The sequence below is a fragment of the Vipera ursinii genome (assembly GCF_947247035.1).
Source record: "Vipera ursinii genome assembly, chromosome: 12".
Taxonomy (NCBI): domain Eukaryota; kingdom Metazoa; phylum Chordata; class Lepidosauria; order Squamata; family Viperidae; genus Vipera; species Vipera ursinii.
This window is the reverse complement of record NC_139525.1, coordinates 11,134,825-11,250,619: the sequence shown is the minus strand read 5'-3', so window position 1 is coordinate 11,250,619 and position 115,795 is coordinate 11,134,825. Positions and strand designations below refer to the sequence as shown.

The window sequence follows — 115,795 nt, the reverse complement described above, 5'->3', positions numbered from 1 at the left end:
CCCGAGGGTGGCGGCCTCCCTCCCACAACAGCCCGGTGAGGTAGGCCGGGGCTGGAGGAAGGACCCGCCCCCATTGGGCCTCCCCCTTAGGTGGTATAATGGGGGGGGGGGGTGAGTTCAATTTTATTTTATTTGTTTATTATAATCCCCTCACGATTTAGCCCTCCGCAGGAGGCCTTAGGCTGCCCCATCTGCAGGTACTGTGGGCCAAGAGAGTGTGAGGTATTCTGTACACCCTATGTGTAAAAACATACATGTATATGTATATGTATATGTGTCTATGTATATATATATCTATATATCTATATATGTATATGTATACGTCTATATATATATGTGTGCATATATATGTGTATTATATATATATGTGTGTGTGTATGTGTATGTATACACACACACACACACATACTGCTCAAAAAAATAAAGGGAACAGAAAATAAGACATCCTACTATTAAATACAGTACATTGTGTTGTTTAAGTGTTCCCTTTATTTTTTTGAGCAGAATATACATACATATACATATACACATACATATACATATATAGATATATGTACATATGTACATATGTATATGTGTATATATATGTGTGTATATGTATATGTATGTATATATATACAGTATATATATACTGTATATACGTATATATATGTATATATATGTGTGTGTGTGTGTATATAAATATAGACATACAGACACACAATATATGTATGTGTGTGTGTGCATATATACACACACATACATATATGTACACACACACGTATATACACACATGCATATAGATAGGGATATAGTTATGGATATCTCCCACTGGACTGCAGCACCATAGAAGTGCTAGTAAGTAAGTAAATGAATAAATGAATGAACAAACAGATAGGTATGTTGCACATACACACATACATAGAGATAGAGATATAGTTATGGATATCTCCCACTGGACTTGATGCTCTCTGAGCTTGGTTGTTTTCTTGTAGACGTTTCATTATAACCAACTGGGGAACATCATCAGAACTAGAAGGGGTTTGCTCTCTGCTTATATGTAATATCAGCAATTCTAGTTGCCCCTTGTACACACAGAGAGCAAACCCCACTCCCTTCTACTACTGATGATGTTACCTAGTTTGAGTAATGAAACATCTGTAAGAAAATAACCAAGCTCAGAGAACACGAAGGACCCTGCATATAAATGTAATAAATAAATAAAAATACACCTACTGTATTTCTCTGAGCGCATATGCACATCTTACATTTATTTACTGGGGGTTCTATGCTACTCCAGAAAAGTGGGGAGGGGGAGATTATTATTATCCTGCCTATAAAAATAAAAATATATAAATCAAGGTGGTGAACATGCCAAATACACCTGTCTTCTGTTTTTCCCACAATAACAGAAAAAGTATACGTGAAGGTGCATCTCTGTGTATTCTGTATATATTCCGTATACATCTCAAAGTTTGTGTGCTACTATACAGACACCCCAAAATATTATATGAACAAGGAACCTGCCTAGTATTTGGATACACACTCTTTAGAAAATCGCTAAGGCAGTTGCCCAGTGTGAGCAGCTGTAAAATGTCCCAGAAAAAAGCAGAAGCAAACCATTCCATTTTGCTGCCCAAATACTTTGGAGAATTATCACAGACACCCCCGCCCCCCCCAAGTAGAGATCAATAAAGTTTGTGTTTACTTTTCCTGGGGCTACACCAAATGGATGTTGCTATGTGTGAAATTATACATAATTGGGACATTGTTTTGGGTTTTTTTTGCTTTTGATAGGCACCCAAATAGAGTCTCCTGTGTTCCTGTGGCCCTTCCTGTAATAAAAGGTGGAAGACTCACCAATCTCTGTGTTAAGGTTAGTAACTTTCTGGCCATTACTTTGATTGCTTGCATCAGCCATCCTAAACCTGATAGGAATCACAACCCCATGAGCCAATTCTACTTTATTGTAAATCTGAAATACAATTCTCTCCTTCCCCGCCCCACATCTCCTTTACAGACCAAGAAACTAAGAAGGGTCCCTTTTAAGCCTCTTCCCCTGTCAGCTACTGTAAGAGATGACAGCTATGCTATCTCTTATCTGATGACAGCTATGCTATCTCTTATCTGATTATTCCCTTGGCTGTATGTCTCTGCTTTGTCTTCCAAGGCCATTCCTACGCACCATTACAAAGAGGAATTGAAATTTAGAAACTAGGTAAGTTTCTTCTGAGCCTCTTGCCCCTCCCATTATCCAGCCGTGGGCTACGCTGTCTATCGGACCATTCCCCTGCCTGTGCCTCTTGTCCTGGTGTCCCAAGGTCTTTCCCATAGCTCCAGGTTGAGAAACAGATAGCAATCACAACCAGATCAGCTAATTCTGCTTCATTGTAAACCTACATTGTAAATATAGATCTAATGGAACCGACCAAAAAGATTCTATCAACGTAGCTTTACAGTAAAGTAGAACTCAGGAGAAATCTCCTGACGGTGAGAACAATTAATTGCCTCCGGAAGTTGTGGGTGCTCCGTCGCTTGGAGGTTTTGAAAAAGAGATCGGACAGTGGTTTTGGTTCAGAAGATCTCCAAGGTCCCTTTCAACTCTGCTATTCTGTAATATGCCATCACAGTTTGCAAGCCCTTTGTCCAAGGAGAAGAAAAACCTAGCTTGCTTACAGGGCCATCTCTCCTTGCTCGCATCTACCCATCCCATCCATTCGGGCAGGATGAGTGTGCTCTGTGTTCTGTCAGCTAAGGAGTGTGACTGTCAAGACCCAGAAGGAGTCTCTTTTCTGCCATGGCTTCCACCTTCTGGAATGTTCTCCCTCTAGAGATCAGATTGTATGCTGGCCTGAGAGCCGCGGATAGGAAGATATTACAGAGGGTGGTGAGCACAGCACAAAACATCATGGGCTGTCCCCTGGACACCACTGGATGACCTCGTCAGGGCTCGCTGCCTTGGAAGATTGAGGAAAATTCTCAGGGACGACTCACACCCTGGCCGGTACCTCTTTACTCTCCTACCATCGGATAGGAGATACAGGAGTATAGCCAGCCGTACCAACAGGCTGAAGAACGATTTCTACCCATGGGCTGTCAGGCTCTTGAACGGGAAATAACTTTAGGTATGATTGACTTGTGGGGCCGGTGCGTTGTGTGTAATTAGCTGACATGGTGTAACAAGATGGTGGGTTTGTTGTCACTGTGAGTTGTGGGGGGGGGGGCACGAGGGGAGGCTCAGCTAATCTTAATGTATACATGTTGTACTTTGATAATAAAAATTCATTCAGATTGGTTCCATCCTTGTTGGGCTTCCATAAGGCCCTGAACTCGTGGCTTTCTAAGGAAGCCTGGGTCCCACATATGGGATGAAACCCAGTGCTCAGCTGTGTTGAATGTCAGAATGTAGCTTTATGATCTTTTTTCCAGCTGTTCTCTTTATTTTTTCCTACATAAATCAGAATAGAACTAGAAGAGACTTTGGAGGTCATTATTATTATGTTTTTTATTGTTTTTAATAGTGTACGTTGTCCAGAGTCAGATGTGCGAGATGGACAGTTGTGTAAGTCCTTTAAAATAAATAAGAAAGTATATTTTTGGGGAGAAATAGTAAGGGAACATTGGTCATCTGCCATGACATAACGAGGTGCAATTTCTTTTCAAAATATTCTGAGTCTTTGGCTGACGGGACTGAACTATTAGAAACATTTTGTCGATGTGTATAAGCAAAATAAACAGCAGTTCCTTTCTTTCAACTCCTGAAGTAGTTGCTGTGGATAAATTATCTTTTTATTTTAGAAAGAGAGGGGTGGGGAGGAATATTCATTGTTTGAATTTTGTGACATTTTGTATGGGGTTAGGGTTAGTGTTCTGTTCCAGCCTACTACCGGCCCTGCAGAAAAGTCAGGGACAACCCCTTTACAAAAGGCAAAAAGGCTGGAAGTAAGCCCGCCAAATTTATTTACAGAAAACGGATCCAAAACAGAGCAAACTGAGCAAAACAAAATACGAACCACTAAAACAGAAGCTGCTCAAACGGTTGCCTTCAGCAACCAGCCCTCCCACACATTCCCCTTTTAAACAGTTTCAAGGCGTGGCTTCTCTCTGCCTCCTTCCGAGGTGCCCCATTGCCTTCCTCTGTTTACTCCTGATTGACTGCCTCCTGCGTCGGGCGTCCTTGAACAGGGCCAGCTGTGGGTCATCTTCATCCACGCTGTCAGGCTCACACAGCTGGGTCTGCGTAGTAACCAGATGGGAGGGGCCTGGCTGAGAGCTCTGCGATGCCTCAGAACTGTCCTCTGCAGGCTCTCCAAACCCTTCCTCCTCCTCCTCCTCTGAATCGTCCGACCCAACTGCCGAACCCACAGGCTGACCCTGAATCACAACAGTTAGGGTTACTAACTGAAAACAAAAAACATGGGGACTTGGTAGAGTTCAGTGAAGCATCCATGTTGTTCCGTGAAAGTTCTTTCGATCAAGGTTTTCTTTCCCAAAATGTTGGTTGGGAAAGTTGAAACTATCGTTCACGCTGTTCCTTTCAGAATTTTTTTTTTTAAAAAAATACAATTGATAAAACTAAAATAGATGATACGCTTGGAAAATAGCAATTTTAAGGCAGTGTTTTTCAACCTTGGCAATGTTGAGCTGTGCCGGCTGGGGAATTCTGGGAATTAAAAGTCCACACAAATTAAAGTTGCCAGGGTTGAGAAACACTGCCTTCAAGTAAACCCTATTATATTAAATATCAAAAAGTCCCTCTTTTAGGGAGCTGGCTGGTTCAGAAACAGGAAAAATAAAATAAATAAATAAAAATGTATAGCAAGGTCATTATTCTCTCAGAAGATGGCAGCACTAAGCCAGCTTTGGCTGATCTTGAAAGTTAAACAAGGTCAGCCTCCATTAATAGTTGGATGGTACATTTTGACTAACTGGGAAATCCTAGGACTGTAGGCTAGGCAGAATTTTTTTTTTTTTGGAAGAAACAGTGAGAAATTGCTTTCGTAACACTGCCCAGAAAACTGCTTAAATGCAGTCACTTAGGAACCAAGTCTGTCAAGGTCATTATTTAAATTACAGACTTTAACGTTTATATGTTTTGGGGCAGTTTAAATGTCAGTATACATGTAAGCCATACTGAAGTGGTAAGGATAGCTTAACTGACACATGTAGAATATGGCTTTGCTTTTGAAATGACCATCATTTCCGCAAATTATGCCTTCAGTTGTGTTAAGAAACAAGCAGTGCAACTTCTCCACCCTCATAAGGAAGTATTTAAGGAGTGGCCAGGAGAAGAACTGAGTCAGCCTCTGACACACTAATTATTTTATTTTGCTGCCTTCCTAATCTTCCTCATCTACAACTGATTAGGTAGCTTAACCTTGCCTTCCTCCACGCCTTGTTAACCTAATAAAGAGTTAAATTCCCAAAGCAGCATACCATGGGCTATTTTCCAAAATGCATTAAATAAATCCTGGTTTGGCATCCCATATTAACTGTATTCCCCCAGCTAATTCTGTCTCTCTGCTGCACGTCTCTCTGATGGTACATAGTTTTCTCAAACAGCTGTTTACCTCCTGACATATATCCTTAAAAAGCAGCACAGTACTGTACATTAAAAGAAGCCTAATTTCTTGAACGTGTGTGTACCTTTAATATTTTTTTTCATTACCTAATTTAAATGAGTATTTTAAATATAACATTAAGGTAAAGGTAAAGGTTCCCCCGCACATGCGTGCTAGTCATTTCCAACTCCAGGGGTCGGTGCCCATCTCCATTTCAAAGCCGAAGAGCCAGCACTTGTCCGAGGACATCTCCGTGGTCATGTGGCCGGCATGACTAGACGCCCAAGGCGCACGGAATGCTGTTACCTTCCCACTGTAGTGGTCCCTATTTTTCTACTTGCATTTTTATGTGCTTTCAAACTGCTAGGTTGGCAGAAGCTGGGACGAGTAACAGGCGCTCACTCTGCTATGCGGCACTCGGGATTTGACCCGCCAAACTGCCAACCTTCTGATCGACAAGCTCAGCGTCCTAACCCACTGAGCCACCGCATCCCTTGCAAATATAACATTAGGGGTAGGAATAATTTTATAGAATACAGGTAGTCCTTGACTTACAACAGTTCAGTTAGTGGCTATTTGAAGTTACAATAGCCCTGAAAAAATATGATTTATGACTGTATTTCACCCTTATGACTGTTGTAGCATCTCCATGGTCACGTGACCAAAGTTTGGACGCTTGGCAACTGACTCATATTTATGACGATTGCAGTATCCCCTGGTCATGGGATCACCCTTTGTGACCTTCTGACAAAGTCAACAGGGAAGCCTGATTCACTGAACAACTGTGGCAAGAAAGGTCATCACATGGGACAAAATTCACTTAACAACCGTCTAACTGAACCACAGAAATTTTAGGCTCAATTTTGGCCATAAGTTGAGGACTATGTACTTATAAATCACTACTGGATACAAAATGTAGGTTTTTACAGGGGCTAGATTTAGTGAGCTATTGGGCCTTTTATGTGACTGGGCCTCCTAGGAGATGTGTTAAGAACTCCCCATTTAGAGTGGGTTTATGTAGTTTAACAAATCTCATAGCTATGCTAAGTGCAAAGGGCCTTGAGTTCAAATCCTTGTGGAGCTTGCACCTCTGTGCCTGATGAGTGCCAATAAACCGATAGCCAGATGTGTAGTGCCTCCTATTGGTCAATAGCAATTATTAATGTTCCCAAAGTGTGCTGCGTACAGTATTTAGGGTCAGCTATAAAACTTTGATATCTTTTGCTTTTATTTCCCCACTGTCTCTAATCCAATGCCTGTAGACAAAAATAGAGATTGGTGATTCCTCTCTTGGAGAGGCCTTTGGTGCTCTCTGAACTTGCTTGTCTTCTTGAAGACATTTCACTAACCAAACTAGGTAACGTCATCAGTGGCATTATGGTAGGGAGTGGGGTTTGCTCTCAGTTTATATTCTATAGCTTGTCCTGTCAGTATTGGTGAGGATGATCTTGGTGGTTCTTTAGTTGGGCTGTTTGCTCTGAGCTTGTTTGGCAATTCCTTGATTGAGGTATTGTGTACTTCTTGATGATTGGACTGACGTTAACCATCCATCATTATAATAATGAAGTTGGAAGGGACCACAGAGGTCATCTAGTCTAACCCCCTGCTCAGGCAGGAAACCTTACACCATTTCAGACAAACAGCTGTCCAGTCTCTTCTTAAAAACTTCCAGTGTTGGAGCATTCACCACTTCTGGAGGCAAGCTGTTCCACTGGTTAATTCTTCTAACTGTCAGGAAGTTTCTCCTTAGTTCTAGGTTGCTTTTCTCCTTGACTCATTTCCATCCGTTGCTTCTTGTCCTGCCTTCTGGTGCTTTGGAGAATAGCTTGACTCCCTCTTCTTTGGGGCAGCCCCTGAGATACTGGAAGACTGCTATCATGTCACCACTCGTCCTTCACTTCATTAAGCTAGACATGCCCAATTCCAGCAACCATTCCTTATATGTTTTAGCCTCCAGTCATAGTTTAATCTATGCTCACCTGGGTGTTTATCGATACCTCTCTTAAGAGTTTACCAGCTCCTTGCTGTAGCTGATTTTTTAAAAAAATATTTTAAAATAAAAGCATATTTCAATCCAGTGAGAAACCTTGTAAGGGAGCAGAAATTAAAAAATACCTAAGTAACGACAGTTTGGAAAGAAGATATAAACTTTCATGATATTTATGGATACAGTTTTATCAAACATTTGTTACGGCTTGACAATCAAAGGTAGAAAATAGTAGAAGACAGGATATAACACTATTTGGTTTGAACCTGGTAAATGCTACATTGCTGTCACTTCGGTTTTTCTCGCCACTCCTGATGTGATTTTTTTTTCGGCATTATTGGGTGGGTGGGTGGGGGTAGTGATTTATTTCGCACACTCCTTTATTTTGTGTATAAAACTACGATCCAGCAGATTTCTTTATAAAGTACTTGCATATGTGTCTTGAGTTGAACCATTGAACAAATTTTTTTGTTGTAAAAGCTTTGCCACCTCTTCTGTCAATTTGTTCTTTGCTGATCCCTAACCCTCTCCCAGAATTTCAAAAGCACTATCCTGCCTTGTAAATATAGGTATCCTTGCTTGTTTTGTAAAATGAGGAACTCTAGAAGTCATGGAAAAATGTTGTATGCTTGAGATTCAATATCATTGATCTCTCTGTCAATCTGCATCCCTCGAATATTTCCTCTAGATGGCGCGCTATAATTAAAATTGCAATAAAGTTGATCTTTGTCCTTCCCTGCATGATTTCAAATATCTATTGCCAATGGAGCCTATGAAATATTAATAAATTACTCTAAGTAAAAAAATTTTTATTATTATTTTAATCCCATTTATATCCCGCCCTTCTCCGAAGACTCAGGGCGGCTTACAATTCTAAAGCACAAATCAATGTGCTTAGCAGTAGCCTTCATTCTATGTATATGCCTGCTTATTAGGGCTTTTGGGGCCCCCCAAGCGGCATTATTACAAAGTCAGCTTATTGCCCCCAACAATCTGGGTCCTCATTTTACCTACCTGGGAAGGATGGAAGGCTGAGTCAACCTTGAACCCTTGAATAGTTAATTGAGTCAACCTTGAATAGTTAATTGGTGGTAAAAGAATGCATATACTGTGTCCAAAATCAAATCAAAACAAAAGATTGGGAGACTGGCACAAGTCTGGAGTCGCTCCAGTATTTTTCCCTTTATGTATAATTTGTTCCACATTTATTCATTATTTCATGTTTAATTAATCAGATCAGTAGAGATTTCTAGTAGAATATTAGTTTTTCTTTTTAAAAAATTCTATGATAAAGCAGTAAATTAGTAATATAACAAATAGCATGAGAAACAAATATAAAGGTTGTAAGATACAAATAAGATACAAATATAAATGTACTCTAATGCTTATATACTGTTAATCAAAAACATATAAAATATACTTTTTAAATATAATTATCTGAAGTCTCCCTCTTTTGAAGCTTCTTTTCGGTTTTATCTCAAGCTCTTTTTCTTGAATTGTCACCTATTGGGGATAATGATTTACTTTTTAGGTGATTTTTATGTATCTGCTTGATGATAATAGATAAACCTGATCGAGCAATGAGCTTTTGAGTGATTTGGTATACAAAAAAGTTCTCATGCTTCTTTTTCTTTATTTACAGTCTTCAAATCATCAAGAAATCCACCAATCTTCCATAGCACTTTATTATAAAACAAAGTAAGTTGAGTTACAGAAATAAGGAGACTTGCCCACACATCACCGTTCCATCTGCTGTATTCATTTTATTATTACTCTTATAAGCTCTCTCTTTTGATTCAGCTCTCTCTTTTGTCTTTACTCCACCTTCAAAACATTTTTTAGACAGTGGAACCACAGGGAATTGAAGCTCTGATAGAAGTACTTTTCTGATAGAAATGTGCTAATTGCACACGTTAAAAAGAAAATGATTCTATCACACTGGAAATCCAAAATGGAAAGTAAGTAAGACAGTTGGTAAAAAAAATGATTATTTTTATCCATTGAGTCAGTTTGGTTTTCATATCCTTCTTTCTTTAGGCATTTGGCCAGGCACTTATAGGAACAAGACTTCAGGGCTGGATAAATATTTTATCCTTATAGCAATCTATAGCCACGTTTAATGTTATACGCATTTAATCCATCAAGCGAAACTCACTCATCACTTTGACTTCAGGCTAAGTTAAATTTGGCATAAAAGGAGCTTTCAGCTCAGTCCTAAGTCATGGCTAATTTAACAGTGATTTCTTGAATATGCCAAAACTGGCTGGTTTTACTGAAAACTAAACCATAAACCTTGATTTCCAAACAATGGTAGCTGATTTCAAACAAATGGTACAGCTTCCTAATTCCCATTAGGATAGTATGATGTTGCAAACATGTTTTAGTTTGAAGGTTGCTTTCTGACTTTCAGAATAAAAAAGTAGCTTTCTTTTGCTTATTTTTAACCTTAACTATGATGGATCTTCTTTCAGTACACAAATCTGCTGCCATCAAATCTACATGGGTGGTTGAGTATCTACAAACATTCTCAGTCATCCAGGTCATAGTTGTATCAAAAGTGGTTTTTATTTTTGAAAAAGCAGCTGATTTTTTGAGGAAGAAGTTGTTTTGCTTCTTATCCTGGAAGCTCCATCAGTTGTATATTGATGAATAGGATGTTAGGAAGTGAAAAGATTTCTTCCTCAAAAAAAATCACTCTAGTTGCGTTTTCAAAAATAAAAACCGCTTTTGATACATGGGTGGCTGCTCTTATATAGGTGATTTATTAGGGCTTTTTGTGGCACAATGCTGAAATATAGCTTGGTGTAACGACTTAAATACTTGTTTCTAGAAATGTCAGATGTTAAAATCCATTTCTGCGAGTGAAACTGTACTTAAATGATTCTACCTTTGAAAAGTTAAAAAGTTCCATTAGAAAGTTCCATTGTTCTACATTGCTGGGACCAGGCTATAAACGGGCTATTATACGAAGAATATATCACTGGTCTTATCACAACTTTACTGAACACCTTGCTGTTCCTGGGCATAATTTAAAGGGCTAGTTGTGACTTAAATAATTCCTTGGAGGTTTGTATTCTCCTTCCCCAAGTCTTTTCTGGACTTAGCATATGGAAGAAGCCCCCAACCCCCCATTTTTTGACCCATCCTTATAAGAGATACTTTTGCATGGAAATTCTAGAATAGACTGTTTTGGTGACTGCTTCCCTGAAGTATGCAAACTGCAGCCTACAGAAAAGCACTTTTGGGGGTCTTGGGATCTTCTTGGATGGTGCTAAATTTCTGATTGAATTGTACATGGACTATTTCATTTTTCTTTCAGTATTGATATACAAAACCGTGCACGGACACTGCTATTATTTCAAACCTTTGATCTAGGAGTAATATCAGCACATGGTTTTGTATATCTCCATTCTACACCACAGTTTTCTTGTTCTCTGTCTGGTAGGTTAGCATGCTTCGCTTATATGAATCTTACAACATTCCATTCCATATGAAGGTCTTGATTGTACCTTACAGCACGTATGTCCCATTGTTCCTTGTGCGATTCAATCTCTTCAAAATTGCAGCTCGCCTTTCTTTTTCCTTTTTAATTTTTACAAACTCTGCGGTCTTCAGGTTTTATTACTGCACTTCCAGTTCACTTTAAAATCGTTTTCTGTTCATGTAAAATGAACGCAACCCTCTTGATTGAATGGTGACAACGGTGGATCAAGTAAACCTTTAATTTCCCACCTTTGGAATTCAGATCACCCTCAGAAATCTGTTTTGTTTCTGTGTGCACGCAGCATTTTTTCTGATTAAACTATGCCTCTTATTTTTCTGCCCTGATCAAGTAACATTTTTAGATGCCAAACTGTAGCGCTGCTTGCTGTTCCCATATGAATGCTGAAGCTCTCGATTATATGACTTATAATGACAGCGTACATCAACCTGCTGTAGCTATCTGAAATACTGGGAATAAACACTGAGAATGACCTCCTCCTCCAGACATACATAAATCATGTACATGAAAACTGAAAGCCTCAAATAAGAGAGGCAGCATATGCCAGGCCAGTTATCCTCAAATAAATAAATAAATTGTGGCTCCCTCTGCATTAGCTGTTGGGAGAAGTGCATTCATGTTCCTTACCATCAGGTTCATTGTGTACTGTTTTGGACTAATTAGGACCATGGCATGATCTAAGGTCAGAAATGGAACAAATGGTTTTTGTTTTCTTTTAGTCTGACCCATCCACTTTCTCCCCACTTTTAAAATGCCATCTGCCATTACTGTGACACTGCATTTTGCTCCCCCCCCATCAGCTTTACTCTAATAACTAGAATATATGCAAGGTAATAGAGCTATTTCCTTCCCCCAGGGGAAAAAAACAACAACACAGACCTAAAACTGCTTCCATTCTGTTTCTTCTCTTTTCCAGAAGCTCGCAATTTAAAAAGAAAATTGCGCCGAAGGAACAAAACAATGTTTTATTTTAAAATCATAATGGTACTAACTCAGCTCCCCATTTTAGCATGCAAGCAGCTGCAGACTCTTTCTCTTCCAAATGGGTGATGTAAGAGCTTTGTCAGCCAAAGCTGTAATGAATAAAAACCTGAGATCCTAAATCCCAGCAATATTTGAAGAAGACTGTAAGGATTCTGGTAGAAGAGACAGAGCTGTTGAGTTCAAGCTCGTAGGCCTGAAATGGAAACAAAGATATTAAAATTCTGTTTCTGCAACTTGCTAGATCTTTTTTTTAAGTTTTTCCTTCAGATGGGAGGAATGGATGTGTTGAAGCATCAAACCCCAAATACTGGGCCTTCAACCTTTCCATTGCACGTAGAAGAATATTTCCTATTCTGCACTTTTGCACCTGAAATAATTTCATTTCCTGTGGGTAGTTCGACATAGATCCATTTTGAATTCAGGATGTGTGTAAGTCTAAGTTCCAGTATTTTTAATGACTAGTGAGATCCAGTTTGATGTAGACTCAGGAAAATGTCCCACTTTGGGCATGAAACCAGTTCCCGTTTCTCAGCCCTAAGAATCAGACAAGGACAAACCACTAACAAAATCTTGCCAGAAAACTGCAAGAGCTAATCCAGGCAGCCACCAGGAGTCAACACAGACTGGAAGGAGATCGTGCACATGGTATACCTAGCAGATGAAGTTCAGCAGAAGAGGAGCTGAAAACAGCAGGACCAATAGAAATTTAGCTAGTATCTGTAGCTCTTTGCCTTCTTAAGTGACTTCCATCTCAATTTGTTATCCACTGTGCATCATCGGCTGCTTTTCTCTTCCTTCTCCAATATTCTTCCTTTTATGCTATCTCTTTTAAATAGGTAAGTTTGCTGGCAGTTTGCTTCTTAAACTGTTCTGGAGCTTTTTTTCCTATTAAATAGTAGGTTAAATCACACAAGAAATAAGTGACGAAAACTACTTTTCGTGATCAGCAAATTCCAAATATTTTTTCCCCCTTGTTATACCCCTGTATAACAAAAGGTGCTATTAACGTGTGCAGGTAATGTTTGAAAATTTTTCTCCTGCCTGTACAGAAAACAGAACATTAGGAAAAAGGTTTCCTGATTTTCTCAACGTCCTATTTTTCTTTATTTGGGAGATTACAGCAGGACTCTTTGATTTCTTTGGGGATATTTTGTACTTGAGAACAAGCACTGAGCCAGTATTTTTAAATCCACTGGAAAAAATATTCATAAGGAATCGATGTTTTTCATATTACTGTATAATCTGTTGCTTGAAATTGTACGTACTGTATTGTTTATGGGGTCCTAGTCTTGCTACTTCACATTTGTGAAATCTTCAGTGAATCCCATGCTCTCTGTGTATTTCATAGATGACTCAGTTTAATATATTTCTAAGTATGTTTCATGTTCAGTTAATCACATATTGGACTGATATAAATATGCCCGATTGTTTGTTTTGAAGATTAGTGATGGGAAATTAGAAGCTTATGGAAAGACTTTTTAACAGGTTTATATATTAAGATTTCCATATTCCATAGAAATCATAGAAACAGTCTTCTATCTGCGGTATCTTTAAAACATTGCTCTGTCATTCAAGAAAGATGTGGATATTTGAACGCAGGCCAGATTCAGTTTTTACTCATCTTTAACTTCCGTGTGTAGTACTTTTTCTTCCTCAAGAAGAAATTGCATATTTATAAATCAAACCAAAACCAAATATCAATCCACCCGCTGCCTTATTATTTTTTTAGCCTTTCTCTGAGTTATGGCAGCTGATAAATAAAAGAAGATTGAACTCTCGTTGTTGTATTAGAGTTTAATCTGCCTTTTCAAATGCAAAGATGCTTTTTAAATATATTGCCCATTGTTTAACCTTTAAACCAAAGCCTTTTTTCCAACTTTATAGGCAACAGTTAATCAAAAGCGAAATAAAGAAGTTACTATGGCTGTATAAATTAGCAATGCTTGCAATCTTCCCTATTCAATAATATATTGATTAAGGAGAATAGTAGTCAGTTACTGAATAGCATGGAGACAAGTATGAAATATCATTATGTCTACAAAGGGTTAGGGTTTTATTTTTATGCTTTGCCTCCTGAAACAAGGCAGTTGCCTAAAGAATAGCAGGATAAAGAATAACGAACAAATTAGTTCCTTGGGTTTATACTGTAAATTACATCTTCAACCCAAGGCATACTGTGCTATTTTCAAGCAGTGGAATATGAAAGAGCTTCTGCCTAACAGGTAGTCCTTGACTTACAACAGCTCATTTAGTGATCATTCAAAGTTACAACGGCACTGAAAAAAAGTGAATGATGTCTGTTTTTGATATGATCGTTGCAGCAGCAGTCACGTGATCAAAATTCAGACTCTTGGCAACTGACTCATACTTATGACGGTCGCTGCATCCCAGGATCACGTGATCCCCTTTTGCGACCTTCTGACAAGCAAAGTCAGTGGGGAAGGCAGATTTACTTAACAACCATGTTACTAACTTAACAACTACAGTGATTCACTTCGCGACTGTGGCAAGGAAAGTCGTGAAATGAGACAAAACTCACTTAACAAAGTGACTGATGACCATTTTTCACAGTTACAACCTTGGCAGCAACCCCAGGATCATGTGATCAAAATTCAGACACTTGGTAACTGGTTCATTACTTACGACCATCACCATGTCCCAGGGGGGGTCACGCGGTCCCCTTTTGCGACTTTCTGACAAGTAAAGATAATGGGGGAGCCAGATTCACTTAACAACCGAGTTACTAACTTATCAGCTGCAGTGATTCACTTAACAACTGTGATAGTCGTAAAAAGGTACCAAACGCGCTTAGCAAATGTCTCGCTTAACCACAGAAATTTTGGGCTCAGTTGTGGTTGTAAGTTAAGAACTACCTGTAGATGTCTTCAGGTAGACGTTCAAACAAAATGGGTGAGAACATCAAGCCCTGAGACCAAATTATGAGCTTCTGGCTCAATTTCTCCCACCCTGCCCATGTTGTTGTTAGTTGCGAAGTTGTGTCCGACCCATCGGGACCCTATGGACAACCTTTCTCCAGGCCTTCCTGTCCTCTACCATCTTCTGGAGTCCATAGCTCACGCCTACTGCTTCATTGACTCCATCCAGCCACCTCCTTCTCTGTCGTCCCCTTCTTCTCTTTCCCTCAACCTTTCCCAGCATGAGGCTCTTCTCCAGTGAGTCCTTTCTTCTCATTAGGTAGCTAAAGTATTTGAGTTTCAACTTCAGGATCTGGCCTTCTAAAGAGCAATCAGGGTCGATCTCCTCTAGGACTGACCGGTTTGATCGCCTTGCAGTCCAAGGGACTCGCAGGAGTCTGCCTGCCCTGCCCATACCACATATCTAAGAGAAGGAAGGAAGGACCAGTGAAAACCAGTACCTACCCAGTCCCATTGCCCCCCTAATGGCGTTGAATAATTTATTTCCCGGGTATTTGATCTTGAATCAAATGTCTTACCGCACAGGGCCTTCAAAATCTTCATCAACAGATAACAGCTTTGGAAAACAATTCTTCAGACTTAGAATGATATTTGTTTTTTTTATTTATTAATTTTTTAATGCCCTATAAGTGACTCTGGGGGATGGGGGGGGGCTGAGCAGAGAAGCCACTGTCACCATTTTTTAATTCACACTGCATGACGCTCCATTATAATAGATTGTTGAATAAGATAAGAGTGATGGCTGCTATGCTACGTCCAATTTATTAGAAACCAAAGAGGGAGCCTCCTTTTTTGAATAGGCATTCGTATGATTACATAATGAAGCAGCCAAAGGAAAAAGTGAAAAATTTAACAGCGATTTGCAGGCAGAGCATTGGCAGTACATAAGCACAATAATACCAAGGAGTGCCATGCAAATTGGAAACAAAAAATGGTTTTGTTACAAAGTAGACGGACCCAAAATATGCAAACATCTGCTCTTATGCAGAGTCTAAATTGTTCCAAACATTATAATTTTCCAAATTTAAAAAGTTGGCAATCGCGAGCAATCGCGTTTTATCAATATACTTGTTTTTTAAAAAAAAATCTATCCCGCTTGTCAGCAGCATTCAAAATTGCCTGTCTTATGCCCATCGAAAACGCTGGTATTTGGGGGGGGGAAGGGGGGAGGGGTAGTTTATCTATTGCTTTTTTAGAGGCAGCTGCTGCCCACTCAGAAACAGATGGCAGGAATGTTCGGAATAAATCTGATCATTTAGCGTTAAAAAAAAAGAGAGGTAAACTGGTCCTTAAGCATAGCATGCTATTTTATGCATGCCACTGATCTAATTGGTTGCTCATCCTATCTGTTCATTCGCAGGGCTGTTGATGCGAGGGCCCATCTTTGAAAGCAGCTTTCAACAACTGTCTTTTAGATGTGCCGAATTCCAGTTCTGTTACGTCCAAAATTCTTTGCCCATCTTGATCATTGTTTCTTTTAACTTGTTCCTCTTTCCACCTTTAAATTTAACATATATTTTATAAAGTTTCTTAATCGATTTTTCATCTGCTGTCAGTAGTATCTGGTCAAATTCCGTGTACTTTATATAAAATCCAGATGTTTAAACATCTTTTTCTGTATCTCGTTTGGATTTGCAGATATGGCCACCATGGTAAGTCAATACCCTGTTCTTCTAATTCTTGTCTTATTCAAACTGCCTTTATAGGTCACAGTTAACTATGAATTCCAGGTCTTATCACCTCCAGCTTTGTAGCCACTGAGATTTTTGCTAATTTGAGTTTTTCACTGTCCCACCATTCCCTCCGCTTTATAAAATGATTTGCTACACATCTTTTAAAAAATCGTTTAAAGCATTTATGAATATTCTTAAAGGCCATTAAGTTTGATCAGCTTTAGGTAGCATCAGTGAGACATATAATACAAGAAAATCAGCCATAGCTAAAATTAACCTGTTCTATTTGCCATATAAACATCCTTTTGCTTTCCTTTTTCCTAGATTCATTACAGCTGGCATTGGGCAGCCGTGAGTAAAGTTTTTACATCATTTTAGTGCGTGTCAGAATGAGCTGGAAATCCCAATATTTCAAATAATGTGCTGGAAAGCGCAATATGGTGGCCATCTGGAATTATTAGCTGGATTTTAAATATTTGCAATAGTAATGATACAATGTTTACATTTAGAACAAAATCAGTAGGTCAGTAATGTAGTATGTTTAGTGGGTCACCTTAAGAACGACACAGCCTTACTGTATCTTTTAAGATGAATTTGCTTTTTTGGCTTTGTGTGACATACTGATCCAGCCAACTGTTATTTATTATAGACACTGTCAAGCAAGCATATGCGTTTCTGGTTTAAATCTATAATCAACCAAATATTTGAAACTGTTAAGAAAACAAAGTAACTTTCTTATGAACTTTGAAATTACCGGTATGTTTGAATAGCAAGACAGGAAACAACACTGGAAGAGTAGTAATCTTGAGTGGCTGAAACGCAGTTGTATAGATCTTCTTACTCTTTTTCAGAATTCAGTGTTCAGAATGATCTATAGGCCTGCTCATAAAACTCTGCCTACATTTAAGATGTTGTTAGTTGCAAAGTTGTGTCTGACCCATCGTGACTCCTCCAGGCCTTCCTGTCCTCTACCATCTTCTGGAGTCCATTTAGGCTCACACCTACTGCTTCAGTGACTCCATCCAGCCACCTCATTCTCTGTCGTCCCCTTCTTCTTCTCTTGCCCTCAACCTTTCCCAGCATTAGGCTCTTCTCCAGTGAGTCCTTCCTTCTCATTAGGTGGCCAAAGTATTTGATCAGGATCTGGCCTTCTAAAGAGCAGTCAGGGTTGATTTCCTCTAGGACTGACCGGTTTGAACGCCTTGCAGTCCAAGGGACTCGCAAGAGACATTTAAGATAAAAGTGTTTCTCAATCTTGGTAACTTGAAGAAGTGTGGACTTCAAGTTCCAGAATTCCCAGCTGAGGGAATTGCCTGAGGAATTCTGAGAACTGAAGTCCACGCATCTTGAAGTTTACCAAGATTGAGAAGCACTAATTTAACATCTTGGGCTTTCACTGTACTTTTGCAAATATGGTGTTGTGGATTCCTTATGCTTCCTCACTTAACTTGCAGATAATCCTTTCCAAATAAAAATGGAATGGTTTCCATCTGGAGGATACAAACCTGCCTGATGGTGGCTTCCTTAGAGACCACCAGGTTCCACAGCTCACCTGTTAAAAGCTCTTTTTAACCTTCAAAACGAGGCCTGGCGCTGACTTTCCCTACAAGACTGCCTCCTCAGCAATAGTGCTTAGACTTACCCCCCCCCCCTGCCCATGCTTTACAGCCCTGAGTGGTTTACAGACTCAGCCTAACAATTTGGGCCCTCATTTTACCGACCTGGAAAGGGTGGAAGGCTGAGTCAACTTCAAGCCCTGTCCGGATTGAACTCCAGGCTGTGGGCAGTTTGCCTGCAATACTGCACTGCATCACCAGGGCCTCTGGGTGGCTAATCCTTAGCAGGAGTCTCAAAGCACCTAAGATTGCCATTTAGTACAGCCATGTTTTGTGAATGCCGAAATCATCACGGCAACTATTTTTGTGAATGAGCTATCAACCCCTCCCCATTTCTCACCATCTCAAATGAACCAGGAATGGCGAGGGCTTCTCCACATACATACTGCATCTCTTCTCTCTCTCCTGCTCCTCAGTTTGCAGGGAAATGCTATTGGTTGGCAATAGTCTGTACCGAAATTTGGATCTGTGATAGTGATGGAGCAAAGGAATAGCCAGGCTCAGAGCAGGGTAGCTGGGAAACCATGTTTTGCCAGGATATTAAGCACAACTTGGGCCTCTTTCTTCTTTTTAAAGAAAATGCAGAACCAAAGATCAAATCCCCAGTAACATGAAATGCAATCCCAGTTACCGTAAGTATATCGCCTTTCCCTGCCCAAGGGACAGGAAGAAGAGAGCCTCAAAGGCAGAAAATATGTCTATAACAGACATGTCAAACACAAGGCCCGGGGGCCGGATCCGGCCCGCGAAGCCATCCTGGAAACAGTGAGGGAATGGCCCCCACTGCCTTGGCCCTGGCCCAGAGACCCTCCTCCTGCCAGAGACCCTCAGATCTGTCCCACTCCTGCCCAGACCCCCATAGACACCCTTGATGCGAACGATGTAGAGCTGGCCACGCCCACCCAGTAGGCCATACGCACTCTAGCCACGCCCACCCAGTAGGCCACACCCACCCGGCCCCCTGAGGGCAACCGCAATGCTGATGCGGCCCTCAATGAAATTGAGTTTGACACCCCTGGTCTATAACATAACGCAGCCCAAAATCACGAATCTTTCGAGGAGACATTTTATTAAGATAAATCCAGCAAAATTCCTAACAGTGGGTATATTCAGTCAAACCTGTCCTTCTCTTTTTTAAAAGGTTTTTTTTGTATTTCATTTAAAAAGATGATTACATATTTTAATATTATTCTCCAAAATGTGACAAAATAAAACTACATTTGGGATACAACAAGTTTCCAGCTTCTTAAGATTTTTTTCATGAAAATATCTCACCTTCTTTATAAAAGCAAGTCACAGAACCACCGGAATGTCTGACACAATTGTGGTTTGTGTGTGTGTGTGTTTTTTTTTTAGACCTCCCCACGTTAAGAAACCATACAACACGTAACAAGGGTAAAATTAAAATCTGAATTCCATATGACTGACACACAAAGGGATTATATACTGATAGAAGTCAATAGCTACCACCACTGATTCTTTCTGGGTACCATACAAACTATGACAATCACAAAATTTTAAAAACAATGATTTTTTTGTTGTGGTTGGTTGGTTGGTTGGTTTTGAAGTCCAAGTAACTGAGATGAAGACGTTCCATGATTAAATTCATGCTAAAAAAACCTGCATTTATAAAATAGTTGATAAAAATATTCCTCTCTTAACAATACAGTATGGAGGTACGAATACCGAATGATGGAAATGAAGAGGGCTAAATCTGTTACTCGGACTTGGCTTCCTTGTCATCAGATACTTCAGCAGCTGGTGCCTGTTAGTGTTGGAGAGAAACAGAAATTGAATTAGGCTAGGAAGAGAATCCATTGCAGAGGACGCTGGCTGTAACCATAGCTCAGTCCCAGAAACAATGAATCCTGCACACTTTACCCACTTCCATCCTTGCACACGACAGCAGAAGCAGACTCCCAGCTTTCGCTTATCAGCTAACTCTGGCACCAAACCGTATTTTTTTCCCCCTAACTCTGAACTCCTATGGGCACAATGCCCATCAGTCTGTAAGGAAGCCACCTTGAAAGCATGGCATGGCACAGCTTCCACGTATGGCTACCCTCTCCCATTATACGCAGAAGGCAGCTGCTGAATTTAAAGAAAAAAGACATCCCTTTTAAAAACACACTTTTGCCCAATAGGAACCTGCACACGTACATAAATATTGCTGGCAGTTGGGATAAAATAAAAAAACAAATAATGTGCTACATAGAAGAACAGAGAGAGGGAGAGCGAAAGAGAGAGTGAAATATCTGCATGTTGGCTGAGGAAAAAAGAAAGCGGGCAAATAAATGAACTAAAATGGCCAGCTTTCTGGCACTGGAGACTAATTTTTCCCTGCAGTGCATGCCTTTCCTTTCTCCTGAACTGCTTTTCCTAAATAACTATTATCTGGGAGGGAGGGAGGGAGTGTGTGTGTGTGTGTGCGTGTGCGCCAGCCTCCTCCATGCTTCTTTTAGGGAGAAGCTAAGCTAAAAAACGAGATGTAAAAGTTAAAACGACAAGTTTCCTTAACGACTGCGTGGTTCACTGCAGCGATCTGCTTAACAACCTTATCAAAACAGTCGTACAATTTGAGCCTGACTCACTTAACAACTTTCCTCGTTTTAGCCATGGAAATTCTAGTCTCAATTGTGGTGTTAAGCCAAGGACTACGTGTATAAGGATCGGATACAAAGCGGAAACCGTGGAGTGGAGTTTCCCAATTCCCTATGTCAGGAGGTCCTCAAACTTGGCCACTTTAAGACTCGTGGACTCCAACTCCCAGAATTACCCAGCCAGCCATGAACTGGTGGAGCAGTGGGCTAATGCCTCCTTAAGTAACACCAGCTGCCTGCAATTAGTGCAGGTTCGAGTCCCACCAGGCTCAAGGTTGACTCAGCCTTCCATCCTTCCGAGGTAGGTAAAATGAGGACCCAGATTGTTGGGGGCAATTAAGCTGACTTTGTAATAATGCCGCTTGGGGTGTGTGTGAAAGCCCTAATAAGCAGGCATATACATAGAATGAAGGCTACTGCTAAGCTTGTAAGCCGCCCTGAGTCTTCGGAGAAGGGCGGGATATAAATGGGATTAAAATATATTAAAGAAAGTGGCCAGGTTTGAGGATCCCTGCCCTATGTATTTGGAAACGATTCTCGGGACGGCGGGATATATCGTACCTCGTTAGTTTTGGTATCTCCATTCTCAGAGTGGTTTTCTTCTTTAGCATCTTCTTGCTTAGTTTCATCTTTCCCTTTGGCTCCCTTCTTCCCTTTTGTTACCTTTTTGTCTTCTTTCTTATCATTCCCACCTTTTTCTCTCTGTTAGAGGGAATCATATGCACACATTGTCTCACCAATCCTTTTTCCGGTGGCCAGCCTCAAAACACCACGGCCTAAAACTGGCACTCAAATATAAGATTAGTATCTTTATTTGTTGAGGGTAAAGCAGTACAGTTAGTCCTTGTTTAGCGAGTGCCTCATTTATCAACCGTTCACAGTTACTACTGATGAAAAAGTAAAAAAATTTTTTTTTGGACAAATCCTTGTATTTATAACCCTTTCAGGACTGCTACTTTTCTACTGGCGCATATTATCTTTCATATTTTTTTATCTATTTTTAAAAAAGGAGGTATTGGCAATCTCATCCTGAAAAATCTACTATTTTTCACTACTGAAAAATCACCGTCTCAAATAATAAAGCGTATACTAATGATTGAAGAGATCTTTTATCCGTGCTTTCAGCACAAGATTAATCACATTTGGATGCCATGCGGGGAGAACAAAACCTTGAGATCAGTGTTCATGTTAATGCAATTAAAAAGGCTAATAAAAACAAAATGCATCCAAACTGTACAGAAGTTCCCTAGGCCAGGATTCCCAGCTACTTTCTCTGCAGCGTTGGCTTATGCAGACTGAATATATCTCTTTGATTGGATAAAGAAAGGTTTATTTATTTTTTCTTAGCTAGCCCAAAACAAAAGAAAATAGATAAAATGTTTAGCTAAAGCCTGGCCTGACTTTAACTCATTTCCATTGTACATTGTAACCTGTGTAGAATGACCATTTGGAAACATTGTCAATCTGAGTGTCCAGGATACATTGCATGCTGCAAGTAATAATGTACACATATAAACCTAAGGGACGCGGTGGCTCAGTGGGTTAGGACGCTGAGCTTGTTGATCAGAAGGTCGGCAGTTTGGCGGGTCGAATCCTGAGTGCTGCCTGAGTGCCTGTTACTCGTCCCAGCTTCTGCCAACCTAGCAGTTCAAAAGCACGTAAAAATGCAAGTAGAAAAATAGGGACCACTACAGTGGGAAGGTAACAGCGTTCCGTGCGCCTTTGGTGTCTAGTCATGCCAGCCACATGACCACGGAGACGTCCTCGGACAAGCGCTGGCTCTTCGGCTTTGAAACGGAGATGAGCACCGGCCCCTAGAGTCAGAAACGACTAGCACGCATTTACCTTTACCTATAAAACTAAAGGGGAGGGAATGCCAAATGCAAGACTAAATTTATTTTCTATGAATTAGCTAGAAACTTTTTTTATATATATTTTATTATTTTTTGTAAAGTTAGGGTTAAGGTTAGGGGTTTTTAAAATAACATTTTTAATATTTAGCAAACAGCATATTGTACGGGTTCATGTATTTAAAAAACAATAAGTAAGAGTTAATTTCTATATTATCATAATCAGTATGTTAGTTAATCGCTCAATAGTCTTCTTCTTACTAGTATACATTCAATGTTACATAGTACATATCATGTTCCTTTCTCTCTAACTCGTTTTTCTAGCCATTGGTAAAAATTGTCCCATGTTCTAAAGTACACCGAGTCTTCTTTCTCTTTTATCTTTAATGTCAATCTGTCTGTCCAGAAAGTTTGCAGCCACCTTTAAAGATAGTGAATTAAAACTGTCCTTCCCCTCCTCTACCAATGAAGTTCTGCAGTTTAACCACTAAGTATCATCCAGTTACCTCCATTTTACTTGATATATCTTCTTTCCCATGGCTTATGTGAATGACAATCTGTCATCTTCAGATATAATCTGATCAGGCCAGAGATTTTACTTGGCTCCCACAGATGAACAGTCTGGAAAACGACCGCCTTGTTGATTGTTTTAGGATGCCAAGCCTATCCCAGACTCAAACAGCCTTGGCACCGTATTTTGGATTGCTAGGGATGCGTTCCCCTTATAAAACCATCTTAGTCACGGTAGACAGCAAAGATTCTCAGGGGAAGGAATTTTCATTAAAAACTCCAGGGTTCACTTCTTGTTGTTGTTAGCTGCGAAGTCATGTCCGACCCATCGCGACCCCATGGACAACATTCCTCCAGGCCTTCCTGTCCTTTACCATCTTCTGGAGTCCTTTTAAGCTCACGCCTCCTGCTTCAGTGACTCTATCCAGCCACCTCATTCTCTGTCGTCCCCTTCTTCACTTACCCTCTTTCAACTCTGCACACCTAAGAGAGCAACACAGTTGCTCATCCTTTCCCCCCCCCCCTTTTAGATACATCTTAGCTACTCAGTTCCTTGGCCGTACAATTAAAACCGTGCTCTCAAAGTAAGCAATTGACTAAATAAGACGGGAATCTCACCTCCATATAATCAAAAGCCCCTAATGCAACCTCTCCAAATATATTTCCCCCCTAGTAAAAGTAAATATTATATTTTTTCGTTATCATCATCATCATCTATATCAGGAGTCCCGATCGGTACCGGGCCGCGGCATGCCAGAAACCGGTCCTTGCAAACAAGCAAAGCCTCATCCGCGGGATGCAGGCAGTACATGAAACCAAGACCCCTTCCTGTCCGCGGAAAAACCTCTCTCCACGGAACCGATCCCTGGTGCCCAAAAGGTTGAGGACCTCTGATCTATATCATGTCATTCATACAACCTTCTTTAAGTCTATTCTAACATTGAGGCATTCTAAATTGAGGCATTCTGGACACACAAGGATGTCATTTATTTACCTTCGGCGCTGCCTTTTTCGGTTTGGGCTCTGGTTTGGGTGGAGCAGGCTTCTGTAAGAAAAGCACATAGATATGCTGTAAAATAAACACAGAGTTCCTGTTTGTTCAATTTGCTGTAACAGTCTCAAACCTCTTCGGTCCCTTTTAAAATGTCTGAAGTTTCTGGCCCTTAGGATTACAAAGGTAGCCTTAAAATAAAGGTGACAGATGTATTTCATAAACCACCACTGACTCTGGGAACATTTATTCCAGTGCATAGGTTGTTTTTGGGCATGAGTTCTATTTTGGATCTGATTTTTTTAAAAAAAATATTGCTTTCAGGTGTTGCAAGCTACAAAAGACCATGTATTTGAGATGGGTAGCTATAATCACTGAAGTAATTTTCCCCCTATTATAATTGGCGAAGTAAAATACATATGTATGGTTACAAAAAGAACAAGTGTTTCTTAACCATGGCAACTTCAAGTTCTATGGACTTCCATTCCCAGAATTCTTAGCTGGCTTAGCCATGCTGGCTCAGAATTCTGGGAGATGTGAAGTCCATCTATTTAGAACAGGGGTCTTCAAACTTGGCCCTTTTATGACTTGTGGACTTCAAGTCCTAGAATTCTTCAGCCACCATGCCTGGCTGAGGAATTCTGGGAGTTCAAGTCCAAAAGTCATAAAAGGGCCGAGTTTGAAGACCCCTGATTTAGAAGCTGGCAAGTTTGGAAACTACTGAAGCCTTTAGCTCATGATGTGGTTTATCATGGCGAAGCAATAGTTTCATCTCTTTATTTAGAGTAAATATTCTATTTAGACTTGGAAATAATTCACAGGTGGCTACTTGAATGATATTTTGAAAGATCTATCGATTGTAACAGCTTTAATGTAATATGGATTTTCTTTTTAAAGAGGCATGTACTCACAGCAGATAATCTAGCCGATCGTCTCTTTGGCTGCCAAAGACAAGAACAAATTACTAAAACCAAACATCAGTTTTCTTAAAAATAGAATTCACAGAAATTCAAAACATACCTTAGGCAACCACACTGACTCAATTTAATGCAAAAATCCCATTACATTGATTAAGGTTTTCTTCCAAATAAATATGCATCGGATACAGTTTTGCAAAAGTGAAATGTAATATTGAAGGAATGTCAAGACTGTGGGCTGCTTTGTAACTCTTACAGCACAGCAAACCATAGCTGACTGGAACAAAAACAAGCATTATGTCTACATACTCTCTTCTCTTGACACTTTTATTAATACAGTAAACCCTAGGGTCAGTTAAACTAGGATTGTCTTAAAACCGAACTGGGATACTCTTGCTTATCTGCTGACTACTTATCAGGATGTAGAACTTAGTATGGTTAGCAGTTTCCCAAAATGTTTGCTTCGTTGTGCATAAAAAAACCCAAAAATGATACTGACGGACAACAGCATTTGTTATCTGCCCAATTAAACACATTTCGTTGGACAGAAATGTGAGAATGAGCCACTTGGGTGCATTAATGAAAACACCAAGACACCATGAGTTCTAGTCCCACTTTAGGCCAAGGCCAACAGAGTGATTGTTAGAATCTTAACAGTGAGAAGGCAAGGGCCAACCACTTCCACAATTGTTGCCAAGAAAACTGCAGGGAGTGTTCTGTGTAGTTGCCAGGAATCCAAAGTGATCTGAAGACAAGAACAGAACTAGCCATTTCCTGAGTTCAGTTGTATCTCCGTTCTCCAATACTTACGTGGAGTTTATTTTAGCTTTTGACCAACTGCAGTTCTGTGTGACACTGAAATATGGTTTGAAAAAATATTTGAACCCAAAGTCTAATGTCATCCTGGCCCTTCCTCACACTAATCACAACTTAAAACAAAGCTACATAGTTTTTTACATCAGGGAAATGACAATTTAAATTGAAAAGTAGAACTCTCTCCCTTCCAGACCCACAAATGAAAAAAAAAAAGAGAGGAACAGAAGCCATATTGGCTTGAGGTTGGCTGCAGCACATTCTCCAAGCAGAAAGACTGGTTTCTTGGTAACAATTAAACCGAGGCAGAATCCTAAGCCACGTTGTGGTTTACAATCTGTGGCTCAAAAGATTAATGTACTGAATGCAGCCAATCGTGGCTGATAGCATGACAATACTATGAAGAAAACGGGGGGGGGGGACCCAACATTCTTACTGTTTTTCTCTTTTAAGCAAGTCCAAGTGCACAGATTTTTTTATTGCATGCATTAAGAATTCTGCATGCCACTCTGCATATAAATTGTGTGTGCACTGCTCAGTTTGCAAATTCTTGGCAAAGTCAATCTTCCAACATATCCTTGCCGTGTAGATTTAAAATCCTACCACATGCTCACACTGCATGTCAGCCCTTGTGCTGCAGAGCAGCATGTTCAGCTTAGCTTTTCCCAACTCCTTTGAAGACTCACTTCATCTTGACAACTGAATGTGTGTGTGTGTGTGTGTGTAAAGAAACTTACCTCCTCCTTTATTTCACCTTCAGCTGCAGCCTAGTTTTAAAAAGAAACAAGCACAATATAAACTACTTTTGTTCCAATGTGACTAACATAAACGGTCTAGTAAATAGGAGACAGCAGACATTTTTAATATAAAACGCGAAAAAAGGCTTTATTGGGATCAATCAAAACTATCTACAGAGTTCTGATTTGTGGAGGCAAATGATAAAAGAATTAACCGAACGGGCAACTAGGTTTACACATACAGGAGTGCAAGAAAACTTCAGTAGGAATTAATTTCCCTCTGGACTTTGTCAATTCTACATCAAGCCTTCTAACTTTCCCTCTACGTTTCCGGAAAAAAAAATCCCAATAAAATATAGCATAGGACACATTTTTTTAAAAAAATGAACTGATCAGATTCTTCTGCCAACAGCTGCAAATTTTAATAGTCCGGAGGCTTTTTTTTTTTACATGGTTTGAACTCTCTTCCAAACTCCCGGACTACACATCCCAGAATGCCTTGGGCAAGGTCCGTTTTGCTTAACGTCATCGCGTCCCAAATTTTTAAAAAAAAACGGAGGAAAAAAAAATTCCCGCCAAATAACCTGCAAGAACAAGGTCGTTTGCAAACGACCTGCAAAGGGCGTGGAGCATTTTAAAAGCGTCTGGCTTAGCTTCTTCCCTCCTTCCCGGGGAGGTGGGTACATACATCGGCAGGCTCGTTTGCTAAACTACAACTGCACAATCCGAGACACCAACCCCCCCCGCCCCATTTTTATTGCATGCTTTCTTTCCCCCCCCTCCTCCCACGCTCCTTATGTAGCTGCACTTCCAAAAAGGGAACCCCGAGGGGTAAAATCTCAAGTAGCGGATTTGCAGAAGAATAAATGAAAAAAAGAAAAATAAAAAGAGGAGCAAAAGAAAGCGCGCGCGGGGGGGGGGAAAGCTAAGCTTGTAAGCCGCCCTGAGTCTTCGGAGAAGGGCGGGATATAAATGGAATTAAAATAAAAAAATAAAATAAATACTGCTAAGCTTGTAAGCCGCCCTGAGTCTTCGGAGAAGGGCGGGATATCAATGGAATTCAAATAAAATAAAATAATAAAATAAGAGAGACGCCTCTTTGCTAAAGTTGCATCGATCTGGGGCTTCGGAAATCTCTTGCCACATCTCTTCCCCCCCCCACTTCCACCACGGAGGGCCATGGCAAAGCTCTGCGCCCCCTACCGGCTCCGCCTCGCCACTGCACCACCATCTGGTATGACAAGTAGGAGGAAGGGCCACGGGGGGGGGAGGGAGGAAATAAAAAGAACAAAGGCAATCGCAGGAGAGCCAGAGACCCCGATCGGGGGAAGCCTCGGCCCAAACCCCGTCCAAACGCCCCTCCGACGGCCTAAAGACAGCTCGGGGGGGTGTGTGGGTGTGGGTGCTCAGCAAGGCTTTTGCATTTTGGTGGCGGAGGAGGAGCAGCGCCAGCCGAGCCTGCGGTCAGCAGCGGCACTATGGCTGTTTGCAATCCAGCATGGAGACGCACCGAGCAGGCTTCGTCTGGCAAACAAACCCCCCCCCTCCACCACCACAACTAAACTCCACTCTGCCCGGCTTTGGGCTGGTGGCGATCGAGGCTGCGAAGCGCTCTCCCTGGCTTCCAAGCGCCGCTTGCCACGGCACAATCCAGCCGCCTGGAAAACGCTTGCACGAAACCGCACGCACACACACACACACACGCACACACAGAAGCACCAGCGCGCGCGCGCAAGTCAAGCCATCTTTCCCCCCCCCCTCTTTCTCCCCGCGCAAAGGGGTCTTCTCACGCGTCTCCCTTCCTCGGTCCGTTGCCCCCCCCCCACCACGTTCGTTTGCTTACCTTTCTTTTGGGCATAGTTGAGCCTTTGAACAGTTGGTTGCAAACCCGAAAGAGATGCGGATTTTTGCAAAGGGGGAGGAGGAGGGAAAGGCGGCCGCCCTCCCCTCGAAACAAATGCAAAAAAAGATGAAGGGGGGGGGAGGAAAAAAAAATCAAAGCACCGCGCGCGAAACAAACCCGCTTTTTTTAAAAAAAGGCCCGATTTTGGTTGGTCGGTTGGATTTAAAAAAAAACCCAAACAAAACAAAAACAGAAAGTCTTTTTCTTTGCAAAACTGTATAAAAGCAGCACGAGTGAAATTGCAGCAGCAGCAGCGGCAAAAAAAACACCCAACAACCCTGAATCTTTTTTTAAAAATAATAATAATAATAATAATCCCCCTTCTTTATTGCAAACAGTAAAATACACCAACACTCAACCAAACTGCATGAATGGGAAGCGCGAGGAAAGTCCGGGCCTAGAATGACGCGCGCCTGGGCCAATAGGAAGCTCGGGCCAGACCTGGGCAAAGACGCCGATTGCAGAATTCGGGCGAGAGGCGGAGCCAGACTCTTAGCGCGAGAGAGGCGCTCGCGCGCGTCGCCCGCTGCTCCTCGCCGTCTGCGCAGGCGAGCGGCCCTTCAAAGCGCTTCCTGGCCCCCCCTCCACTCTTTTTTCCCCCCTCTGCAAATGGGCAAGATGGCCCGGGGTTCCCAGACCAGCCCCCCCTTGTATGCCCCCCTCCTTCCCCCTGGCCCCCCCTTCTCTAGCTTGCAACACCCACGTCGTCTCTCCTGGCGCCCGGCCCCTTGGGGCAAGGAAAAGGGGAAGGACCCCGTGCAAAGTCGGGCGCTCGCCACGGCCTCTTGGCAGCACCCCGTCTCCCTCTGCAAGAGGCGGAAAGTTCCCCGAAAGTTCCCCCGTGGAAGGGGGCTTGGGCAAAGCCGGCGGGCGAGCTCGCTTTCCTTGCACGGCTGCAACATGGCTGCCCTAGCTAGCGCCTTCCCTTGGCGAAGGCAGTGGCTGCGGAGGAGGAGGAGGAGGAGGAAGGGTGCAGATGGAGGAGGGGGTGCTAAGAGCCCCGGGGTGGTGGTGGTGGTGGCGGGAAGCTGGGCCCGATGGGTCTTGCATGGAAGGATCGCCCCAGAGCAGATTGCCAGGGGCGGCAGCGTGCAAGGGGACGCTTTCCCCGCAGCGGAGGTTGGCTTGAAAGGGGACGAGCGTTGCATTGCTAGGCCGGAGACCCGGGGCTGCGCCGCCTCTTTCCCCTCCAAACGGATTAGGGGAAGAATTTGGGACCCTGCATTCCTTATTATTATTATTCCTGAGTTTAATTTGAGGGCTCTAGCGTTCTTCTTTCTGAAAGATTCCAGAGCGCTTTTAAAGGAAACCATGGAGAGTTTTAAATAAAATTCGCCTCGCTCAAGCGTCGTACCTTTCTACTTAAAAGCACGCGAAAGGGCTGTAGATTGTAGCCTGTTTGTCTGAAGCGGTACTCTATGCATGCATCTTTAATCCGATAGCAACATTTGTAAACTCCTGACCGACTTGTGGATTGGGGCTGATTCCCACCTTGGATGAGCTATTCCCCCCCTTAAGAGAACTTTCAGCAGTAGGTGTGGATTAACGTGTTATTGTTTCGAAGTTGTCACCTTTTAAGCACCTTTCATGCCTATGCTAGGTAGATCTGATTAGGACCTCAATGCCAGACAGTTAAAGAGTTACAAATGCCCACTAATGACTTTGCAGACTTTACTTTGGAAAGATTGTATCTGACGTTATTTAAAATGGCTTTCCTCTTCCTGAAGATATTTTTATTTTTTTCCCCTAAGTGAAAAAAATATTTCTTTGGGAAAGTAAATATATATATATATATATATATTTCTTGTTTGGGAAATATTTTCTTGCTTGGGAGAGAATTTTCTTGGGAAAGAAAATGGTTTGTGGTTTAGTTCTGATTTGCTTTGAGTTTTGATAATAGACTTGAAAATGTGAAGGCACATCTAGTAAAAAGGGTGTTCCTCACTTTTATGGAACCAGCTTTAAAAGGTACAAGGATAGTGTTTCTATGGAGTGTTCTTAGCAAGGGTGAAAACAATGAGCAGCAAATGTGCAATGGATGCTCTCTATAGTAGAAATTTTAGAGCAGTGGCTGCCCTCTACTTGGTTTTAAGAAACAAGTCTGGTGGTCCTTCCCTAGATTTTGTTCACTGGTGGTGTATGGCTGCGGATTTCATGCTTTGCCAGTCTCTGCTTCTTCATTTCAGGGCAGGCAAAAGTGTAAAGACCACCTTGCATAGAGACAGGAGCCAGGGGCACCACTCAGCCAACTCTTATTTTACTTGCTTGGGGTTCCTGGATAGTTCATTGAATGGTGCCAATCCCAAAACTGCGCTAGTCGATAGGAAAATCGGTTTCTCTACCCCAGGAAATATAGACCTTTATGCTTACCTCTATAGAAGGTAAGAGATTTCTGGTGTCCAGATAAGACATCCAGTTGACTTCAGCTAGATTTAAGTTGCAGGGATTGTTATTCTTAGTGTCTTTCCTTTCTGAGGGAAGGTCAACAGAAATACAGGTATAAAATAATAGGAACCAGTTTGAAGAGGGGAAAAAAAAATCACTCGGATGGCAATCACTGATCTTTCATTCCGAGGGATGAGTTGCAAGTGATCCGTCAAACCTGTCTGGTCTACTTCTCCAGATCTAACCATTTCTTCACTTCAAGCAGGTCAAAGTGAACAGAACACACCTTAGGGGCAGATATCTTCCATTCCCATTTTCCCACAATCTTGTATTAAAGCAAGAGTGGACAAATCGGCAACAAAACTGTAGTGGATTTGGCCAGCTGAAACCCAGCTTCTTGCCTGCTGTACCCCAACGTAGATGGGCTGGGCCGTTGTAGAAAAAAAAGAGATCTGGAGATTTTTGTAGATTGAATAAAATGGGTGGAACACCATGTACCTTCCATGGTTTTGGCAGTCTGTTACAAAAAGTTAACTGGTATATTTTGAAAACCAGGGATTATGGCTTAGCAACTGTGTAAATCCAGTTTTTCTGATTTATAAACTTGAGTTTGAGGGGTCCTTGTTGATCTCAACCCTGAGCAACAAATAATCTCCTTTATTAAAACTTTAATCTTTAATCTTGAAGATGTTTCATTACCCAAACTAGGTAACATCATCATTGCTACTAAAGAATGGGGCTTACTACTGATGATACCTAATTTGGGTAACGTAACGTCTGCAAGAAAACAAGCTCAGAGAGCAACAAGGACGCTTCACTTCAACCCTGAGCAACAAATAATCTCCGTTATTAAAACTTTAGTTTATTGCTTAGTACATGGATCGCCAACAGAGCACTGGCAGCACTTCTCTTGATTTCCCTGATTGTCATTTATGTGATTAAAAACAAGATAAGGGCATGTTACTACTAAGCAAAGCACCTCAGTCTCAGATATTATAGTATTCTTACTCTCAAAAGATACGTCTGGGTTCCATGTAAACCCCAGAGAACATCTTGGAGAGTAAATTTTATATGTGGTGGTAACCTAGGAATTTGAGAAGCATGTGTCCCTATCCAGAAAAGGCAAAGGGAGATTATGATCTTTTAGGACCATGAGGGCGTCCAGGCTGACACAGCGGTTTCAGATTCCATGGTTGGATCCTGCGGCCTTCTAAAAGCTTTCATGTATCCTAAATCAGGGCTTTTTCAAGGGGAAGGTTTAATCCCTTTAAACAAATGTAATTAGTTTTACCCCCTTTAATTGACTCTGTCTATGGCTTTTAGAAAGTTTTCGTTGAAGGTAAACAGGCTTAATTTAAAGCTAAAGCTTTTTGCAATTGCCAGCCTTTCAGTTCTCATTGCAACATTGTGACACGTGACAAGCCTGAGGCAGCTTATTAAAGAAAAAACAACAGGAGTTTATGAGTTTATTTTGTGAGCCTTTCTTGCTTCGCACTTGATTCCTGTGTTTTTATGGGTACAGGGAAGGGATTGTGTGTGGGGTGTGTGTGTGTGTGTGTATTCTTACTACACTGTGGAAAGAACTCAGAAGGGAGAGAGGAAGAATGGCCACCAGCTAGCTCAGGGGTCTACAAACTTAGCAACTTTAAGACCTGTGGACTTCAACTCCCAGAATTCCTCAACCAGCCATGATTGCTGAGGAATTCTGGGAGTTGAAGTCCACAAGTCTTCAAAGTGCCAAGTTTGAAGACCCCTGAGCTAGCTGGTAGTGGTGCATATTAATAAACATGGATAAATTCATCATACATGTGTCAGTGCAAAGAGAAAGTGATTCAGCAAAGGCACAGCCACCAAAGAAATTAAAACTGGTACTTTTTTCCTTTTTTTAATAGTTTGTAATATTTTATTAGATTATGAAATAAAATACAAAAATACAAAAGCAAATAGTAGGACACAGTGGAGAGGGAAAGGGGGGAAAGTGAGGGGGGAGAAGGGAAAAAGAACAGGCTTCCTCTATTGCAGTAGAAGGAAGCATTAACACTGAACCTCAACTTTTTACTTTTCCATAATATTATAAACTAGCCATTTCTATAACAACAAATGAATCTAATCAGTAAAACCCAAAATCACACACCCCCCCCTTTTTTTTTAGTCATCAAGTTTTTGGCACCTTGCTAAGCACTGGTGGTACTCAAATATTGTCATGTTCTAAAAGTGGTGGTGTTAGTTGCGAAGTCGTGTCCGACCCATCACGACCCCATGAACAATGTTCCTCCAGGCCTTCCTGTCCTCTACCATCTTCTGGAGTCCCTTTGAGCTCACGCCTCCTGCTTCAGTGACCTCATCCAGCCACCTCATTCTCTGTTGTCCCCTTCTTCTCTTGCCCTCAATCTTTCCCAGCATTAGGCTCTTCTCCAGTGAGTCCTTCCTTCTCATTAGGTAGCCAAAGTATTTGAGTTTCAGCTTCAGGATCTGGCCTTCTAAAGAGCAGTCAGGGTTGATCTCCTCTAGGACTGACCGGTTTGATCGCCTTGCAGTCCAAGGGACTCGCAGGAGTCTTCTCCAGCACCAGAGTTCAAAGGCTGGATGTACATTTGGCTGGATGTACACATTAAAGAGCCTGTGAGCCAAGATGCACCCCTATCTTACTTCTCTTTGAGTTGGCCTTTAACATACTGGCTTTGCCTATTGCTGTACACTTTTATTTTCAAGTTCTCCTGGAGTTTGTACATCAGCAGAAGTTGCCACCTGTCTATGGTAATATTTTTGAGTTTCTCCTAATCTTTGTTCTGAAGGTATAAATGCCAGTGGTGGGTAAAGCAGAACTGGGCTTGGACAAATATTTTTTTTAACCAAAACAGATGAAGCAGCCAGTCTTTTGCCAAGATATGTTCTGAATTGTTTGTTATATGGGTGCATGGCATGAGGCTTGCTTGAAAGGTTAATGTGGTGATTATGAGCGTAATAGAAGTGATACAGTATGATCCTCACAGGGGGGAAAGCTCTCTTTAAGGTATTTGTAAGAAGCAACCCCTTAAGGATCGTGTTTAACGTTTTCTGTTTTCTGTTTAGAAATGAAAAGCAAAAGGTTGAGGTGTTTTTCTTACTCTGTTGCACTGAAAAGAATTAAAATTCACTACTTTTTTCTTTCTGCGATTCTCTCACTTTAATTTTTTAATTGCATTTCTGTTTTATCTTTATCTTTATCTTTATTAGACTTATATACCGCCCTTCTCCCGTAGGACTCAGGGCGGTTCACAAGGTTAATTTATGATAAGTTTTAATACAATGTTTTCATTTTGGAGTTATTTTACTACATAATTTATAGTTAGGTTTTTAAAATGGGCAGGGAAAGAAAAAGTAAGGAATTTGTTTTCTGTTTCAAAAGAAGACTTTTAACAGTGTTGGTCTAGATTCCTTGTTTTTCTCTTCCTTCCTCATTCTTTTTTTTCCTATTATATCATGTTTCATAGATAGGAAAACTTCAGGTCGAGATGGCCTTATTTTGTATTAATTGTTACAGAAGACACACTAAGAGCCTTTCCAGATGGTGAATAAGGTGTAAATGCTTCAGCTAAACAATATACCGTATTAAAAAGCACAGTAATTGAAGCATGGGAGTGGTGAAATACTTGCATACCCTCTGGTTTCATTCATCCTGTATGTTCATCAAAGTCCCAGCTACAAAATATCTTACTTTAAAAAAAACCAAATGCAAGCAGTGAATAAATAATACCTTGCTCTTCATCACTTAACTGAGATACTTTGAACTGAACGGAAGCAGAACCAATTCAGCCGACCAAATTATCATCCTTCATGATAAGAGCACCCCTTGTTCTTCTTTGTTGTCACAAATGAGGATAGCGTGTTTAATGGCCCTCTTCAAACATTTTGCAGCATAACAATGATTTCAGGACCAGCCCTTTTGGTCACCTGTTATCTTGCAAAGCCAGTTCCTTCTCTGGTTTGAAGGTAAAAGAGAGGCTTTATTGAGCAAACCAGGCTGTTTCTAACTTCCCTGTGGAAGTCAGGTAGCAGTTGACAAAAAAGATATATTTTTTTTCCTTCCCTGCCAGTTGTGGTCTGGTAGATGCTAGTGAATTTCCCCTGACTCTCCAGCTGCTTTTTTGTGGAAAGAGAAGAGCAGAGTGTTGGCTGGTTTAATGGAAAAGACAGTGAAGGAACCAGAATGTGCAACAAGGGCATGCCATTTTATAAGGGTGGGGTGGGGGTGGGGGGGAAAGGGGATGGACATACAGAGCTCTATGAAGCCAAGGTGCTTGTCCATTGGTTGGCTTGCATCCGGATGGGTTGCCTTGGGGGTCTGGTCCCACCCACTTTACCTTTAGCTCCCCCCCACCACTGCCCAAGAATATAGTCAGATTATTGCATGGCCTGTAAATATAGCTCTGCCCTAATCCACACACCCCCATCTTCTAATCAAATTAAACCCAGAAGCATCTCGACCAGCTCTCATCGAACTGCCTTCTTGAGACAATGGAAGAAATATTGCATGCTGTTTATTTGCAGAAGTAAAAAGACACTTAGGACGTGAGTCACACGGCTAGAGGGCCAGATTGCCTGTCAAAACTCCCTCTCATTTTTCCAGTTTTTTCCCCCTTTTTCTGCTGCCCCATAATAGGTCTGGGGTGACTGAGATAAAATATAAACACTGGATAGAATTGTGCTTCCTTCCTGTGGTGCTTCATTATTTATCCGCAATGTTTTCTAAGGTAGCAGTTGAAGAGTCCTTGTTAATCCGCATCTCAATTGTTAAACTGTTGCTCCACCAGTTGTCATGGCCATTATTTGTTGCTTCTTCAGAGCAAGGTGCTGTGGATCCAGACCAACCGGTGAAGCACCTATGCAGCTCCTGTTTTATTGCAAATGAGGTGTAAAGAAACCTCTGGCTATTGGGCAGTTTAAAATTAAAAGTAAATACATTTCAAAGCTACGTAAAGGAAAGTTGAAAAGTGGCGGGATTTATGCATCATAATAAACTAAGATGTACTTTGTTCACTTTCAGCCTAGTAGGTTCTGCCATGCCTCTTAGTTGCAGGTTATTAATTAAGCAGTTGGTTACTTGATGTGTAGAACCCCAGGCTTTCAATAGAAATAGCACTGACACATTTTGTAGATATCTGCATTTTTTTAATAAAAATAGAACTAAGTTGGCTTGAACATCCCTTCCCTGCAAGGAATAGGAGGAGGAGCATTGTATATTGAATTTTGCATTTCTTGCTGGAACCAGTTAGTCTAGCCATGCTGTCTGGGGAATTCTGGGAGCTGAAGTCCACACATCTTTAGGTTGTCAAGGTTGAAAAACAGTGAGTCAGTCCCTTTAATTTTCTTGGAAAAGAAACAGCTGTTCCAGCAGAGGTCTCTCTTGAGTTGCAAAGTAGAGCAATGCTTCTTATACACTCAGATCTGAACACTCACACTAGCATGACCACCACCCACCATTTTCAAATCCCAACTCCTTCAGATAGATGTGGTCATATTGAAAGTACTGAAAGTCTCTCGACATTTTGCAAAAAAAAAAAAAAGTTTGAAACTCAGGAAACCCATCTGCCCATCTTAAGTGTCTCAGACTAGACGAGCTTGCTTATCTGTCTGTCTGTCTATTTTCTACATCTCTCTTCTCTCTTAACTGACTATGATGGTCACGAAAGGGTTCAACCAAGGCTAGCAAAAGCTTAAGAAGCCACGGATCCTTGGGCTTGGTACAGCAGGCTGCTGGCACATCCCTGGGGGTGGTGCTAGCCATTCTTAAAAATCCCCACAAAGGGTATAAACTAATGTGCTGTGTTATATTTTTACTCCAGGGCTTCATTTACTTCATTACATGTCATCAATTTATACTTGGCCCATGTCTCAGGGCAGTGTATTTTCCTCAGGGAAGACCATACTATACACACAGTCCAGACCAGCAACATAAATACAAACATAACTGCTGGGGGGAAAGAAAACAACTTATTCAGCAGGTCCTACCACTCCCAGATTCATACCTTCCAAAAGCCAGCCTGGGAGGCAGGATTGGAGCTAACCAAAGTGTTTTGGGGGGGAAAGGGGTGCTGTTCCAAAAACAAGGACTGCCCTAGGGTCCTTGTTGCTCTCTGAGCTTGGTTGTTTTCTGGCAGACATTTCATTACCAAACTAGGTAACATCATCAGGGCACCCAAATTAGTTAATACCATCAGGGCATCAGCACTGATAATGGTCCCTAGTTTGGTAATGAAATGTCTGCAACCCCCCCCCCCCACACACACACACACCATTTCAGATGGCAGCAAGGACCTCACAGTTCAATCCTGAGCTAGAAATATTCATTTCTATCAAGAAGAAGCACCAGCGGAAAAGCCACACTTTCTGGGTTCTGCCAGATGATGGGACCTGACATATGTCCACCTAGAAAAATGGAGAAAGAATGGGGTTATTATCACTGCTACCAGGAAACCTTAAGGATTCTTAAAATGGGCCTGACCCTGTGTCCTACTTGCCTTCCTTTGTACAATTCTTACAATCCACTGAGATTGTAAGGTAGGCTATTTGTACCTGCCTACTGATACCTAAACCGTGTTTTTTCCCCACCCTGGTTTCCAGCTTTATGCAATATCCTAAACCGTTTAAACTTTCAAGCATGACTTCAATTCTGGGAGCTGAAGTGCACACATCTTAAAAGTTGCCAAGGTTGAGAAACACTGCCCCCAAACTACAAACGCGCCAACTGGATTTGCACAACTTACAATGGGGTTGGCTGCTGTTTGTGTTATGCATATGGAGCTGGTAGAGAAATTGTTTCCTTTTGTTGAAAGTAACAAAACCACAGGAAGTGAAGACATGTGTTATGTATGCAGGCATCTGCATAGCAACAGCCCTCAGGGGGCGTTGGCCTGGACAGTTTCGGCGGGAAACCTAGGGCCAACCCCATTGGCTGTTAGCTTACCTGGCCAGGTATATAAGGAGGCCAGGTAGCCCTCATTCCTCAGTTCACTTCCCCTTCCAATAAAGAGCTGAACTCACACACCGGCTGGCGTCTCTCTTGCGTCGGACCCACTACACAATAGATTGCTGCCGACCAAGAGCTGAAGTCACTGGGGAAACGCTCCGCGAGCTGAAGGGAAAGGCATTTTTCCTTCTTCCCCCCACGACTGCCAGCCAAACCGGCAACGCCAAGCGCCACATCCACGACCAACTGCCGCCATGGCTAGAGCCGGACAACCCCGCGAATTTGAGACCCGCCGCCCCGAAACCTGGACCCGTTACCTGGCTCACGTTGAACTGTACATGCAGTTCAATCAGATATCGGAGGACGGTGCAAAGGCGGCCGCCCTGCTCTGCCTTGGGGGACCAGCACTGCTGGAAGTTGCCGCGAACCTGTTCCCCCAGGAGGCCATCAACACCGTCGCGTACCGAGACCTCGTGGCCAGGCTCAACGCACATTTCAGGCCCCGGCGCTCCAAGGTGGCTGCACGGTCACAGTTCGAGAAAAGGGACCAGCGCCCCGACGAGACCGGCGCCGACTTCCTCGCCGCCCTACAGGAAGCTGCCATTGCTTGCAGGTTCACAAATTTGGAGGAGCGACTACGGGACCGACTGATTTGCGGCCTACGCGACAGGCGGTTGCAGGAGCACCTGTTCGAAAGAGAGGAGGTCTCTTTCCAGGAAGCCGAGGACGCCATCCTAGCCCACGAAGCGGCCTGCGGGGCCGTCCAAGCCTGCCAGGGAACCCGGCCCGGCAACCAGACAACCAGCGTCCACCGGCAAGGGGCCACAGAGGAGGACGACCTGAGCTTCGACCTCCTCCAGCAGAAGTCGACCCCCGACCAGCGAGCCAGACGCCCAGACAGGCCCAGGCCTCCCAGCAACACTGCCGTTCCCCAGAGGTGCGCAGGGTGTGGTGGGAACCACATGCGCAGCCTCTGCAAGTTCCGGTCCGCCACGTGCCGGGCCTGCAAGAAAACAGGCCACATAGCCACCGTCTGCCGTAGCCGCCGCCCCCGAGAGGAGATCCACGAGCTGCAGCCGGAGGAACCGCCATTCGAAGGTACTGGGGCCCCCACCAAAACAAAAATTGGCTATGTCGAGAGCCGGCTGGCCATTAACCATACGGGTAGTCGCCGGCTGCTCAAACCCAAAATTAGATTAACAATCCGTTTGCAAGGTGTCCCTTGCAGCATGGAGCTTGACTCCGGATCAGCGGTCTCGATTATTTCGGACGAGACCCTTAACCACATAATTCCCGGAGCAAGCAACGGATTAAATTACGGCCTACTAAATTAACCCTGACCGATTTTCAGAATTCGCCGGTCAAGGTGAAGGGGGAGGCCACCATTTCAGTGGGGTTTAAGGGTCGCGAAGGGCACCTGGATGTTGTAGTGGTAGAGGGCCGCAGAGCCAGCCTGGTCGGGCTGGACTGGTTTGAGGCCCTGGGAATCTCAGTATCCGGGATCCATCGGATCCAGGGGGACTCCGTTGAGGCCGTTTGCCGGGAGTTCGCCAACGTCTTCGACGGGTCATTAGGCAAGTACACCGGGGCCCCCATATCGTTCAAGCTTAACTCGAACGTCTCCCCCGTTAGGGTCCGGCCGCGGCGAGTCCCGTTTGCGCTCAAACAAAAAATCGAGCGCGAACTAGACAAGTTGGTGGCCCAGGGAATCTTAGAGCCTGTAGATGGAGGGGAGTGGGAAACCCCCATCGTGACCCCCCTCAAATCCAATGGGGAAATAAGGATCTGTGCCGACTATAAGTGCTCAGTGAACTGCGCCCTAAACCCGCACGCTTACCCGGTTCCCGCAGTCAGCCACGTTCTCGATTCCCTCCAAGGCGGCGCCATTTTTGCAAGGCTCGATCTTGCACAGGTGTACCAGCAACTCACGGTCACTAGGGAAACAGCTGACATCCAAACCATAGTAACCCATAGGGGGGCGTTCCGGGTGAACAGGCTGCAGTTTGGAGTCAGCGTTGCTCCCGGCATTTTCCAGGAGGTTATGGAAAAGACACTCAAGGGCATTCCAGGAGTCTGCCCCTATTTTGATGACATCCTGATCGCAGGAGCATCAGCAGAGGAACTGGCAGGGAGGCTTAGGGAAGTGCTGGCAAGGCTGCGCACAGCTGGCCTCAAACTCAAAAAGGAAAAATGCAGCATAGGCGTTCCTTCCACAGAATTTTTGGGGTTCAGAGTAGACGCCAGGGGAATCCACCCCACAGAATCCAAGGTGAGGGCCATCAAACTAGCACCCACACCCAAGAACAAAGCAGAGCTTCAGGCATTCCTGGGTCTGCTGAATTTCTACCATACATTCCTCCCACACAAGGCAGCCATCGCTGAACCGCTCCACAGGCTGCTAGACAAACAGGCAACATGGGCCTGGACGGCCACCCATGATCAGAGCTTCAAGGCCCTGAAGGCATTGCTGTCGGACAAGTCCACAGTAACCCATTTCATCGAGTCCAAGCCCATTTGTATCGCCTGCGATGCATCCCCTTATGGTGTGGGCGCTGTCCTAAGCCACCTTGAGCCCAACGGGGCACAAGTCCCCATAGCATACTATTCTAGGACACTGTCTGGAGCAGAAAGAAACTACGCCCAAATAGACAAAGAAGCCCTGGCAATCGTGGCAGGAATCAAGAAATTCCACGATTACTTATATGGCAGGGAATTCACTGTCTTCACGGACCACAAACCACTCCTGGGCCTGTTCACCACAGACAGGCAAACCCCCCAGATTCTGTCCCCCAGGATGCTCCGGTGGTCCATCTTCCTTGCAGCATACAATTGCAAGCTGGTACACAAGTCAGGGAAGGAGATGGGCCACGCAGACGGTCTAAGTAGGCTCCCCCTAGACACACACGACCCAGACCCAGCACCAGCCACACAGATCCTAGCCCTGCAGGAACTACCCGAGTGCCCAGTTCTTGCCAAGGACATTGCCAGCCACACAGCCACAGACAACATCATGGGCAGGGTGCACTCATGGGTTTGCACAGGGTGGCAGGACAAATCCCCGGGACCAGAGTTTCAGGCCTATTTCATTAGACACAAAGGGTGCCTCCTTTGGGGTAGCAGGGTCATCATTCCACCCGCACTACGCGCCAGGGTATTGGACTCCTTACATGAAGGGCACCCGGGGGTGGTCAGGATGAAGGCACTGGCTAGGAGCTACCTCTGGTGGCCCGGGTTGGACAAGGAGGTTGAGGATCGGGTCAAGGCCTGTTATACGTGCCAGAGATCCAGGCCAGAAGTGCCACATGCACCAGTACACCGGTGGGAGACCACACACACGCCATGGTCCCTCATTCACATTGACTATGCGGGGCCATTCCAGGGTCAACTATTTTTAGTAGTGGTGGACAGTCACTCCAAGTGGTTAGAGGTAGTCCCTGTCCCCAACATGACCTCGGGGAGGACAATCCAGGTGCTCAGAGCTCTCTTTGCCACACACGGCCTCCCCGACGTAATTGTGTCTGATAATGGGCCTCAGTTTACTGCTGCAGATTTCCAGGCGTTCTTGAAGGCGAACTGGATTAGGCACGCCACCTCTGCGCCTTTCCATCCATCTACCAATGGGCAGGCCGAACGGATGGTAAGGACGACCAAAGACGCACTCCGGCGCATCATCAGCGGGGACTGGCACCACAGACTGGCCAAATTTTTACTAGCCCAACACACAACACCATGCATGGCTACCGGCAAGAGCCCAGTAGAACTGCGATGGGGACGGCGCCTCATCACCAAGCTGGACCGCCTACACCCAGACCGGGTAGCAGCCGAAACCGGTAGGGCAATATCACCATCATCACCATCACCACCAGCATCACTACCATCATCATTGCCATCATCATCCACACACAGGGTCCTCAACCTGGGGGACCTGGTCTGGGCAAGGAACTATGGGGCTGGACATCCTTGGGTTCCGGGGACAGTGGTCGGGAAAACAGGACCCCTTTCGTACATTGTAGGGGTGGAGGGGGACAGACGCATAAGGCGACACATCGATCAGCTCAGAGGAAGAGTCCCTGAGCACGTCACACACGCCCCTGAGCGCGTCACACACGTCCCTGAACTCAACGCACATGATCAACAGGAGGACCACACTCCAGGAGGGGTCAACCCAGCTGAGGACGTCACAGGGCAGGGACCAGAGGAGGAGGACTTCCTGATGTCGTCTCCTTGCAGCCCTGCACAAAGGCCTCAGGAACCCACGGTCCAAGCCCAGGGGCCAAGCACACCCAGACGATCCACCCATCCACACAGGACACCAGCCTACCTGTCGGACTATGTGTGCAAGTGATCCTCACACAAGGACACCACTGTTTTTTTTATATATATACTCAATTATAGTAGTTGCATGTTGTTGTTGTTATGTGGGTCTTCTCTAAGGGGGGAGGGGTGTTATGTATGCAGGCATCTGCATAGCAACAGCCCTCAGGGGGCGTTGGCCTGGACAGTTTCGGCGGGAAACCTAGGGCCAACCCCATTGGCTGTTAGCTTACCTGGCCAGGTATATAAGGAGGCCAGGTAGCCCTCATTCCTCAGTTCACTTCCCCTTCCAATAAAGAGCTGAACTCACACACCGGCTGGCGTCTCTCTTGCGTCGGACCCACTACACAATAACATGTCTCCTGGAATTACAACACAGCATTCTTGGTTACCTCAAATTGTTGATTGATCAAAAGGCTGAAGATCTAGAAAGGGAACAAATGATGATACTCTAGTGCAGTGTTTCTCAACCTTAGCCATTTTAAGTTGTGTGCACTTCAACTCATGTTGGCTGAGGAATTCTGGGAGTTGAAGTCCACATATCTTAAAACGGCTAAGGTTGAGAAAGATTGCCCTGAAGGTCTCCTGCAAAGGATACACTTGGGTATACGCAACTAAGAAGCCTTAACCTTGTAGAAAATGTGATATGCTATATATAAATCTGAACTCTGCAGATGCTAGGTTATGCCACCCATCTCACTGTTCAAAGCAACTTGGTTAACCATTATTTGTACCGCTAGCCAATTTTTTGGGTTCATACAACACAGTACAACCCACAATTGCTGTACATGCCACACTTTAAACCAAATTCAAACATCTCATTTGGATGTGCTAAGTTCTATGAACCATACCTGTGGCTGAAATACATGCCTGACTGCCATCTTATGTGTGCACTTTGTTGGACAAGACACACTTGATTTTACACAGACTCTGAACAAAATACAAAACAAACCACATTAGTTTGGTATGCTAACCCAGACAATTTTAACTTAAGTCAACTAGGGGTGAAATGAATTATGGTTTAATGCTGTGTTTCTTAAAAGACCCTCACAGACCACCTCAAAATCAAAATTGCTTACCGGGCTGTTGCAAATAATACAGTATTAAAATCCCTGCATACAATTATCACAAGTGGCAGACCAATCATTCCATTTTAATATTTTAATATGGTAAATATTGATAAATAGACCTCATGCAAACAAAAGCTCATGGTGCGTGTTCCCCATCATTTTTAAAAGGGGGGAAGCCAAAAGTTCAAGAAACACGGATTGAATCTAAAGCTCAAATTCAGCCAGTGCCTTTGAAGGGCTTTGATTAGGCAAAGCCACAATAAACAAGGTGAAGTATATTTGGAGCATTTTGTAAAAGCCTGGCTTTATTTTTTTAAAAAAAAAGGAAAAAAAAGGAAAAATCAAAAGGGGACCTCTTTACGCCCGTGACCCGGGACCAAAGCAACCTGGAAATAAGGAGAGATTTCCTGACAGCGAGAATTAATGAATGAATGAACCTTTATTGTCAAAGTACAACCTTGTATACATTGAGATTAGCTGAGCCTCCCTTCGTGCTCCCACCCACACCACACACTGGGCCTCGCAAGTCAATTCTGCATAAAGTTTATAAAAATTATTTCCCCGTTCGAAAGCCAGTGGAACGACTTGCCTCCAGAAGCTGTGGGTGCTCCATCGCTGGAGGCTTTTAAGAAGAGGCTGGACAGCCGCTTGTCCGGAATTATTATTATTATTTATTTGACTTATATACCGCCCTATTCCCGTAGGACTCAGGGCGGTTTACAGGGCAGTTCAAATCATAACATCATAACATACCAAAATTAGAAAAAGTTAAAACAATTAATTAAATTTAAAGCCCAGAATTTAAAAGTTAAAAAACATTAAAAAACCAATTAAAAACCAGTTAAAAACCCCTCAGTCTAGGCCCGACAGCTCAAAAGAGCCAAGTTTTCAGGTCCCGGCGGAATGAGCGGAGGTCGGAGGCAGTCCTAAGTTTCATCGGAAGCTGGTTCCAGAGGGCAGGCGCAATAATCTCGGCCACAGGTCTGCTACCCGCGGCTCCTGAGCCACATGCGGCTTTTTCAGCCGTCTCCTGCGGCTCCCAGTCCTCTGCCATGTGCAGTCCAAAAAAAAAAAAAAAAAATTGGGACTAAAAAAGTTCAACCAATCAATTCAAATATGCAGGGTAGGTGCATATCTCGCCTTGGCTCCACTGTTCAGTCAATCCCTGTTCTGCGCATGCACGCATGTACGCACATGTGCACACATTTTTTTGCGGCTCCCAGTTTTTCCTTTTGTGAGGGAACCGGTTCCGAGTGGCTCTTTCACTGTTTCAGGTTGCTGACCCCTGCCTAGGCCCTAGGGCAGGGGTAGGCAACCTGGGCTCTTTTATGACTCATGGACTTCAACTCCCAGAATTCCTGAGTCAGCATAGCTGACTCAGGAATTCTGGGAGTTGAAGTCCATGAGTCATAAAAGAGCCCAGGTTGCCTACCCCTGTCCTAGGGTCTCCTTGCTTGAGCCAGGGGGTTGGACTAGACGACCTCCAAAGCTCCCTTCCAACTTTGCTCTGTTCAGTCCAGCTCTTTTCCCCAGCCTGGCGTGAGCGAGGATGCTAATATCCCGGAAGATGGGAGTTGCAACCTGGAGCATCTCAAAAGGCGGGCCAAAGGGTGGGGATGGGGATGGTTGGAGCGCTGGCGGAGACGAAGCCAAGCCTTCCCAGCCCATCATCCGCCGTCTTGGCGGGCTTGCTCCGCATCGCAGCCCGGCTCTCTCTTTCGGAGGGGCTTCCTCCGCCCCGCCTTTTGCCCGGGGCGTTGCAGACGTGCTCCAGGCTGGGGAGAGAGAGAGAGAGAGAGAGAGAGAGAGAGAGAGAGAGAGAGAGGGAGGGAGGGAGGGAGGGAGGGAGGGAGGGAGGGAGGGAGGGAGGGAGAGAGAGAGAGAGAGGGAGGGAGGGAGGGAGGGAGAGGGAGGGAGGGAGGGAGAGAGAGAGAGGGAGGAGAGAGAGAGAGAGAGAGAGGAGGGAGGGAGGGAGAGAGAGAGAGAGAGAGAGAGGGGAGGGAGAGAGAGAGAGAGAGAGAGGGAGGGAGGGAGGGAGAGAGAGAGAGAGGGAAAGAGGGGCAGGGCACGAAGCTCGGGTCTAAGAGCAGCGGCAGCCGCGGGGAGGTGGAGCCTTCGGCCCGCTGGACCCCGCCCGGCTCGGCTCCAGCCTCTCCAGCCCCACCGTTCTGGCGAGGAAGCGCCCGCGCCGGTCCGGCAGGATGGTGATCAAAGTCTACATCGCCTCCTCCTCCTGCTCCACCAAGGTAAGGGGGGGAAAAAAAACCCTCCCCCGCTTCCCCTCCCCGGCTGCCTCCCAACTTTCTTCGCCTTTGTCCCGGGGGAAAGTTGCAACCGCAGCCCCCCCCTCCCTCCCTCCCTCCCTCCCCCGAGAGAGAAGGGTCCCTTCCCGTGGAGAGGGTCCCCTTGCTTTCCCGGTTGTTTTTTTTTTGCAGCGACCCCTCCTCCCTCTCTCTCAAATGGGAGCGGGGCTCAACTTTCGCAGGGCTGGTGCTTTGTGGCTGTACCCCCCCCACCTAATTCTTTACACACACACACACACACACACACACACACACACACAGGGTTTGGGGCCATAGGATTCCAATTCCATGCACTGGAAGGCTGGTGTCTGGATTTGGGAGCCTCTACGTTGAAATGAATGCCTGATTGTCTTGCTATTGAGGGTGCATAGGAGGTGTGTGTGTGGGGGTGTCTCTTAGTTTTCGTAGGCTGGCTGGTTGGCTGGTCTCCTCTGTAGTAAGACCTACCTGGTCAGTGCAGTTTACTCCTAGGTAAATAAGAGAATTTGCGGCTTAGTTTCTCCCTCTGGCTATAATAGTCCAGTCTATCTTCATTGGATGGAACTCTTTCCTGCTCAGCAACCATTTTCCATCTCCTACATCCCCTGCTTGAGGCTTGTAACTGTGTGCAACCCTGTTTCCAATTTAGAGGAAGCTTTGATCTGAAGCTTTTGGCTAGTCTGGAGAGCATCTGCCTCTTGAAAATTCTTTCTCTGTGCAAAAATTCTTTTTTTTCTTCTTCTCTTCTTAGTGCCTTCTAAGGCTCAGGTGATAAAAGTTGCCCGGGAGGAATCAAGCTGCCAGTTTGTCATTTTTCCTCCTTTGCACCTTTAAAAAAAAGATTGCTGAGATTATCAAACAATAAGCATCCCTTTAATCCGTTTAGCACCTGGCACTCAAAGGGAAGATCCTGCTGCTTGAAACCCAAAGCTTGGGTCTTTTGTTTTGATTTCAGCAAAGGCGTTAGTAAACTCCCAGTTGTTTGCTGTTGTCTCCAAATTTTATTTTCGTTTTGCGGTTTTTCCCAAGCATCCGGTCCTGCAGAGCTGAGTGTTTACAGATTTCTTTACGGCTCTGCTCGGTTTTCATCCAAAGATGTCTCAGCTGTGGGATGCATAATTCGGTAAATGAAATTTGTGACTCAGCATTGATGAGGGACGTGCAAAGCTAGAGTAAAACCAAGGGCTGTTTCCCACAATGCACGGGGGGATGACCAAAAATATCGCATTGAGTAGGGAGAGGTGCTGAGGGGAGATTTTGAGGCGGCAAGCTTGGTCTTCAAACTTAGCCAGTTGTGGGTTTGTTTGTGTGTTGTTGTTTTTTTGGTCAATTCTCTGACTCGCCTGATCTATCTCTTGGATGACTATGAGTATCGCTATGCCCAGATAACCTTGGGAGACAGGAGGGAGGGCTGCAAACGAGACAAGCGGCAAGCAAAAGATGTCTCGGCCCAGAGAAGCAGAGAAGAAGTTTTGGGAAACATTTCAGAAAATGCCCTCCTTGGTTTTCTGGACGGAGGGAGTGCATTCAGTCTTGCAAGAATCTGTTAATATTATGCTTGCAATAAATATAAAGCTAGCTTCTTGTCTAGAATCATCTGGGCAGGGCTATCACTTAAGAAAACAGTGAGGAGAACCTTTGCAAGCTCTCCGTTCTTATGCTTTAAAGAAAGCAATTGGGTGTTACCACTGGACAGACTCTAAATGCCAGCTTAAACTGCTAAATCATAGTTCTCACTTGAGAACGAATCTTAGGGGCTGCTTAATACTTTCCTGAGTCAATCATCTGACACTTTGCCTCTTGCGCGGGTGACCTTTTTTACAAGTCCAGGGTTGACTCTTAAAAGTTCAGGTGGAAAACTTTTATTGAGCTGCAGCTTTAGCCTAAAGGCCTTGTGGAAATCTGAGAGCTTCGGGAAAACTAACATAAAGGCCTTTGCGCAGAATTTCTCTGGCAGAATTAGTCTTACTAAGTTCACACATGGTACTAAGCCAATGTGTGTGTGTGTGTGTGAAAGTATTGTGGGTGCTCTCACGGGTGGAGTCACCGCTTTAAAGTGTAACCCATTTTAGGCAAAGCCTATCATTAAAAAACTGTTTTTAGCCAGGCTGAGACAATGGCGGCGTAGTAGGCAATTTGTCTTGGCGTTGAGATTATTCCTGAAATTTCACTCTACAAAATGGTAAACAGGGAGGAAGAAGAGTCTTCCGTTCCTTAAGCATCAAAGCTATCGGAAGCCATCTCTGCAATAGAGATAATTAGCTTTCATCCTTTAGTCAGTATTCCCAGCTGAAATATTTTAACTATTATTGTAATTGCAGCTGCTGCTTTATGCTTTCTTACTGGTACCCTTTCTTTCTTTTTTCTTTTCCTTTCCTCCTTCATAACTGGACTATAAACCTCTGAGGCAGGTATATTTCTGTCGTGAATACCACTTCATTTCTTTTTTGAGCAACATCCACAATAAACACAGCCAGTTGAAGATGGCTGCTTCGGTGGCCATTTGGAGATTCCCAACAAGTGCGCTTTGAATTCATGCAGCAGGGGAGGCTGGGGAATTCTGGGAGTTGAAGTCCACACATCTTCAAAACTTGGCAAGTTTGAAAAAACACTGACTTAGAGTCAAAGATGCCCTACCTACAGGTGGCCCTTGAACATAATAAGCACAACTGGCACCCGAATTTGCATTGTTAAGCAAAGCAGTTGTTAAGTGACATCTCATTTTATGACCTTTTTTGCCACAGTTGTTAAGCGAATCATGCAGTTGTTAAGTGAGAAGCCAACTGGGAAGGTGGCAAATGTGATCACATGGCCCTGGCTGCAACCATCGTAAATACACGCTGGTTGTCTGGGGCCCAAGTTTTGATCATGTGACTGTTGGGTTGCGGTAGTGGTTGTGAGTATGAGGACCAGTCATAAGTCACTTTTTTCAGCGCTGTGAATGGTTATTAGATGATTGTGAGTCAAGGACCACATCAAGGGCCTGCAAAAGATCTAGGTCTCAGCTAGTCCAGATCTCTTTATAGCCTGTACATTCTGATTTTTCCAATACTGGTTTGGCCAGTCCTAGGAATCGCCTAGCCAAAGAAGATCCCTGAAGCGTCTGTAAGTGTGAATCCACTTACAGGCTGGATTCACACCCTCTAAGGCAGGGGTCTTCAAACCTGGCCCTTTTATGACTTGTGGACTTCAACTCCCAGAATTCCTCAGCCAGGCATAAAAGGGCCAAGTTTGAAGACCCCTTCCTCTAAGCCAGGGTCTCAGTGTGCTGTATGAACTCAAGCATCGTGGTTTGTGTACGCTGTGATTCATCACTGAGTGCAGGATTGGATGGTTGGGGATCACATTCAATATTTTTTGAGGACTAGAAGTGGGTGGATGGTCTCATTCATCCAGTCTTCCTGCTCTTTGGATTCTTTCCTTGGTTCTTTTAAAAATTGTTTTTAGCTTTATTTTAGACCTTGTACCTGTGGTTCTCAACCGTTCATCTACTGGCCATTAAAAAGTGTTTATTTTTTTGGAACAATCTGAACAAACATCTTTAGAACAGGGTAGAACAACAGCTAATGACCCTCTTTTACCGGTCTACCATAGAGAGCATCCTCTCGTATGGTATTGTGGTTTGGTATGCCGGTCTGACAGCCGCGGATAGGAAAGTATTACAGAAGGTAGTGAGCACAGCACAAGACATTTTGGGCTGTTCCCCGACACCACTGGATGACATCGCCAGGGCTCGTTGCCTTGGAAGAGTGAGGAAGATTCTCAGGGATGACTCACACCCTGGACGGTATCTCTTTACTCTCCTACCATCCGGTAGGAGATATAGGAATATAGCCAGCCGTACCAACAGGCTGAAAAATAGCTTTTATCTGTGGGCTGCTAGGCTTTTAAATGGGACATAATCTTATGCAGAATTGACTTGGGAGGCCGGTGTGTGGTGTAGTTGGTTCACACGGTGTGCTAGGATGGAGGGTTTGTTGTTACTGTGTGTTGGGGGGAGAGAGCACGGGGGGAGGCTCAGCTAATCTCAATGTACACATGTTGTACTTTGACAATAAAGGTTTTATTATTATTATTATTATTATTATTATTATTATTATTATTATTATTATTATTATTATTATTATTATTATTTAAGGGAGGGTAGAGCTCAAGTGGGTGAGACCCAGTGTGGTGTGGGGTAGTGGTTAAGGCACCAGGTTATAAACCGGGAGACTTTGAGTTCTACTCCTGCCTTGAGCACAAAGCCAGTTGGGTAATTTTGGGCCAGTCACTCTCTAAAGCCCCAGGAAAGAGGCAATGGCAAGCCACTTCAACAACAACAACAACAACAACAACCTTTGCCAAGAAAAACTGCAGGGACTTGTTCAGACAGTCTAAGAATCAGACACAATTCAACAGAAGGGGGAAAAAGGCTTAATCCAGGCTTAATCCAACTGTTTAAGTAGTTTCCAGGTCTCTGGTTTGCTAATAATGTGTTGGAACTTCCCAATTCATTTTGTTGTTGTTGTTGTATAAGTGCTCTTAGTTTGGATTTGTGCACACTGTAGTGAGAGAGGCTGTGTGTGGCTAAATGCTAAAATCTGCCCTGAGTATTATTTTTTTTAATGATCATACAAAGAGAGGAAATCTAATCATGGCACTGGGCTTTGGTGGATAAAATAAAAGTCTATGAGAGCCTGCTTGGATGTCATCTTTAAAAGGATGGGTTAGATGTGTATAATAAGTTATAATTGGCAGCATCTGTTGTTCCAAACCAAGCTGGAAAATTCAAAAGGAAAAAGCATGACAACCAGTCTTTAGGGAGACATAATTCTTTAATTCTGTGGTTTCCTGGCAAGCTTCACCAAGCAGCCTTTCTGAGAACTACCCTAAAAATATGAAAATGTAAATTGTTAGGAAGACTCAGAATCAGTGGCGTCTTTAATAGTGCAGACAAGTGGAAAAGGGACATTTGTGTTTCAATCAAACAGCTAGAACATCAATTAAAGGAAATGGGTGGAAAGGTGAATGCAGCTAGCTGGAATATCCTACAGATGTTCTTTGGTGATCCTAAGGACTAGCAACTTAACATTGAACTAAATGAAGCGGGACAACCAAGGTACTGACTTTTATATTTCATGCTATTTTTTTTTCTTTTTTGAATGGGATACTGTTTGAATGGAAGCACCCTTGCCAAAAAACAAAAAACCCTATTCATCTTGAATTATTCTGGCTGTTAATCCTTGAACTGTGGTTGGCAAATGTGATGTTTTAAATTCCTTTAAAAACAACAGAGGGCAAAGGTGAATCAAACAGTCTTAGGGTATGTTCAGCAGAGCTCAGTAAGCAAGCCCCCCCTCCCCACTCGCTTTACTTGCTGGACCTTTAGCAGTTAATGGATAACCATGTTAAGCCTGCTGCCCTCCAGCCAATGGAGAGGTTGCCTCTGTGTTTATTTTGGACGATACAAAAGCCATTCTCAGAGCTTTAAAAGTCAAACATTGTTTGGCTGATTTCAGAGCCTGCCAAGAATCTGGGGCTTTCCTACTGAAAGGCAGTAAAATTGGGTGGCCTCTTGGATAACTGCTGTCGTCCCACTGCTTTCTGAAGGAGCTCAAATTGTGGCCACAAGGCATTCTTTTCAGACTGGATCATCCTACAGTTAGTGGCTGGCATCCAATTCGCCCCCCCCTCCCCCAACTCACATTTTACAGAATGGATAGTGATTCTGTTCCAAGGAGACTTCGGTTTTTAGCAAACTGGAGTTGCAATCCTCAAGAGAGAGAAGAATGCCAGACCTATTCAGAATTATTCAGGTCTAGAATGGCGATGTCACTTTTGGTGCCTGTCAAATTATAATCGACAGGTTTGCAGGTCTTAACTTTTCAGGCTTGAAAATAGCCGCGGTGCTGGAACTCTTAGAGAAGAAAGCTGAAATGGACAGAACAGTCAAGTTTCTGGCTGAGGCCCAAGGCTTGCTCTATTGATCCAAAGCAGTCTGGTGGAACGGTGGCTGCAAGGGTCCTTCTTCGTGGGGGGAATCTAAACAGACAGCTGTACTAGATGTCCATGCCACTTTTATCAAAAACTCTGTGATTACTCAACCAGTAGTCCCAAAGGTGCTTTTCCAAAAGGCAACTGGACTTGTTTGTTTTCCTTGAAAATGTTTTGCTTCTCCTTCAAGAAGCTTCTTCAGTTCTAGCTAAGCTTCTTGGAATTGATGATGTTACCTAATGAAATGTCTACAACCAAGCTCAGAGAGCACCAAACACTCCGCAACAAATTCTTTGTATTAATTTGACTTCTTCTTCTTCTTCTTCTTCTTCTTCTTCTTCTTCTTCTTCTTCTTCTTCTTCTTCTTCTTCTTCTTCTTCTTCTTCTTCTTCTTCTTCTTCTTCTCCTCCTCCTCCTCCTCCTCCTCCTCCTCCTCCTCCTCCTTCTTCTTCTTCTTCTTCTTCTTCTTCTTCTTCTTCTTCTCCTTCTTCTCCTCCTCCTCCTCCTCCTCCTCCTCCTCCTCCTCCCCCCCCCCTGTCTCCTGTCTCCCTCCTCCTATGAATTGGCTCATTTGTTCTCTTAGATTTCAGCAGAAGAGCTACTGGGTAAGAAATATTTGGCTAACCTCAGGAGAGGAAAGGCAAATTGGTTTTTTGTTTTTTTTTAAAGCAAAGTGACAATGCGGCCCTTGTTAGATATTATGGAACAGCTTTCTAAAACAAATTGCTTTCAGTCCTAAAACTATTTACTCTGGTAGCAATAAATATCAACACGTGTCCTGTTGCCAACTATGGTATTGGGGTGGTAGTCACCCCAAAGAGGATTCAGTCTAGATTGCGATCACACAAATACTGTGTGAATCTCTATATAGGTTTTTATTATTAGAAATAAGATCTATGTGGCTTTGCAGTATTTGTTCAGCTTTTATCTTGGTCTCTCGAATCATTGCACTGAATACATTTGGGATATAATCCTGGATTTGGATTCTCACCCAGCTGTGACTTTTTCTGGATGACTTTGGAAAGGAAAAAAACAACAACACATTTTCTCTTTGCTCTGATTTATTATTTCCAGAACCTGCAGTGGTAGCAATCTGCATCACAAGATTGTGGAGATTAAAAAAAAAAGATACAAAATACCCCCATGTAATGATTTTTAAATATGCAGTAGAGTCCCATGATAGTATTCGGTGTATTTCTTTTTTTCTTTTGCTACAGTGACTCAGACAAACAAACACACGCACAGGCGTAGATCAACAGATCTGAGAAGAGTTGGAGTGTTGTTTTAAGTTGTCAGCCACGCTCAACAATCTGCTATGTTTACAGGGAAAAATGTTACCTACACCTTTAGTGAGAGTAAACTTGAAGAAAGATTACAATGCTTTCTTCAAATAAATGTCTCGTATAAACCGGTTGCATTGCTGCTAAAGGATTTTTCCTTAGTCTGGTATCTGATTAAAGTGGATTAAACTGCCATTTTGGAGCTCTTTCAGACATCTTTTGAATGCTCCCTAATTTTTGCACATTTTTAGATTTCCTTCTGTTTTTTCAAAATTCAGCTGCTTCAGATTCACCCTTTCTTACTAGCTGTAAAATTCAAAGGGCTGGAAAATGTGCGCCCTAAACTTGAATTAAATAGTGCTGGGTTCTCTGTCCTCCAGAGTTGTCAGCCTTCCTGGTGTTTGCAGCTGGAAACTCTTGTCAAATGGGAGGCCCATCGGAGCAAATCCAGCTGCTGTTGGTTTACTGTCCTGTCAAGTTGTCAGAAGGCAGAGCAATCTTTCCATCTCAGGGCTGAAATGATACACTGATCTTTTTTTTCCCCAATTTCTTTTGTTTCCTCTCCTTGAGTCAGCAAAAGGTTAGGTTCTGAGCACCCTGGAGAAATGGAGGAATTTTTTTAATGCATAGTGGGGAAATAGGAATCCCCCTAAGGTTAATGGATCCTTTGCTTTTCGTTTGTGATCCTTGTTTGGCTCTGCTCTTTGAAATGCGGACCTGGGAATAATAGCATTGGATTGCAAGGTTGGGATTCAGATGTGAAAAATGGAAGGGATACTTTGATTCCCACAACGGAACGAACGGCTGCAAAAGTTGATGGAGTTAGCAGAGGTGGCCAGATTGGCTGCTTGGATTAAAAAAAAAGAAAAAAAGATCACAACTAATTTTGTTTCTACTTGGAATCCGCTTTTGGACTTTTGGTGGGAAAAAATGAAACTTTTCATTCTGGATTTTACCAATTAGGTAGGTTTGATGTTATAGAAATGGCTGAGGCAATGGCGCACGTGCCCACAGAGAGGGCTCTGAGTGCCGCCTGTGGCACGCGTGCCATAGGTTTGCCACCACTGTCTTAAGGGAAGTCAGCATCTGCTTGGGATAGCAACAGCACTCAGACGTAGATACCACTTCACCGTGCTTTACAGCCCTCTCTAAATGGTTTACAGAATCGGCATACTGCCTCCTCCAACGATCTTGAGTTTTTCATTTTTTAGCAATCTCAGAAGGATGGAAGGCTTAGTCAACCTTGGGGCGGTCAGGATTGAACGCCTGGATGTAGGCAGAGTTAGTCTGCAATATGTGGCACCCAGTTAGCAAGATTGCTGGAAACCCTTGGGAAACAGATGAGCTTCTTATGGCTATTTTTTTTAAAAAAAAGGTTTTAGCCTTGACTTAAGCTGTGGTTTCTATGACTTGGAACCCAAACTACCACAGCCTATCCTGAGAGAGACAAAACCAATCGAGACCTGCTTGACAGATTTTGGTTTGGTTTACCAAGCTGTGAAGATATTTGGATTTGTACCGGGAGACTCATGCTCAAAGCTTCTCACACAAATCAATTTCCGTTAATCCTACCTACCTACCTTACAAAGTGATTGTGAGGGTAAAGAAGGGACATCCTCTCGGTCCACCAAATTGTTACGTGATGCAGAATAGAGGAAGGACATTTTGCTGTCCTACTTTAAGTATCTATTCTGCTACTACTTTGTACCATAACAAGTTAAAGCTGGAATAACCCAGAACTGTTCCATTTGGGAGCCGCTCTGCACATGATCCGTTATATTATTTCTAGGGGCTCTGAAAAGTTCTGAGCCTTTTAATTGGTCGCAGACATAGGTAGAGAGTGGATGGTTGGATGATTGTTGTTAATAAGTCCTTTGACTTTTTATCTCTTTACCTGTTCATATATTTCTCTCCCCCTTCTTTGGTCACCTGTTTTTGCCAATTAAAAACAGGACACAGCAGGACAGATTTTTGATATTTGTTGATTAATAAATGCATTTTTTAAAAATATTTGTCAAAGTTTAATTTTTTTTAAATGCCAAGCTTTCCTTTTGCTAGCTGTCTGCTTGCTCAGAACTGGGTATCAGAATTGAGTGGGAGCGTGCTGAGAGCAAACTCGATTGGAAATTACCCAGAAGAATTTTCCAACAAAATCTGGATTCCTTCCACTTTGGTATAATCATCATCATATGACTGGCCTAGTTTTGGCTTAGTGCATTGTGGGAAACTATCCAAATCAGATTTATCTGGTAAATCTTTAGCATATGATGGCATCATAGTGCCTCCTTACTTATTTGGATAGTTTCATAAGTTGTATTCCCACAGAGAACCGATCTTTGAAAGAAGAGTAACAGCTGGAGTTAAAAGCTTGTCAGTGCAAGTATTAACTATATTCACACAACAGCAAATCAGGAGGGTCTTTGGCCATGACTGCTGATCAAGCTATAATAATATCGTTTGCCCAAACAGTAATTTCAAAATATGCAAAGCCTATTATGGTTTTAGTGCAATGTGTGCCATCTGCGATTGGAGGGGGTGTGGTTTCATGTACTGCTTGCATCCCGCGGATGGGGCTTTGCTTGTTTGCACGGACCGGTTTCTGGCACGTTGCAGCCCGGTGCCGGTCCACAGACCAGGGGTTGGGGACCCCTGCTTTAAAAGCCTAGGATAGGAAGAAGAAACCTGCTGATGTTCAGGTAGCATTGAAAATCCTACCCATGAATGAAGCTGTGAGATAGGCTGTGAGTTAATTATAATTACCATAGCATCTGATGAGCCACAAGTTCCCTACCTCTGGCTTAAAGGTAGATAAGAACTATCATTTTGCTTCATTGGAATGAATACAAGAAGTTCTTGACGTATGACCCCAATTGAATCCAAACTGCCTGTCGCTAAGTGAGATAATTGTTAAGTGAATCATTGCAGTTGTTAAATTAGTAACCCAGTTGTTAAGTGAATCTCTCTTCCCCATTGGCTTTGCTTATAGGAATGTTCCGAAAGGGGATCACATGATCCCAGGATACTGCAACTGTCATAAATAAATAGAACCTGATGTTTAATCATGTGACAATGGGGATGCTGCAACAGTTGTAAGCGTGAAAAATGGTTATAAGTCACTGTTTTCAGTGCTGCTGAAACTTTGAACTGTTGTAAGTCGAGGACTAATTGCATATGACTTACAACAATTAGCATTGATTTCAGCTCCCTAAATTCTTGGAGATAGCTGCCAGATTTCCATCCACTATTGCCATCAGCTCTACTCCGTGAGCTGCATTGGCTCCCAGTTGTCCTTCGGGTAAGATTCAAGGTGCTGGTAATGGTTTTCAAAGCCCTACATGGCATGGGTCCGGAGTACCTTAGGAATCACCTGCTGCCAGTGTCAAGCTCCCTCCGCCCAGTGCGCTCCCACAGAGAGGGCCTCCTAAGGGTTCCGCCGTTCGGAGAATGCCGTCTGGTGGCTCCCAGAGGGAGGGCGTTCTCTGTGGGCGCGCCTGACCTATGGAACCGTTTACCGGTTGAGCTCCGGATGGATCCCGACCTTCGCTCCTTCCGACGCGACCTAAAAACCTATCTGTTTGAGCAATCCGGTCTGGTCTGACGGGTTTTGTTTTAATTATTGTTTTAATGTAATTTATCTTCTGCATTTGGGCATTAGGGTTTAATTTGTTTTCAATTTCTGTATTTGTGCATTTTGATATTTATGTCTCTGTTCACCGCCCTGAGTCCTTGGGGAGAAGGGTGGTATACAAATCAAATCAAATCAAATCAATAAATCAATAAATCAATAAATCAATAAATCAATCATAATATGATCTTTGACACAACCGGGAAAACCATTGGTGTGAGCAGTCTTAATTAGGAATGAAAGTCAGCTTTTGCCCCGGTGCCATTGGTTTGCAGCCCTACGTGCATTCCTGGCCTGTAAACCTTTCTACACCGTTGACAGAAATAGATTCCTTAGATTTTTGTGTGTGCACTTTTGCTTACGGCAAGATGCAAATAATGTGTACATTAGACCAGGAAGTCAAGAACTTGGAAAAAGTTCATGCCCAAATATCCTTGCCGTGGATAGATTCAGACAGATTCTTTTAATTCCAAAGAGCGCCTTGTGATTTGGGACCATCAGGTAAAGACATCTAGTGGCTAAGGACATGACTAAGATTATGTCTTTTTGGAAAAATGAGGCTCTCAGGCTGGTTGACTCTATGTCATCGCAACCTCCCCTCTTGTCTTCTCTGAAACACCAACGTTCTCAGCTGCGCTCTTTGCTGGGTGCACTTTCAATCTGGAGCAGTAAGCACATTCCTAGTGTTCTTTTAAATGTCAAACAAAGGCAACACATGCAGACTGGCTCAGTTCCCTGCAGATAAATTAATTTCTCCTGGCAGCAGTCCATTGTTCCCTGTTGTCACCCTTTTTTTTTTCCTCCCCCGTTTGAAATGAAGGCCTGTTCTGAGCTCAATCAGCAGAAGTCCAAGCAATTTGAATGGACGGATGCTGCAGGCTGCAGCCAAAGACATTTGAATGAGCCCGTCAGGAACTAGGCGTAATTCCTGAATTTCAAAAACAAAAAAAAACCAAAAAAAAAAAAACCGAGGCGATCCCCTGCCTTGAAAACAAGTGTTAGCACATGTTCAGGTGTGTCAACACCATTTGGAGAAAGCCCTGAGATCTGTAGCTATGCAAGAGCATTTTAGCTGGAACAAATTTATTTATTTTTTATTTTTATTTTAATTCCATTTATATCCCACCCTTCTCCGAAGACTCAGGGCGGCTTACAAGCTTAGCAGTAGCCTTCATTCTATGAATATGCCTGCTTATTAGGGCTTTCACACCCCCTCCCAAGCGGCATTATTACAAAGTCAGCTTAATTGCCCCCAACAATCTGGGTCCTCATTTTACCTACCTCGGAAGGATGGAAGGCTGAGTCAACCTTGAGCCTGGTGGGACTCAAACCTGTACTAATTGCAGGTAGCTGGTGTTACTTAAGGAGGCCTTAGCCCACTGCTCCACCAAGGCTCACATTGGAGCCTCCTTGCTCAGTCTCACCTCTTCCAGGTCTGCTGGGATACAAGACTGCCAGATCCCTGCTTGCAAACGTGTATGGAAATGTTTTCTGGCATATTCTGCTTGTAGCCTTTTTTTCCCCAGTAAGCTAGTAAACACAGTTGTTAAGTGAATCTGGCTTCTCTGCTTGACTTTGCTTGTCAGAAGGTCACGCAAAACGTGTTCACGTGACCCTGGGAGGCTGCAACCGTCGTAAATATGAGTCGGTTGCCGAGCATCTGAATTTTGTTCAGTGACTATGGGAATACTTCAAGTGACCATGGAAATGCTGCAAGGGCCATAAGTGTGGAAACGGGTACTAAGTTGCTTTTTTTCAAGTGCCGTTGTAACTCCGAACGGTCGCCAAACCATTGTAAGTTGAGGATTGCCTGTAGTTGTTTTCGTTTGGTCAGATTTCTGTCTATAGCGAAGGAGCAATAAAAGAAACTATTCAGAAGTAACTTTTTCTTGATTCTTGGGATGGGGGGGCTGACGTGTCCCACTAAATCAGTCCAGAGCTCCCGCATACACTGTGCATCGCTATTTCAAGTTTCTCTTGCTTTGCCTATTGCTTTTTCTTCCAGACTGGCTGAAACTCATTCCTGTATCACGTGGTTTCCGCTCTAAACTTTCAAGAGAGTTTGTGACTTAAAGGAATTTGGTCAACCACTCAGCAAGAAAGAGATAGGGAGTTGAAATGCCCCTGGCTCGGGAACCTTGCCTCTCTGGTGCATTAGAGAAAAAGCTGCATTATTTCAGTAATAGCCATAAAGAGGTCCCAAGTGAAGGCACACTTTTTCCTCTAGACCAGGAGTGGGGAACGATGGCCCCTTTATGACTTGTAGACGTCAACTCCCAGAATTCCTGAGCCAGCCAGACTTGTAGACTTCAACTCCCAGAATTCCTGAGCCAGCATGGGGAACAATGGCCCCTTTATGACTTGTAGACTTCAACTCCCAGAATTCCTGAGCCAGCCATGACAATGGCCCGTTTATGACTTGTAGACTTCAACTCCCAGAATTCCTAAGCCAGCTAGACTTGTAAACTTCAACTCCCAGAATTCCTGAGCCAGCCAGACTTGTAGACTTCAACTCCCAGAATTCCTGAGCCAGCATGGGGAACGATGGCCCCTTTATGACTTGTAGACTTCAACTCCCAGAATTCCTGAGCCAGCCATGACAATGGCCCCTTTATGACTTGTAGACTTCAACTCCCAGAATTCCTGAGCCAGCCATGACAATGGACCCTTTATGACTTGTAGACTTCAACTCCCAGAATTCCTGAGCCAGCCAGACTTGTAGACTTCAACTCCCAGAAAAACTTCAACTCCCAGCATTTCTGGGAGTTGAAGTCTACAAGTCATAAAGGGGCCATCGTTCCCTATTTCTGCTCTAGTCTAGACAGTGGTCAGATTACTTTGCTGCTAATGAGGGCAGTAAAGTCCATTGGAGAATGCTATCAAAATAAATGAAGCCCATTTGAAAGTTTTTGTTGTTGTTGTTGTTTGGAAGGAAAAAAAATTATACCATCTTTTAAAGTCCAGATTTTTCATTTAAGGTTACTTAACTGTGACTCTGAGTGATCTATGTGGACTGTAATCTAGATGTGCTTGAAGGCCACCATTTAACTATGAATCAGCAGTGTGCTGCAGCTGCCAAAAAGCCAATGCAGTCCTAGGCTGCATCAACAAGAGGGAGAGATTCAAAATCTCAAGAAGTGATAGTACTGCTCTATACTGCACTTCTGAAACCACACTTGGAATACTGTGTCCATTTTGGGTCACCAGCCTACAAAAAGCTGTTGAGACCCCTAGAAAAGGTGCAGAGAAGAGCAACAAAGATGATTGGGATGCTGAACCATATGATGAATGATTGAGGGAGCTAGGTATGCCTAGTCCAGGGGTCTTCAAACCTGGCCCTTTTATGACTTGTGGACTTCAACTCTCAGAATTCCTCAGCCAGCCGTTGCACCATACATTGGCCAGTCATGTGCAGCCAAGAAGCTCCCTAGTAGAATAACCTGTCAGTTACACTTGCTGGTACTCAAGGTCTGCATAAGAGAGTTTGTTGGGTTTAGTGGTTAAGGCATCAGTTTAAACCAGAGGTCTTCAAACCTGGCCCTTTTATGACTTGTGGACTTCAACTCCCACTGGCTGAGGAATTCTGGGAGTTGAAGTCCACAAGTCATAAAAGGGCCAAGTTTGAAGACCCCTGGTTTAAAAGGAGGAGACTGTGAGTTCTAGTCCTGCCTTAGGTACAAAACCTAAGAAGCAGTTTGTCTCTCAACCTAGGAAGGAACTAATGGCAAATCTTGCTAAGGAAATTGCAGGGACTTGTCCAGACAATTGCCAAGAGTCAACAATCACTCAAAGGCCTAGACCAGGGGTAGGCAACCTCGGCTCTTTTATGACTCATGGACTTCAACTCCCAGTTGACTCAGGAATGCTGACTCAGGAATTCTGGGAATTTAAGTCCATGAGTCATAAAAGAGGCCTACCCCTGGCCTAGACACAGATACACACACAAATACTCTACAAGTTGTCTTACACCATAAGTCTGTGTGTGCTTCTAGGTTTAAGTGGTGTCAGTCCACATTCTCATCCGTCTACATGTCTTTCTCATTGACGTTGCTAAAATGCCCATGGAGCCATGATCTTTCCATTGCATCTGTCCATTGCAAAGCCAAAGAATTGGCTTGCATGTCTTCTTCTCAATTCCTCTTTCAATTTGTCTTCCTACATACCAGACAGCTCAGCAACCATATTTGGAGTTAGTTTGCCTGTCTGTTGCTCTCACATCTGTTTGCTGGAGGACTAGAATGTTTTTGCTTGCCCATATATGGAAAAGCTGCTTGGGAAGTCCTGCATCTGGCTTCAATTAGAAGTAATGTCACCTCTTCAGTTCTGATTTTCTCACTAGCTTCTAGCCAGCCACTTCTTAATTATGGCTTCCTGGGGATAAGGCTGATCAGGAGGGATCAGGTGTGTGGCTTGAAGTCTACAAGGTCCTTGTTAACAATCAGATTCCTTGTAATCATTCACGTCTCTGAAGCAATGGAAGGAAAAGTTGGAGACTGTAATCAAATGTTTTTATTCCGAGAAGGAAATTGTTAATGGAAAAGCGACAATTAAGTCTTCCTGTCTAGAAATTGGATAGTTATGCATGTTAAGCGTACGCTCTGTTCAGATGAAGAAATGCATGCAGGCGTAGACACTGAATGGGCACGGATGCATAAACTCTGAAAATAACAGAAAACCCAAGCAAATATGTGTGATTCTCTAATTATCAGCTAAACAATGTGATAGAATGGGAAAGGTGTTAGACCAAAACTGGGGATTTTCACTCTTTGGTTAACCCCGAGATTCAAAACTCACAAGTTGTTGTAGTTGTGGGAAAAATGGAAACACAGTGGCTGTGTTTCCATACTGCCTTGTGATTGCGGAGGAAAGGTGGGACATACATATGTCCAGGTTCCTTCTGTTGCTCTCCCTATATATGTATATATATATGTATATATATGTGTGTGTGTGTGTGTGTGTGTGTGTATTATACATACACAGGTTGAGTTCCTTTCAATTCTCAGCAAAATAAGTTTCAAATCCAGGTTTAAGGAATTCAAGGATTTTTTTTCTTTTGAAATAAACAGCAAAATGGTTATTAGTTTGATTTTGGAAACTTGCAAACAGACAAAGATGGATTTTAAATAAAGATTTTGGAATTAATTATAAGAATCCTTCCCATGGGGAAAAATGTTTTTGTTTTGAATTCTCTTAAAAAAAAATAAGTTGAGATTTTGAAGGGTGGACACTAGAGGGAACCAGAGGCAACTTTACTTGTATCAGAAGCACCTTCAAATTGTAGACATATATAACATCCAACACTGAGCAAGTAAAACAGGCACAAAATAGGTCACAGAAATATAGTTCATGTAAAAACCATGAAGAATAAATAGGATTAAAACTAAATGACCTTCACTCAGTATCGGTCCACATCAACAGCATTTTCTCTCACCGGCATGATTTCTGCCTCCGTACATGTTGAAGGACATTGTATGCACGGTAGCATATGTGAGATAGATTGTTCTTCTTCTCATTCACAGAGGGAAGGAACTAAATATTCATTGGTTCACCTATCTTTGTCCTAGATTAAAAAGCAGCAGCACGATGTGATCTGCTTCTTAGAAGTCAATAAGATTGAGTTTGAAGAGAAAGACATTGCGGCCAATGAAGAGAATCGCAAATGGATGAGGGAGAATGTCCCGGAAGAGAATCGGCCAGCCACCGGGAATCCATTGCCCCCTCGAATCTTTAATGACAGCCAGTACCTTGGGGTAAGCAACAGCCTCTGGTTTTTTGTGGGTTTTTTTTCATTTGTGTTGAAAATCTGTTAGGAAGCTTTATTGTATAAGCCTCACATCTAGAGTCCCTGCCACAGCTGGACACATGATTTGCGTGTAACTTTTGAGGTGGAGTGAGGTGGAAAGTCACAACAGACGAGAAATGCCTGGTCTACTTTATTTGAACTGAAAAGGCCGAACAGACTTTTTCTCCCAGGCTGTAAGCTAAGCCAGTGTTTCTCAACTTTGGCAATTTAAAGATGTGTGGGCTTCCAATCCAGAACGATCAACATATTTTTAAATTAGTAGAAATGGAGACACAAATGCTTTGTCCAGAACCAAGGACGTTTCCAGATATTTCTGGATTAATGGGGTCTGCAGGCATTTCCATTTTCACATCGGCAAAGAGGTGGTGCTTTCTTTTGAGAATTTATTTAAAGAAAAGTATTAATATGAAGTTCTAGGACAGGGGTAAGCAACCTTGGCTCTTTGATGACTCGTGGACTTTGACTCCCAGAATTCCTGAGCCAGCATGGGGGAAATATGGCCCCCTCATGGCTCGTGGACTTCAACTCCCAGAATTCCTGAGCCAGCATGGCTCAGCTTGGAAACCTCTCCCTTTTCCCTCAGCATGGCTGGCTCAGGAATTCTGGGAGTTGAAGTCCACAAGTCATCAAAGAGCCAAGGTTGCCTACCCCTGTTCTAGGACATATCTTGAAAAAGCCAACTATCTAGATTCTGGTCAAAGCTTAGTTGAGTTTTGGATAGGTATCTCTGCTTCCTTGACTACCATGAAAAATGGGAAATATATTAATATTTATAAACAGGCAGGATGGATCCTCCTGAAACATTCTCTAATGAGTTCCTTTCCCCCAAAGATCAGCTACTTCAAATTGGTTCCTAAAGGCTATAGCATAGACCAGTGATGGTAAACCTTTTAGAGACCAAGTGCCCAAACTGCAACCCAAAACCCACTTATATATCATCGGGTGCCGGGTGGGTGTGGCCCTTTGGGTGGGTGTGACCCAGTGGGTGGGCGTGGCCAATTGGGTGGGTGTGGCTGCAGTGGTAGCTGCAGACTGGGTGGGACTAAAAAGTTCAATCAGTCAATTCCAACTTTGCGAGAACTTTCCCCCCCCCCCAAGAAGTTGATTAATTGAACCTTTTTTGGGGAGGTACATGGCAGCAGAGGGCTAAAGGGAAAAGGTTTTATAAAACCCAGCTGAAGTCCTAGGACTGGGGTGACAGCTCGTGTGCCCACAGAGAGGGCTCTGCGCTGTGGCACCCGTGCTATAGCTTTGCCACCACGGACATAGACTGTACTAATTTTTCTTTTTTTCCCCCTGCCCCATCCCAAAGGATTATGACGCTTTCTTTGAAGCTAGAGAGAATAACGCCGTCTACGCTTTTTTGGGCTTGACTGCCCCACCCGGTTCAAAGGTTAGTATTGCCACAGTTGCTCGAAGATGGTTTCCTGTGCTTTGGGAGTCTAAATGCGAGCGTTACCTTTTGAGTTTATTTCCTCTCTTGTCTCTTTCTTCAGCCGAAGGAGAAATACTGAGAATTGGGTCCATAGGTAACACTTGTGCTAGCATTCAGTATCCATGTAGCACAAACCCTAATGAGGCCAACATGCATGTGGTTTGGCATGGCCTCTCTTACGAGAAACATTCGTTCTTCCTGTCATGAAGAGGTAGTAGAAGGCACCCTGAGAGCTTTTTTCTTGATTTCTCCTCTCAGATAAGGAACTATTTATGGCATGAAACAGTGCTAGATTTTCTCTGGCAGCCGTTAAAATTTTCAAAGAGATACTCATCTATGCTGAGCACGGGTAAACTTTATTTTTAAGGCTGATGAGCATCCTTGTTTATTTTATCTTCATCTTTTTTTTTCTTTTTTACATCCCTATTCAGAGACTGCCCCTTTAGTCGTAGGATGAATATTAAGAATTTTTAATAGAGAAATAGTTTACTGTTCCAATATATACTAGTACGTTAAGCATCCTAGCTTTGTGTTATCTTTCTTCTCCTCTTAAAAGCTTCAGTGGTATTACTGAAACGGATGTAACTTTTTCTTCCTTCTCTTTTAAGCTGATCTGTGACCAAAATAAAAATGTGGATTGCATTGTCAACAGGAAGAATTTGTTCGGGATGTTGCCAGTTTATAGTTTGTCAAAGTCCACACCGTTTATTTGGGCTTGTCCTGTGACCAAATTGTGGGTATGTCTTTTATTTTATTTATTAAAAATACCCCTCCAGCTAACATTTCACTCGTTGTCTTTCCAGGAAGCAGAAGCACTAGCAAAACAAGCGGTGTGAATCCTTCCTTCCTTCCTTCCTCCCAGCCTCAAGCCTTAAAGTTTCTGCAAAGAGAAAATTCTGCAGCTTTCCCCCTTTGCAATAGCAAAAACCAAGGCGCTGAGAGGGAAAACAAACAAAAAAAGGTTTTGTTGTTTTCCCCCAAAATTACTGGTTGCTCTCTACAATATTCTGCCCTATAGGATTAACAGGAAGCCACACCGAATAGTCTTATTATTATTATGAATGATAATAATAAATACCAATGTGCCACAATCGAGAAAGAAATTAAATGGGGCTTCTAGAAACCCTTGATTGAATTTTGACACTTGCAATGGATATGATTTATTCCCTGGCAATTGCGCAAAAGTCCTCACCGCCACCCATCCACCCCTTTTTTTTTTGTAAACCTAACAAAAGCATTGTATTTTTGCTCTCTGCGACAGAACTATAATTATACTTGCAGATGCAGAGGAAATCTAGCTGCAAAAATGTTTATTAATAAACCCCAGTGCCTCTACTGCTTCAAAAACTGAAATGAAAAATAAGATGCCCTGAAGTTGACTTTTCTTTTAATGGTTATTGCTAAAAGTTGCAATGAAGCATAGTTGTAGTTGCAATTACTTGCTGTGATTAGGATATTTGTAGACTTGTTCTTTTGTTATCTTGTAGCATAGATTGATGCCATTGGAGTCTCATTGATGGAATAAGGGCAGGATTTATCAGGGTTGATCAGAACACAATAACTGTCTTAGGGAAAAGTGAGAATTTTTTTTTTGCAGCCTTAGTAAAATGTGCATTTCTAACCCTTCGGATTTATGAAAGCAACAAAATAGGTGTTTGTTTTTTTCTCTAAAATGTGAAGCAAATGTAATATGGGGCCAAAATACCTTTTTTAATTAAAAAACAAGTTCAAGTAATTATGAATTAGAATAAAACTTAGTTTGACACATTTAAGTTTGTAAAATGTTTCTGTGTAAGATGAAGTATGTTAAAATCAAGGGTCCAATATGAAATAAAACTGAATAAAAGTCATTTCCAGAAATGAAGCTTGTAGGTCTCTAAGGATACAGGACGTTCAGTTGGTTTTTTTCAGTCTGGTTTTGCAATGCTGTGAAGTTACCTTTAGCCGTTCGTCAAACTCCTAGTATTTTCACTACGTGCAACAATGATCAAAGTTTCAGGCAAGAACCCTAGCCCAAGAAACATAGTAGTTACAACTAATACTGAAAAATATGTGTGTCTCCCTCCTGTGGATTTGGAAAGATGTAGAAATGCAACTGAATCTCAAAGCCTTAATCAAATTATATCAAGATAGATATATCCAATAGAAGGGAATATATATATATATATATATAGCTCAGGGTTGAATTGTGGAGTCCGTGGTGCTCTCTGAGCTTGGCTGTTTGCTTTGCAGATATTTCCTTAGCCAACTAGGTAACATTATGAGTGAGAAAAAGTCTGGGGTTTCTGCTTAGATACAGCAACTTGCCCCGCCAGCCTTTGCAGTTCTTTGATTAATACATCCCCTTCAGCAGCCAAGAACTAGATAAGCAGGGATTCACACCAGAGAAACAATCAAGCGGAAAATAATATCTTAATCAAGGAAGTACCAAGGGGAAAACCACACACACACACACACACACACACACACACACACAGCCATATTGGCAGGGCAGACTATATAAAAAAGGAGCATTGATGTTATTTAGTCAGGTAACAAATCATATGCAATCAGATAATCAAACTCACGGAAGCCCAGGAAGCCCACAGATAGATAGATGTATGTTGCTTTTTTAATCTCATGGACGTGGTACTCTCGGCCCATGTGGAGGACCAAAGTTAATGTAGGTGACTCCATCCAAATATGCCCTTACCCGCTTAAAATAATACACGCAGATAAATGCACAAACCAACGTGAGTTTTTTTTAACCTAAGATTCATACCAGTTAACATGGTTCCTTCCAGAATCCCAAGTTCTGTAGGACTTGGCTAACTCTGTGACGTCTACATGATTTTATCTGTGTCGGCTTTCATGGCCTTTGAGAGTTAAAGTACCGTCACTGCTTCTCTTTTGTGTGACAGCTTGACCTGTGTTGTTTTCTGGAAAATGTTTAGTATGGTGTTTTTCTTGGGAAATCTACAGTGCGTAGAGCAATGTTTCTCAACCTTGGCAACTTTAAGATGGGCAGATGTTTTAACTCCCAGAATTGCACATCATGGCTGGCTGGGGAATTCTGGGAGTTGAAGTCCACCACCTTAAATTCGCCAAGATTGAGAAATGCTAATGTAGAATGTCTGGTTTTACAAGTTCTGGATTCCAAAAGAAAAGAGGACCATCTCTGCGTAGTTCATATTATGGTATATGCTTTTGCACCAATGATCATTCTTAATTGTTCCTGGTTCTGGGCTCAGATTGGATAGAGAATAGCCTGCAGGTTTGAGATGGTATTTGACGGTGAGAAATTCAGACAGTGTATCCTGTAATCTTGTATCCGGTGCCCAAAAACTGTTCCCCAAATTAAAGTTTTTCACTCAAATATATTGATCTAAATATACCTTCTGTTCCTAATTCATTGCTATTGGAAAGCCTGTGTCAGACAACCTGTTCCATCTTATCTCCTATAGTCTAATGTTTTATTTCCTATTCCTGTTGGAGCAATCCTATGCTCAAACCTCATTAATTTTGCATTAAATGAATATATCGTAACTCAAATTTGTTATATATTTTTTTATAAGCAGTCTCTTATTATACTCAACCTGTAAGCCCATCTTTGTAGGATGTCCTCTGTGATATATCTTTTCTTCTGTGTTTTTTTATACTCTGCAACAGGGGCGGGCAACTCTGGCAACTTTACAACCTGTGGACTCCCAACTCCTAGAAATTTTGGGAGTTGATGTCCACAGGTCATAAAGTTGCCAGACCTGTCCATCCCTGCTCTACAACCTATGGCCTTTTCCTCTTAAACAGACCTACTCGGTGAGCCTTGTGGTTTTCGCTTGTCATTCCCAGGAGCCTGTTATCCTTAGCAGGTGTCCTTTTGTTTTGTCTGCTATCCTGAACTAATGCCATTGCTTGGCCTGCTAGTTGTGGAGTTGTGTAGGCTTATCTACCGTCCCATAGCACACACTGAGCAGTTTACAACAAACTGGGTCATCCTCAGTTTACCAACCTCAGAAGGATGGAAGGCTGAGTCAACCTTGAGCCCCACCTGGATCGAACTCCAGGTTGAGGGCAGTGTTAGCCTGCAATCCTGCATTCTAACCACTGTGCCATCAGGGCTTCTTGCTCCTTAGGGCATCTTGCAACTCTGTGAATGGCGCTAGTGGCCTGCTGATGCTGGCTTCTCCTAGTACTTTAGGCCTTTGATTACTCACCTTCTGGCCTATTGGCATTCTTTCATGACTTCAGCTTTTCTCTCATAATACCACTGCACTTGAATCTCTCTGGCTGGCAGTCCTGTTCCTTCTCCTAACTGGTAGCGGTTCACAATTAACTTCTCAAAACCCTCCTTTTCCCTATTTCATGATTGCTGCGGGCTCTGAATTAGGAAAGTTCAATCAGAAATCTTTTTTTAAGGATTTAATAGGAATCACACATTTTTAATAGATTTTTTTTCCATTTTGTCTGTTACTTTGGGCTTAATCATGGCCATGAGTACATTGTACCAGCTTCCTATTCCCGAAATCTATAACAAAAGCTACACATCTTCTGTTCACCTAGCTGTTTTCTGTTATAACAATGTGCGATTTTGTAATAAATCTTTCTACTTTTACACTCAAAATAATCATTGTTATTTTTAATTGCTACTTTCGTTTCAGTTAGGGCAATCACCAGCTTTTTAATGCCTAGGAATCCTCTTTATGCTTTGAACATTTTCTTTATCTTCAATAACTTCCCATAGGTAACTGAGGTTGTAAAAGCCAACACAAAAGGGGACCATTGAAAACTAAAGGGAATTTATCAGTACAGAAATAAATGCCTTTACAAAAAACTTTTTTGGGGAAAAAACCCTCCTTCCAAATCAATTCAAGGATTGATTCAACCTAAAGGCAACACATGCATTTGCAGGATATCTGAATTATGTGCTTAAAAGGAGATGGAACAGCTCTGAGTAAGTTCACTTTATTGTTGTATTCATCAAAATAATATTGGTATCCAAAGCCACGTCAAAAGCTAGTTAAGATTTCATTTGGTCTTTCACTCTGGCGTTCTAAATGAGTCAAAATATTTCTATCTGGTAGGAGAGATTTCAAGTAAGTTGTTTAATTGTGTGTCCACCCACCTACTACAAGGTGGTGGTTCACTTTTTGTGTTCTGCTATCAGAGAAAGGTGTTACTGCCTTGTCCTCATAGTAAACCTTGTACAAAAAGCTGATACAGCGGACGCTATTTTTTTTACAAGTCCCATGTCTTTCATAGGGAGTTCAATTTCTTTAACAAACAAAATTCCTGTTTTATTTAAACCTTTTTTTTAAAAAAATGCTTTAAGCACTGAACACCTATGTAAAGTGACATCTTCAAATCGTCACCATGTTTTTTGCCTCTCTGTCCACAGCTGCAACCTTAAGGAATTTCTTAACTTCTTCATTTTCAGTCGCTTCATACAGCATCTCAAAGTCCTAAAACAAATACAAAAGAGAGATGTTAAATCAGGAGGGAAAGTCACATTCAGCTGGAGGTCACTTTTCTTCAGAATGCTGTTACTGCTGAACCTGATTCTGATTCTTCTGGATTCAAATAGCCATAAAGGTAAAGGTTCCCCCGCACACGCGTGCTAGTTGTTTCTGACTCTAGGGGCCGGTGCTCATCTCCGTTTCAAAGCCGAAGAGCCAGCGCTTGTCCGAGGACGTCTTCGTGGTCATGTGGCTGGCATGACTAGACGCCAAAGGCGCACAGAATGCTGTTACCTTCCCACCATAGGGATCCCTATTTTTCTACTTGCATTTTTTACGTGCTTTCGAACTGCTAGGTTGGCAGAAGCTGGGACGAGTAACAGGCGCTCACTCTGTTACGCGGCACTCAGGATTCGACCCGCCAAACTGCTGACCATCTGATCAACAAGCTCAGCGTCCTAACCCACTGAGCCACCGCGTCCCTCTTCAAAATAGCCATACCATTCCTAAAATTACTGGATTATGCCAATCGCTCGCTGACTATACACATCACATTAAACCATGATTTGTTAACAAGAAGATTCACAGAACATGCTAAGCTGAACGAAACTATATTATAGGTTACCATCTAGTCTGAGAACTCTAATCAACCTTTATTTGCTGATTTGGATAGTTGGAAGGAGAATGCAGAAAAGAAAGCCGTAGGGTGGGACAAACTTTTTCCCCCCTAAGATGGTAAAAATATGATTTCAACTACATACAACAAACAAGAATATGTTCCAATCAAAAACCAACAACAGCTATCCTTTCTGTTGGGATAGCTTGTTGTTGTTGTTAGCTGCGAAGTCATGTCCGACCCATCGCAACCCCATGGACAACCTTCCTCCAGGCCTTCCTGTCCTCTACCATCTTCTGGAGTCCATTTAAGCTCACGCCTGCTGCTTCAGTGACTCCATCCAGCCACCTCATTCTCTGTCGTCCCCTTCTATTGCCCTCAACCTTTCCCAACATTAAGCTTACCCTTCTGCAAATCTGATTGGTAGGTCAGCTCTAAAAATGGGAACATTGGTTCTTTTGTTCCCTTTGGATTACTAAATAACAGCTCATTAATGTAATGTAGTTCACACGCTGTACTTTCCCTATCCTTCCACTCCCACCCCCCTTTCCGCCCCCCCCCCACCTTTTCCCATTTGAAAATGATAGTCAATATGTAACCTGTGCTGGGGCCGATTCCTGATGTTTGAAGAAACAAGCTGGAGATGGTGCCAATGAGGGGAGGGGAAAAAAAAAGCAAGAAGGGAAGGAAGTGAATAAATTCCAGGATTTTCCTTTTGGAGTGGGCAGAGGGGGGGGGGAAGGGAAGGGTAAGACATTATATTCACACCCCAAAATACATTTTGAATAACTTTTGTTCACCTTCAGTTGGTGCCGTCCAACTTGTTTTCCGGCCATTATAATCGAATCCATAATTTGGTTGCCTCCCCACCGTCTGGTTTTTCTTACCCCGCAATACTCGTCTCCGTTAAAAATCTGGGGTGGGACTGCGTCAGCTTTGCCAACTTTGTCCCTCATCTCTTGCAGCACAGTTTCACTGAGGGAGACATCCACCAACTGGTACTTCATGCGGTTTCCATCCAGAATACGAAGAACCTCAGACTGCCTTTGCTTCACCTAGATAGATACCGACAGATTTGGTGAAGAGAGATGGTAGAGATTTTGGGGCGTCACAGATTGGAGAGCCTCTCTTTACACACTTCAAATCCAGGGGCCATCATGGGATTGCCCCAGTTCTCTGCTTAGGACTGCGGGTTTTAGTTAGAAGTGCTCGAAGCTAACTTTGTATTAAAAAGATTTAGTTCAAAAATGGGTGACTTTCGCTTGGGGCTAAAGATGCAGCTTCCTCAGGGTTCATGCCCACTTTTGAGCACAAAGTCCTTAATTACAGGTTCCCTCCCTCCACTCAAATTCCCCATCCCCCCTATTATGTTAGTAATTTTGCATTTCCCTCCTTCCTGCCCTCTGCCAAGGTATAAAAGGTAAAGGTTCCCCCGCACATGCGTGCTAGTCGTTTCTGACTCTAGGGGGCGGTGCTCATCTCCGTTTCAAAGCCGAAGAGCCAGCGCTTGTCCGAGGACGTCTCCGTGGTCATGTGGCCGGCATGACTAGACGCCAAAGGTGCACGGAACGCTGTTACCTTCCCACCGTAGTGGTCCCTATTTTTCTACTTGCATTTTTTACGTGCTTTCGAACTGCTAGGTTGGCAGAAGCTGGGACGAGTAACAGGTGCTCACTCTGCTACGCGGCACTCGGGATTCGACCCGCCAAACTGCCGACCACCTGATCGACAAGCTCAGTGTCCTAGCCCACTGAGTCACTTGTTTAAATCACAATGGATTCTGATGATGTTTATCTATTTAGGGTAATGAAACATCTGCAAGAAAACAAGCTCAGAGAGCACCAAGGACCCCTCACAATGGATTCGTTTTTAAGTTAAAGGTTTGACAGCAGGGTGGAGAACAAGGGTGCATCTGTTAACAAACCCACATATAGGTTACAATTCCCAGCATGTTTCCTTAAGTAAATTTGAACTTATAAATTTCTTATGGATCGTTATGCTACAGGAACAAAAAGAATCCAGACAAGTAATTAGTATTTTTTAAACTTGTGCAGAAATGTCTTTTAAAAAGTCTGCCCACCCCTGCCAGCTGCAGATTTTGATATTTTAGTCTTGGCACAGCTTTCTTGTAGTAGTATTTCTACAGATTTTTCTGAAGCTAATTTTAGTCTTGAGCCCTAGTTTGTGCGTTTCCATTTTTAAGAGTGGCAGTTTTTGAATGTTAAAAAAAAGTGCCTTGAACAGTATTAGAAATTATTTTTGCTTCTAGCAGATGGAAGATGGTGCAGAATTATAGAATAAGATGGTTTTTTTATATTAAAAAAACATAGCCCAGCTTGCACTTGTTTAAATCCGTAACCTGCCTAGAGTCTTTAAGAACTGAGGTGGCAGGAGAAGTGTGTCAGATAGATAGATACACAGGCACTCTTGAATTGTCAATCCAAGTTCCAACAGAAGAGAATATTCGTGGCTGAGGTTTGGACATTGTGGAGTTCTTGGTGCTCTCCAAGTTTAGTGGTTTCCTTAAAAACATTTCAATATCCAACTAGGTAAAATCATCAGTGCTAGAAGGGAGTGGGGTTTGCTCTCTTATATACAGTCTGTCCTAGCATTGATGTTGCCTGCCCCATTTCGGTGGGTTTGCACAGGAGAAGATTCCAATGAGGATTAATATTTCAGAAGAGCATATTTGTAATCTCCGAGTTGAATTGTGGGGCCCTTGGTGCTCTCTGAGCTTGGTTGTTTTCTTGCAGACATTTCGCTACCCAACTAGGTAACACCATCAGTGCTAGGAGGAAGTGGGGTCTGCTCTCTGTCAATCAAGGCTTGAGAATGAAGTCAGGCCTGGCAAAGCATCGTGGATGAAGTAGATCTGCCTCATCCCCATTCTCAGCAGCTCCAAAGAATACGGTGAAGCTTCCGTGGTCAGTTTCTGAACGTTTCGCTACCAGGCTAGGTAACATCTTCAGCGGGGTTTAGGGGCTGTTTTTCTTCATGAATAAACCTTCACTCTGTCCTACATCCGAGCTACAGATATTCGCCACTATTGCAAAGCTTCAAAAAGGCCCAGAGGGAAGGACCTGGAGCCCCTGTTCTTCAGGCACCCCTGCAGACGCAAGTTTGTGCCTTTCAGAACGCTTACTCAATCTTGATCTCATTGCAAGCCTTTCATTGATATTTTGAGCTCAAAATAGCCTGCCTGGGGGAATCACGTTCCCCGACTGCTTGTATCTCATCAGAGCAGGGATCTTCAAGCTTGGCAACTTTAAGACTTGTGGACTTCAACTCCCAGAATTCCTCAGCCAGCTGGGCTGGCTGAGGAATTCTGGGAGTTGAAGTCCACAAGTCTTAAAGTTGCCAAGTTTGAAGACCCCCCTGCATCAGAGGATGCCCTGAATGAACCTTTCTCAGCCTAGTGCCAGAGCTGATGGCAGTTGTGGTCTTTGGAAGGGGGTTAGGGGTCATACTTCAACACCCAGTGAGGGTGTTGGGTTGGCTGGGGGAGATGGGAGTTGGGATCCCAGAGTCTCTGGAAGAGCATTGTGGCAGGTATTTCCAAGACACACACAGGATGCTAGGGTGGCTGGGAGCAATGGGAGCTGTGATCCAAGAGTCTCTGGAAGGGTCCTGGAGCTTGTACTGAGACACACAAGGGATGCTAGGGTGGCTGGGAGCGATGGGAGCTGTGATCCAAGAGCCTCTGGAAGGGTCCTGGAGCTCGTACTGAGACACACAAGGGATGCTAGGGTGGCTGGGAGCGATGGGAGCTGTGATCCAAGAGTCTCTGGAAGGGTCCTGGAGTTTGTAGTTCCAAGACACCCAAGGGATGCTTGGTTGGCAGGGAGTGATGGGAGATGTGATCCCAGAGTCTGGAGAAAAGGCGGCGGTTGTGGCTGCAACACAGAGCGCGCGATGGGAGTTGGGATCCCAGAATGTCGGGAGGGGCTTGTAGTTCTGAGAGCAGCGCTGGGTTTGGCTGGGCATAATGGGAACTGTGATCCGACGGGCACCGGGCGGGGCTTGCTGTTCCAAGGCAGGCGTAAGGCGCTGAGGATGACTGGATTTGTGGTCCCCACGTCTCTTGGAGGGAGAGGGGACCTGCAATCCCAGCCACCAGGAAGGCGCTGGGGATGATGAGCTCTGCAGTGTCCGCACCCCCGGGAGGGCGACGGGTTGCAGAAGGGCTCGGGGCGGCTCGCCCTCCCGAGCAGCTCGGCTCGTCAGGGTCTCTCGGGCGCGAGAGCCGCCCCTCACCTCCCTGGAGCCCGTCACGCTGGTGTAATACACCCGAATGGCGGCCATGCTCCCGCGGGGGCCGCCGTTGCTACGGGAACGCAACCACCAGCAAGGCTCGCGCGTTCGGAATGGTCACTCGCGCTGCCACTCAACGAACAGCCCTCCCCCCACTCCCCGCCGGGCCTCTCTTTTCCCTTGCTTATTGCTCTTCTGCGCCCCTTGCGGGCCGGCGGGGAATTGCGGCGATCGGGCAAGACGGTCAGCCGGAAATGAGGCTTTTTTTCTTTCTTCTTGCTTTGTCGACCTTTAGGATGGGGTTGTGTTGCGATAGCTGCGCAACCCGGCCAGCCAGAAGGGAATGATGGGAGCTGGAGTCCAGCCCCGAGACTGGCTGGGAGTTGTGGGCAATGCAGGAGGGTGCAGAAGATCTGGGGATTCAGGGGGCCGGGAGTCAAGACGTGTCTTTGTGTTTGTCATCTTGATCGCCTGTTCTGTCTTCTGAAAGATCTCTAGGAAGATCCTTCTGCCTCCAGCGGTTGTGGGTGCCCCATCACTGCAGGCGATTGGACAGCCACCTCTCTGGAATGCCATAGGGCACAGGTAGGCAACCTCGGCTCTTTTATGACTCATGGACTTCAACTCCCAGAATTCCTGAGTCAGCTGACTCAGGAATTCTGGGAGTTGAAGTCCATGAGTCATAAAAGAGCCGAGGTTGCCTACCCCTGCCATAGGCTCTCCTGCTTGAGGAGGGGTTGGACTAGACAACCTCCAAGGTCCCTTCCAGCTCTGTATTCTGTATGAATGTATGCAAGAGTGATTCAGAGAGCATTTGCTCTACCTAATGCGCTCTTGTTTAATCCTTCGCTACAAGATTTTGGTCTCCATAACAACTCTGTAGTTGAAGTTGGAGTCATCCTTTCATGGAATCTTACTGCTGAGTTGAAATCTTGCCTGTTTCAAAGGAACGTTGCCTCCAGAAGTTGTGGGTGCTTCATCACTGGAGGTTTTTTAAAAAAGAGATTGGACAGCCGTTTCTCTGGAATGCCATAGGGGCTCCTGCTTGAGGAGGGGTTGGAGTAGAATACCTTCGAAGTCCCTTCCAATTCTGTTATTCTTCTTTCATTTTATGGTCATGACAGCCCTGGGAACTCAAGGGAGAGACTCAAAAAATCTGGTTCACAAATAACACTGACCTCTAAGATGGTTTGCTTCTGGGCTGGGAGTCACCCATGAAATCCACCCAGAATGAGGTAGAATTATGTAGGAACCACTGTGGCTTGGTTAAGCTATTATAACTTGATTAAATTGTGCCTCAACAAGGTGTGTCAACCAGGTCAGATACTGACCCTGAACACCCAAGTCGTAATCTTATACTTGCATGAAGTACTGGTACACAAATAGTGCTGCTTTACTTGGAGTCTTTTTGCATGTCCAGAAGAAATGAATGAACTTACCCTTGGAGATAACTGAAACTTTCCTAGCTATGTGTCCAAAGAAAATTCTTTCCAATTGCTGTGTTTCTTTACCAGAAAAAAATGCCTGTAACTCTAGGAAACCATGATTTGTTACAGTAAACCTGGTACTGAACCATGAGCTATAACTAAGGTGGTATATTCTACAGGTAAAACCACTTGGAATACTGCATCCAGTTTTAATCAACATAATATAAAAATATGTTGAGACTAGAACCGGTGTCAAACTGCCGGGCCCGCAGGCTGGATGCGTCATGACAAAACTGCGCCCACCCCATTGCTGGCAGTGGAAAGAAAGTTGTGGTACGTCGTGACACGTCATGTGACGTGAGTTTGACACCCCTGCAGGCAGGACAAGAAGTAACAGATGGAAGCTTATCAAGGAAAGATCAAGGAAAAATTTCCTGATGGTAAGAATAATTAATCAGTGGAACGGCTTGCCTTCAGAAGTTGTGGCAAGTTCTCCGACACTGGAGATTTTTAAGAAGAGATTGGACAACCATTTGTCTGAAATGGCATAGGTTCTCCTGCCTGAGACAGGGGGTTTGACTAGAAGACCTTGAAGGTCCCTTCCAGCTCTATTCTGATTGACTGACCTCCTAAGTCCCTGCCGACTCTATTATTCTGCTAACTCGTGTCATGAGAATACAGGTGAGAAATAGAATGTGCCAAGCGAAAGATCTGCAAGAAATGTGGAAATTCATCCTGATGGTCTATCTATATTTTCCTTCTCCATCCTCCACCACACATTATAATAATTCCAAGATTCAGCCTGTTCTGTGCCTCCTGTAGAAAAGACCTCTGCCTAGGAACAATTTACATTTTCACTTTCATAATTTAAGTCGTTCTTCCTCTTTCCAAAGCAGTTCTGCAAAACCTACCAGTCACGAGAGAACAGCGCTATCTGCCTCGTTACGCAATATAGATTTTAAAAGTCAGATCCTTTTTTGGATTGACTGTCGCAGGAGGGGTGACCACAGAGGGTTTTTTTTCCCCCTCACTGGGAGTGCCTTGGTGTTAAATGCATGAACATTGCAGAATCCCAGAGATTAAACCATGACTTGTTGAGAGTACCACATCTGGGCAATCTTTGAAAATAAGAACCATCCTTGTCTCTGTTTTGTGGCTGTTTTCCTATTTGATCCCACCCAGCATGTAACCAGCAGAGGTATGTTCTTTGCAAACACTGGAAGATTAACTTTATATATATATATATATATATAAAAGTATATATACTTTTAAATATATTAAGGCTACATTCCAGGGCATTTGTTGTAAGCCTCTCACTACTCACTAGTGAGTAGTGCAGCATATACATTTAATAAACATACAAAGAAACAAAAGTGTAACGGGGAATATGTTTCACTGAAGGGACCACCTTGGGATGGCTGAAAACTATGACATTTTGAGATCCAATTGCTTAATGTAGTTCGTGGTAAGATTTGCAAGCATCGGTGACATTTTGGAATGAACGTCTTAACAATCTTTTTTAAAAAAATATTATTTGCAATGCAATATATACCAGCAGTATCACATGGATGCAAAAAAGGGTTGATGACAAACGTAAATCTAAGCTTATCTGAAAATCATACCCCTACTAAGCCAATTAATATTCCTACTGTCATACCTTGTTGGATTATATTATTTTAATATTGTACAAAATCTACCTCTGTAGCCTGCCTCCTCCTGTTTACCTGTTCTTTTATCCTGAGAGGTCTCTTTGCCATCAGACAATACTGTAGAATTTCCTGTAATGTTTTAGCGATGACCTACAGTATACGCAGTGGCTCAGTGGGTTAGGATGCTGAGCTTGACGATCAGAAGGTTGGCAGTTTGGCGGGTCGAATCCCGAGTGCCGCATAGCAGATTGAGCGCCTGTTACTCGTCCCAGCTTCTGCCAACCTAGCAGTTCGAAAGCACGTAAAAATGCAAGTAGAGAAATAGGGACCACTGCGGTGGGAAGGTAACAGCGTTCCGTGCGCCTTTGCCGTCTAGTCATGCCGGCCACATGACCACGGAGACGTCCTCGGACAAGCGCTGGCTCTTCGGCTTTGAAACGGAGATGAGCACCGGCCCCTAGAGTCGGAAACGACTAGCACGCGTGTGCGGGGGAACCTTTACCTTACAGTATATGGCTTTATCACTTGGACAACAGGTAAATTCAGGACAGATTATATAGAGAACCTGCCTGACCTACACAGTGTAATAGAAGATATTTGGTACTCATCTTGAATCAAAATGAGGAAATTTTCACACTAGTGGTTCCCTCCCTCTGGACTACGGTATTCTTTCTTCCAGGTTTAGTCTGGCCCTATGCTGATGATGTTTCTGAAGCTGACCAAAAATAATCCTCTTCAAGAGATCCTTCCAACTTGGTTTTTATGGTAGCTAAATGTTTATTTATAGATCCTAATAGTTTTAGAGAAAAAAATAATGTTATAGATGTTTTTATACTTTAATTAAGAGGGTTTTTTCTTTTAATTTTATTTTAAGCCACCTAGGATGGGAAGAGTAGGCTGTCTATAAAATTGGGCATGGCAAAATATTTCATTGTGGTTGTTTAACTTGCAGGACTTTGCACCACCTGGGGGTGGGGGGGTCCTTCAAATCTGATTTCAGAACAGGGCACCAAGTGGAGAAACCTTTGACCAAGGTTGAGAAACACGTAGGTTTACCACTGTTACGGACACGGGACATGGTTTGGGTGAGGCTCATATGCTCAAGCACCATTTTCTGTTAACCTTTTTCTTTTTTGAGAAATGAGAATGGCAACAAATTAGCTGTGAGAGATAATAATAATAATAATAATAATAATAATAATAATAATAATAATAATAATAATAATAATAATTTGTTAATTGTATATGCTGCCCCTCAGAGCAATTCTGAATGGACACATTTGGCCTGCTTGCATAAATACTTGAAGGAAAATTATTAAAGCAAAGAAGAAAAACGGTGGGGTCCTCAGTGGTCTCTGAAGTTGGTTGTTCTCTTACAGATTGTTCCTTACCAAACTAGCTAACATCATTAATGCTGGGAAGGGAGTGGGATTTGCTCTCTTTTTATATGCAAATAGCTTGCCCTGGCCAGGTTGGTGGGATTGTTCTTGGCATTCCTTGATCAGGCTGTTTATTGTTTGTTTGTCTGAGTGAGTAGCTACTTGATCGAAGTATTGTTTACTTCATGTTTGTTGGTCTAGCATTAATCTGTCCTTATCTGGGTGCTGATTGTTGGTGGGAAAGCGTCTTGGTCTTTTTGCTTCCTTTTTTTTTTTTGACAGTGCAAACCACTAATATATAAAAAGAGAGCATATACCCACTTTCTTCTAGCACTGATGATGCTATCTAGTTTGGAAATGAAACGCCTGCAAGAAAACAAGCTGAGAGAGCACAAGGACCCCCAGAGTTCAAACTCTTCTTTTCTAAAGAAAAAAACCCTGTAATTTGCCTGACTTACATGTTTTGGTGACAAAAGAAATGAATGAACAACTTTCTAATTTCTTTTAAAAGAAGACGAAAGATGTATATGTGCAGTAGGAACACAGCTTAGGAAAATGAATCGGAGGCTAAACATCACGCACATTGCACCAACATGACTTCCTTAATCAGCTTTCTTTAGCAAGCTGCAGTCAGATGGGTGTCTATGTGATTGACTAATAATAAGTAAAATACAACCTACAAATCATAACTTGGATTCACAGAATGCATTGAGCTAAAGCAAAGCAAACACCTTTGTAAGAGTTTTCACCCATCTAGCTAAGCAAATTGTGATCCAATTTGTGAACAAATCCTTCATGCATAGGCTGCACCGTGTGGTGTGAATCCAACCATTATGATCTGCAAACCATAGTTCATGGCTTACAATGTATGATCTCAGACAATTATGAACTAGGAGTCAATATCCACAGGCCAATCCCTTTTCATTTGCTTGCTTAGCTACAAACCATGTTTGTGGAGCAACTGAGTACCGTAGGTGTGTAGTGTTTTTTTTCTGGATGACTTAGATTAACATCCTAGTTCTTTAATGTACCTTATTACCTTCTTGGTGTTTTGTAATGCCTTGCCAAATTAATGGGATTATATTTTGCTTAGTATGAGGGCAGTGCAGAAAGGAAGAGCAACAATTTAAGCACTGTAAGAGACGCTTTCCAGAGGTTTTAGATTATAAATACCAGAATTCCTACATATTGACCATGCTGATGCGGGAATTCTGGAATCCAATAAACCAGGAAGATCTCAGTTTGAAGAAGGCTGAGGATATGTTGGTGTTATATTAACCAAGGAGCAAATCTGAATGAATTAAACACCAGAATGTGTTTTCTCTTTCCTTCTCTAAATAACTTCTCCGTGTATTGTTTTTTTTTAAAGGCATTTGCTCTGCGTAGTCTTTTCAAAGAATCGTATTCTGACCAACCATGCTAGCAGAAAGCTTCTTATCTGTCTTTGCCTATAAAGGTGAGCCTTTTGACTCTTGTCAAGGCCAGGTGCTGAAACCTGTTGGGCAGGAAACTTGGCAAAGCCAGTTTGCAAATGTGGATGATAACGAACAGTACTTTATGGAATCCGATCAGGCAGCAGCTGAGAAGATGGCGGAGATTGATGGTGGTAACATGGATCTAAAAGGTCATCAACAGATGCCTGGTCAAGATGTACCAAGAATCAAAACCCAGAAAACACCTCTATCCGCCCCTCAGCGCATACCAATTCAAGAGGAGTACTGTGGGAAAGAGCTGGATCTGTACCAATCTTGGTCAAGCCAAAGCCTTTATCAGAATTATCCTGATCTGCATATCGGAGGAGATCACATCGCTGACCATACACGTGATTCAGATCGCACCACGGACCAGACTTACAACAAATTGTCTGGACCTGTGCTCTTGTCCACTGATATCCCTTCAGATACTCCCTTTCCATTACAGAAACCCAGGGGGCTAAAGTCGGGGCACGGGGATGACGTTGGGGAGAGCAGCATGGTTCCCCATAAGGAGCCCCTTACTAACTCGTTGCTGAACAAACACATGGAACACGAAATCCAGGAAGTCTATAAACAGTTTTGGGAAGAGAAGTTGACTCACTGCAATTCCATCACCCACTTCCTGATGTCAAACGGCCTGACGAGTAACATCGGTGAGACCCACCACCCAGTGTCTCAGGGACACCAGCAAACGCTCTTGCACAATCTGGCTCGTCTGGGCTTGCACAACACTAGCGCTGGAAACAGCAGTGAATTTAGCACACCAAATTTACAAATCTCCGCCCCGCTTTGCAAGAGAAAATGTCTCTGATGCAACGTGGAGGATGAAAGAAAGCAGCTCTGGGACAGTCTTTGGTTAATACTAGAGTGGTACAAGCTTTGATGGCCGAGATTCACACTCCAAAGTTTCTGGAAGGTGATAAGTATACCAGTCAGCAGGGCAACAGCCTATATACAATAAAGGCTTATCATGTATATATAGAAAAAGTCTGAAAACTTCTTGAAATAAACCTAGGCGTTACTAAGCCTATTTTAGGGTTTATGCTGCATTTTTTCCTCCTGTCTATCAGCGATTTTTAGCTGTTAGCAAAACATCAAACCAACAGAATAACAAAAGTTGGAAGGGACCTTGGAGGTCTTCTAGTCCAACCCCCTGCTCAGGCAGGAAACCCTATACTATTTCAGACAAATGGTTGTCCAGTCTCTTCTTAAAAACCTCCAGTGTTGGAGCACTCACAACTTTTGGAGGCAAGTCATTTCACTAATTAATTGTTTAACTGTCAGGAAATTTCTCGTTAGTTCTAGTAGTATTACAGTAAGAATTCTAGAGTAGTAGTAATAGTAATGGTAGAAAAATAGACTTAGGAACTATTTTTGACCCTGGCTTAATTCTAAAAGTGCACAGCTTTAAGAGGCTATAGGACACTTGTGGCAAGAGACTTATTGGCTTTTGGGAACTGTAATTGTGTGAGGGTTGGGCTATAACCTTATCTGATTCCATCCCCTCATTTTATTTTGACATTTCAGTAATGTTGTCCTATAAAGTTCATATATTTCTCCAGATCAGCTTTATTTTTACTTTATATATGCTATGGGAAAAATAATCAGGAATACATTCTGGGGAAAGTGAAATGCATTTGGAGAAAGTTGTGAAGGATTCTACTGGAAATCGTGGAATTCTTCATTGCAAGATATTTATGAAACCATAACATGATATAAAAACTTGTGACATTAATTTTCCGATTAAAAAAAGATAGGGGAACGGAAGCAAACTGGATCTCTGCTTTGTGATATGTCAGTTTCTAACCACTTAAGATAATTCATTGCTGATCCATTTTTTTTCTGAAATGGAAATATGACTCAGGAGATTATACAATTATAATGGAAAGTTCTTAGACACTAACAAAACATTTTTAGACTCTTTAATGAAGGGATCCATAGTAATCTCTGGGGGGCATCAAGATACCTGGCAAAGTCCTGCCAAACTTGGTTGTTTTCTTGCAAACGTTTCATTACCCAAACTAACTTACATGATCAGTGCTGGAGCACCAGCGCTGATGATGTTATCTAGTTTGGTAATGAAATGTCTGCGACAAAACAACCAGGCTCAGAGAACACCAAGGACCCCACAGTCCTTTGCTGCCACCACCTCCTCCTCCTCCTCTTAACCCCATTCCTTTCTAGCACTGATGATGTTACCTAGTTTGGTAATGAAACGTCTGTGACAAAACAAACAAGCTTAGAGAACACCAAGGACCCCACAGTCCTTTGCTGCCGTCTTCTTCTTCTTCTTCTTCTTCTTCTTCTTCTTCTTCTTCTTCTTCTTCTTCTTCTTCTTCTTCTTCTTCTTCTTCTTCTTCTTCTTCTTCTTCTTCTTCTTCTCCTCCTCCTCCTCCTCCTCCTCCTCCTCCTCCTCCTCCTCCTCCTCCTCCTCCTCCTCCTCTTAACCCCATTCCTTTCTAACGCTGATGATGTTACCTAGTTTGGTAACAAAACATCTGCGACAAAACAACCAAGCTCAGAGAGCACTAAGGACATCTCAAACTCTGCAGACTTAGACAGCAAATAATTATGCTCTTAACTGTACCAGGTCTTCTTCGTACTCGGCTGTTCCCAGTTTTCTGCCAGATGTAGGGGAGTTCACTTGCTGTAATTGTTAGAATTTTTAGAAGTTTAAAATATACCACAAAATGGAGATGGAAGCAGTTAAGAGAAAGGCAGATACCTTTCAGCTGCGTGAGGATCTCGGATGCTGACAAATGTCTCTCCATTTATCAAAAGAGGAAACTGGATGCCTTTTTTCATTGCCAATATTATTATGCTAGCCATAATAATATTAATTCATAGCGTGCTGGTACCACAATATAAAACACCACATCAGTGGGAGAAGTATGCTTTCCCTTTGGCTGTATCTCTTCCCTATTTAGAAACTCTTTCATTCTGTTAAAAACCTGGGGAGAAGGAAGGCATGCATAAAATACAGTGAGTAAATAATCTAGATGGTTCATAGATTTTTGTTTTTAAAGTAACGATATTCCCTTTAAGAGCCTCCAGCATGTTTGGACTTTATTAAAACAACAACAACAACAACAATGTGACTGCAGTAGAATAGCTGAGATTGTAGGGTGGAGGAAGATTGAAGATCTCATTTTATGTCCTCTGAAACCCTCTGGGTCTTTATGCTTTGGTTTCTCCTCCTACGCCAGGTGACACTTTGATAACAGAATAACAGAGCTGGAAGGGACCTTCCCAGATCTAGTCCAACCTCCTGCTCAGGCAGGAGATCCTATACCCATTCTGAATGAAAAGGTGTCCAATCTCTTCTTGAGAACCTCCAGTGATGAAGCAACCCAACTTCTGGAGGCAACTTCTGTTCCACTGGTTAATTGTTCTCACTGTCAGGAAGTTTCTCCTTAGTTCTAGGTTGCTTCTCTCCTTGATTAGTTTCCATCCGTTGCTTCTTGTCCTGCCTTCAGGGGCTTTGGAGAATAGCTTGACTCCCTCTTCTTTGGGGTAGCCCCTAAGATACTGGAACCTTACCTGGCATCTGTCCCTAAGCTTGTGAATGGATGAGATGAGAGGGCTTTCAAATGCTCCACTCCCTTTGTAGCAATTCAAAGGTCGGATTTGAACAAGTGAGATCATTTCCACGATACAGACTGCTGACGCTTAGACGCATGGGAGCCCATGGCCATCTCTTTGAAAGATAAGGCAATCTCACGGAAGGTGAAACAAAACGAAACTTTATTGAAGAAATATATCAAAAGCCTGTGTTAATTTGAAACGACGTTCATTTCTCAAAGGGGGGCAGTTACAGAGGGAAAGAAAAGGAAATACGCACATACACACAAATATATTTCTCTAAGCAAAACACAAGATGGGGCTGTTCTGTTACTATCTGCCTCCAAAAGTTGCAAGTGAAATTTTGTTTGCTGCTCCAGGTTTCCAAATGGAGAGAGGCTCAAATGATTAGTGATGGACCGATGGGATGGAAAGAAGTCTTTGTGGAAAAAAACAACAACCCTAACCCTTGAACTTCTACCTTGTTCCTTAATTTCTAAAGACAAATAAAAGAATCTTACCCTTATTATCCCATACAGCAAATAGAAATCAACATCTGGATGGTCCTGCTCCAGACAGTTTTCCTTATTTTCTACCAAAGTCGAAGCAAAAATATTTTATCTGTGCTTCTTGGATTGCTGCAGCTCCTTGGAGATGCCAATATTTTTTTTGCGGAGGCTGGTTGGATGATGAAAAATCCCTGTTTCTTTTTCTGCCTCTTTCTCCAGTTTGTCAAGAATTCTGCTCTTGTTTTAAAATAAAGGGGCTTCTCTTTCTCCCTCCCTCCCTCCCTCCCTCTCTCTTTCCCTCCCTCTCTCCTTCCCTCTCTCCCTCCCTCTCTCCCTCCCTCTCTCCCTCCCTCCCTCTCTCCCTCCCTCCCTCTCTCTTTCCCTCCCTCTCTCTTTCCCTCCCTGTCTCCTTCCCTCCCTCCCTCTCTCTTTCCCTCCCTCTCTCCTTCCCTCCCCTCCCTCCCTCTCTCTTTCCCTCCCTCTCTCCCTCCCTCCCTCTCTCTTTCCCTCCCTCTCTCCTTCCCTCCCTCCCTCCCTCTCTCTTTCCCTCCCTGTCTCCTTCCCTCCCTCCCTCCCTCTCTCTTTCCCTCCCTCTCTCCCTTCCTCCCTCCCTCTCTCTTTCCCTCCTTCTCTCCTTCCCTCCCTCCCTCCCTCTCTCTTTCCCTCCCTCTCTCCCTCCCTCCCTCCCTCTCTCTTTCCCTCCCTCTCTCCTTCCCTCCCTCCCTCCCTCTCTCTTTCCCTCCCTCTCTCCTTCCCTCCCTCCCTCCCTCCCTCTCTCTCTGGAAAGAGTTGGAATAATTTATATGTGGCAAAGAACATCTCTTCCTTGTGTTTTGCTACAGAGCCAGTCTGGCACTACCCTACATTCATAACACGTTCTTCATTTTCCTTCACACTATAAATTCAAAGTGACTTGAAAAAAAGAAAAAGAAAAAAAGAAACGACAACGACAACAACAACAACAAAAAACCCAAGTTAACCAAACACAACGGATAAACAAACAATGCCGATTGTTCGGAACAGATGTTTCATTCATTCCAAGTGCTTCTAACCCATGTATTTCTCCCCAGAGCGGTGTTTACAGAGTAATAAATGCAGCACGAGACAGTTGGGTGTGGTGGTTCAAGGCAGCAACTTAGAAACCAGGAGGCACCGAGTTCTAGTCCTGCCCCAACCTGGGTAAGTCACTCAGCCCTAGGAAGAAGGCAAGACCAAATTTCTTTCAAAAAACAAACAAAACCTTACCAAGAAAACTGTAGGGACATGTCCAGGCAGTCACCAAGCCCCCCCCCCACCTCCTCTCCCCGAGACAGAATAGAGTTAAACTTAAATAAAAGCAGAGCACGGAAACTTTAATTCACCTTAAAAGTAAAATGGATTTTTTTTTAAAAAAAATGTAGTTGTTTGCAGCTTGGAACAGACCTGCAAAAAGATCTGTTTGTTTGTTTTTTTTTCCCCCAGGAACAGCCTGGTAAAACAGACCTGGCCTCAAATCTGTATGGTGATTTTTTTTGGGCGGGGTGGGGGGTGGGGGGGTGGAAGCATTGTTTAAGGAAGCATTATGGGATGGAATGAAGTTGGGAAGAATGGTCTCCCGGTGGATGGAGATCAATGCATGGACCTTTAAGAAGAGACTGGACAGCACTTGTCTGAAATGGTCTCCTGCTTGAGCAGAGGGCTGGACTAGAAGACCTCCAAGGTCCCTTCCAGCTCTGTTACAGTATTCAGTTAAGATGATGGTGCCTGGGTAAAATATCCGTGTGCCTCTGAGTCAATCTTTTTTTTTTATTGAAAAGTTTTAAAATACATTTTATCTTTAACAATCCCCCCTCCCCCTCCCCTACCTATCCCTCCCTACCCCCTCCCCCCCTCTCCCCCCCCCCCCCCGACTTCCCAGAGCTAAGTACAGGGTATAAAAACAAAAAACAATCATAAACATCCATATGCTACCAACAATAAGTTCTTAAATCTATCACTCTCTAGCTCATATAAGATAACTACAAACAATACTAATATTTCATATAGGAAAAAAAAAGAAAATAGAAAGGAAGACTTATTCAAATGTTAAATGAAACTTTTTAGTCCCAAGATCATTCGCAAGAACGCTATATTATGGAGTGGAAAAAATGGATTGAATATATCCAGAAGAGATATGGGGCGGGGGGGGGGGGGCTCTGAGTCAATCTTGACAATCTCCTGGCAATTACATGAGGAAGTCCCTGCAGTTTTCTTGGCAAAACTTTGGAAATGGTTTGCCACGCCTAACGCGAGACTCAAAGTTAATAATAACAATAGCAATAATAATAATAAGTTGGAAGGGACCTTGGAGGTCATCTAGTCCAACCCCCTGCTCAGGCAGGAAACCTTATACCATTATGGTCCTCCAGCTTGTAGCCTAACCCTTCAAACTGGTTCCCTTCTCACATTAGTTCTCCCCCATCTTCACATGATTTTTTCTTTTGCCTGTCAAAAAGAAAACAACAGTAATTTTTTTATTAAACCAGTAACACTTTGGCAGTACCCAAAAAAAAAACAAAAAAAAAACCCAGCTATCTGATTCTGAGATCCATTCCTTTCAGACTAAAACAAGCTCAGAACTGATCTTCTCTAAGGAAAGAGAGAAATTCCATATTTTTGGCATCAACATCTCCTTTACTGTCTGGGCTGCCTGTGAGCCCTTCTCAACGTGATAAGCCCTTCGGTTAGGCCAGGGGTAGGCAACCTCGGCTCTTTTATGACTCGTGGACTTCAACTCCCAGAATTCCTGAGCCAGCTTGGCTGGCTCAGGAATTCTGGGAGTTGAAGTCCACGAGTCATAAAAGAGCCGAGGTTGCCTACCCCTGGGTTAGGCAAACTGAGTTCTTTCGAAAGACACGTACTTTCTCCTTCCCTCTTCCCAAGGGTTAAAAATGTGGCCAATCCTTTTGGGTGACCTGCCTGGAGTGTCTCCCAATTTCAGCCACGGGCTTGTGGAAAATCACCGACATATTTTTCCCATCCTTTGGAGGCTGTGAACACACTGACAACTGTAGCAAGAACTCTAGAGAAGGTCTCCCAACTTTTTCAAAAGAGAGAGAGAGAGAGAGAGAAAAAAAAAACGTAATTTGCTCCAGGAAGGTAACTAAATACCCTACCGCTATCCATGTGTGTGGGATGAACTCATTCCTTTTGTGTGCTCTTTTCTTTCTCTCTCCCAATAGCTGCTGTTTCCAGCAGTGGGGTCCCACCGGGAGCTGAAAGAGATTGAGTTGAGAGAAAAGCTCAATAGAATCTTTTCTCCTCTCCTTCACGTCTGGGGGGGGGGTTCAGAGGCTAATCTGCTTTTCCAAACGGATTTGCCACACTCCTATTATTTTGATCCTTTGGCCCTGTTGTGAAGAGCTTGTTAGTGTTGCATGGATGGCTGTGAACGCGAGAGGGCAGTGCGGGATGCAGACTCACAAAAATGCCTTTTGCGGTATGCTTTCAGAGAGGTCTTGGAAGGGGACTTGCAGATCCTCCACTCCGATCTTCTGCCCGAGACAGAGTCCTTATACCACCCCAGACAAATGGCTGTCCAATCTTCTCTCGAAGACCTCCAGTGATGGAGCACCCACAACTTCTGGAGGGAAGCTGTTCCACTGGTTAATTGTGCTCACTATCAGGAATTTCTTCCTTATTTCCAGGCTGGATCTCTTCCACCCATTGCTTCTTCTCCTGCCCTCTCAGTTGCTTTGGAGACTTAAGTCAAGCCCCTCCACCTCTGTCACTGGCCCTCAAGTACTGGAAGAAAGCTACCATGTCACCCCAATTCTTCTCTCTGTTAGGCTAAAGGTAAAGGTAAAGGTTCCCCCGCACACGCGTGCTAGTCGTTTCCGACTCTAGGGGCCGGTGCTCATCTCCGTTTCAAAGCCGAAGAGCCAGCGCTTGTCCAAGGACGTCTCCGTGGTCATGTGGCCGGCATGACTAGATGCCAAAGGCGCACGGAGCGCTGTTACCTTCCCACCGGAGTGGTCCCTATTTTTCTACTTGCATTTTTACGTGCTTTCGAACTGCTAGGTTGGCAGAAGCTGGGACGAGTAACAGGCGCTCACTCTGCTACGCGGCACTCGGGATTCGACCCGCCAAACTGCCGACCTTCTGATCGACAAGCTCAGCGTCCTAACCCACTGAGCCACCGCGTCCCATCTGTTAGGCTACACATACCTAGTTCTCACTCACAAGAATGCTCCTTGTGTCCTTGCCACAAAATGACAGACGTGTCCATTTGCGGGGACATCAAATCCAGAGACAGGAGGGATCCCCGTATTTCCCCCCCCTTACTTTTAAAGGGACAAAAATTTAACAAGAAGCTTTTTTAGGTATTTATTTAGGTTTCCTGCTGCTAGTTCTACACCACTGCAGTTCATCTAGAGCACGGCTGTCCAACCTTGGCAACTTTAAGACCTGTGGCCTTCAACTCGCAGAATCCCCCAGCCAGGCCACAAGTCTTAAAAGTTGCCAAGGCTGTACATCCCTGATGTAAAATCTTTCGATTTGGACCTATGAGAAAAGGAATTGTTTAAATAAATAACCCCCTTGGAAAATGCATGGTCATGTGACAGCTACAAATTCACTCAGTATCGCCAGGAAATGAATGTCAGGGTGGGTTTGCTGACCCCCAACCCACCCCCCACTGGAGCTCGCTTTTTAAAACGGCTTCCCAGGAACCAGCCAGATGGAAGCCAAGTGCTGATTTGCATACATAATCATATTTATGTTAAACAGACCGATTGAGCACAAGCGTGTTGGTAAACAAGGCTGACAAACAGCAATCTGGTTAAAATTACATCGAGCGGTATAGCGTATTTGCATTTTATGGAGGGGACGTAAAACATCGGGGGCGATAATGAGGCAGCCTTGGTCTCACAAGGTTTGTTGGGTCAAGGGATCTGCTGACCCGTTGGGCAGGCTGGGGAAGATGGGAGTTTGGAATTAAAGGCCTCTGAAAGTGTCCATAGTTCAGTTATGGCATCAGTGAGCAAATGAAGAGAAAACAGCTTTAAGGAAAAGGTAATGCCATTTAGGTTATTCTTTAAAATAGACTTCCTTTCCTTATTTCCCCCAAATCTAGTATGCATCACTAGTTTTGGGATATATCATCATCCTTTTTTTTTTAACACCCCCCCCCCCTGGCTTTTCTGTATTTATTTGAACTATAACAACTATGATACGATGAAGTGTATTCACAATATTTATTTTTATTTATTTTATATCCCACTTCATTATTTTTATAAATAACTGTGAAGATACTTAATGCTCCTTCTCCGTCCTGTTTTCCCCCCACAAAAACAACAACCTTGTGAGGTGGGTTGGGCTGAGAGAAAGTGACTGGCCAAATCTTAGACTATCAGCCTAAGGCAGGACTAGAACTCACCGTCTCCTGATGATTGGCCCAAATCATTCCTACGGCAGGATTAGAACTCACCAGGAGATGGTGAGTCCTAGTCCTGCCTTAGGCGTGATTTGGGCCAATCATCAGGAGATGGTGAGTGGTCCAAAGTCACCCAATCAGCTTTCATACCCAAGGCAAGACTAGAATTCACCGTCTCCTGGTGATTGGCCCAAATCATGCCTAAGGCTGGACTAGAACTTATGGCCTCCTTTTTTTCTAGCCTAGTGCTTTAACTGCTAGACCAGGGGTCAGCAACCTCGGCTCTTTTATGACTCATGGACTTCAACTCCCAGAATTCCTGAGCCAGCATGGCTGGCTCAGGAATTCTGGGAGTTGAAGTCCATGAGTCATAAAAGAGCCGAGGTTGTCTACCCCTGTGCTAGACCAAGCTGGCTGTCCTACTATACAGCCTATATAATATAGAGCACAATGTTTAAATCAGTGGCATTTGAAGAAAATAAAAATTGATCCATTAAGCGTTAATATGGAACTAGCTCAATTCTTTAACTTATTATTAAATCTAGTTGGTACACCATCTATTGTTCCATCTTCTCAGCTATAATACAATATGTTATTTAAATACAATGATATTTACATAATATATTTGCGATTCTTAATATTTAGGTGCCTTAGAGTATTAAGTATAGGTAAGCAGAGGAAATGGATATTCTATCAATATAAGTTAGAATTTTGGATATTGACGTTATAAGCATTGTGATTATTTGACTTTCTTCAAAGTTAAATGTAACTTTGGAAATGAAATGAAAAAATGAAGGAAAAGCTTTCATGAAGGTATTTATTTGAAAGAAAAATCTGGTCTTGAGCTAAGTTGGTTGATATTAAAATCTTCATCATGTTATTATTTGGTGTGTATGGTGTATATATATATGGATGTATGTGGTTTTATACACGTTAAGAAAGAAAAACTAGGTGAATAAAACAGGTTGAACAAGTATGAACTAACTATATTAGTCAATAAGCAAACAGAAAAAAATATCATTTTTTTAATGTTAATTTATATCAGGCTGCTGTTTACAGCATGTCTTGTTTGTTTACAGCATATCTGCTCTATGTCGTTGGTGTCTCTCGTGGACCAAATGGCTATTGATTACATTATTATTATTATTTCTTTTTTCTTCTTCTTTTTTTTAAAAGAATATTACACCACCTTTCTCACTATGTCTTTCTCTCTCTTGTTATATGCATGTAATGTCATTGATTTAACAAGGATCAGGATGAAAATGCGTTGCTAGAGGAGATAAATATTGATTCTTGGATTTCAGCATTGGTTATATTCGTCTGAAATGCCTTTGTTTAACAAAAGCATTTTGTAGCGAGAAAGCAGAGAGGGTGAGAGGTCTGAAGTTTCTTTCAGAAGCTCTCTTAGTGTGCACTTTTTTTTTTTAATCTCACCTCTCTGCATTAGGCTAATGGCGTTGCTGGTCTTACTTCCTTCATCTGTCTTTCAGAAAGAACCTAATCTGTTATCTCCCTATAAACCTGATGTGTATGAGAAAGAGGCCTATCACCAAATGTGTGTGTTATTGATAGTAAAAGGGTGAAGTAAGAAAGAAGGAAGGAAGGAAGGAAGGAAGGAAGGAAGAAAGAAAGAAAGAAAGAAAGAAAGAAAGAAAGAAAGAAAGAAAGAAAGAAAGAAAGAAAGAAAGAAAGAAAGAAAGTTTCTTTGGAACAACTTGCATCCATAAGTTGTCAATGCTCCAACAGTGGAAGTTTTTAAGAAGAGATTGGACAACAATTTGTCTGAAATGATACATGGTTTCCTGCCTGAGCAGGGGGTTGGACTAGAAGACCCCCAAGGTCCCTTCCAACTCTGCTATTCTATTCTATTCTATTCTATTCTATTCTATTCTATTCTATTCTATTCTATTCTATTCTATTCTATTCTATTCTGTTCTGTTCTGTTCTGTTCTGTTCTGTTTTATTTTATTCTGGAAGGAAGGAAGGAAGGAAGGAAGGAAGGAAGGAAGGAAGGAAGGAAGGAAGGAAGGAAGGAAGGAAGGATTTCTATAATACAACATTCTTGGTTATACAGATTGATGGCATGGATATAGGTTTCATTCTTCCTTCCTTTTAGGGGAGGGCAGATAAATCAATCTTCTAAGAGGTGAACAAAATCAAATTTTATTTTTTTAAAAAAAACCTCTAAAAGGTATGATATAGGACATGCCATGAGATGGTGGTGGGTCCCTATAATTAGAGAGCTAGCTCAGAATCCCTGATCCAAATTAGAGTTTGAGAGCCCTGGAAGAGAATATTAATGCATCAGCTCATTATTAGGAATGTGATTCCTGCATTCTAAAATGACAATGTCCAGGTTCTCAACACTGATGAGTCCCAGTTATGTTTTGGCTTCAAGTGTTGTTCAAAGAAAGCCAATTGTACTTTGCTAAAACACAGTGTAGCACTAGGCCCTGAGTCAGAGTTCACGTAACCAATCCTTAATCCAGGATGGAAATAGATAGGATGTTTCCTCTATGTCTTATAAGCCGATATTTATGCACCACGGAGATGCTTGAATAGATGTCAAGAGGATTAAGTCCAGTGGTGGGATTCAAATAGGTGAACAGCCGGTTCTCTGCATGGATGCCACTTCCGGAAGTCCATTCTGGGTCTGGGCAGCAAAAGATTAGCTACCGGTTCTGCCAAAGTGGTGTGAACCAGCTGAAACCCACCACTGATTAAGTCCATTTCCTCTGAGCCATGCTGAAATTGGACCATCCAATGTCAGGGGAAAAAAAAGTGGGGGGAGCAGAGTGATCTGAGGACACACTATTTTGGGACTACAACCTGGTGCATGATCCAAAATACAGGGATGATTTCTGAGCTGCAGCTGCTAGCAAATCTTTGGTTACGGAGAGTAAGAGGGTTAGCTCTGGCGACTGATTGACATTGGGAAGTCTGCTTCTGCTTAGTTGCACGCCCCAGTTTCTTTCTGATGGTGCAAAAGAACATGGGTGTATAGGTCCAGAATCGTTCCTAGATAGGGTATGTTCCTATCTATCAGGAAGTAGCAAATGCTAGCTTCGTAAAATGTGCAGGACAGTGAAAGAAAGTTTGTGCAATTTTGGTTCACAAAACAGAAAGTGGCCTCACACCTGCCAGTAAAAAGACAGCAGAAATGGAAAATCTGGTATCTTCCATGACATGTCAGAGGTGTTAACTATCTTCTCCTGTCTGACTCCAGGAAGAACTGGAACTCTTGAATTTGACCAGCAGATGTGACATTTCCTAAACGAGAGTTTGAACACGAAAGATTTGAAATGATTGGAACTTGTTTGGAGGAAGTGGGGAGGGATTTTGAGGAGAATTCATTAAATCCCAAAATGCATTTTTGCTCCCTCCCCTTGGACTTACATATGAGAGATTCTAAGCGATGCTCTCTGTAACTGAAAATCTTCAGAAATACTTCAGAAAGAAGCAAAATCTGGACAGGCTTCAGACAATCAATTTACACAATGTACAAAGCCAAAATGGAGTTGGTTTATTTATGACTCATTGACATGAACCTCGCCCATGTTTTAGGACATCGATGCTCTTCCAATCCTGGTTGATATTCTGACGAGTTCAATTAGTATCCCTAGTTCAATCAACCATAGGATGCCTACCGTAAATCTAGTTTCAATTGGGAATTGCACGTTTCTGGCCTTGAGGGAACTCATCGTTTCACGCTGTCCAGAGCTGCATCTCCGTTTATGTAATTCAGAGGACAATAGAGGGTGCATTCAACTTCAACACCCTACAGAGAAACATCTAGGCTGGCTGAGGAGATAGTCTGCCAGTGTTGAATTTCCTCAGACAGGCAGGACGAGAAGCAGATGGAAGGAGATGGGATTCGTCCTAAGTGAGATGGTGGCTCTCAGATTCTGTCTTCAAGGGTTTTTCTTGTCCTTCTCAATGCCAAGAACTGCCAGTTTCCAGAACATTACAGTGCTGGAGTCTCTGGCTGAAACGAACTCGGAGACAAGCTGGACAAATGAATCCAAGGATACTGCTGACTTCTTTGACTATCAGCATGTCCAGGTTCCTTTTGAGATTACGTTGTGGATCTTGTTGGCTTCCTTGGCCAAAATAGGTATGTTTCTCTGGGACAGAGTGGTGGGAAAGTAATCTGAAACTCCAAGAATGATTTCTAAACAGAGTTTGGTGGTGGGTGGGGGAACAGTCCAACTACAGTACAGGACAATAACAACTATGGCGAAAAGGTCGTAAAATGGGACAAAATTCATTTAACAACTGCCTTGCTTGGCAATGGAAATTTTAAGTTCAGTTGTGGTTGTAAGTTGAGAATCACCTGTATTTATTTAGGTATCATTCATGATGTGTATTAATAAGCTTATAAAATTATTGTTTTAGACTAAAAGAACAATATTGGTGTATCTTAAAGGGTTGACGTACAGTTTGTGAAATTTGTGAGACTGAAATTTACAGCTGATGTAACATTTGTGAGAAATTTTCATTGATCCTACCTTCTTCTGGAATATCAAGTTGTGATCCAAGAAAAGTATTCTCACACAGTAAGCTTCTGCAGTCAATGTGCACAAAGAGCCCCATATTTAACAAAAGTTTATGCACATTTATAGGAAAGTATGTAAGTGTATAAGGGACGCAGTGGCTCAGTGGTTTAGGAGGCTGAGCTTGTTGATCAGGTCGGCAGTTTGGCGGGTCGAATCCCGAGTGCCGCGTAACAGAGTGAGTGCCTGTTACTCGTCCCAGCTTCTGCCAACCTAGCAGTTCGAAAGCACCTAAAAATGCAAGTAGAAAAATAGGGACCACTCTGGTGGGAAGGTAACAGCGTTTTGTGCGCCTTTGGCGTCTAGTCATGCCGACCACATGACCACGGAGACGTCCTCGGACAAGCGCTGGCTCTTCGGCTTTGAAACGGAGATGAGCACCGGCCCCTAGAGTCGGAAACGACTGGCACGCGTGTGTGGGGGAACGTTTACCTTTTTATGTAACTGTATATCTTTGAATTGCATTATTTGTGTACGATGATTTGCACGGATATGCTCTGCTGTTTTACAACTGCTGCAAATCCAGGAACTTCGTCTTACATCAAGATTCTATACTAATACGATGCAGGTGATGTAAAATAAATATTATTGTTCTCTATTCATGGGTTGTGTATTACATTTTGTTTTTTTAGTTAGGAATGTTTGTGACAGCTGGCTCAAAAGCTGGGTAGAAACAAAATACAGTCCATTGCGTAAAAAATCTTTTCTAGAAATCCTGTTAAGCTGATTTGTGCAAGATGAGGGAAATATACAGAATTGCACAGAATTACGCAACCTTGACTTCTAAGCTTCCAAATTGTTTCTCACTCAACCAATTCCAAAATTTTAAGACTGACCTCATGAATTTGGTTTTTCTTAGAAAAGAGCCCCAAGGCTTTTGAATGGCCGCTGTGTTTTAAAACCAGCTTTCTCCAGCCAGGTCCTGTGAATGAAATTCACCCATAACTCGAGGAAAATTTGAATTTAGAACTTGCTAGCCTTCAGCAGGGTCATGTGACCATCAAACAAGGCTAAATTATGTTGGAGTTTTGGATTTTCTCAATACTTTTGTCTTGTACATTGACAGGTTTCCATCTGTTTGACAAACTACCCTCAGTTGTCCCTGAAAGCTGCCTATTGATCGTTGTTGGCCTCATCATGGGAGGCATTATCTTTGGCCTGAATGACAAGTCACCTCCAGTTATGGACAGCAATGTCTTCTTCCTCTATCTCCTGCCCCCCATTGTCCTAGATGCAGGCTATTTCATGCCAAGCCGGCCATTTTTTGAGAACATTGGAACCATCCTTTTGTATGCTGTGGTGGGAACAATCTGGAACGTCTTTGGCATCGGATTTTCCCTCTATGTGATATGTCAAGCCGAGGCCTTCCACCTGGGGGATATCTCCTTGCTTCATAATCTCTTATTCAGTAGCTTGATCGCGGCTGTTGACCCAGTTGCCGTTCTTTCAGTCTTCGAGGAGATCCATGTCAATGAAAAGCTTCACATTTTGGTCTTTGGGGAGTCTCTCCTCAACGATGCTGTGGCTGTGGTAAGTATTGAACTACTACGGTTCAATGCATAATCAAAGAACTTATTCCAAGGACTTGATCAGTCCTTTTTCTTAAATCAACCCTTTCTATGCTGGCTGGGGAAGTCTGGGAGTTGAAGTCCACATGTCTTGAAGTTCCTCAGGTTGAGAAACCCTGCTTTACATGAAGAGACGTGGACATTTATTTAGAAGTTGATATTTATTTGACTGGTCTCTTCCCCCTGCCCCCCCGCCCCCAACTGTGCAGGGTTGAAGCTACTGAAAGAGATCTACTTGAAAAAAAGTCAATGCATCTGGGCCAAGCCCAGATATTGTTTTCCCACTGGATCTGATAGAGAAATTTTGTCTTTTGCACCCTGGATCCAGTCTATAGTTGGAGATTCCCTCTATCTCATCACAGTTAGGGCAGTCTTTTAAACCTGATGCTGCCATAATGCCAGCAGATGCCACCTAAAGTTACTTCCTCTTCATGCTTGATGGTACAGCCAGCCCTGAAAAGACCTATCAGGAATCATATTTCAGCCATATTTCAGCTGAAGGGAAAATAATTGCTTTCAAAACCATCTCAAGGTTCTTGAAAGCTGGTGTGCAGTTTGTTGCATGTGTTTTAGTTACAGGTGAACTGTGTGTGTGTGTGTGTGTGTGTGTGTGTGTGTGTGTGTGTGTGTGTGAAAGAGAACTTGAACGGATGCTTCTTCAGTGATTTACTATCTCCATGGCTTCTCATACTTCCATTAAATTCCAGGATTCCTTTACATAGGGCTTTCTTTGATTGAAAGGTGCGGACCTACATAAAGATTTAGAAATATATAATAAAAGCAACAGCAAACCTACTTCTACCACTTTGCAACAATAAGTTGTATGCAAAAAAAAATATGGGCTAAAACTAAACTAGAAAAAACTCTTCTCAGACGTCCTAAAAACAAGGTCTAGAAACAGGAGCCTTTTTCTCCAAAGTTGACCACTTTGGAGAAATCTGGAAAATATATTCTGGCATTTTATTTTTCTTATGGGAACACCCCCCCCACCCCCCCACACACAAGCATATTTTCTGTTTTCTCCTAGGTGCTTTACAGGCTGTTCCAGGCCTTCTGTGAAATGCCAACCATCAGAAGCGCAGATGTCTTTCTTGGCATCGGGAAGTTTTTCCTGGTGGGCATTGGGGGGCTCCTGGTGGGTCTTCTCTACGCTGTGACGGCGGCCTTCACCACTCGCTTTACCAAAAACATCCTGGTGATAGAACCCCTTTTCGTCTTCCTCTACAGCTACTTATCCTATCTCACTGCAGAAATGTTCCATCTCTCCGGCATTGTGGCGTAAGTAAAATGGAAGCTCGATGGCTTCCGAGGCTCAGCGTTGACCAGAATGAATCTCAGATTGAACGTTTCAGCACCATGGCTGTAGCCGTTAAGGTCTGAGTATCCAAACATTTTTTTTTTGCGAGGTGGGGTGGGGAGAAATAGGGACAAAAACTCTTATTTATTCAGGCAGAGATAAGGACTACTGTGCATAAAGTGCAGTTCTCATCAGATTTTTGTTGTTGTTGAAAGCTAGAAACGTAGAACTCAGGACCGTGAGAACGTAACTTTCAGTTCCCAGGTCTTGCGCTGCTGCGTTTTGAACTCTCTCACTCCCTTAAATTCTAGGGATGTTTTGATGAGTTGCTCTTCGTTTCCTCCCATTTTTTCTTCCCCTTGCAAGTGAGTTGTTGATTTTTTTTTAAAAAGGGTTCCTTCTCAGACTGCTTTAGAATTTACACTGCGTTCCTTTTGCTGGCCTTCCTGACAGCCCCTGATGACCTTACTTGTCAAAAGGCATCTGTGAATAGTTAAATATAAAATATATATTGGGAAAAAAGAATAAACGCCAAGCTAGAATAGTCCTCACCAAGGACTTGTAATCATACCAGGAGAAGAAGGCTAAATCCTATTCTTTATTATTCTAGAGCAGGGGTCTTCAAACTTGGCCCTTTTATGACTTGTGGACTTCAACTCCCAGAACTCCTCAGCCAGGCACGCTGGCTGCAGAATTCTGGGATTTGAAGTCCACAAGTCATAAAAGGGCCAAGTTTGAACATCCCCTGTTCTAGAGCAGTGTTTTTCAATATTGACCACTTTAAACTGAGTGGACTTCAACTCCCATAATTCCTCAGGTAGCATACTTTAAATTCTGTCTACTGCTGGCTGGGGATTTCTGGGAGTTGGGGTCCACACCTCTTAAAGTTGTTAAAGTGGAGAAGCACTAATCTAGAATGTAGCGTAGGAGACGCAATAATAGATTAAAGTTACAGGAAGGCCGGTTCTAACTGAATGTCAGAAGAAACTTTCTAGTTGTAGAAGAGGTCTAACCATCATCTATCTAGAGAGATGATGAGTTTTATTTTATTGGACCTCCGTGTGTGTGTGTGTGTGTGTGTGTATACATTTTCCTCCTTGTAGGAGATTGCATTCAGTGACCTCAAACTAACTTAGGGGTTCTATGAAATGACGGAGATTGCTGGCATCTTATCAGATTTTGACACTTATATGTCGAAAATAAAAATGGGAGCCAGTCCAAGACTTGCCAATTACGAAAGGTTCAGCCCCCCTCCCCCAAAGTTACCTTCAATCCTTGTTTTGTCTCTTCGCATGATTGCAAGCTGAGAAGGAACTATCTTTGTAAGTTAAGAATTTTTATTTGGTCCAACTTGTCATTTCCCCATCCTGTTCCAATACGATGCTCGTGCACCAACTGGAAAAGGACTGTAGTAAGTTGCTTCTCTTTCCCTCCTCAGAATCATTTCTTGTGCCTTGGGCATGAAGCGCTACGTGGAAGCCAACATCTCTCTCAAGTCCCATACAACCATTAAATACTTCATGAAGATGTGGAGCAGTGTGAGCGACACCCTCATCTTCATCTTCCTTGGCGTCTCCACCATTGGGGACAATCACGAGTGGAACTGGCCCTACATCTGTTTCACCCTAATTTTCTGCCTCCTTTGGAGAGCACTGGGTAAGGAGGGGGACAAATGATCGGCTTCAGGAACGGGCAACTTTTCCTGGTGGAATCCAGCTTTGCTTTGAAGCTGGCATGCAAAGAGAGTGGAGAGGGAAGGCAGGGGTGCCGGTAGGAAGAACAGATTTGGCCTACGATTCAATTGAATTAACATCAAGTTTCAGTTCAATGAAATACTGTACTCCGCATGGATTTAATTTTTCCCCCCTCTGGGGTGTTTGAAGTTACAAATTGGCAGCAACGTTGAGTAGATCTCTAAATACAGCTTTGGGGGCCTAGTGCTGGCAAGGAAGGATTATGGAGCAATTGAAAGATTGTAGTTTAACAAGAGACAGGTAGATCTGGGGAAAATGGGGAAGAAATTAAAAGACACACACACACATGGAATATATATATATATTATATATTAAATTTATAATTATAAATTCATATATATATATGGGACGCGGTGGCTCAGTGGGTTAGGACGCTGAGCTTGTCGGTTTGGCAGGTCGAATCCCGAGTGCCGCGTAACAGAGTGAGCGCCTGTTACTCGTCCCAGCTTCTGCCAACCTAGCAGTTCGAAAGCACGTAAAAATGCAAGTAGAAAAATAGGGACCACTCCGGTGGGAAGGTAACAGCGTTCCATGCGCCTTTGGCGTCTAGTCATGCCGGCCACATGACCACGGAGACGTCTTCGGACAAGCGCTGGCTCTTCGGCTTTGAAACGGAGATGAGCACCAACCCCTAGAGTCGGAAACGACTAGCGCGTACAAGCAGGGGAACCTTTATCTTTACCTTATATATATATATACATATACATATACATATACATACACATACACATACACATACACATACACATACACATACACATACACATACACATACACATACACATACACATACACATACACATACACATACACACACACATATATATATATATATATATATATATATATATATATATATATATATATATATATATATATATATATATATATATATAAAACATGGTCCTGCAATTTTCCTTGGTTTCCTTTTTTTTTTGGATTATTTCTCTTCCTCCTCCTCCTTTCCTTCTCCTTCCCTCCTCTTCCTCTTCCTCCCCCTCTTCTCCTCCTCCTCTTCGATGCACCAATATTCATCAACTGACACATATGAAAGCTTATTTCCATTGGTTTCAACTTTGGTTGGGCTCAGACAGCAGACGTAAGTCCTAAACCCAGATCAACAAAAGTCAGCTGCTCTACTCCAATTACATCTACTCATATACTGTAACATGATGGCTCACTTCACACCGCATGCTAAGACAAGGGCTACAATTGCCGATCATGCTGGACTATAAACTGCTCTCACATAAGCCCAGCCTAGCATGCTGTGTAGCCCTGCTTCTCAACACACTTAATGCAAACTGAGTTTGTGGCAACTCTTATAGACGATGGTGGTCTTTGTGGGTGATCCTATCTTTTTAAAACTGATTGCCTTGCCTCATCTCTTTTAGGTGTTCTGGTCCTGACTTTCATCATCAACAGGTTACACATCAACGCTGTTACACGCAAGGACCAGTTCATTATTGCATATGGCGGCCTTAGAGGGGCCATCTGTTTCTCCTTGGTGGTTTTGCTCCCTGACTTCCAGAGGAAGAAGCTCTTCATTGCCGCAACCACAGTTGTTATTTTCTTTACTGTCTTTGTACAGGTATTCAAGCTAATTTTGGGTTTGGTGGGCTGAATTCTCTTACCTGTTGGCACACACGCACAAATCTGGAACTTATCTTTAAATAATTCCTCTGATGTTTATTTTTAACCCACAGGCTGAGATTACAAGTCTCAGAATTCGGATCTAAAAAATGGTCAGCAGCCACATTCTTTGGAAATTCTGAGATATGTTAGTCTCCAGATATTGGGAAGGTAGCGTATTGTAGATGGCTACGTCAGATGCAAGTTAAGTTGCAGTTCAAGATTTATTGCTCAAGCTTATACACAAGAATCTAGTTAACCAAAGTTCAGTGCTAAATTCCATTGATAAGGGTCAGTGGAATTCAAAATGAACGAATGAACTTAGACCATTTATGACAATGTAATAATTCTAAGCTGATGACGTGCTTAAATCCGCCCCCAGCCTTGCCTCCTCTTCTCCTACAGGTTATGATATATCATCTCTCAGAGGTGTCAATGGAGCATGTATGCGCAGACAATCAGTGAATTGTTTTTGTTTCGTTTTTTTTTTAAAAAAAACCTGGATCAACATGCCACTTGCAGAATATCTGAGCAAAAAACCCACCATTATTAGCCAGCCATTCAGAGAGAGGAAGTAAGAGAGATGGAATTGCAAATTGGCTACCATTTCCAGGGAGATAACTGATGTCCTTCCCTGTTAAAACCTTATCACTTTAAGAGAGTTACCGCCGGATACAGAAAAAAAACAACAACCATAATAATTGTGAAATATGAAAATATAAAATTTGGGGAAGTGAAACAGCCGAGCACAATTATTGGAATAGGGTAATTCTTGGGTAATTTCTTCCCATTAGTGAATTGCTTCAGTTGGCTGCTAGTCACAGATGCAACAATAGGTGCAATCATTTTGTGTAAAATGTAGTGAAAATATATTGATCTACAGCAGTGTCTCCCAACTTTGACCATTTGAAGATGCGTGATGTCACTGGGATGCCCCAGGTGGCTGGGGAAATCTGGGAACTGAAGTCCACAGGTCGTAAAAGAGCCAAAGTTGGGAAATACTGATCTACAGGGTTCAAGTGGAAGGAGGGATTTTGGTAGCCATGTTTTGGATTTGCATGTCTGTGTATGCAATTGATAACTGCATCACGCACAGCTAAATGGGAAGCTCGGTAGCTGCAGTGCAAAGTTTGATCTTCAGCATTGCATTTCTTTACCGTAGGGCAGGAATCTTCAAACTTGGCAGCTTTAAGACTTGTGGACTTCAACTCCCAGAATTCCTCAGCCAGCCATGTTGAAATCCAGAAGTCTTAAAGCTGTCAAGTCTAAAGATCCCTGCTGTAGGGGAAGGAGTGGCTGAATCTGGGGGTGGAGTCAAAAGAGGAATCAGCCTAGAATCCTTATGTAGCCACCAGCGGATTAGGTTCAACCTCCCTAGAAGTCTGTGTAACTCCTAGCAGGTGCTAACCATTGTTTGAGAAGATTCCTGTGCACAGGCATGAGTAGAAATAAATCCGTTTAATTGGACCTTCACTGGGGGAATCTGATCTTTCATGCCTGACACCTACCTGCCTATAAAAAATTTAAAAACCAAACTAAAGTAGTGGAGAATATTGGAAGCTATATCACTAAAAGGTAAAGGTAAAGGTTCCCCCGCACATGCGTGCTAGTCGTTTCCGACTCTAGGGGCCGGTGCTCATCTCCGTTTCAAAGCCGAAGAGCCAGCGCTTGTCCAAGGACGTCTCCGTGGTCATGTGGCTGGCATGACTAGACACCAAAGGCGCACAGAACGCTGTTACCTTCCCACCGTAGTGGTCCCTATTTTTCTACTTGCATTTTTACGTGCTTTCGAACTGCTAGGTGGGCAGAAGCTGGGACGAGTAACAGGTGCTCACTCTGCTACGCGGCACTCGGGATTTGATCCACCAAACTGCCGACCTTCTGATCGACAAGCTCAGTGTCCTAACCCACTGAGCCACTACACCCTGCTTTATATGGATGTGTGGTAGCTGGCCATGTCCTTATGAAAGGTACTTTAGGTGTAGGCATGATATATTCTTAAAATGGTAAAGATGCACCTTGGCCTTCAAAGGATGAGAACCATCTCTGTTTACAGAGGAGAGGATCATTGTCGTTCCAGGGCTGTTTTGGGACCAAAAGAAAGGCATGGAGGATGCAGTGAAAAATCAGTTGGTTGTGTTGTATTTCTAAATGAAAATAATGGGCTCAGCTAGTCTACCACTTGTCTCATCTTCAAAGCACCTTTCTCTCAGTTTGGTCCTCAAAACTGGTAGGTCTCAATGGGGTTTGGAAGAGCAAAGCAACCCTGATTCCTTCTTTGGTAGTGGGACATGATGGGCTAATGTTCTCCCAACAGGTCCAATGGCAATAGTCACCAGATAGGTCAACTGCTGGGGGAAGCCCAACATGATAGCAGTATTCCAGTATCTGAGGGGTTGCCACAAGGCAGAGGGAGTCAGGTTGCTCACCAGAGCACCAGAAGGAAGGATGAGAAACAATGGAGAGAAGCAACCTGGAATTAAGGAGAAACTTCCTGACAGTGAGGACAATCAACCAGTGGAAAAGCTTGCATCCAGGAATCATGGATGCTCCATCACTGGAGATTTTTAAGAAGAGGCTAGACAATCACTTGTCTGAGATGGTATAGGTTCTCTTGCTTGACTGGGGGGCTGGACTAGAAGACCTCCAAGGTCCCTTCCAGCTCTATTCTGTTCTATTCTATACAAAATGTTCTCCCATTTCTTTTTAAAAAAAACCCCTCAGCTTTATTTTCTGGCCAATACATTGTGAGCAATAAAATTGCAATAAACAGCGGTTCTGAGGTTTTCTCTGTGATTGGTCTCAAGAAGTATCCCTCACCCCAAAGTTACAAAAATAGGGGCTGCATTTCATGACCTTTCTTCAAGATCCTTAGGAAAATAGGGAATGGCCCTTTCACAATGTTGTATCCCTTAATTCGGGCAGAAGGCTGCTGTTCTTAAAAATTCCAATTTTGTTCGAAGAAACTTCTTCCAAGAATCCGGAAGAAACTTCCAAGTTGTCTCTCCCACGTTTCTTAAAACTAAATTTTCAGTGAATACACAAGTAAGTCACTGATTGTGATTTAGCAACACATTAACTTATATAGGGTGATTTTTTAAAATAGGATTTTCATTTTATTTCTGCAGCTTGCATTCCACCGTTTTGCTCACCAGGCACCCAAGATTGCTAATAGTAAAAATTGCAAAATTGGGGGAAGGAGAATTTGTGGAAGGTTTTTTTTTTAATGTCTAGTGCCACCTCGTGGTACAATTAAATTGGTGACATCAGAAAGTTGGGACTCTAAAGCTTGCTAAAAGGTCAGCCACATCTGGAGAGGACATTTTGCACCTGGAAGAGAGAGAGAGAGTCTGATAGGACTTCAACTGCATGCTGTTTGCCTTGTTTAATTTGGTCCCCCTATATTTATTATACCTGAAGCTCTTCTGAAGTTTTCTAAGCTAGTATTTTGTTCGAACATCCTTACCCAATATCCTGGAGTTCTCTCCAGATGGCTAAATCAACTTCTGGAATTTCCCAGTCAGTTTGATCACTGCTGAGAATTGTGTGTCTGAACCAACATACCTGGAGGACCCTCAAGAGCAGAGAAGGCTGCTCTAGAGGAGTCAGCAGAAATGATGGTTCTCCAGATTTGACTTCTAACCAACATCAGCCATGTATGGGTTGCTGCATAACATCAAGAGTTTGTCACTGTTCAAAAAACCCCTAATAATTGAAGGGCAAACTAAAAGCGCATTTTGCTTTCTTTTCTGACAGGTGGTCATTCTTCTGAAGAAAACGGTAGCTCAAGTCAGCCTCCATTTTCATTTTTCAAAATTTATTTATTTTTATTTATTTAATTCCATTTATATCCCGCCCTTCTCCGAAGACTCAGGGCGGCTTACAAGCTTAGCAGTAGCCTTCATTCTATGTATATGCCTGCTTATTAGGGCTTTCGCCCCCCCCAAGCGGCATTATTACAAAGTCATCTTATTGCCCCCAACAATCTGGGTCCTCATTTTACCTACCTCGGAAGGATGGAAGGCTGAGTCAACCTTGAGCCTGGTGGGACTCGAACCTGCACTAATTGCAGGCAGCTGGTGTTACTTAAGGTGTCATTAGCCCACTGCTCCACCAAGGCTCCTATAAATTGATTTATTTATTTTTTTGAGATCAGCAGCTTGTTGAGATTCCTCCTCCTGCTCCTCACTGTAGCGAAAGAAATTTTTAAAAAATAGTGGTGAGATGTAATAGGGAAATAGTTTCACTATGGGTTATAGAGAGAGTCAGAATACAAGGGACAATTCCTACGGTTTAAGAAAAGCTACAGAGGCTAGAGATGGTTCCCAGTGCAGGTTCAAGATCTACATTCATGTCTGCTCCATCCTTCCCCATAATTTGTATCTTTCAATCCTGTCCAGCCAGCATCCTTGTGATTTATCTAATGATTGAACCGGTGTTTGAATTGGAGCTACGTATCCCGCCTTCTGTTTCCTCTTATGCTGCAGGGGATGACCATCCGCCCACTCGTTGGCTGGTTGCACGTCACTCGAAAACAAGAAAGCGGCCCCACTGTGGGAGAACAAATTCATATCCGTGTAAGTTCTCAGCAAGGACACTGGAAAAGTATCTGGAATGTTATTTTTAAATCTGAAAGCATCTGAGAAACAGAAAGACATAGTAGACCTGGACGTTTGTCCTCCTGTTTTGAGGATAGCTATTGCTGAATGCTCCTTAGATGTCAAAAATTATGCTGAGTATCAGTGGCTTTTCAGCTGACTTGGCTCCTCAGAGTTGCCCCCAAATCCTGCTCTTTGAAATGAATTTCAAGAGGAAATTCTCTTTCATCAAAGGGAGTGTGAGAAATATGGGAGAATTTTCCATGTGATTTATTCACTCACGCACACAGACCGAGACACACAGAGCAGCGTGAAGCCTTCGCGCCACCCAGTGTGGTTGTGTTTTTTTGTCTTGAGGCTTCAGATGCCTGGAGTTCATTCAACAACAATGCAAACACTTAAATCAAAACCCTCTCTCCTTCCCCCCCTCTCTTTGTTCAGTTCCTGGATCATTTGTTGGCTGGTATTGAAGATATATCAGGACACTGGGGACAATATTATTGGAAAGACAAGTAAGGATTTGTTAAAAATACAAGTCTCTACATGTATAAAGGGGAAAGCAACAACAACTTGCACGTTGAATTTTCTGACTGTATAAAGTTCCCATGAGGGATGACTTAGCTTTATTCATCTTTGTGTTACAAAGCAGATTATTATTTCACAATAATGAGCAGCTGTCCCCTTCCTTCCTTCCTTCCTTCCTTCCTTCCTTCCTTCCTTCCTTCCTTCCTTCCTTCCTTCCTTCCTCCCTCCCTCCCTCCCTCCCTCCCTTCCATTCTCTCTCCCTTCCTTCCTTCCTTCCTTCCTTCCTTCCTTCCTTCCTTCCTTCCTTCCTTCCTTCCTCCCTCCCTCCCTCCCTCCCTCCCTCCCTTCTTCCTCCCTCCCTCCCTTCCATTCTCTCTCCCTCCCTCCCTTCCATTCTCCCTCCCTCCCTCCCTCCCTCTTTCCTTCCTCTGTCCTTTCTCTCCACTCCTTCTTTCCTCAACCAAGCAAGACTAAACTGGGAACACAGACGCTATTCAATGTATAAAAATAATCTGTATAACTTAGAGTGCTCCTGTCAAAGAAAGAACTTAGGGGAGGGAGTAATGGGAATTGACTTCCAATGCATCAGAGGGCTTCCTAATGACAAAGATTCTCATATTTAACCTCTGTGCATAGAACGTTCTCTGCTTCTGGATCCCCCAAAAGTATTTTAGCAACCACAGTCCTCGTCCTTTAGCCGGTTTGTTCCATTTGCACGAAGCTTGAAAATTTTCATTGACGATGCTTCTGAGCCAAACTAATTGTGGTGGGTTGTTGATAGAAGGACTACCGCTGATATAGGTTTGCCTCCATCAGCCCATCACGTATTTCAGGCTAAGGCAGAAATGTACAATCAGTGATTCTAGGTTTTCACGGTATGGACCAAAGGACCTTTCTGTAAATTCCTGCCAAATTTGAAATTTTTAATACAATGGAACTGTTGAACGTACGAGGAGTGATCATGTTAGCGATTCTTTACAAATTAAATGAAATGAAAGCTTTTCTCCTGGTCCAACTACTTCCTTGTCCTGGGCATAGTCACAACGTGTGACTCAGAAGGCAAGTAGGTGACACGATTATTATTATTATTATTATTATTATTATTATTATTATTATTATTATTATTATTATTATTATTAATTTTATTTGTATACCGCCCTTCTCCCGAAGGACTCAGGGCGGTGAACAGGGCAATACATGTTAAAAAGACAAAATACAAAAATTAAAAGAGATTAAACAAAATGCCCACAGCTCTTACAATAGGTTAAAACACATTAAAAGTAATAAAAACCCAACCCCATCCCATCAGGCCAGGCCAGCTTGTTCGAAGAGATAAGTCTTTAGATCGCGCCGGAAGGAGCGAAGGTCGGGCGCCATCCGGAGCTCTACCGGAAGACGGTTCCATAAATCCGGCGCACCCACAGAGAACGCCCTCCCCCTGGGGGCCACCAGATGGCACTCTCTGACCGGTGGCACCCTGAGGAGGCCCTCTCTGTGGGAGCGTACTGGGCAGAGGGAAGTTGATGCCGGCCGTAGGTGCTCCCGTAGGTTTTCCGGACCCATGCCATGTAGGGCTTTGTAGGTCAATACCAGCACCTTGAACCTCACCCGGAAGACAACTGGAAGCCAATGCAGCTCGCGGAGCAGGGGTGTAACATGGGAGTATCGGGAAACTCCCAGCACAACTCTCGCGGCTGCATTCTGTACCAGATTAGCCAGTGCTCAGCAAAAACATTGCTCTTTTTGAATGAGTGAAGTTAAAGTCTTTCCTTCTCTCTCTCTCTGTCTTCTTTCCCATTTTCCTTTCTCGGACAGATTAGAGTATTTCAACAGCAAACACTTGCAGAAATATTTGCTCCGGGAATATATGCAACCCAAGTCAAGCATTGTTCTCCTGCATGAAAAACTGGAGAGGAAGCGTGCCATTGAGTTAGCTGAAGCAGGTCGTCTCTCGTGGAGACCTTCCCGTAAAGCATTGCTGTGAGTCCTTCCTTTCTTCAGTTGACAGTGAAATTGCCTTCTCATCATGGTACACACACACACACACACACACACACACACACACACACACACACACACAAGGAGATTTACCTGAGTCTCTCCATTTTATCTTCACAGCAACCTTGAGATATAAATTGGCCTGAATGACCCAAAGCCGCCCATTGGATTTTTGGTGGTTGAAGGTTGACTCGAGTCAACATTCCTTAAAATCTAATCCAGCACCTTAAACTGCAGTTCCTCATTCCACTTGTTTTGACAGATACAGTACAGTTTCAAGCTTCTATGCTCTTTTGGAATTCATCATTCTAAAACCTGCTGGTCCATTGTCTTATCAATGAATGTTATCCCTTTTCTGTGATGTCTTGATTTCCCCTCCCACCCTTTTCTAGCAATAAGGACAATCCTGTTACTGTAACTGATGACACAGAGAGTCTCAGTCAAGACGAGCTGAGCGACATCCAGAAGATCCTGGAGAAGAACTTGTACAAAACAAGGAGGATGGTGAGATCTTTCTCCAATGAGCATATTTTCCAGGAAGGGAAAAGATCAGCGAAAGCTTTGGAGGAGTTTAACCTAAGCTAGAGACTTGGTGCTGTGGGTCTTTAGCGTTTTCTGAACTTGGTTCAGTGGTGGGATTCAAATGTGTGAACAACCAGTTCTCTGTGTGGATGCCGCTTCCGGAAGTCCATTCTGGGCCTGGCAACAAAAAATTAGCTACCGGTTCTGCTGAACTGGTGGGAACTGGCTGAATCCCACCACTGACTTGGTTGTTATTATCCAACTAGCTAATATCATCTGTGTTAGAAACCTTACTTCTTTCTAGCACTGAATAAGTTACCTAGTTTGGGTAATGAAACATCTGCAAGTAAACAACCAAGCGCGGAGAGCACCAAGGCCACCACAATTCAATTGAGCTACAAATATTCTATTGGTACTGATAGTGCCTGGCCCTACAGGCGATCCTCACTTAACATTCACTCATTCAGCAAATGTTTGAATTTACAACAACTCTGAACAAGTGGGACTTATGACCAGTTCTCCCAAGTTCTGGCTATCACAGCATCCTCACGGTCATGTACCAATAAAAAATATTTGTAGCTCAGGGTTGAAATGAAGGTTCCTTGGTGTTCTGTGAACTTGCTTGTTGTCTTGAAGATGTTTCATCATCCAAAGTAGCTGACATCATCCGTGCTGGTCAACTAGCCCTGATGATGTTCCCTAGTTTGGGTAACGAAACGTCTGCAAGTGAACAACCAAGCTCAGAGAGCACCCAGGACCCCTTACTATAGCGTCATGTGATTGTTATTTGTGACCTGCACTGCCAGAGCTGCCATTGCTAAGCCACGTGGTCATGTGAAGTCACACTTTACAGGGCTGTTGATTAGCAGTGGAAATTCCAGTTCCAATAGTTTACTACCTCTATAAGCGCCACAGCAATGTGAATTTCTTACATGGTGTTTGTAAGCCCCCCACCTCAATAAAATGCAAAGGTTTCCTGGATTATTTTAAACAGCTGAAATATCACCGGACCTGAAGAATGTTGGCTTTGCTGCCTAAAATTTTGAGATGCAAGCGTTCTTGCTCTCAAACTTTACAGCATTCCATGTGTGAATGTTAAAACCTTTCAAAAACTTGGCCGTTCTCCATTATTCTGAATAAAAATGCCTGAATTGATTGGATCTCAAGTCTGGGGACCACTGAATGAGATGAAAGCAGCTCTTAATAGCCACAAAAGATTTTGCAGGCAACTTTCAGCCAGTAGATGAGTCAGCTCCACTGGGCAGAAGAAAGAAAGAAAGAATGTTTATTGATATTGGTCTGTTTACATTGCCACGACCAGGTGTCGGCTTATAATCGCTACACACTTCCTCGGGAGCCAGAACCAGTGGAGCAAGTCAAAGAGATGGTGATCCTCAGGCACAAAAGTTTGCAAATCTGTCTGGAAAGAAGTGCCTCGGGCTACCTCAGGAAGGAGGTACAGTGGCTGTGAGGAGGGGGAGGTAGATTCAGATGATGGTCTGATGACTCCGCATTTACTCTGGGCCAAGTTTCCCAACCTTCTCAACTTGCAGTTTTCACACAATGTCAGAATTTGCTTTACAGCTTGTTTCAACTGAGAAGAGAATTTTTAGTCATCTTCTCTTGCGTGGAGTATGGTCAGTGCTGGGATTCAGCCGGTTCCCACCACTTCAGCAGAACCGGTAGCTAATTTTTTGTTGCCCAGGCCCAGAACGGACTTTCGGAAGCAGCATCCACACACAGAATCGGTTGTTCACCTATTTGAATCCCACCACTGCCTGGGCCCCAGGCCCTTTTTCCTCAGTAGAGCTGTTACAGTATCTGCCCCACAAAGGAGATGGAAATGAAACATTCCTGGAGTGTTTTTCTTCTGAGAGAGAAGTGAAGGAATCCTCTCCTCAGTTTCATTCACTCTCCTCACCTTTGGGTTACAGAAAGTGGGTGGGAGCCCAGTTATGAATGAAAACAAGATGGCTCAATAACTTTTTTTTGTTCCTTGTGATAAAGGTAGACTCAAGAAACATTTGAGTATTGTACATTGCCCTGAAGATTGATTGAGTCATTGATTTTAACGAATAAAAATAAGGGACAAAAAAAATATATGCTGATATAGGAAACACAGTAATGAGTAGGATACATTTTCTGTCTGGTGTCCTCTAGATCAAGGGTCCCCAACCTTGGCAACTTTAAGACCTGTGGACATCAACTCCCAGAATTCCCCAGCCAGCATGGCTGGCTGGGGAATTCTGGGATTTGAAGTCCACAAGTCTTAAAGTTACCAAGGTTGGGGACCCCTGTTCTAGATGTCTGGGTGTTGACATTGCCTTCTAGAGCCATTTAATCCCTACTATGCTGAAATAATAGTGAATAATAATTAAATAATGTTTTAATGGCTGCTGTGGCTTGCTAGTATGAAAGAGATGTAAGCTGGATAAGGCAATTCAAGGCCTAGTTTCATTTAAAGATCTATCTTTTATTTGGCCACAAGATGGAGCCAATATAATTACATTTACAAGAGAAAAAGAAGGGCAGGGATGGGAAGCAAAGAGAAACATAATTTGAAAAGTTAGAGAGACATGTTAAATGTGAATTTATCAGTTAACCTTCTGGATGGGAAGGGCATAGGGCACTTAAGGTGACGAAGGAGACAAAAATCATTGGCTGAAAACAGCAAATATTAAACGATAAGTCAACAATAAAATTAGAGTTTGGGTAATCCCTCCATGGTCCTAAATGATGATGTGTTTTCTCAGCTCAGGGATGCCCTTCACTCAAGCTGCAATGATCTTTTATTAAGTTTATTTTTCAATTTCATCTGAGTCAAGGAAATCTAATTATTAGCTTTGTAAGGATTGAACTTCAGACCATTTTTTTAAAAAAAATATCCTAGCCTGTCTGAATCTGGTCATCATTTTTCTCGGCTTCGAAAATGGAAAACTTGGAGCCTTCCTTTTTATGATAAGGAAAGAAGAAAAGACAAATGGGTTGATCCTAATGGGATTAATTCAATGGAAGTTTGATCACCCCAGTTCAGCTCATCTTTAGCGCTCCAGATAATCTCAGTATGACAGACCTCATTTAGAGTAAATGCAAGTTTAATCAAACGTACATTGATTGGCCAGATGTCCTGAAGTCTGATCAGTTAAATTCTGAGATGGGCTTTGCCTGGGAAGAAAAATCACAATTGGGGCTGTTGAAGGAAAAGTCTTCATCAGGGTCCAGTCCAAGCTGGGAATAAACAACATGGCGGCTGCTTTAGAAAGAAGGTTGTAGTTTATTGAAGAGGAGAGCCAGAAAGAAAGATGGCTCTTGAAGAAAATAGAGATCACATGTAGTAGGGAGTGGGTTTTTATACCTTCTTGGGCTTTTGTTTGGAGTTGTTCCTGAGTCATGAACTTTGGCCTGAGTCTGAGTGTGCCTTTCTGGTATTCTGATGGTGGTGGGTTAATCCTATTATGTCCTGCCTTAGAGTTTGGGTGGGGTATGTAGATTTTAGGGGTCTTTGTCTTCCTAATCTCTTCAGCTTTTAGCTGGAGGGCTCCAACCTTCCTGAATGGATGATTACATCTGCATTTCTAAAAGCTGGTTTCTGCTAAGTTGTCTGGCTGGGGGGGTGGGGGGGAAGAGAAGTTGCTGCCTTTTTAAAGGTAAAGGTAAAGGTTCCCCCGCACATGCGTGCTAGTCATTTCTGACTCTAGGGGCCGGTGCTCATCTCCGTTTCAAAGCCAGCGCTTGTCCGAGGACGTCTCCGTGGTCACGTGGCCGGCATGACTAGATGCCAAAGGCGCACGGAACGCTGTTACCTTCCCACCGTAGTGGTCCCTATTTTTCTACTTGCATTTTTAGGTGCTTTCGAACTGCTAGGTTGGCAGAAGCTGGGACGAGTAACAGGCGCTCACTCTGTTACGCGGCACTCGGGATTCGACCCGCCAAACTGCCGACCTTCTGATCGACAAGCTCAGCGTCCTAGCCCACTGAGCCACCGCGTCCCTGTTTAATATTTAATATTTTAATATTCTGCAAAATATTTCTTTCTCTGGATTGTTCCCACAGGGCCATTGCTAAGAATATCAAGTATCGCCAGAACTCTTGATATATCTGAAGGATTTGTCTATGGAGATTCTCAGTCATCCGAATCATGGTTTCCCAAGGGTGCTTTTTCAAGAGGCAACTGGACTGGTATTTCCTTGAAGAAGCGAAGAAGCTTCTTGGATGAGAAGCGGAATGTCTTCAAGGAACAACAAAGAAAGTCCACCTGCCTCTTGAAAAAGCACCTTTGGAACATCTGAAGGACTTCTTTCTTAATATCCGCCAACTGAACCCTCATTAGCTATTTGTGTTAATTAAGGGTCACAAGAGCGCATGGCATTTTCGGATAAAAAGTGTATACAGATCTAAAAGGGGAAGCAAATATGCAATTTATTAATAAAATAATTTAACAATATAAACTTTTATTGTCACTTGAGAATCTCTCCCATTTTTAATTACTGTCTGTTTTTTTTAAAGTCGTGCTATTACTGGTGATCAGATTGGAGAGATTATTAGATTGTTTCTTTTTTTAATTTTTCTTTCCCACCCCCCCCCCAGGCTTCGCAATAGAAAACTCCCAAAAGGGATTTGCCCACCTATTTTGCATAATGCCCAAATTCCACCACCACCACCCCGTACCACCAGCTCTGGAGTAGATTGGTTGATTGTGTGCCATGAAGTCACCATCAACTCTTAGCAGTAGCATAGATAGATTTCCTCCACAATGATCAGTCCCTAACCTGCTCCTTCGGTGGTTCACTTATCCATCGGGATGCTGCTCATCCTCTTCTCTTTCCTTCCACTTTTCCCAGGATTAGGGCCCTTTCCAGAGACCTGGGTCTTTCATGTGTCCAAAATATGATAAATCTGAACCTGGTCATGTGTGCCTCAAGTGAGAAACCTGAGTTGATTTTTTTGATGATCCATTGGTTCCTTTCCTTTCCTTTCCTTTCCTTTCCTTTCCTTTCCTTTCCTTTCCTTTCCTTTCCTTTCCTTTCCTTTCCTTTCCTTTCCTTTCCTTTCCTTTCCTTTCCTTTCCTTTCCTTTCCTTTCCTTTCCTTTCCTTTCCTTTCCTTTCCTTTCCTTTCCCTCCATTTCCTTTCCTTTCCTTCCCTTCCCTTCTTCATCCTTTCCTTTCCTTTCCTTTCCTTTCCTTTCCTTTCCTTTCCTTTCCTTTCCTTTCCTTTCCTTTCCTTTCCTTTCCTTTCCTTTCCTTTCCTTTCCTTTCCTTTCCTTTCTTTCCCTTCCCTCCCTTTCCTTTCTTTTCCTTTCCTTTCCTTTCCTTTTCCTTCCTTCCTTCCTTCCTTCCTTCCTTCCTTCCTTCCTTCCTTCCTTCCTTTCCTTTCCTTTCCTTTCCTTTCCTTTCCTTTCCTTTCCTTTCCTTTCCTTTCCTTTCCTTTCCTTTCCTTTCCTTTCCTTTCCTTTCCTTTCCCTGACTTTTCTTTTCTTTTCTTTTTTTTCTTTTCTTCCTTCCTTCACAAATTGAACAAGAATTTATTATAGGAAGGAAGGAAGGAAGGAGAGAAAGAAAAAAGATTCGCTGTCCATGGTATTCCCAGAAGTCTTCCCCAATGGCAAAGTTGAAAAGCATTCAATACTTCTATCCTCTTTCTTCAACGTCCAGGGATAGAATAACCCATGAGTAATGCAAAAGAGAATGTTGATGCAATTTTCATAGGTAGAAGGTGATATTCTGAAACTTATTTATTAACAATTTGCCCAAGGGAGTGTCCTGCCTTTCAACTGGGCAATCCTTTCTCTAGCAATTCACATTCTCCTGGCTTTAAATCAGTGCCAACAGAATTCTGTCTGTGCTGTTTTGTTTTGTTTTAATCAGAAAACTGGGTAATCTAGCTGACTGCGTAGTTTTTTTTTTTGGGGGGGGGGAAGAGATATATAAGGGGGGGGGAAACATTGGTACCATCTTCCACCATCTTGCAACAATAAAATCAGACACAAATCAATTCCCAACAATTTAGAAAGTGTAAAACACTTTGAAAAAGGTGGTAGGAACATGATACCTCCTTTTGCAGGATAAGAACACTTTTCGGAAATGGTAGGCAGGTTTTGAGTAAATATTACACATTTACTCAAAGGGAAAATGACCCTGAATTTAAAATGTTCCCACTTTGCTCGCCAGGAAGACTAGATGACAAAATAATTCATCTGTCTCTTTTATTGTATCATATGCTCAGTTGAGTCTAAGCCAATTCTGTAAAAAAAAATCATTACAAAGATAAATTACTTGGGGTAGAACTTCTGTCTTTGTGGTAAGAAGAGAAGTTGAGCTAGAGCTGGCTTGTTGTGTTAGTTGTGAGCTTCTGGTTCATGCCTTGTTCTTTTCTCTTTTGACAAGGATGTAAAGAAAAAAAAATATCTGGAAGCCTTTTCTGTTTTATCTGATTAAGCACAGGTTTCCATGGATGGGGCCCTCTAATTTTCCAAGGATCAGCAACACTGAGAAATGGAGAAAGCTGTTAGTCTTATCCTCCCTAATGCATCTCCCCAAAGCTGCTATTAGACCTGTTTTCTCTCTCTCTCTCTTTCCCCTCTCTCTCCTTTCTCTCTCTCCTCTTCCCTCTCTTCTCTCTCTCCCCTCTCTCTCCCTTCTCTCTCCTTTCTTTCTCTTTCTCCTCTCTCCCCTCTCTCCTCTGTCTCTCCTCTCTTTCTCCTCTCTCTCTCCACCCTCTCTCTCTCCTCTCTCTCCTCTCTCTCTCCCCTCTCTTTCTCCTCTCTTTCTCTCCACCCTCTCTCTCTCTCCCCTCTCTCTCCTTTCTCTCTCTCCTCTTCCCTCTCTTCTCTCTCTCCCCTCTCTGTCTCCTCACTTTCTCTCTCTCCCCTCTCTCTCGCTTCTCTCTCCTTTCTTTCTCTTTCTCCTCTCTCCCCTCTCTCTCTCTCCTCTCTTCCCCCTCTCCTCTGTCTCTCCTCTCTTTCTCCTCTCTCTCTCCACCCTCTCTCTCTCCTCTCTCTCCTTTCTCTCTCTCCTCTTCCCTCTCTTCTCTCTCTCCCCTCTCTGTCTCCTCACTTTCTCTCTCTCCCCTCTCTCTCCCTTCTCTCTCCTTTCTTTCTCTTTCTCCTCTCTCCCCCCTCTCTCTCTCCTCTCTCTCCTCTCTCTCTCCCCTCTCTTTCTCCTCTCTTTCTCTCCACCCTCTCTCTCTCTCCCCTCTCTCTCCTTTCTCTCTCTCCTCTTCCCTCTCTTCTCTCTCTCCCCTCTCTGTCTCCTCACTTTCTCTCTCTCCCCTCTCTCTCGCTTCTCTCTCCTTTCTTTCTCTTTCTCCTCTCTCCCCTCTCTCTCTCTCCTCTCTTCCCCCTCTCCTCTGTCTCTCCTCTCTTTCTCCTCTCTCTCTCCACCCTCTCTCTCTCCTCTCTCTCCTCTCTCTCTCCCCTCTCTTTCTCTCCACCCTCCCTCTCTCCCCTATCTCTCCTTTCTCTCTCTCCCTTTCCCTCTCTTCTTTCTCTCCCTTCTCTGTCTCCTCACTTTTTTCTCTCTCCTCTCTCTCCCCTCTCTCTCCTTTCTCTTTCTCCTCTCTCTCCCCCCTCTCCTCTGTCTCTCCTCTCTTTCTCCTCTCTCTCTCCCCCCTCTCTCTCTCCTCTCTCTCCTCTCTCTCTCTCCTCTCTTTCTCCTCTCTTTCTCTCCACCCTCTCTCTCTCTCCCCTCTCTCTCCTTTCTCTCTCTCCCTTTCCCTCTTTTGTCTCTCTCCCCTCTCTCTCTCCTCACTTTTTTCTCTCTCTCTCCTCTCTCTCCTCTCTCTCCCCTCTCTTTCTCTCCACCCTCCCTCTCTCCCCTCTCTCCTTTCTCTCTCTCCCTTTCCCTCTCTTCTTTCTCTCCCTTCTCTGTCTCCTCACTTTTTTCTCTCTCCTCTCTCTCCCCTCTCTCTCCTTTCTCTTTCTCCTCTCTCTCCCCCCTCTCCTCTGTCTCTCCTCTCTTTCTCCTCTCTCTCTCCCCCCTCTCT

General features: G+C 43.2%; 5 protein-coding genes across 5 annotated transcripts; 3 read left to right on the top strand and 2 right to left on the bottom strand.

Annotated features, from left to right (window-relative positions):
• Positions 1 to 19,580: 19,580 nt before the first annotated feature.
• On the bottom strand, positions 19,581 to 28,907 carry HMGN5 (high mobility group nucleosome binding domain 5). Its single transcript, XM_083372197.1, has 6 exons — positions 28,500 to 28,907; positions 26,657 to 26,686; positions 25,101 to 25,130; positions 24,193 to 24,243; positions 21,400 to 21,540; positions 19,581 to 20,003 (listed from the first exon to the last, which is right to left on the bottom strand). Exons 1-6 carry the CDS (start codon positions 28,512 to 28,514, stop codon positions 19,956 to 19,958), a joined length of 315 nt encoding a protein of 104 aa, XP_083228323.1. The 5' UTR covers positions 28,515 to 28,907; the 3' UTR covers positions 19,581 to 19,955.
• Positions 28,908 to 45,284: 16,377 nt separating this feature from the next.
• Positions 45,285 to 68,264, top strand: SH3BGRL (SH3 domain binding glutamate rich protein like). Its single transcript, XM_083372196.1, has 4 exons — positions 45,285 to 45,523; positions 62,005 to 62,190; positions 63,556 to 63,636; positions 64,482 to 68,264. Exons 1-4 carry the CDS (start codon positions 45,479 to 45,481, stop codon positions 64,512 to 64,514), a joined length of 345 nt encoding a protein of 114 aa, XP_083228322.1. The 5' UTR covers positions 45,285 to 45,478; the 3' UTR covers positions 64,515 to 68,264.
• A 750-nt stretch (positions 68,265 to 69,014) lies between these two features.
• LOC310645819 (SH3 domain-binding glutamic acid-rich-like protein 3) lies at positions 69,015 to 70,882 on the bottom strand (the record flags this gene model as incomplete). Its single annotated transcript, XM_083371839.1, has 3 exons — positions 69,015 to 69,116; positions 70,614 to 70,781; positions 70,865 to 70,882. 3 exons carry the CDS (start codon positions 70,880 to 70,882, stop codon positions 69,015 to 69,017), a joined length of 288 nt encoding a protein of 95 aa, XP_083227965.1.
• A 5,612-nt stretch (positions 70,883 to 76,494) lies between these two features.
• LOC310646020 (TLR adapter interacting with SLC15A4 on the lysosome-like) lies at positions 76,495 to 80,958 on the top strand. The gene is made up of 2 exons (XM_083372187.1): positions 76,495 to 76,602; positions 79,802 to 80,958. The coding sequence occupies exon 2, from the start codon at positions 79,849 to 79,851 to the stop codon at positions 80,716 to 80,718; it is 870 nt and encodes a 289-aa protein (XP_083228313.1). The 5' UTR covers positions 76,495 to 76,602; positions 79,802 to 79,848; the 3' UTR covers positions 80,719 to 80,958.
• Positions 80,959 to 93,305: 12,347 nt separating this feature from the next.
• On the top strand, positions 93,306 to 109,284 carry LOC310646068 (sodium/hydrogen exchanger 2-like; the record flags this gene model as incomplete). The annotated part of the gene is made up of 10 exons (XM_083372264.1): positions 93,306 to 93,483; positions 94,989 to 95,452; positions 96,518 to 96,768; positions 98,226 to 98,443; positions 99,933 to 100,129; positions 104,658 to 104,747; positions 105,210 to 105,280; positions 107,109 to 107,273; positions 107,684 to 107,795; positions 109,135 to 109,284. The coding sequence occupies 10 exons, from the start codon at positions 93,306 to 93,308 to the stop codon at positions 109,282 to 109,284; spliced, it is 1,896 nt and encodes a 631-aa protein (XP_083228390.1).
• Between the last annotated feature and the right edge of the window lie 6,511 nt (positions 109,285 to 115,795).

Excerpts from the sequence above, each read along its gene's own strand:
- HMGN5 (XM_083372197.1), bottom strand. Across the intron at positions 24,244-25,100 it reads GATCGGCTAGATTATCTGCT|AAGCCTGCTCCACCCAAACC; the intron begins GTGAGTACATGC and ends CTTTTCTTACAG. Across the intron at positions 20,004-21,399 it reads GAGATACCAAAACTAACGAG|GCACCAGCTGCTGAAGTATC; the intron begins GTACGATATATC and ends CAACACTAACAG.
- SH3BGRL (XM_083372196.1), top strand. The coding sequence starts at position 45,479 with ATGGTGATCAAAGTCTACATCGCCTCCTCCTCCTGCTCCACCAAG. Across the intron at positions 45,524-62,004 it reads CCTCCTCCTGCTCCACCAAG|ATTAAAAAGCAGCAGCACGA; the intron begins GTAAGGGGGGGA and ends TCTTTGTCCTAG. Across the intron at positions 62,191-63,555 it reads ATGACAGCCAGTACCTTGGG|GATTATGACGCTTTCTTTGA; the intron begins GTAAGCAACAGC and ends CCCATCCCAAAG.
- LOC310646020 (XM_083372187.1), top strand. The coding sequence starts at position 79,849 with ATGCTAGCAGAAAGCTTCTTATCTGTCTTTGCCTATAAAGGTGAGCCT.